This window comes from Pistacia vera, unplaced genomic scaffold, assembly GCF_008641045.1.
Source record: "Pistacia vera cultivar Batoury unplaced genomic scaffold, PisVer_v2 Contig734, whole genome shotgun sequence".
Classification (NCBI taxonomy): domain Eukaryota; kingdom Viridiplantae; phylum Streptophyta; class Magnoliopsida; order Sapindales; family Anacardiaceae; genus Pistacia; species Pistacia vera.
In genome coordinates, this window is record NW_022196595.1 from 1 (window position 1) to 144179 (window position 144179).

Genomic DNA, 144179 nt, shown 5'->3' on the forward strand with positions numbered 1-144179 from the left:
TCATTCCATACATCGTCCAAAACTAGTAGATATTTTTTTCCATTAATTTCTTGGCGAAGTTTTTCTTGCAATTTATCAATTCCAAGGTTTTCAGGCTCTTTAGAGGTTTCGGATTTTATGATCTGTTCTACAATTACTTTCATACTAAAATCATTGGAGACACACACCCACATTTTTAATTCAAATTTTTTTTTTTACATCATCGTCATTGTACACAGATTGAGCAAGTGTGGTCTTTCCTATCCCTCCAATCCCAACTATGGAAATGACTGAAACATTTTCAACATCATCTTCGTCCCTCAATAAATATTGTTTAATTTCATTTCTATCGTGATCCCTCCCAATAACCTTTTCTTCACATACAAAAGAATATGTTTCCCTCTCTGTACGCCCGACTCTCTTTTCCTGACGATGCTCACTAAGGTGAAACTTTCTATCATTCTTGATCTCTTTTAGTTTCTCCCTAATGGTCTTAATTTTACGAGCCATCATATAACTATATGCAATGTGATTCGATTTGGAGAAGAAAATACGTACCTCTTTCGCAATTGTACACCCACTCATCACCTCTCTTTGCTTAAGTTCAGTTGAGAAATCATCCAACAGGTCATCAGCTTCATAAAATGCATCCTTGAGCTTTTGAAGCCAAACTATCACCTCTTGATTCTTCTTGTTTTGTTCCTCTTCAGCATCTGAAAGCACAGCTCTGATGGTGCTGATGGTCTCTTTGAGTTTATCGAACTCCTCTTTGACACCACATGCTAATCCAATTTCTTTGATAGCTAAGGATCCCAAAACCTGCAAAAGTTTGCCCGCAGTGTTAAACAAAAGCCCCGTCGCCATTGCTAGCTTCTGAAAATCGTTTTGAAGGGGACAAATTAATGAATGATGGTTCTAAGACGACTCAGATTGTGTGCGGTCATGGAACATTAACAATTTTCAGATTTATAAGAGAGGGGGATTCATGCATGGCTTTAAGTAAAGAATATTAAACACATACTTGAGAGCGAAGTAAAGATTACATGTACTAGGCGGAAGAAAGATGATTCCTGATATCAATTTTACATTTGTTCTATTCCATCCTTTTCTTTTCGTAAGAAGAAACAAAATTCCATCATTTTCTTGGAAACAACTCCGGCTTTATCATATGAACCCTTAAATTACCTATAAAAATACAAATTTCTGGGCAATATTAGAGTGTTGAGGTCACAATACCTCCATTTTTAACTCTTGAATTACCTCTCAAAAAGTGTTTGTTATGATACTGGGTCTGGTAACATTAGCAAGACGATATATAGGTTATAATTTTTAACAGTTTCATTATGTTTAACCATGTTTGAATTATCATGTATGGTACTTCAACTATCAATTATATGTGTAGCTACTATATATAAGATGGTTGACACTTAAAACCTTATATGAACCCTTGAATTAATGACCTTCTAAAAGAGTTGTTATGTAGCTCGTTTAATGTCATTGTCCCACAAGTCTATAATATCACAATAGTCCTTTAGGTTGTTTGGCCTCCCATACTTTCTATAATTTGAGAAACTTTAGACGATGGGGTGACACCTCATAAATTAATCAGCTGTATGTATATATATCTGGGCCACCTTATGAGTAGTGATGGCAATGGGCTGCGCCGGGATCGGGTACCCGTTGGCCCAGGCCTATGCCCAAACCCCACCTCATGACAAAGGCTCAAGCCCGGCCCGGGCCCGTCACGGGTATAATAGATAAAGCCCAAACCCGGCTCGATGGGCTTTTAAATATTAATTTATTTTTGAATACTCATCAAATGGGATGAGATTAGGGTTTAGGAAAAATGGGTATATATATATAGGAAAATCTTATAATTAAATATATAGTATAAAGATAATTTAGGAAAATTAATACTAAAATTATCGGGTTGGGTCTTAAAATCATGCCTAAGCCCAAGCCCAAGCTCGCGAACACAAGGTAAAGTCTGAATTTTTCGGGTCAGGTATCAGAAAATATCGTGCCCATTGTCATCTCTACTTACGCATACCTCAATTAATTTTCTGAGACCCTGAAGTTAATGATAAGATAAATTTATTTAATGGTCATCTCTATTAGGGTTTGTAGGAATTCAAACTCAAAAATCCATATTAAATTTATTTGCTCTTCTACCATTGTATACCCAATGATGGATACATAACTTAAAGTTTCTTTAACGAATTGTTTGGCCAGTAGTAGCTTGACCAACCCTTGGTCTAGAAGAAGGTAGCCCAATTGCCAGCTCAGCAACAAGAGCAAAACAAAATCCACCGAACAGAATGGATGAGTCCTTAAATCATGGAGATAGTACCTGATTGAAGAATCTAGTTTGAGTAACTATAACACAAAAGTTAAGGTAAAAAGTTTCAGTATTGGTTATTCAATATTCATTTCAAAAAATAAATAGTTGAATGTAATAGGTCATATGAATGATGTTCTGTCGGTAGCTTTAGCTACCGTTTAGTTCTTTCCAAACAAGATTTGCTTAAATAGCATAAGTAAAAACACAATCCGCTTAAATGGCATAGTAAAAATACCAAATTTGTATGGTCAGCAAAAGACGGCGACATACGTGGAGCTGACTCCAGTTTCCACTTCTCAAATTTCTGGTGTGAGGGTGACCCTCTTACCTTTACATAGTCTTCTCTTTCTTGTATTGGCTGATCCCATCATGAGGCAAACTCTGCTTGAAGCAGGTTAGTTTTCCAAATTTTCAGGTAAATTAAGTTTTAGTCACTCTCTATTGACCTTAGCGTCTGTATCTTTTGTCTGAAATTCATGACCTTTTAAACAAATTCTTGGGTTCTGCTTGGTTGCTGAGAAAACACTAGAAACCAAAACTAAAGAAGAAAAAAAATGAAAAATTGATGTGATTTATGCAACTGGGTAATCGTAAAGATTGTGTCTTTTAGCTGAAAGTTTGATTTGTTTAAAGCAAAATCATGGGTTCTGCTTGGTTGCCAAGAAAATACTGGAGAATGAAAAAAAAGGTGAAGATTTTGTGTAATTTTGTATCTGGGTTGTTGTCAAGATTGGTTTGGAGTTAAATTTAGTCTGTGTTGTGTGAAATTTGCGTAGTAGAAGTATTGGCTTTTGTTGACTGGCAGCTAGAAAGTAATAGGTTTTAGTTAGAGTTTATGGAGAGACTAGAGTGGCTGAGAAATTTAACATAATTGTTGTTTCAGAATCAGGGAAGTGTTTTTCTTCACATAGTATTATATTTTCTAAAACTCTTTTTTACTATTCTTATTGACCCATAAATGAATTTCTGTTTGATTTAGAATTTGATTGTGTATCTGGGAGTTGAGTTGTTCTTCAATATTGGATTTTGAGGCAGATAAAGGGTTAAACTTACTATATAGTCTGGATGGTTTTATGGATATTTATCTTCCCAGTTTGTTCTCAGCTTATCTTGAGTTTCTCTGATGTTGATTTGTTAGTAATTAGCTCTTATTTTATGGGAAGTTGACTTACACTAATTAAAACATCACTTAATTGTTTGAATAGTTTACTTCTGGTTTTGGTTTCACTTGTCTACTATTGTTCTACCCGTTCCACTGACTGAAGTTGTTGCGTCTAATCATTTTTAAGACTTTTAGTTTGATAATCTTTTTGAATTTGGAAAGCATCTGTGGTACATAGAGTGATTTGCTTATGATAATAGCAGTTCTGATGTGCAGACTAGATCTATCGTTTATTGTTTTTGATTGTGATCTCATGATTATTGATCTGTATTAGGCGACAGAATGGAGGAGGGATTGCCGGAGGCAGAGCCTTCTGTTTCAACATGGGACAGAATTTCCAACTTAAAGACAATGGCTTGGGAAGCATACAAAAGAAAGCCGATATCTCATTGGATTCTTTTGGCATTGAGCAGTGCAGCAATGCTTGTGGCTTTTCCTGCTTCAAGCCTTCTATCTCGAGTCTACTACAATAATGGCGGCACAAGCAAGTGGATCATTTCGTGGGTGGCGGTGGCTGGATGGCCTTTGACTGCTTTAATCTTACTGCCTACATATTTCTTTCTCAAAACTTATCCCACTCCTCTGGACTTGAAACTCACTCTTTCTTACATTGTTCTGGGTTTCTTGAGTGCTGCTGATAATCTCATGTATGCATATGCCTACGCCTACCTTCCGGCATCAACTGCTGCTCTTATAGCATCATCATCCCTGGTTTTTTCTGCGCTATTTGGATATGCCATTGTGAATAATAAACTGAATGCTTCAATGATAAATGCTCTTGTGATAATCACTGCTGCTATGACCATAATTGCATTGGATTCAGATTCTGATAGATACAGCAATGTCACTGACAAACAATACATCATGGGGTTTGTCTGGGATATCCTGGGATCAGCCCTTCACGGGCTCATTTTTGCTCTTTCGGAGCTTGTATTTGTGAGGTTATTAGGCAGGAGGTCGTTCCATGTTGTATTGGAGCAACAGGTCATGGTTTCTTTATTTGCCTTTGTGTTTACCACCATTGGAATGGTTGTGAGCAAGGATTTTCAGGGGATGAAATCTGAGGCCAAAACATTTGAAGGCGGTGCCAGTGCATATTACCAGGTTCTCATATGGGGTGCAGTCACTTTCCAGTTGGGGATATTGGGAAGCACTGCTGTACTTTTCTTGGCTTCCACTGTAATGGCTGGTGTTCTCAATGCAGTAAGGGTGCCTATCACCAGCATTGCCGCTGTTATACTGTTACACGATCCCATGAGCGGATTCAAGATCCTCTCACTGATTATTACCTTCTGGGGATTTGCTTCCTACATCTATGGCAGTTCTTCAGTGAGTAAATATTCACCCTCATAGTACATTAATAGTCAATTGATTCTTTCTTCTTCCTGTTTTATGAATCTGTATCATGTGGCCTTTCGTACATAAAGACTCAGGTTACCAATTATGTCTTGATCTTATGCTACAATAAGAGGCATAAATGTATGTAGTCTCAATGAAATATTGTACCAATATGTTTCAGAGAAACGATATTTGATTAAACATTTAGAATAAACGGATTTTAGATTGTTTCTATTGCTTTGAGCATCTTTAATAGTAAAAGTCTTCATGGAATAAGCGCATATATGCATGGATGTCATATCAAAGCGCTATGACCTGCATACAGGATACGTGATGTGATGGTATATTGGTATACTAAAATTTGATTTGTTAGAATTAAAGCAAACCTTTTGACATGATTGAGATAACTGAAGTCTGAAGATGGAAAAATTGGACTATCATTTTCCAAGCTCATTATGCTTGAAAGAGATTTAAACAGAGGCAAATTCACGCAAAAATATTCCTTTTATGTGATCAACCTGCAGAAACATCAGGCTGTTCCTGTCGAAATGGTATCCTAATGACACACTTTAAATTGAGATGTCAGAAATGTGTTTAAAATTGAAAGGAAACTGATAGAATCTAAGGTAGGCCTGACTTTTCATCCAATAACATCTTATTGAATGGGAGAATTACCCCCTCTTATAAATCAATAAACTTGAGCATGCTTAGTCGATATGTGACTCCAATACTCCCCCTCACGGTCAAGTCCATATGTTGGATCATACCTATTGATGGAAGTAGTTGCTGACTCTAACCCCTCACCCGCTAGTCAAACACTCAGTTCAACTAGGCTTAACTCTGATACCATAATAGAATTTGAGGTGAGTTTGACTCCTCATCCAATGAGTCTCACCCAATGAGACCTTATTGGGTGAGGAGTCAAGCCCACCTCAAATTCTATCATGGTATTAGAATTAAACCCAGTTAAACTGAGTGTTTGACCATTGGGTGAAGAGTCAGACCCACCTCAAATCCTATCAGAAACAAACGAGATACCAGAAGCCTTAAATTGATACACAAAACTCAAACAGCCAACAAAGAGAAGGGTGTAATAGAATAATAAAATATATATAAATCCATCACGTTGTCAACATAAATTCCCTTCATCATGAGATTTGGCAACGCCTATTCTCTTTCCATTTTGTTCATCACAAACCTGAAGAGTTGTAATAAACAGCTAAAATACTATCTTAATAGAAGTTTGTTGTACTCATGGATAGAACAAACTCATGGATATTAGATAATCGTTAGCAACATATGTAGAGTTCTCTTTCCATCAGCTATGGCTAATGCCATAGCATCATATTTAATATTCTTACTTCGGACCAATGTCCTTAAGGGCGCAGATCTGCTCCTCTCCCATTGCAGACATAACAGACACCACAAGGTCCTTTCCTTCAGCAAACCCATCTTTAATCTACAAAAGGGGAGAAAAAGTAAATATGAATTTCAAATGGAAAGACAACAAAGAAGAACTCACAAAGTATAAAACATGCTACAAAATACCTGGCTAAGCAGGTTATCATCAGTGGGAAGCCTTAAATCATCCTTGGTGTTCCCGTTTTCAGTAAGAAGACTCACCTACAAGGCACTCAACTCTATTAGTTAATCAATAAGTTTGGCAGAATACAAAGAAAGGTGAAGCTGTCTTCGCTTTGAAATTATAAATTATATTAGTGCAAAGTTTTGAGCAAAATTTGCGGAAATAAATTGCATACACATGCTTTAACACTCCCCAAGGAAACTTTTTTCTTGAGCTTCTCCACGGAGATTCATATATTCCTTCATATCATGAGTAAATGTAAATGCACATAAAATGGAATTTCCCCTATATAGTTCACAGTGATGAAAGTAATATTTACATATAAATTTGAAAAGGGCATTAACAGGAAGAATTAACTAAAATTTAAAATAGGAATTTCAATAATAATTAGCAGTAACAGATGAAGGCACAAACTTCTACTGTTAAAACAGAAAGAATCTCTCAAGTTCATAATTTGGTATTGATCAATAGAATAACTTACAAAACCATCTTCAGAAATATCGATCAACTGATAGTCGGTACGATTAACATGAGGAACCTGTGAAAACAGTCATAAAAATAAATAACACAAACAAACAAATGAGTTCCGTGGAAAATTACAAAGAAGAAGAAACAGAAGAAACGGGATTGACATTACATCACAGTTATGGGATGAAGGAACAATATCTTCAAGCTTCTTCCCGGTAAAGATATCAATTCCCACGAAGTGGCACTTTGCATGTCCATGCTTTCCTGTCTTCGAAGTGGAAACTTCAACCACCTAAATTAAAAAAATAAATAAATAAATAAGGAGAAAAAGATAAATAAACAGATTTCGATATATAAGTAACTTGAATAGATGTCCTCTAAAACTGCTCGCTACCCTCCTGGTATTTGTGGTCCTCCTAAAGTTACAAGGCCTTTTGCCAAGTTCCTTCGACAAGATCCTCTTGAACACCCTAGCCTACTTCTTCACTTATGTCAGTACAGAGTACAGTCAATTCATGATAAGGATCTCCCTCCCAGATCAAAGTTTTTTTTCTTCTAAAAAGTCTTAACCTTTTCCACTCTAAAAACAACCATGAGTACAAACCAATTTCTACCCAACTTCGTGTACTAGTGTTGTCAAAAACACTTCATTACTGCAGTCTCTCACAAAAAAGATAGAGCAAACTAATTACAAAAAACAGTTCAACTATGAATTAACAACCAATAAAGCCAAAAAAAATAAAAAAATAAAAAATAAAGTCAAACTTGTGCATTGTATGAATCCTCATACTTGAAAGCAACAGAACAAAATCACAAAGTTTGGACTTTTATAAGAGCTGGTAGTCCCCATTAAGTTTCAATTACAACCGCTAAAATTACAAAAACACAGACATCTACTTGTTTAGTTTAATTATATAAAATTTTTCACACGCAAAGACCTTTCACAGAAATTCTAATTCATAACACAAACCAACCAAGCAAATCTAAGAATTGCACCAAATCAACACCAATTCTCATTCAAAGTTCTAAACTTTACTGGTAAAATTAACCCAAAAACTGAAAAATACACAATTATCATAAAAAATAAAAAACAACCCACCAAAGATCTGAGAAAAACAAAACAAACCCAGATGAAAATCCATGAAAAGCAACCTAAAAAACCAAAATCACAGCCAAAAAAAAAAATGGAAAAATAAAAAAGAGATAAGACCTTGCAAGGACGGTTCTTGATGACAATATAACCATTCTTACGGATGGTTCCAGCTTGTTGAGGGTAAGTTTTGGAGGCTCCAGCATCAGCCTTTGATTCGAAGTGGTGCTCCTCGTCAGACATGGTTGAGTTGAGAGTTCTTCTTCTTCTTCTTGTTTGTTCACTGAATTTGAGTTTTTGTTTTTTATGTGAGTTTAAGGAGGCCGTGTTTCTGGGATGTCACATGCTCTTATTATTATTATTTTCTTTTTTCTTTTTTGTTTTTATCTTTAAATTATTATTATTATTATTGTTTTTTTTTTTTTTTTTAAGAGAAAAAGAGTTTGAGATGTTTAAGTTTCTTTTTAACCATGGTTAGGTTAACCACGGTTAACGTTATACACTAGAATGAATAGTCTATCTATTCTATTCATAATAACAAACACTATAAAGGCAAAATTTTATAATTTTCGATTCAAAAGCTCTTAATAAATTTTTACCTTTTATTGTTAATATCATTGGTAGTTAATATTTATTTTTTGACATTATTAGCATCGATAAATATAAAAGTTTCGATTTAAAAAAAAAAATACGATTTTTTTAATGTATTACAAAAAAATATTTATAAGTAAGGGTGTGTACTGTGTAGTAAACATGGTTTTTATTCGATTAGATTAATTTTAACCCAACTCAAATTAATAATAAATTGGTCAAGCCATTTTAATTATGTTACTAAACCAAACCAAGTTAAATCGGGTTGGTTTGATTTTGATTAAATTTGATTTTGATTAATTAGTTTGATTTAATTTTATAGGTAAATTATAGGTCGATTTGAAAGATTTTCTCCATCAATCAAATAATTCTAATATATTGATTAAAATAATAATAATAACAAATAAATAAATAAAAAAGCTAATAAATTCTAGTAATTTTCATGGCTTATATATTTTTTATTTTCATGTTATTATTGACGAAGCATCGGATGCTTAACATAGATAAGAGGGTTTTAATATTGTTCTAAGAATTATACTTTTATTCTTATTCTTAAATTGGAAAGTGGTTGTATGAAACTATTTTTTTAAACTTTTTATTAAATAAAAAAAAAAGTTTCAATTTCAAAGATGCACTTAAACAAGAAAATCTCACTACTATTATTCGATGAAAATGAAATTTTAACAACACGTAATATAAAATCTGTAATATGAAGTATCATACTTATAATATTAAACGTTAACTTTACAGTATTCTTTGATAAATATTTTGAGAGGCAAGGTCTTGTGAAATAAATGGTATGATACTATGAATTTCCGTTTCTCGTATATTCTTATTTTATCAAAATAATATGGGTCTGTTTGGTTCTTTATTTTCTACCTTATTCCCAAAATAACTGTTTGTTTCATTATTTAGGAAATACTATTATATTATATTTAATTAATTTTAGACCTCTTAAGTTTATTAATTTAATTAAACACCCCCAGTAAAAAGTTTAAAAATTAACAAAAATACCCTCGCCCACCCATAGTTGCCAGATTCCTGCAACCACCGTTGGTGGTGGCCGGAATCTATCACAACGACGTAAAAATGATCGAAACTGACCGATAATTCGCCGATCTGGGGCAGATCTATGGCCAGATCTGGCCGTAGATTTGTCCTTTTTTGGCTAGATCAACGCACAACAAGCCAGATCCGACTGGTCTGCGTCGTAATGCCAGATTTCGGCGGTGGTGTTTTTATCATTTTACAAAATTTGTATATATTGGAGTGTTTAGTTAAATTAACAAACTTAGGGGTTTTTTATTAATTTTTAAATTTTACCTCGTAATAACCACTCTACTTAACTATCCAATACTATTTTCAAAATTCTATCTAAAATAACAAACCAAACGGAATCTTTCATTTGTATCCTTGAATCATAGAAATGTTACTCTTAATACCGTGAATAACAAAACCATTTAATAAGGAATACAATTGTAAATAGAAATATAATTATGAGAGTTGAAAAAATAAATCGAAATCGAATGTTCTATATACTAACTATAAATATAGGGGTAAAAATTAATTCAAGTTTACGAGAGAATGTAAAAGTTATTAAACACTTAGGTACTAGATTGAGTATGGCTAGAAACTATTATTGTTTTCGCTCTGTTAATTATGTACTAGGTTTATGACTATAGTGGATTTCTTTCATCTGTGGATGTAGGCGGGTTATGCCGAATCTTGTAAATATCGTATCTCTTTGTGTGATATGATTTTATTCATATGTTATTAATCTTGAATTAATGTTTTCCGATCTCGTTTTTTTTTTTTTTTCTTTTTTTAATTCAGAGTGAATAGTATATAAAAACAAAAACAACATCTAGTATTATCAGTCAAAACTTATCTACTCAACATAAAAGAACAAAGTACAAACAAACAAAAAAGAGAGAAAAAGTAGCACAAAATTTATCAAATCTTCAGCCTCCGGGACCACTCATTAAATTGGCAATTTGGCATGCTCAATCTCATTTTCCTTCAGGATTTTAACAATTTGAGATATGTGACCCATAAATGTGAAGCCCATAAAGTATATTAAAATCCTGGAGAAGTCTTAAAGCTTTGGACAAGTTTTAAAATTCCTCTGCCAGGCTTCTCCAGGACCAGGACCACACCTGCTCTGGAAAAATTTGCCAGGCTTTTCTCGAGCTGGTTATTTTATTTACTGTTCCCGGGAGAAACTGCCAAGAAAATTAATGTTGGGAAATTTTCTCGTATTTCTTGTCTTCCAGGAACTGTTTCGTCTGTTGGATGAATTGTTTTGCTTTGTCCTCAACTGGGAATCTCCAGCTCCCCACTTGGAGAAAGAACAAGTAAAAAATAATCCTGACACTATGGATTGTAATTCACAGAGTGTTGTTGATAATGTTATCGGATTAGTAAAATAATTGCTATTATAATTTACCTGTTATACTGACAGTATCCAAATAAGAGTAATTTTATTTGTTTCATCTCGAGTTTGTTATACCTTAAATGATAACATAAGTCAGAGTAGTTTCTTAATATGATATTAGGGTTAATATTTTCGTGTTCGAATCCTTCATTTATCACTAACCACTCAATCAATCTTAATTATCACAGTCTTGATCACGTTACATGTGAAAATGTCTTTTAGACTTAAATATAAATATTAGATTGGTATCTAATAGTTTAAATTTCCGATTATTCTATATTATCAAGAGGAGAACTTTATGGACAATTCTAAAATTACACTATTAGCTTTTTAATAAATAATTATAACTCCATAATGACTGAACTTTAGAATAAAAAATTAAACCCAATAAAACTAATGGAACAGTAATCTAAATGATGCAAGTCCAGTAAAGGAGTGATTTTATAAAATTAATTAAGCTGATGTCGTAAAGGGCATGAACCTTTTGAAGACAATGGAGTCTTGACCATGATGATTGTGGTTGAAAATAATTAGTTCCACCAACTGTTGTATAAAATTTGGGTCAAGAAAATCTAAGTCCAAAGATTTGAATGATCTTATGCTAAATTATTATGATGTTGGGAGACTTAGTGGGTGTATTGGAATTAATTCTGCATGCTAAAGATTTTCCACACCGACCATGCATGACTTTAGAAAGAAGGGAAAATCTCAAATAAATCCTATTAGATTTAGGCTTATATCATGATTTAAAATAGGAAAAACTTAGGCTTAAAGATGAGTGTAACATGTTCGTTTTCATATGGTCCATACGATAATGTCATTCCATGTATGTATTCGCTTTCTCTGCTATTTAACTTTTGACGATTCTGTTCGATTGGTTTTAAAATCAATGTATATGTAACATGATATATATAATTAGACAGATATACGAACGACTATAATATATGTATATATTGTTTGAAACCTTTTTAAACATCAATAATATTTCCTACATTAGGATAATCTCTTACAATTTTAACCATTAACTTGTTTAACTTGTTCATGAACATTCTTTACTGTATACATATTAATAAGAAATGAGCATATAACACTTCTACTTAAATTAATTTTCAAGATAGAAAGAATCAATATTCTTATAATCTCACCGAGAAAAACAAGTCATCTTTAAAATTAACAAAATAAAAAATAATATCGGTGATTTTTCATAAACTATAAAGGATATTTTATTATCAGTCGAAAGTTCAAGGCCTTCAACATAATTCTGCCCCATAAAATAAAGCTCTACCGACCTTCAATAATAAAATATATTGACGGTCACATAAATGTAACTATTTTCTTCTTTCTCCCTTATTTAGATCATAGACTATAAAAAATATTTTCCTTGAATTGAAGAAACATTTAATACAAAAACAAATCAATTAAACCAAAAACAACCACCGCCAAAATATATAATGAATGATGCCTCTTGCTTTAAAGGTTATTTAATTTTGGAGGTCGGTATCAGCTAATGGTGAGATAAGCATGCAAAATTCATAGTAGGAAACTTCTGTCACACCATTGATTTGATTTGAATATTATCATGAACATGTTCATAATGTTAATTTATATAAGCATGAATTATTTTATTTAATTTTGATATTCTTCTAATACTTTCTCTTTCTCTTCTCACCACACATTCACAATCATTTAGTATGTTTTGTCTATATTTGGCTTTATAATTGCTATTATGACTGATTTATCTCTCTAAGATCCCATCACCTTCCCAAGCTCTTAATAAGTATTTTTTTTTCCCAATTTCTTAATTACTATTTTTTTAAACCAAAAGTGTTCCATCAGTTTATATACACTTTAACTAATCTTCATAAGAGAGTAACGTAGCAATTTACTACCACTTAATTACTATTTTTAGTATAATGCAACATTGTAACAATACAATAACATGAAATTTGTAAATTTATAATGTGAAATTATAAACTAAAAACATAAAACTTAGAATCTACATTTTACGTAACTATACTAAAACCACTTTAAGATTTTTTTAAGTTATTAATTCCTTATTAGATTGGGTTTAAGAATAGGAATCCTTGTAAAACTAAGTTTTGTCACTTAAACTTAGTATATAAATATATTTTTCTCTAGTTATGAGTGTGATAGCAAATCATAGGGCAATTCATTTTTTGTAAACGAGAGAGATAAAGAAATGTTGCAATAATATTAACTTAGCTGGACGAAGCCTATATTTGGTGAATTGAGATAAATCGCGCTTGTTATATTTTCTGTGTTTATTATCTGTGATTTGTTTTATTGTTGGTTTGTTCTCGTTGCTGTTTCTATTTCGTTCACTTTGGACTTGTGGGGTGTTCAATAGATCTCGGGAATAGGTTAAGGTGTGCGCAAGCTAGTCCGAAGACCTCGTTTATCACCCCACTCCCCCCAAAAAAAAAAAAAAAAAAAAAAAGCCTTTACCGTAAAAGCTAGTGTCATACATATATGAGTTAGTTTTGAATATTATGAGTTTAGGTCTGGATTTTATTCTTAAAAGTTAAATCTATGAGTTTTCGATCAATTATAACATTACAAGGAAGATTCTTTTAGTTATTGATCCGATATTGTTACAGAACTTGAGTTTTCGAGGATTCATGATTTGAAAGTATTTACTTGCCCTGAAAAATACTGAGCTCATAAAGTAATTGTAATTTACATCGTCTCTTTAATATTGAATATTACTAATATGAAGTTACACTTTACTAGAATAGTAGAATGTAATCTCTGCAAGATTATGGGACCAGTTTCCTAAACCAGAGTAACCCTTAAATAACAAGCAAATACCACAGTTTCTATCCTTAATATGATCAAACACACCACATTGATTCTTCAATGGTGCAGCAGTGGTCCATAATTTTCAATGGTGCGAATTATGGTTCCCTGGTCCCTGGGCCCTGGAACTCTTCTAATGCTTCAACCACCACCATATCTATCAAGAATCAGAATAATTCACATAATGAAACATACAAGCTAGGTTGTACATCAAGGCACTACAGGAATTTTCAGTCTTTCTGAATTCCACAACTACTGATATGAGCTTCTTTAAGAGAGTTTTACTATCCGAAAACTCGCTATACATTAATTGATTTTCAGTTAAGATGATAAAGTTGAATGTGATGATATAAACAACTAGAGAAGGAGGTGGAAAACTGTAAGGAGAACCTATTTTTCAAGATTCAATGATCAAACTTGAGCTCGTCGTGTATACATAAATTAGAGTTTTATGCTAGCAACAATGGAGAGGTAAAAAGAAATAAATCAAAGTCCAAAACAAGATTTCAGGACTACTGTACATTCCCCTCCACAGCAGAGCATAGAAAGAACTTGAAAAATCCAAAAAAAAAAAAAAACCCAGATTAGATGAAATATAAATAAGGAAAACAGCTTAATCTGTAGTCATCTCACTTTGCTCTTCATTGAAGAGTGGCTGCTGGTTCAATATCTTTAAGGAGGCCGACTATCTGCTGCATGCTTGGTCGCTTCGATGGAAGGTCGGCCGTGCATAGATATCCAATCTTCAAGGCCTCCTCCATTTGGTTTTCTGGTCCTGTATCGTGAATTTTAGGATCAATAGCTCTTGATCCTTGGTTCTTTCTCACCAAGCCTCTAACCCAGCTCACTAAAGTTGCTTCTTTCTCGTCGGGGTAATCGTCTCCAACTGGTTTTTTCCCTGTTATCAGCTCAAACAGAACCACACCAAAGCAATATACATCCGATTTTGGTGTTGGGGAGTCACATTCAGGCTCAGAAAACTCCGGTGGAACATACCCAGGTGAGCCACGAGCAATTTCCTCATCCAAGCCATTTCCAAATATCTTGGCCAATCCAAAGTCGGATAACCTTGGCTCCAAATTTATATCCAGATATACACTGCTAGCTTTAATGTCCCTGTGAATTATCGGAGGTGAGCACCCATGGTGAAGAAATGCCAGTGCACGAGCAGTGCCAAGTGCTATTTTATGTCGAAATCTCCATGTTGTTAATAACCCTTCAGAGCCTACATCTTGGATCCCATTATTTCCATCTTCTTCCCATGTATCAGTGCTCCAATCCTCTGTTGTTTGAATCCCAAGCGGCAAGTCATGCAGCAAATTCTGCAAGTTCCCATTCTCCATGTAATCATAAATAGCAATTCTTTGATCACCAGCTAAACAATATCCAGTCAGTGGAACAAGATTTGGGTGCTTTATTCGACCAAGATACTCAAGCTCTCTTGCAGCTTCTTGTTCTGTCAATGTTGATCCATGGACTAAAACTTTTACAGCTACATGAATTCCACCAGGAAGGAATCCTCTATACACAGGTCCAAATTTCCCTTCAGCCAATAGGGTGCCTCGATCAAAATTCGAAGTTGCAGATAAGAGATCTGCAAATGTGATATTCAACAAAGGCTTCTCAAAAATGACTACAGGCACTGAATTTGCATGCTTAACATCAGCAACCCATGTAGTTGAATCAGTCTGGAACGAAAAGGGGCCTGAAACATTTTGCTCTTCTTTATACGATGTTTGCTTTACAACCCACATTTTCGGTTTCCTTCTGCAACCAAAGGCTACAAACAGCAGCCCAGCAAGCAAGCAGACCATTGAGAGGGTCAAAGCTAGAGCAAGCTTGAGTCCCTTGTGTTTGGTTGCTTTCCTTCTAAAGAGGCTAGGGTTCGCCGCAATTGGGCAGTTGTTTGAAGACCCTAAGAAAGCTTTTTGTAGGATTTCAGGGGATATCTCTGAAGCACAAAGGGTTAAGTTGTTGTAAGAGAAGTTAAAAATATCCAAATATGGAAGTTTTCCCAACAGAGATACAGGGATTTCACCACTCAAATTGTTGCGTGAAACATCAATAATTTCAAGGTTTTTGATACTCAATAAAGGGATATGGCCACTAAGATGGTTCATAGACAAATCAAGTGTACGCAAACTACTCAATTCAGAGATTTCACTAGGAATATGACCAGTGAGGCTAGTTCTAGACAAATTCAGATACTCTAAACTCCAAAGAATTTCGATTTCCGGAAATTCTTGTCTGCTAAATCTATTGTAAGCTAGATTAAGATGCTTAAGATTCTGAGCTTGACTCAAGTTGTGAAAAATCTCTCCACTTAGCTGATTCTCAGACAAGTCCAGATAAACCAAATGAGACCAATTATAACTAGAGTTGAATTGTACCTGAGAAATGTGACCTTGAAACTGGTTCCTGCTGAGGTCAATCACCTGCAAAGGCTCCTGAAACACCCCCATAACAGAACCCTGAAACAAATTCCATGAAATATTAAGCCTACTAATGGACTTCATTCCTGTCAAATCTAAGTCCCTTCCAGAGATTTCATTTCCAGCAAGGTTCAAGCTTTTGAGCTTGGGAAATGCAGCACCAAAACCATCAGGCAAAGAGCCATTCAGCTGGTTCATTGAAAGATCAATTGTAACCAAAGATTGACAACTCTTGATTCCCTGTGGAATGCTGTACTGAAACATGTTGTTGTCAAGTTTCAGAACTTGAAGACTCACAAGTGAGCTTATAGCAGCAGGGATTTCTCCGGACAAATTGTTGTGAGAGAGATCAAAGACTTCAAGTGAGCCAAAATTGCCAATGTTGTTTGGTAAAGAACCTGAAATCTGATTGTTTGAGAGATTGAGGGTTGTGAGAGAGCCTAAACTCCATAAATCACCGGGAAAAGCTGTGATTTTGTTGTTGCTAAGATCTAAAACTTGAAGCTTGGTTAATTTGCCAATGGTGGTATCAGGAACTGGGCCTGAGAGGCCTAAATTGGGAGCAACTAAAGCAGTAACATGCTCTTTCTGAGAGTCACAGGTGACTCCTTGCCATGAACAAACAGGAGATGAAAAGTATGAAGCTTGAAAAGATTTAGAGCTCGTTTTTTTGAAGAACTCAGAGACGTAGAACCCATCTGTATTGGGTTGCTGAGAAAGTACAGGCTTGAAGAACAAAGCAAGAACCAATATTGAACTAAAGAAGCAAAACCCCATTTGAGAACAAAGCCTGAAGCTCAGAAAAAAACCCTAAACTTGAACTCTTAAAAGGTGAAATACCTCCTCAAACTTCATCAAAATCAGAACTTGGAAGAACAAAACCCCAGAAAAATGACAGTGAAAAAGAACAAAGAAAGGTAAAAAGTACACAGCAGAGATATCAAATGGAGGAGTTCTTGGTAAAAGAGAGAGAGAGAGAGAGGGACAAGAAAAGCCAACAAAACAGAGAATCCAACACAAGTGAAAGAGAAGCACTTTTGTTACTGTTCAGAACATGAAGCAAAAGCACAAACAAGCACTCAACTAAACAACTTAAACTTTGTTTTGTTCCTTGAACATTATTAAAAAAATAGNAAAGAATCTCCACTCCCTCCGATTGTTGTGTTGAGTTGAGACAAAAAAATCTCCCAATAATATGCGAACCTTACCTTTGGGAACCTCTTCTCTCACCGTTAACAATCTCAATTTTAAGAGACAATCTTCACACTCTTACTTTTCTTCTTCGTCTTCCAGGGCTTCTCTTTCTCATCAGACCTCTTCTTCTCCTTCCAAATTAGGTACTTCATTTTCTTTATTTTGTCCTCTAAGCTTAATTTCTACTTTGGATCCAATATTTCATCTATTTTTACTATCAAGTTCGGATTTTTTCTCACTTTGTAGCTGTTGCATTAGAGAAACTCATATACTATAAACTAGATTTATCATCTGTCAATATACCCAGAGGCATAAACTTCATTCTATCTAAAGGGTCTATTTAGATCTTCATGTTTTTTTTCTTTAAAGGTGTTACTTTGATAGTCAATATCGGGAATATGTGAATTTGTGTACGTAAGTTAGAACTATAAATGATTGTTTTAATAACTATGTGTATTAGCGTATGTGGGTTAGAAGAAATGATTTGCTTGAAGTGATTTCGCAATTTGAAATGCAGGAGTATGCAGAGCGAGTCAAGTGGTTGAACTATTTCCAACAGTGTCTCCTGAGATTGTTGTTAGGGAGGCAAGGTTAGAGGATTGTTGGGAAGTGGCTGAGACTCACTGCAGCTGCTTTTTCCCTGAATATTCATTTCCTTTAGATTTGCTGCTGCGCGTTGACAGGATGTTTGCTATGCTTTCTGGATTCACTGTGCAGCATGGTTATAGGAGAATTTGTTTGGTGGCTGTTGTCAGTAGCTTGGTTGATGAAACCTTCTTTTTGCGAAGTGAAGATTTCAAAATTGGAGGTCTTGATGGAATATTCAGTCTGAATAGAGGTTATGTTGCCGGGATATTGACAGTGGATACCGTGGCTGATTTTCTTCCAAGGAAAGGACCTCTTCGGCAGAGAAGGTCAGTTGATTATATACTCTTGGGCTAGTGCTTGGTAATCTGCTAGTTTGTTTCTTTAGTTATCTCTGCCAACCTTAGAAAATGATGATGGTTTTTAACTTGCTGCACATTTTTTTTATAAAATACGTATCATGATGTATATGATCTTAACATGGTGAATACTGCATAAAAGACTCACTTGATGGTTATTATTATTAGTAGTAGTATAATTATGATAAGAGTATTAGATCACAAAAGGACTGTAATGTTTTAAAATATTGGAAACAATGTCTTTCAATATCATTGTCCATCTGTATTTTGTATAACGATTGTCATTTTATTTTGCTGTTTCTGTTTCCTGTATCCCGCTTTTCATCAGTTGTTTATGTGCATCTTATCTGAAGAGTACTATCAGATATCTTCATAAGACTCCAACTTCATTCTCAGGTTTGCTGTTTATGTGATCATGTCACTTCTCTGTCTATATTATTGTGCGGCTCTATGCTCCTTATTTGGTCTTAAAATGTGGATCAATGGCCCTTGCTCTATGTTCCATGTTAGGTCATAGTTTCGATATATAACCCTGAACCCTATCAATCACTTGATAATGAAAAAGTTCTGACATTGGTGTTTATGTCTATAGTTCTGTTCTTATTCATGTCTGTTGATCTCTTGATACATGTTATTGAAGATGGAATAGATGAGGAATACTCCCAGTGTCTTATTGTTGCCCCGTCAACACCCAAGTGAGAATGACGGTGACACTGGTTTAGCGTATGGAAATATCTCCAGTACTAAAGCACTAACAAATGTATATGAAAATGTTGAAGTTATGACGATCACTACTCATAGCCGTCTGACGTATCACTAAGATACGCCAAAAGTTCAGACGGTTTGACAGAAACTCTTTGACTTAGTTGAAATTTTATGTTGTTTTCAGGACTGGAATTGCATACATATCCAACGTTGCAGTTCGGGAGAAATTTCGGAGGAAAGGAATAGCGAAAAGGCTGATTGCAAAGGCAGAGGCAAAAGCCAGGAGCTGGGGCTGCCGTGCAATAGCACTGCACTGTGATTTGAACAACGCCGGAGCGACAAAGCTATACAAAGGGCAGGGTTTCAAAAGTGTCAAGGTTCCTGAAGGAGCAAACTGGCCTCAGCCCAGGACCTCTCCAGATGTCAAGTTCAGCTTCATGATGAAGCTTCTGAACAGCCGTACCACTGCTTAGCTTCTTAGGAACACGAAAGCCATTATTTAGGAGAAAAAGAAATGGAAATGTAGGAATTTAAGCTAGTTTGTTGTATATATTTTTATAAATTCAATGGTATTAGCTGCAAATATTTTGACAACTGCACTTGCAGATTTATCCTGTGCCATCCCTTGTATGTTCTTATAATAGGTGACACTTGTAAAGCTCTTGGAACTTGATTTTTGAAAATTAATTTACCAATTTATTTTGCGATTAAATGATTTTCGAATATTATTGTTGTTATTTTTATTTACCATCCCAGTTTAACTTGCTTCATTTGTGATCAACGCTTATGAAAATTTCAATAGACTTATAACCATATTTTCAGTTCTTTTCACAATCTTTCAGTAGACTTAATATAGATGTATCATGAACATTAAAAGCATCCGGAAACTTGATATCGAACAATTTGTCAAACGATTTACCGTCGTCTAATTTTTTGTCGAACAATTTGTAGTCCTTACTACCATAATTTTTATACCGACTGACTTGTCAATTGGTGTTATGGTTAATGGCTATGTGGTTTCAAATTGATAGATAGGTTGGTTCCCAACCCTAAGTAAACATTGTTCATAAAGTATTACGCTGGCCACATGGTTGCCAAAAACCAACGATTAAGAGAAAATCTGACCATATGATGAATTAATAATACTCGAGGGAGTCAACGTTAAAATAAGCTGCTCGGGCTGCAGCTTTCGTATGCATCTCGATATTTATACAGTCACTTGTCGTAACAGATGTAAGTTAAAAGAGCTCAAACCGCAAAGCAAACCAAAACTGCAAATGCATTATTATGTTATTCATCTCTCTGCAACTGAACCTGGGTAATGTGGTCGCCTTCCCACTGAGAAAGAAACGAGTTTTACAGACTTGTGCTACACATCAGCTCCAAATTTTACCTGCCAACAGAGTCGTGAATCAGCCACAATGAAGCCAAGTTTTGATATTACACATTGACACCAAAATAAGGGTGGTCATTCAGTAGTACAACCTACCAAAAAAAGGTGTTACTTCAGCAGTACCACTTACAACGCTTGGATGAATTTGTCCAGGGCAGATGTGTCCAGGGCTTGGAACTCATTAAGAGCAGCAGACACTGCGAGTCCAAGTTTCACAGCCTCTTCATGGCTAGGTGCCTAGAGTATTTGTGGTTTTATGTTAGTTTCAATCTTGCAAATGATTTACAATTTCTGCAATGTTGAATAGTAATTTTCTACCTCAATGTTAAGGGGAAGAACAGGGTCGTGAAGAGAGAGTCTTAGAAGGAACCACCCACCAAAGCCAGAAACTCTAACCTGTTTCAGTGAAAAAATAAGAAAAAATGAGAAATTTGTTGGAATTTATTAGAACAAAAAGATTCGGATCTGTTCAGAATACAGTATTCTCAAATAGTTAAGGAGCTATGTGAATGCTTCAAATACCGCCTACATAACATTGTTTCTAACAGTCAGTTCAAACTTACCCCTTCATAGTTAACAGGAGCTTTCTGAAGCTTTGGATCAGAATCTATACGGTTCTCTAAATGTTTCAACACGGCCTCCCCATAATCACGGAAATATCTGAAAATTCCAATTTACCAGAATCGTCAACTGCAATGGCACATAAACATCCTTAACAAACAGAATATATACAGCAACATACCCTCCTTTAAGATCTGGATGATTTTGATCAATTTTCAGTCTCAATTCCACAGCAAATCCTGGTTCTTGGAGACCCTCTACCAAGTCAGTCAAAACTTTGCTACCACCACCAACTCCGGCAGCTCTGGCTGAAGCAAGTTTATTTAAGAGTTTAACCTGCAATTACAACAACATTGCACTTGATGAAAAAATTCATACCTAGCCACATAGGTTATTTGATTGATTCATGATTAGCTACTTTAACATGCTAAAAAAGGCCAAACCAAAATATTGCCATAAAAACATACCATGAGATATGCCCCATCATCAAGCCAGTGATTTTCCTTGAGAGCTCCATGGCCACTGGTTTCAATAGCCAGATGTGATTCCTCTCCAATAGAATTCTGTCAGCATTGCTATTAGTTAGTTTCAAATACTTCAAAAGATGAAACAAAGAGATAAATGACTACATAACAATGTCATAAAGGTTATAAGTTCCAATAAGGATCACTAAATTATCAAATGCTGACATGGCAAGACAGCCAGATGTCAACATCTAGATATTTCATCATTGACTAAAAAGAATTGCATGTGCAGAACACCATTATCTGGGTTTTCAGTTAGATAACTTCAGCTAGGCTTACATGGATACCTATATAATTATAATTATAATTATATTTAATTTTTTTTACCACACCCCTTTCCACCTCCCAAGCACAAAGCACTAACTTAATTAAATTCCCTCAAGGCTAATGTGAGCCCAATTGATCTCTAGATCTCTTACTCCACAATTAGAGATCTGATTAGATAGCTATCCTCTGAGGGCAAAACAAAAACATAAGGTAGGCACCATGTTGTCCAAACCCAGTTGGAGCATTGACATATAACCAACACTAAAAATGTTAGCTACCATTTGAAATATCAATCAACTAACACAAACAAATTGGAAAGAAATAAAATCCCATAATTATTGTTGGTACCATTTATTGTTATTCATCCAGGTTTCTTTTCAGTCTCATGACTCCATAACAAGCACTCCAATCCAACACTAGTCATATAACACCTACTTACGTTAGTATTTGTAGCTAATCAACCTAAAACACGATAATTCAAAATCCATCTTACCAGACGAATAGCTTCATCAATGACATTTTTATACCCTCTTTTGAACCGATGGTGCTTTCCTCCTAAAAAATTTCCACATTGTTAGCACAGTCATTACAGAAAATAATCATGAAGCCACCTCATTTTGCATCATACCAAGTTTCTTTTCAATAAAAGTTGTCAGCCCATCTGAAGTTACACTGTCTGTCACAATAGTTGTTCCTGGATGCTGAACAAAAGAAACAAATGGACCAAATGGGTAAGAATAGAAACAGTTTATGCATGGGAAAAAAAAAAAAATTTCTGGAATAAGAAAATCTTACTTCCTCGAGAACAATGGCAGACATAAGGGCAATTAGACGATTCCGGTTAAATTCACGACCAGTTGAGTCCACAGCAGCAGATCTTTTAAAAGATCATCAAAAATCAATATTGAACATACTGAGTTTGAAAACTAAAAAGAAATTATAATTATATATATATATATATATACCTGTCAACATCAGTGTCAAAGATGATCCCTAAATCAGCCTTATTATCAAGGACTGCCTGAATGATAGCCTTCATTGCTACCTTATCCTCCGGGTTGGGAATATGATTGGGAAACAAACCTGATTTTTGTGAAAAAAATGTCATTCAAATATTGGAATATCAAAGCCCAACTTAAAATTCCAAGAACTATATATTACCATCTGGCTCCAAGAACTGACTACCAGAAGTTATAGCACCCAGAGGGTCAAGAACCTTAGCCTGACAGACCATAGGAAAAAAAGCTTACATCAAGTAGTGGTATTGATATAGCTCCATAATTGCTAAGAGCAAAAAACACTTAATTCAAAATAGCATGCATTCACATTATTGAACCAAAAGTCTATGGTGCCCTATATTAATAACAGGTTACTTTACTAAACCTGAGGATATTCTAGACATCAGATGACCAGATATCTATTAGAAGAACTTTGCTAATTACCCAAATTCCACAATCTTGGATATTCCAATAAAAACCTCTATAGATGTTTCTACAGGAAATAACACCCATATGGAAACAAATATGAAAGGAATTAAAGCTTTCTTCACAAAAACGAAGCACTATCCCTACAATCTAATATATTTTGCAAACGAATATGAAAGGAATTATAGCTTTCTTGACAGAAAAAAAGTACTATCCCAACAATCTAATATTTCAATCCCAAGAAAAGAGTACAAATAAAACTTACAGCAAAAAATCCTCCTGCTCCATTTCCTGCATCAACAACGATATGGAATCCCTCCAATGGCTTCGCTAAGATTTGACAAAACCAAACAACAATTAGCAAAAAAAATGAACCACCATGGAAAGAAAAATCTAAACAAGTACTAGTAATAGCAACAGATACAGAACAAATGAAAGATTGCACTGCAAGTAATAACAGAAAATGATGTTAATCTACAAATATAGTCCAACCCTAATTAAACATTCTGAAAGCTGTTATTACCTATATTTCCAGCAGCTTTTTGGACAGCCTTTACCAGACCAGATGCATACACAGTCATGTAATCAACTTTCTTAACAGATGCGGAGGCCTTCTTCCGCAAATTCAATAAACCTTCATCAGTAAAGTTACTGTATATATGAGCAGCACGCTCCAGGATGTCTTTGATATCAGCTTTCCCAAGCCCTCCAGCATTTGTGAAGAATTTGAACCCATTCCGGTTGTAAGGCAGATGACTAGCTGCTCACAAGATTAAAAGCTTCATTAGGTGAAAACTTTCACCTAGTCTTAAACAAGATATCTAACGACACGACCAAAAAAAAAGTCTTAAATTTCTGTCCACGGAAACCATGTGTGGAAATTTCAGGCATGTGTACTCTTAAGATTAAAGGCTCTAAGCTAATAGAAGAATAACATTTAATACACTACCTGTAATCATAATAGCCCCATCAACTGGACATAAAACTGCATCATCTTCTGTGAGTGTGCTATTAAACATTGCTGGTGTAGATGCTAAACTACAAAAGGCAAATGACAATATTAAAGATGAACAATTATAATTAGTCATTACGGAAGCAAGTTTGTTGATCATGCAAAACATCAAATGCATAGTGTATATACTATATACATATATACTATATATATGTAAGACAAGGAAAAGAGAAACCCATATGAGAAACTGCTTCGACAACAGGAGTACAGCATCTCATTACATGATATTAAAAACAAAAACTTGGCATCACTAAATGAAACAATATAGTCCATTCACTGTCTGAGCCAAAATGTAAACCTGTCCAGTTATAACAATTAGCATAGATTCAATTGAGAAACTGTTTATAGCCAATTACACAAATTAGGCCTGACATGACATTTATCAATAATGAACTTGCTGAGGCCATCAACATTTACCAGACATATCCAATACTACAAAATGTCTACCAGCTAACATCAATAGACAGGACAAAGAATATAACAAACATTTGAAAGTCATGAACTACCCATATTGAACAACATCCAGACCAGCACCAGCAATGCCAAACCACATCCTGAAATCAGTAAGTAAAGAAATAAACATAGAATAGGCTTCCTAAAGACAGCCGCTCCAATAATTTGGTTGTGATCAAGTAAAATTCCAACTGTCCACCAGAATTGCATAAGGCTTAAACTTAATTTTGCAATGGAAAACCAGACCACCTGTAACATTTGTGCAGATATCCGAGAATCATGACTGACTGAAATACGCAAGCGTTGGGATGTGTCAGCCTTTTTCTTGTTCAATAACCATGAAGTAAAGGCAGCTGTTATTGCTTCTGTAATTGGTTCGGTGAGACTAATAGGTTCCCCCTCGACACCAGCAACAGCAACACCACGAAATGGTCTATGGTCCAAATTTCAAAACCAATTCAAGACTCTTCTTAAGAAAGAATCTGTTTACATGAAAAACAATTTGTAATTTTTTCAACTTCAATTTATTTTAGAAATCGCATTTGTAGGGTTCATAATTTTAACCATACCTGGAGCAACCACACCAGCTGCAAGAGGAACCCCCAAGTCGCTCCTTAGTTCTGCACAAATTGGTTTTACAAAGAGTTGTTTTCCAAAAGAAGTTCCAGCATTTGATGGAACCAAGGATTGATTCAATTGACGAATAGAACCGATCCATGGAGTTGTAAACCAAAAAGAAAAATGAAAAAAAAAACACTGCAGTTAATTGAAACAATCACAAACCCAGAAAACAAGTTCAAACATTGCATTGGTGGGTGATCTTCGGTGGGGATGATAGGGGTTTTTGTCAGGGGAGGCCAGTGAGGTGAAAGGTGGCGTCGGGGTAGATTTTCGATGCCGAAATCGACCCAAAATTGGTTTGAAGAGTGCGAACACTAGATGAGCAGCGACTCGCGATTGATGGGTGATCTTCGGTGGGGATGATAGGGGTTTTGGTCAAGGGAGGCCGGTGAAGTGAAAGGTGGTGCCGGAGTTCATTTTCGGTGCCGGAGTGGTGGTTGGCGATTTAAGGGAGAAGGAGAATTCGTAAGCGGGAATTTTTTTTGGGGAATTTTTTTTTTTTAAACTATCTGCTGTGGCAAATGACTGACGTGGTAGATGAATTGGCCTTGTCACATCAGACGCCACGTCATGTTGTAGGCTGGTTAGTAAGAAGCAGTAATATGTATAGTATTATTGTTTTTTTTAATTCAGAATGAATAGTATATAAAAACAAAAACAACATCTAGTATTATCAGTCAAAACTTATCTACTCAACATAAAAGAACAAAGTACAAACAAACAAAAAAGAGAGAAAAAGTAGCACAAAATTTATTAAATCTTCAGCCTCCGGGACCACTCATTAAATTGGCAATTTGGCATGCTCAATCTCATTTTCCTTCAGGATTTTAACAATTTGAGGTATTTGGCCCATAAATGTCAAGCCCATAAAGTATATTAAAATCCTGGAGAAGTCTTAAAGCTTGGACAAAATTCCTCTGCCAGGCTTCTCCAGGACCAGGACCACACCTGCCCTGGAAAAATTTGCCAGGCTTTTCTCGAGCTGGTTATTTTATTTACTGTTCCCGGGAGAAACTGCCAAGAAAATTAATGTTGGGAAATTTTCTCGTATTTCTTGTCTTCCAGGAACTGTTTCTTCTGTTGGATGAATTGTTTTGCTTTGTCCTCAACTGGGAATCTCCGGCTCCCCACTTGGAGAAAGAACAAGTAAAAAATAATCCTGACACTATGGATTGTAATTCACAGAGTGTTGTTGATAATGTTATCGGATTAGTAAAATAATTGCTATTATAATTTACCTGTTATACTGACAGTATCCAAATAAGAGTAATTTTATTTGTTTCATCTCGAGTTTGTTATACCTTAAATGATAACATAAGTCAGAGTAGTTTCTTAATATGATATTAGGGTTAATATTTTCGTGTTCGAATCCTTCATTTATCACTAACCACTCAATCAATCTTAATTATCACAGTCTTGATCACGTTACATGTGAAAATGTCTTTTAGACTTAAATATAAATATTAGATTGGTATCTAATAGTTTAAATTTCCGATTATTCTATATTATCAAGAGGAGAACTTTATGGACAATTCTAAAATTACACTATTAGCTTTTTAATAAATAATTATAACTCCATACCGACTGAACTTTAGAATAAAAAATTAAACCCAATAAAACTAATGGAACAGTAATCTAAATGATGCAAGTCCAGTAAAGGAGTGATTTTATAAAATTAATTAAGCTGATGTCGTAAAGGGCATGAACCTTTTGAAGACAATGGAGTCTTGACCATGATGATTGTGGTTGAAAATAATTAGTTCCACCAACTGTTGTATAAAATTTGGGTCAAGAAAATCTAAGTCCAAAGATTTGAATGATCTTATGCTAAATTATTATGATGTTGGGAGACTTAGTGGGTGTAAGGTATTGGAATTAATTCTGCATGCTAAAGATTTTCCACACCGACCATGCATGACTTTAGAAAGAAGGGAAAATCTCAAGTAAATCCTATTAGATTTAGGCTTATATCATGATTTAAAATAGGAAAAACTTAGGCTTAAAGATGAGTGTAACATGTTCGTTTTCATATGGTCCATACGATAATGTCATTCCATGTATGTATTCGCTTTCTCTGCTATTTAACTTTTGACGATTCTGTTCGATTGGTTTTAAAATCAATGTATATGTAACATGATATATATAATTAGACAGATATACGAACGACTATAATATATGTATATATTGTTTGAAACCTTTTTAAACATCAATAATATTTCCTACATTAGGATAATCTCTTACAATTTTAACCATTAACTTGTTTAACTTGTTCATGAACATTCTTTACTGTATACATATTAATAAGAAATGAGCATATAACACTTCTACTTAAATTAATTTTCAAGATAGAAAGAATCAATATTCTTATAAACTCACCAAGAAAAACAAGTCATCTTTAAAATTAACAAAACAAAAAATCCTAACCACATGGATATCGGTGATTTTTCATAAACTATAAAGGATATTTTATTATCAGTCGAAAGTTCAAGGCCTTCAACATAATTCTGCCCCATAAAATAAAGCTCTACCGACCTTCAATAATAAAATATATTGACGGTCACATAAATGTAACTATTTTCTTCTTTCTCCCTTATTTAGATCATAGACTATAAAAAATATTTTCCTTGAATTGAAGAAACATTTAATACAAAAACAAATCAATTAAACCAAAAACAACCACCGCCAAAATATATAATGAATGATGCCTCTTGCTTTAAAGGTTATTTAATTTTGGAGGTCGGTATCAGCTAATGGTGAGATAAGCATGCAAAATTCATAGTAGGAAACTTCTGTCACACCATTGATTTGATTTGAATATTATCATGAACATGTTCATAATGTTAGTTTATATAAGCATGAATTATTTTATTTAATTTTGATATTCTTCTAATACTTTCTCTTTCTCTTCTCACCACACATTCACAATCATTTAGTATGTTTTGTCTATATTTGGCTTTATAATTGCTATTATGACTGATTTATCTCTCTAAGATTCCATCACCTTCCCAAGCTCTTAATAACTATTTTTTTCCCAATTTCTTAGTTACTATTTTTTTTTTTTTTTAATTAAGGTGTTCGACCAGTTTATACGCACTTTAACTAATCCTCATAAGAGAGTAATACAGCAACCTACCACCACTTAATTACAACATTGTAACAATACGATAACATGAAATTTGTAAATTTATAACGTGAAATTATAAACCAAAAACATAAAAGTTGGAATCTACACTTTTATGTAACCGTACTAAAACCCTAATGCTTAATCACATTAGGTATTAGTAAATCAAAGTTGTCAAGTCGATTATGTAATCAATCTTTATTATGAATGTTATGATTTTCTAAATATTTCATTGTAAAATTCAACTTTACAGTAAAGGAGGTTTGCTCCCTTCTTTGAGTTTCTGGGTTCAAACCTTGAAGCCACTTATCACAATAACATTATAGTTTACTGGTCCTTTGTGTTGGAGTTGTCGATTACTTCAGCATTAATAGGTTACGTAGACATATTCGAGGGTCCCGTTGCCCGATAAGCGGACAGGGGTCGCGAGGGCAACGCCCCCGAGCCTGTAGGCGATTTGGGCCTTTTCCATGTATAACCACTATAAGATTTCTTTAAGTTATTAATTCCTTATTGGGTTGGGCTTAGGAATATGAATCCTTGTAAAACTAGGTTTTGTCACTTAAACCTAGTATATAAATATATTTCTCTCTTGTTATGAGTGTGATAGCAAATCATAGGACAATTCATTCATTGTAAACGAGAGAGGGCTAATGAAATATTGTAATAATATTAACTCGGCTGGACAAAGCCCATATTAGATGAACCAGGGTAAATCGCGTGTGTTATTTTCTCTATGTTTATTATCTGTGATTTGCTTTATTGTTGTTTTGTTTTCGTTGCTGTCTCCATATCGTTCACTTTGGACTTGTGGGGTGTTCAATAGATCTCAAGAATAGGTTAAAGTGCGCACAAGCTAACCCGAACACCTTGTTTATCAAAAAAAAAAAAAAAAAAACTTTACTGTAAAAGCTAGTCTCATACATACATGAGTTAGTTTTTATTATTATGAGTTTAGGTCTGGATTTTATGCTTAAAAGTTAAATCAATGAGTTTTCGATCAATTATAACATTGCAAGGAAGATTCTTTTTGTTGATGCTTGATTTTGACACCAACTACTCGTAAGTGTAAAATGCTAAGCGGACTTAGAAATCACACGTGATATGGGAATATCAAATGAAATAATGAATGAAAGACGATATTTAAAGTGGTTTGGATGCTCAAAAACAAATCATACGTCCACTGCTATTGTATTAACAAAAGGGTAAAAATAGGTCACACGCAGCGAGCTAAGTTACAATTTAAAGAGAATACAAAGAGAGAGAGAGAGAGAGAGAGAGAGAGAGAGAGAGTAAGCTATTTTTGAGTAAGATTAGTCAATCCTGCAAATGAGAGGGGAGACCTCTATTTATAGTGAGAGATCTTAAGGTAATGATTACAAATCTGCAAGTGGGTAGATGCCGTGCAAATCCTTCTTTGGGTCCCAGTGGTTGCCTGCTCGAGAGATATCCTCAATTTGCGTAAGGTTTGGACACTTAGATGATCTCTAACCACTTGCAAGTCTGACACTCACCTACTGCGCTGACAGAAACCATACCACTTGCTCCATTGCGTGACGTGACCGCACCAAGACGACACAAAACTTCTTGAGCACTGATTGGCCCTTGCTGACGAGGCTCCGGTCAGTCCTAACTTTTCAAGCATAACACTTTTAGTTATTGATTGATATTGTTATGGAACCTGAGTTTTCCAGGATTCACGATTTGAAAGTATTTACTTGCCCTGAAAGAGCTCATAAAGTAAATGTAATTTACATCGTCTCTTTAATATTGAATATTACTAATATGACGTTACACGTTACTAGAATAGTAGAATGTAATCTCTGCAAGATTATGGGACCAGTTTCCTAAACCAGAGTAACCCTTAAATAACAAGCAAATACCACAGTTTCTATCCTTAATATGATCAAACACACCACATTGATTCTTCAATGGTGCAGCAGTGGTCCATCATTTTCAATGGTGCGAATTATGGTTCCCTGGTCCCTGGGCCCTGGAACTCTTCTAATGCTTCAATCACCACCATATCTATCAAGAATCAGAATAATTCATATAATGAAACATACAAGCTAGGTTGTACATCAAGGCACTACAGGAATTTTCAGTCTTTCTGAATTCCACACCTACTGATATGAGCTTCTTTAAGAGAGTTTTACTATCCGAAAACTCGCTATACATTAATTGATTTTCAGTTAAGATGATAAAGTTGAATGTGATGATATAAACAACTAGAGAAGGAGGTGGAAAACTGTAAGGAGAACCTATTTTTCAAGATTCAATGATCAAACTTGAGCTCGTCGTGTATACATAAATTAGAGTTTTATGCTAGCAACAATGGAGAGGTAAAAAGAAATAAATCAAAGTCCAAAACAAGATTTCAGGACTACTGTACATTCCCCTCCACAGCAGAGCATAGAAAGAACTTGAAAAATCCAAAAAAAAAAAAAAACCCAGATTAGATGAAATATAAATAAGGAAAACAGCTTAATCTGTAGTCATCTCACTTTGCTCTTCATTGAAGAGTGGCTGCTGGTTCAATATCTTTAAGGAGGCCGACTATCTGCTGCATGCTTGGTCGCTTCGATGGAAGGTCGGCCGTGCATAGATATCCAATCTTCAAGGCCTCCTCCATTTGGTTTTCTGGTCCTGTATCGTGAATTTTAGGATCAATAGCTCTTGATCCTTGGTTCTTTCTCACCAAGCCTCTAACCCAGCTCACTAAAGTTGCTTCTTTCTCGTCGGGGTAATCGTCTCCAACTGGTTTTTTCCCTGTTATCAGCTCAAACAGAACCACACCAAAGCAATATACATCCGATTTTGGTGTTGGGGAGTCACATTCAGGCTCAGAAAACTCCGGTGGAACATACCCAGGTGAGCCACGAGCAATTTCCTCATCCAAGCCATTTCCAAATATCTTGGCCAATCCAAAGTCGGATAACCTTGGCTCCAAATTTATATCCAGATATACACTGCTAGCTTTAATGTCCCTGTGAATTATCGGAGGTGAGCACCCATGGTGAAGAAATGCCAGTGCACGAGCAGTGCCAAGTGCTATTTTATGTCGAAATCTCCATGTTGTTAATAACCCTTCAGAGCCTACATCTTGGATCCCATTATTTCCATCTTCTTCCCATGTATCAGTGCTCCAATCCTCTGTTGTTTGAATCCCAAGCGGCAAGTCATGCAGCAAATTCTGCAAGTTCCCATTCTCCATGTAATCATAAATAGCAATTCTTTGATCACCAGCTAAACAATATCCGGTCAGTGGAACAAGATTTGGGTGCTTTATTCGACCAAGATACTCAAGCTCTCTTGCAGCTTCTTGTTCTGTCAATGTTGATCCATGGACTAAAACTTTTACAGCTACATGAATTCCACCAGGAAGGAATCCTCTATACACAGGTCCAAATTTCCCTTCAGCCAATAGGGTGCCTCGATCAAAATTCGAAGTTGCAGATAAGAGGTCTGCAAATGTGATATTCAACAAAGGCTTCTCAAAAATGACTACAGGCACTGAATTTGCATGCTTAACATCAGCAACCCATGTAGTTGAATCAGTCTGGAACGAAAAGGGGCCTGAAACATTTTGCTCTTCTTTATACGATGTTTGCTTTACAACCCACATTTTCGGTTTCCTTCTGCAACCAAAGGCTACAAACAGCAGCCCAGCAAGCAAGCAGACCATTGAGAGGGTCAAAGCTAGAGCAAGCTTGAGTCCCTTGTGTTTGGTTGCTTTCCTTCTAAAGAGGCTAGGGTTCGCCGCAATTGGGCAGTTGTTTGAAGACCCTAAGAAAGCTTTTTGTAGGATTTCAGGGGATATCTCTGAAGCACAAAGGGTTAAGTTGTTGTAAGAGAAGTTAAAAATATCCAAATATGGAAGTTTTCCCAACAGAGATACAGGGATTTCACCACTCAAATTGTTGCGTGAAACATCAATAATTTCAAGGTTTTTGATACTCAATAAAGGGATATGGCCACTAAGATGGTTCATAGACAAATCAAGTGTACGCAAACTACTCAATTCAGAGATTTCACTAGGAATATGACCAGTGAGGCTAGTTCTAGACAAATTCAGATACTCTAAACTCCAAAGAATTTCGATTTCCGGAAATTCTTGTCTGCTAAATCTATTGTAAGCTAGATTAAGATGCTTAAGATTCTGAGCTTGACTCAAGTTGTGAAAAATCTCTCCACTTAGCTGATTCTCAGACAAGTCCAGATAAACCAAATGAGACCAATTATAACTAGAGTTGAATTGTACCTGAGAAATGTGACCTTGAAACTGGTTCCTGCTGAGGTCAATCACCTGCAAAGGCTCCTGAAACACCCCCATAACAGAACCCTGAAACAAATTCCATGAAATATTAAGCCTACTAATGGACTTCATTCCTGTCAAATCTAAGTCCCTTCCAGAGATTTCATTTCCAGCAAGGTTCAAGCTTTTGAGCTTGGGAAATGCAGCACCAAAACCATCAGGCAAAGAGCCATTCAGCTGGTTCATTGAAAGATCAATTGTAACCAAAGATTGACAACTCTTGATTCCCTGTGGAATGCTGTACTGAAACATGTTGTTGTCAAGTTTCAGAACTTGAAGACTCACAAGTGAGCTTATAGCAGCAGGGATTTCTCCGGACAAATTGTTGTGAGAGAGATCAAAGACTTCAAGTGAGCCAAAATTGCCAATGTTGTTTGGTAAAGAACCTGAAATCTGATTGTTTGAGAGATTGAGGGTTGTGAGAGAGCCTAAACTCCATAAATCACCGGGAAAAGCTGTGATTTTGTTGTTGCTAAGATCTAAAACTTGAAGCTTGGTTAATTTGCCAATGGTGGTATCAGGAACTGGGCCTGAGAGGCCTAAATTGGGAGCAACTAAAGCAGTAACATGCTCTTTCTGAGAGTCACAGGTGACTCCTTGCCATGAACAAACAGGAGATGAAAAGTATGAAGCTTGAAAAGATTTAGAGCTCGTTTTTTTGAAGAACTCAGAGACGTAGAACCCATCTGTATTGGGTTGCTGAGAAAGTACAGGCTTGAAGAACAAAGCAAGAACCAATATTGAACTAAAGAAGCAAAACCCCATTTGAGAACAAAGCCTGAAGCTCAGAAAAAAACCCTAAACTTGAACTCTTAAAAGGTGAAATACCTCCTCAAACTTCATCAAAATCAGAACTTGGAAGAACAAAACCCCAGAAAAATGACAGTGAAAAAGAACAAAGAAAGGTAAAAAGTACACAGCAGAGATATCAAATGGAGGAGTTCTTGGTAAAAGAGAGAGAGAGAGAGAGGGACAAGAAAAGCCAACAAAACAGAGAATCCAACACAAGTGAAAGAGAATCACTTTTGTTACTGTTCAGAACATGAAGCAAAAGCACAAACAAGAACTCAACTAAACAACTTAAACTTTGTTTTGTTCCTTGAACATTATTAAAAAAAATATAGAAAAATAAATAAAATAAAGGAGTAAATGTAAGTGCTTTGGAAAGAGAGAGACAGAACAAAGATGAAGAGGTGGCGGTCAGAAGTTGAGGTTCATAAATGAGAAACAAGAGAGTGAATTGAAATATCAAATTGGGTTGTTGAATTTATCAGTGCTTCTCGGTGGTGTATTCAATGATTCTTCATGAGTGTTGATCACTTTCTATTTCCTTTGTTTACTTTTTTCTCTGTTGGGGATAATCACATATACCCCTCTTTTGTTGGCTTAATATCAACAAACCTCCATTGTTTCTCAGATTTCATAAAATACCCCTATCATGTAGCGTAAATGGTAAACCTAAATTGTGCGATGGTGGTGTTCAATATTAAAGTAAGTGTATTTTACTCATCCTGAAATGACACATTCTCATTAGTCGGTTGTATAGCAACATGTTGTGGAGAAAAGTTTCTCAATATTTGGTGTTTTTGTTTTTGAAAATGAATTCAAAGTAGAAAATAAGTTTAAGTTTGTATTATCAAAGTGTTTATTATCGTTTTCTGAAAATAGTGTTTGATAATTAAAAACGGTAAAATATGATGATTATATATCACTTTCTTATCATAAATATGTTATTTTGTAATATAGTAGAAATGAAATATAAAAAATCATTTTTTAATTATATTTACAACTTTTCCTTTTTCTTGTTTTTTGTTATTAAAAAAAAAAAAACCGAAATGATAAGTAAACAAGTATTTTCATATTCCAAGAAGAAGCAGAAAATGAAAACACAGAAAAACAATGAAAAATGAAAAGGATAGTGAAAGCACTTGTATTTTCTCAAGGGTACTTTTTTTTATTTAATTCAGAAACTATAATATATTACGTAATTTGGGCTAAATACGGGGGGGTAAATGAATTATTCATTACTTTTTTTTATTTATCTTGAGAGGAAGTTGGTCTATTTTCTTTATCTATAAAACTGCAAGCCAATAACTTTTTTCCTCTAAAAGAAAGTGGGAATTCCCTATTCCAAAAGTCTAATACCATAAAAGTTGGTAGATTTTTGTTGCATTTTTCTTCATGAGGAAAAAGGTTCCTTTTCATTTTCCAAAAATTCTTTTTTTTTAAATTTTTTTTATAATTCAATCTAACATGTCCCAAATTTCATATTCATGGCCAATTTAGAAGGAATTATTAGAATTTGGAAGTCACATTTAATTTGAAGCATTATTACAACAAGGGTTTATTTCATAGATATTGATTAATGCACAATTATCAACAAGCATTAAATATTTCATTATTAAGGGATTTTTGACACTTTCATAGCGGCTTTTTTTTTTTTTTTTAATTATCTTAAGGGATTTTTTTTATTTTTATAATTTAAGGATATATAATATTTATGATAATTGTGAATACATTTAATATTAATCGATCTCATGGGGTAAACAAAATAAACCCCACATAAAAACGCAATAACAAATAATAATATTTGATAACATGTAATACTATTGTTTTGATATTAAAAGATAGCTAAGACTCCTAAATTTAATAAAAAATATAAAAAAATCCCTTAAAGATAAATTAAGAAAAAAGCCACTATAAAAGTGTCAAAAATTACTTAATAAGGAAATATTTAATACTTTTTTTTTATAATTGTGAATACATTTAATTTAATATTAATTGATCTCACGGGGTAAACAAAATAAATCCAATATTTCGATAACGTGTAACGATATTATTTTTGATATTAAAAGACAGTTAAGACGTCTTGTGGGTAACGTTACCGGTAATGCAATATTATTCTTGTTAATTAGATTTTAAAAATGATTTTGGGGTGCAAGTGGGTAGTTGTCTTCCTTGACTAAAACCCTAGAAAAAAGGTTTTCTTTCACTCCATTTTCTCAAGGGAGTGTCAATGAAGTAAACTTAATTGCCATCTTTTTCCCCCATTTTGGGCTCCATAATTAAACAAATATATGATGGGACCATTCAATAGTTCAAAAAGAATGAATGTAACTATCACTCTTGTCTATAATTAAATTGGACCAATATTCTAGGATGTTTTGAAAAGCTTTTTATATGGTTAATAATCAAAAGTGATTCCAAATAGTAAAAGAGAAAAAAAGGGTATTATTCAACTATATACTATTTAATATAATTTAATAAAACTATACTTGAATAACTGTACTATATATTAGATCATTAGATTATGATTTATCGTGATCCAAGGATTTCGATGGAAACATGACCCTCAATACTGTACAACGTTAAACTCTGCTCATATCATCAGAAGTCATATTTCAATCAATTTTTAAATTATAATTCAGACGTCTAGATAGAAGATAACACGACCTTCAATATTATAGATTTATTTTGAACAAACATTTTTTTTTTTTTCAAAAATTAAGGGTAAAATGGTCATTATAGCACTTGTCTCATCATGTCAAACAACTCAAAATCAATCCACTTGAGGATTAAAAAACAAAAAAAAAAAAAGATGAACCAAGTTCATGGTATGATTTAGATTAGGGGGTAATCTTATTCTAAATGGGTTTGATGATTGAGCTGGTTTGGACCCCACAAAACCCATCACCTTGTTGAAGTACTTCCCTAATAATTGTGGATGCATTATTTATTATGCTCATTAAACTATTGATTAATCTTCTAATCTTAATTTAATTATTAAAGAAAAACAAAAACTAATATTGCTACATTGGGCAATTTGTTTATGTAGAGACACTCTATGTTTTTTTTTTTGTTAATATTTATTTTAATAATAAAGTGACGTAATAAATAATATATACACATAAAAATATCATATAAACATTCGTACAAATTCGACAAAATAAAAACTTCGTATCTCTAAACTTTATAAGTATAATATTATTCATTTTAATATAACCTTAAAAGAATCAATAAAAAGGAGAGTATAAATGTATTTGGCACATATATGGACGAACCTATATTGTGATGAGTGGGGGCCGGTGACCCCACTCAATATTTTTTCCATTAATTTAGTGTTTTTTTTTTTTTTTCACTTTAACGTATTTGTATTAATATTTCTAGATTTGACCACACTCATTTATTTTTAACTTATTTTATATTCTATTACTTTAATAAAAAATAAAGAATTGAGCATGCCAAGATCCTATAAGGCAAGAAGGTTTGGTGATGAGAAAGAAGAAGAAGAAATGTTTTAAATGATTTGCATTGATTGAGGAAGAAGAGTAATATTAAATCAACCCACAACTTTAATTATTCATTCATTTTCTTCTTTTGATCTTTTTAATATTTTTTTTTTCTTTTGTCACACTCATAATGTCACCTTCTTCTTCTTCTTTTCTTTTTCAACCCTCCATCTTCATCATCAATTTATTAAAATTATTAATTTCCATTTCTAATCAATGAGATCTCTTCACCCTCAACTTGATCAAACTCCAATTGGAGCCCATCATTATCGCTTAAATTTGTTTTAGATTGAGTATTCATAGTTGTAATTTTATAAAATTGTATTTGTTTTATTACAATTTCCTTTATTTTAATACAAAAACAATTTGGTACGAGGAGAAGGGATTTATAGTGTCAATATTCGATAATATTGTTGGATTGGTAGCGATAATTTGATAGGTGTATGTTAATATTAGTTTTCGATGTATGTTAAACCACTGAATAATATTATTGAACTAATAACATAATATTACTTGATAATTTAACATGAGGAGGAGTGAGTAATGTTGCGTTAATATTTGAAAATATCCTTATTATAATTATCATATATGAACCTAACAATAATATGGAATCAATAACGTAATATTACTCGACTAAGAAGCATACACATTTTTAGTTTGTTTGTTAAATAAGAATATATCATAATTAAATAAAAATTAAAAAATTAAATAGCTAGTCAATTGCTTCAAATTACTACCAAATTTATGTTAATTATGTCCTTATGACATAATTAAATCACATAATTTTGTTTAGTGTGGAGTTTCACTTTCAAATGGACAAAGTAATTAATTGTCTAAACAATAATCATTAATCATTAATTTCTAAATTAATCTAATTGATACACATAGCACTAAAATTTATTATTCATGTTGTAAAAATTATGTCTTCATGTTAATACCTACCACAATGTGGCCCCTAAGCTAAAATAAATGTCAAACAATTCTACCAAAATTTTATGGTACTTTAAATTGAGTACTTGTAGAATTAATATTCAATTTTATGTCAAAAACCAAGTTTCCAATCATTAATTTCGATCCTATAAAAAGAAATTGTACTTATTATAAAATAAAATTTCTTGTTCGGCTCTAATTTTTTCTTAATATATGTATATATCTTTTTTAGATTTATCTTCTCTTAATTCTTGTTCCTGAAGCCCATAAACAACTAAAAACATATCACTTTTGGTGGGGTTTTTGAAAGTAATAAACAGGTTTAGGTAAAACTCATTCTCAAAAATTAGTTTAAAGAATGAGAAAGCCCAATAATTGTCTATCAAATTAACGATGTGAGATAAATACAATTTCTAACACTCTTTTTCATGCTTAGTGTGAGCGGTCCGGGCCTTAACCAAACTCATCAAAATTTACAATTTCTTTAAACAAACGTGTTTTTGATACTATAATAAACAAGTTTAAATATTACTCATTTTCAAAAGTTAGTTTCAAGAAAAAGGGAATCTATTAATTTACCAAATTGGCGAGACGGGCAATACAAATTCTAACGTGGAAAATTAAAAAATAAAATTGTTTTCCACCTTTGATTAAGGATAATCCAAAGATATTGTCAGTTTGTCACGATAACACAACATTATTAAAAAACAAATATGAAATATCGTACTAGACATAATTCTTATTTTTATCATATGGTTTATTGTATTGGGATAATCAATTTTTTTTATTAATTTTTTGACATGACCGAGGTCAATTAGATTCCATTTTGAAAGTTATTTCGTGTCTTGTGCCTCTGTATAATCCAGTTGTAACCCATTATTCTCATGGCTTGTTTTGTTCTTATTATTATTATTTTTTAATTTTTATTTGTTTATTTATTTTATACCTTTTATAAAGTACATAAAATAATCTTAATTAATAAAAGTAAATAAATTAAAAACAAAGTTTGTTCTATAGAGAAGGCTGGTAGTTGATTGTTTGGCTACCTAAAACTAGTCAGTATTTACTTCCATAGAGCAATTGTCTCCATTTATTACAAAAGCAACCTCGGCCACATATTCTAACAAGAATTCTATCTTAAATTGAAGTTATGGTGGTAATTTCCATTGTGAATTTCAATAAGGTAAGAATTTAATAACGTTATCGTTTCAGTATTTTTGTTATAGATTATAATATTTCAGTTTCATGATATAATGTTTTCGTGTCGATAGTATATAAATAATAATTAATGATAATAATTTTACGAATTTAATTAAATGATAAGCTCTCCTTGAGATTTGTGAAATAATAAAAGATCATTTTACCATTTAAATGGTAAAAAACATTATTGACAAATAGTTAAATAAATATTTATAAACTTATAATAGTGTAATTTCTAATAGGTTACTAATGGTATATTTTTTTTTTTAATATCAAAAGCATCAACGAGAGTTTTGTAATTTAATCAAATTTTAGAGGATTGATATTAAAAGGAATAAATAAATATATAATCATTTTCATCTTCCGTAGACATTATGATTTTATTAAAATCTAAAGTAGGATTCTTTGACACGAGAAATAATTAATTAATTTTTTTTTTAACATAATTGATACTAGAAATTTGGTTTAAATTTAAGATTAAAAAAGAAAGAAATGGATCTTGTTGAGACTGCTTCATGGAAATAAAAAATAAGCTGAGAAAAAGGCCAAGATGAAAAGCACATATGATGATTGAAGCAAATGAAACTTTCACAAATTTGAGAGAAAAAAATATTATTTTCTCTGCCGAAGCCTGAAGGTTGGAGCTTTTATTTACCTATTATTTCACTTTCTGATCAAAACAAATAATTAAACAAAAACCAATCAATCATCACAACCACAGCTTTATATAATACAAATTAAACCTTCATTAATTAATCACTAACTCAAATTAATTAAATTAATAAATAAACTAGTTAGTGAATTTAATAATACTATTCATGATTAGTGAATTTAAAACATTTTTTTTTTTTTTTCCTTTTGTTTCTGATTTTTTGTTATATGTTATAGTGTGATGTGAAAGTGCAAGAATTTACAATTTGTTATAATAAGACCTTTTAATGTCACATTATGACCTAAAAATATAAACGCATATTTTATAATTATTGGTTGTCTAAGCACCCTTATAGTATCAGTTATTTATCTTTGACAATTAAAAAATTCTCTAATTATATTGTGCTAACGTGTATTTGTTTCACATCGTCAATTTTATAAATTGTTGTCATATATATAGCTGGGTTCCAGTAATGAACAGTGATAAATAATGTTATATGAACAGTGATGAATAGTGCAGCAATGTTAGAATGTGGCGATTTTTGGCATGGCACTTTGAAACGGTTAAATAAGTTAGGCTCATGGCAAACAAGCTGTGTCGTTTTTTAGCCTTTTGGAATCGTTTAGGTGGGTTTTTAGACCTTTTTCTTTGGGTTTTTCAGGGGTGTGTTTGCAAACTTCTGGACTTTTTTGGGTTTATTGGAACTTTATTAATATTTTGGGACCTTTTAGTTTTTTAATTTTTTTCTTAGTTTTTTGGATTAGGGTAAAAAAAAGGCTGTTATAGTCGCAATAGGACAGTTTTTTATGATTATTTTTATTATTTGAAAATTTAAGCACTTTTTGTGGTTACTTATTCAATTCAGTATCTGAACTTGATACATTCGATGGTGATTTTTTGTATCAATTGTTCCTTGATGTTCAGTCATCTTTTTGTTTTGACATCAGTTTCCTTCTCTTTTGAATTAGTTTTTGAAAGTTAATTCTACTAAACTTATATATCATGGTATCAGATTTCAACTATAATGCACTACTTCAGTTCCCTTCTCTTTTGAACTAGATTTTAAGAGTTAATTCTACTAAACTTATTTATCATGACATCAAATTTCAACTATAGTGCACTATTTCCTGATAGTATACCTTTTAAACTTGAGTTCCATCCAAACCCGTTTATAATATCTTTTACGATTCCAGGTTCAAAACTGAAGTCTCATCATATACTACAATATTTGAAAAGTGAACTTTAAGATCTAATCAATAAACTGTAAAATGATGGGAAAACATTATCGGCAAATAATTATTATTGGACAGTTTAAAAAAAAAATTAAAATTCACATAAAAACTGAAATGACAGTGTATATATTGAAGATAAAGTTATCTTCGGCAAATTATCTATAAAATGAAAATTAAAAGAGAATTTTGGTGGAATTGAAAGGTAACAGTGCCAATCAGCCAATGCAACAAAAGTTTGAATCTGATGCCATAAAAATAAACTATTCTGCATGAGTTACTTATGTTTTATATATTTTAGATGCCTTGGAAAAGCATACATATGGGTTATATTTTTGCCTTTAATTATAAAGCACAAATTAATTCATTGAATAAATAAGATTTTTTATAATATAACAAAGTGCCCACAAAGTTGATTAATTAATATTTGATTCTTAATATAATCATGTGAAGACTTGAGGCATTACTTTTGAGAATTGGGTTAACACAAATAATTAGTTTTATGGTAACATTAATCTTAATCATGATTTGTAATGGCCAATAAATATGATTGGATGGATACAAATTTTATAGCATTACAGAAAAGAAAAATGGGGAGAAAAAAGGCTCCTGGCTCTTTAGCTTTTACATTCTGAAGAAAATTACTCTTTTGGTTCATACAGTTCCCACAAAGAAGAATTAGGTTATAAAATAAAACAAAAGCTCATCTCCAAGTTCTATACCTCAAACAAACGTATCCCAGAAAAGGCAAGGCCAAAACTTTCTAAAATATTGGTATGTTTGGAGTGTTTCTGGGTTACTGGTTTTGCTGCCAGACACAAAAATTTACTTATCATTTAACAGAAGGCTCACAGGTCAAAATTACTCACTCTCTATGGACATGGATTGGTTTGTTCATATCCTGAATGGTCGGTCTCCGGAACTCGTGTGGCTCAACTTTGCCTTCTTGAATTGTGTTTTCTTGGTTGCGATTTCTTGGAAAGGATTTGGTTCACCAAAGCTGTGTTTTTGGTTCCTTAGCTTCTTTCTTTTACCACGGTCGTATTCCTCATCCCTGTACAGTTTAAACGATGGTTTAGCATAATTAAGGGTTGTGATTACTAGTTTATTTTCAATATATTGTAAGAAAGTATTACTTGATATGAATATAAGCTGCAACATATTGGAGATCATAAAACTCACCACTCATCCAGAACATAGCCAATGCTTAAACTCCTAGTGTTGGCAGATTCTACAGTAGGAGGATGCAATTCGATCCCATCCCAACGTGCAACTGCAGTAAGCAAAGGCCAAAGAACAACATTCAGTATGCAGAATAGAAGGAAGATGAACAGAGACTATAAAATAAGCTACTACAAACAGTACCTAGAAGGTCTGTTATCTAACTACATGTGAAATCCTAGGCAGCAAACAATATAAGATGTTTAACTTAATTGAGTTGCAAATAACGCTCCCCAAGAAAAAAAAAAAAAAGCTATTGTAACTTTTTTGCTGCTAAACAATGGAAATCAAAGACAACCTAAGTTGCATGTATCATGTATACAACCCTTCCACAAGGAGTGGAAAGTTAAAGTAAGCCAATTCAAACACTTCATGGTTAAATGTTACACAACATTGTCTCAGATAAGAGCTCATTTAACCGGATGCAAAGAGCATAAAGAAAGCATTGCACATAAATATGGACCATAAANTGCACTGATATTCCAAAGGTTCATATCATCTTGATTACATTACGTAGCACATTTTGAAACTCATTTTGGGGTTTTAGAGTTGTTCCATCTTGACCCATTGGATTGATAAATAGGATTTGTGGTTTAATGAGCCCAATCAAATTGCTCAATCTTAACATGTTGGGTTTGTATTTATTGTTCCATCTACAATTAATAATTAATAAAAAATATTAGATCTATAATAAAATAATAATAATAATAATAATAATGGTGCACTGTATTGGCATTCCAAAGTTGTAACTATTTTGACGTGTTGGATGTGCATTAATAACAAGTATACAGGTGCATTGGATTGCTATTAATAATTGTGGTTTAATGACATCTATCTAGGATTGCTATTAATAATTATATAGGTGCATTGTATTAACATTGCATCCTTTCTTAGTATTCAATTTGTATTTAATTGTGTTGGCATTCGAGAGGTCTTAATAAGAGGTTATAAAAGGAGCGTATGTTCAGTTGTGTATTATTGCAATATGTTAGTTGATGTCAACAATACGTTTGGTCTTTTGTTAATTATTTATAGGTCATGTTAGTTTGTGTCAATAATACGTCTATTCTTTATGATTTTGTTAATCAATGATTTTTTATTTATTTATGTTTTTGTTCTTATTTATAGGTCAAAGATTCATGAATTGACATGGAATAAAGGTAGGATGTCTGATTGACATTGTCAAATGAGTTGTTATTTTGATTCATTCTTTTGAACTGTAAGTATATCTTCTAATTATTTTAATACGAAATTGTAAGTATATCTCCTAACTATTTTAATGGTTATTATTTGATCGTCTGATTGTTTTTGTTTGGTCAATCTATTTGAATGATTAATTGTGTTAGTCTTGCGGAATGGTAAGTGTATTCATTTACAATTTTAATATAAAGATTAATTAACTTTTGTTGATTTTGTTTTCAGGTAACAGTTTTATACAAATGAATAATTGTTCCTTAACAATCTTAACATGAAGATCAATTAAATTTTGTTATGTTTGTTTTCAAGGAAATGTTCATGTACTTTACTAAGATCAAATCGAGGATCATCCTATTGTCAACCGAACTGTGAGTATGTGTTATATCTATATTAGTAAAATTAGTTCATTTGTGTTGAATATGTTTTTTGTAAAAACATTCGCGTATGTTAATTTGTTATATGAATGATTAATTGTTTGTCCTGTTAATGTGGGAGTATATATGTTAAAACAATTAATTTTGGCTGATTACGTTTTCCAATTAATAGGTGTTATTTGAAATATTTCCTATCAGTCTTAATATGATAATCCCTTAAATTTGGGTTAAGTAAACCATTCATTTTATCATTACACACATTTCAATTTCCACTGAACAATTAGTAGTAAATTGACCATAACTTGCTCAATAAAAGTCCAATTAATGAGAGGATTGAATATTTAAAAACTAGATAGACATGGCCTTAATTTGATATATCATACGCTTAATTTGGATAACTGTAGCCCTACCGCCGAACAATTCATTTTATCATCACACACATTTGGTTTTCTCTATTTCTTGATTTTCACTGAACAATCAGTAGTAAATTAGTCATAATTTGCTCAATAAAAATCCAATTGATGAGCGATTTGAATATTTAAAAACTAGATAGATAGAGCTTTAATTTGATATATTATACGCTTATTTTTCATAACTATAACCCCACTGCCAAACTATTAATTTTATCATCACAAGCATTTTGGTTTCAACTAAACAGTCAGTAGTAAATTGACCATAACTTTCTTAATAAAACTCCAATTGATGAGAAATTTGAATATTTAGAAACTAGATAGAAAGGGCGTTAATTTGGTATATTATACACTTAATTTGGATAACTGTAGCCATATTGTCGAATCATTCATTTTATCATCAAATATTTTGGTTTTCACTAAACAGTCAGTAGTGAATTGACCATAACTTACTCAATAAAACTTCAATTGATGAGAGGTTTAAATATCTAGAAACTAGATAGATAGGGATTTAATTTGATATTGGATAAATATAGCCTCGCTTCTGAACCATTTATTTTATCATCACACACATTTTAGTTTTTCCTGTTTCTCAATTTCCACTGAACAATCAGTAGTAAATTGATCATACTCAATAAAAATCCAATTAATCAGCGGTTTGAATCTTTGGAAACTAGAAAGATAGAGCTTTAATTTGATATATTATACAATGAATTTGGATAATTATGAACCTACAGCCGAACCATTCATTTTATCATCACACACATAAAACCAATTCAATTTTAGTGATAACAAAAGAAAACAAATATTGATATGCAATTTTAATTGTATTTGTTCTATCTCTTTTTGTTGATATTTTTTATGTTATATACATATATCAAAAATAGGTTGTTGTTGAATACAACAAATTTTATTTGTATTACAAATGTCATATGAAGTTTGTTGTCAAGCCATGTAGTTTTAGTAAACCATTTGTAATATGCTGAACCATAATTATTATCCTTAAAAAAAAAATAAATATTGATATATAGTTTTAATTGTAATTGTTCTATCACTTTTTGTTCATATCTTTTTTTTGTTATATACATGTATCATGAAAAGAGATTGTTGCTGAATATTACTAATTTCATTTATTTAACAAATATCAATTGATATTTGATGTTGAACGATATAGTTTTAGTAAACCATTCATTTTATCATCATACACATTTAGGTTTCTACTAAACAATCAGTAGTAAATTGACCATAACTTGCTCAATAAAACTTCAATTGATGAGATGTTTGAATCTTTGGAAACTAGACAGATAGAGCTTTAATTTGATATATTATATGCTTAATTTAGATAACTGTAGCCCTACAGTCAAACCACTTCTTTTATCATCACACATATTTTGATTTTCACTTAACAATCAATAGTAAATTGACCATAACTTTCTTAATAAAAATCCAATTAACGAGAAGTTTGAATATTTAGAAACTAAAATAATAGGGCTTTAATTTGATATATTATAATCTTACTATATGTAATCCACGAAGGATACTATGGTCCTTTTATCTCTAAAATTGGATCAAAGTGTTAATATAACGGTCTAACTTAGCCTTCATACCTTCAAGATCTTGCCAATGGAAGCATCCAAGAAGTCTGGCAAAGACAGAAGTCGCAAAGTATGGCCCTGCAAAGAACAATAGTCCAGCTCAGTAGCATATTCTGCTCAACTGAATGATATAAAGGTAAAAAATTAAATGAGCAAAAGAAATATGGAATGAAGTAAATGTGATAATGGAGACTTACCACTGGGAAGTAAATGTGGCGGTTGAACCGGCTATACTCTTCACCAGGAACTCAACCGCGTCAATCGTGGACACAAATGATGGCAGAGAAGCGGCAGTGAGAAAGGTCGGCTTGGCTGTGTTGGCAAAATTAGAGTACGGTGGTGCTGCATGCGTGGAGTGCCACTGACATCGCAAATTTGGGGGAAATGAATTTTGAGACGCAGATTTGAATTTGAGAATTTAGATGCTTTCAATTTTGCTAATCACGGTTATTGAAGGAATTTTATTTTTTGGGTGAACTGACGTGGCAAATGTCTGATGTGACAGATGAGGTGGCATCTGCCACATCAGCGGTATGTCAAAGTCTGTAATTAATGGCAACTCAACTTCTTACAATCACACCTCTGTCGCTTCAGTCGCTCTTCATCTCACACGCCGCCGCTCTATCACCTCCTCCATGCGACACCACAATCATCTCCAGATCCATCACCGTCGTCCTGCTTCCTGCACTTGCTGGTGACCTCTCGATTCTTCCACTCCGGTCTCGCGATTCGGCGTATCGGTGGCGCAGGAGTCTATAGTCGCCTCGGCATCGCAACAATCGCCTGACCCTCTCCTCTGCGTCGATCTCCTCTCCGATCTCATCTCCGCCATCGACGAAGAGCCCAAGGTCGGTCGATCTAAACGGTGCGTTTTCTTGATGCACTCATTTTTACTCCAAATGTGAATTTTAACTGTGCGATTTAATTTAGTTTTTTTTGGTTACTAAGAGAGAGACTTTGCAGAGAACATTTGCTGAACTCTATTTACAAAACATTTTTCCTTTATTCATTTGCTTCTACGGTTATTTTTACCAAGAAATTAGGGTAATTGTTTTTAGTATTTGTGTTTGTCTTGTGGTGAAAAGCAGGGTTTATGAGAATGGGTGTAGCGGTTTTGAGCGGTGAAGAAGCAATGGAAATGGAGTTGGAGACAGAGAAGAACAAGACTAAGAAGGATGTGTCGTCTGAGGTGGTTAGGTGGGAAAGATTTCTGCCGAGGATGGTTCTTAGAGTTCTATTGGTAGAAGCAGATGATTCTACACGTCATATTATCTGTGCTCTTCTTAGATATTACAGTTACAGAGGTATTACTTTAGTGCTTCTCTTCTTCTTCTTTATTCATTTTCATTTTACTTTTAGTTCTTCTTGTACTTTTTTTTTTTTTTATTTGTAATGATACGAGGTACTAGAAAAAGGAAATGAACTTCAATTGGGTATCTTTTAACGAACCAGTAGTTTTTAATTTGATAATTTAGATGTGAACATTGGTTTGAGATGCTTAATTTTATCATCAGATCTCACAAACTTCATATGATGTTAATGGTGGTTGAATTTATGTTTGCCGTAATTTGGGTGTGGGAGTTTACATAAACCTGCTTGCAGTGTATAGATCTATCTTTGACAGTCAATCTCACAATCACAACGCTTGATACAAATGCAGAAGACGACGCAAGCATGGTTCATCAGAGGTCCGAGCACTGCCAACTCAAACGACCACCAACAAAAGCCTTTGTCTCTGCTGGCTGATTGGAACACTTACGCCTTTTCTCAAGAATCCGATTCCTCCACATTCGATCTTGAAGCTACTGTCCGCACCACCACCGACAAAGTCAGCGGCACTTTTAGCGTTTGTGATGAGTTTGAGAGGTTGAGTGGATTTTCCTCTTTGGTTGCCCTGCTGGTGCTAACTTCGTCAATGCTCTTCCTTCAAGTATCTTCATATTTATTTATTTATTATTTTTTTTTTTAATGTTTAATTGTGGCAAGTTCAGATTTATTTTTCTTTCTTTTTTTTTTTTTCATGATATTTCTTTTTTCTAATTTCCATTTTGGGTTTTGAATTAGAATGGCGGTGGGGCTGATGAAAAGCTTGAGGACTCTGGGAAAACCACTTCTGAGGTGCATGATGAGGCTGAGCAGGAATCCAGATCTTAGGTATTCTCTCACTCTATGCAATTTGTTTATTAGGTTATTGTGTATGTTTAATTGCTGTGACTGGTGATTAATGGATCTCATTTGATGTCAATTTTTGCAGATAGATCTCAGAGTTGCTTTGGGGCCAGGGTGTGTACAGTGGCGAAGGAATCACAACTGAATAGTTGTTTAGAAGGTTTTATGCTTCTTTTTTGCATGTTAGTTTCCCTACTCTGTCTCAATCATGGCTTATTATGGTAGTTGATAATGATAAAAATGTATATTTTATAACTAAATGTTGATAAAAAAAAAATTACAATAAAGCCTTCCTGATACAACTATACTGCATGTTAAACTGTGTTTATAGTCTGAATCCGGATATTCTTGAAACTGTCATTAATTAACCAGATTAAACATCAACATCTTCACCTACTTTACACATTTCAGACGTACATTGCTTCTTAATTGAGGACATTAATATATACTAACAAATTTTTTTATTTTTTTTTATTTTAATAAAAAACTGTATGAGATTGACAGAATGTTTGATAAAGTTTGTGTTACATTCATGATGAATCCTGGGGAGTTCCAGTTTTTGATGACAAGTAAGTCAGTTGTAATATTTAATCCAGTGAATATATAAATTATGAAAAATCAGTGCCAACTTTTAAATGGTAAATTATCATCAAACAGTCCACTGTTCGAGCTACTTGCATTGTGTAGTATGTTGATGGATTACAACAGGAATAAAATATTGAAAAGAAAAGAATTATTCAGGTACTACTTCTTTTGCACTACTCAAATGTAACTAAAATTTACATATTTCAAGATACCTTCATCATAAATCTAAACATTTGGTCGATAACATAGAGAAGCTTTCGTGGGATTCGATCCTGTGGTTGTTGCCAAAATGGGGAAGAAAGAGATCTTAGAGATATTATCAGACAAAGCAATAATGTTGGCAGAGAGTAGAGAGAGGTGCATACTAGACAATGCCAACTGCATAATGAAAGTAAGTTTGAATATTCAATTCCTCAGTATATATTTACTTTTTCTGCAATCTCTTTGAATTGCAGTGCTCATTAGTTGCTCACTTAACCTCATTGTCCAAATGCAGATTGTGAACGATTTCCAGTCCTTCAGTAGCTTTATGTGGGGTTATGTAAAAACCAGTGATTAACAAATACAGATACCCAAGAAATGTTCCCTTAAGGACTCCAAAAGCTGAAGCCATCAGCAAGGATTTACTGAAGCGGGGGTTTTAATTTGTTGGACCGGTGATAGTTTACTCATTCATGCAGGCAGCAAAGCTGACAATTAATTGGTATTCTCTCACTCTATTCAATTTGTTTATTGGGTTATTGTATATGGTTAATTGCTGTGACTGGTGATTTACCTTTGAGATGATCGTTACTTAAGATAAGGTACCCTAAAGAAGAGAGTTTGCCAATCCAACTTAGAATATTCCCTTTGAAGTGGTTATAGCTAACAACTAAGACTACCAACTGAGAACTATTAATGTAGAAAGCATCTTTTAACTGTCGTTGCAATCTATTTCTTGACAAGTGAACTTGCTTGATTCCTGTAGGGCTAAAACAAGATGGAAAACTTCCAGAGATATTATTGTCTGAAAGGTCCAAAATTTCAAGATCATCAATTTGACTTAGTTCTTTCGGAATTAGACCTTCAAATTCATTATTTGACATTACAATAACTTCTAAAGTTGATAGATTTCCAAACCATCTTGGGATCTTGCCTTAGAGATGTTTACTTTGAGATACAATACTATTAAAGAATAGCAATTCAACAAGCTTTTTGGGATCTCTTCACTAGAATGATTACATCCAATTGTAATGTTACTAAATTTGTGAAGTTCATATTATTAGAGATAAGATATGACCTTGCAAATTGTTGTTTTGATAATACTAATAGTCGTAGTAAGAAGCACCCTATGGCCAAGTGCTCAGGCAATCCGCCAGCCAACTTATTGCTTGATAAGTCCAGAAATTTCAAGGAGCTCATATTACCAAAAGAAGATGGAATGCTACCATTGAAAATATTTATAGAAATGTTCAATTGTATTAGCTTTGGTAGTTTTGCACCAATCTCCATTGGAATTTGGGCATGAAAGAAATTGACGGAGATATCTAATTCTTTTAAATGTATGTTGGTTTGAAATGGCAATAGGAAAGTTTCTAAAGGAGAATTATTAACTAGACAAAGTGTTTCTAGGTGGGTATTGTTGTAGAACAACCAATGCGGAAATTCTCCACCAAAGTTAATGTGAGAGAGTTGAACTTGTTCCAAGTCATGTTGATGGTAAAGAAATTTGGGAAAAGTGCCACCATTTCCACAACCAGACAACGTGATGGAATTTAATTGAAATTTTGGGGTCAAAGAATATGACATGGTTTCAAAATATATTTGGTTATTTGTACTCTTGAAATATTTGAGGTTTGAAAGGTTAAAAAACGAATTGAGTGACACTGGGACTTGTAATTGTTTGAAATGACTTTGATGGATGGTAGATCTTAAGGGGAGATGAGATGTTTCCAGTAATTTGATTGGAAGAAATATCTAATTGCTTAAGTGAAGTCAAATTTGCCAAACATGGAGGTAAGGGACCCCCTAAATCATTATAGCCAATATACAACTCTTGCAAATGCACCATCTCATACAAGCCTGAAATAAAACATGTCATTTAATTATTAACATATATAATTCATAAACATTTACAGCAAATATTAGTAAATCAAATTTCTTATTAAGATAGGCATGATTTTAAAATCTTTTTTTTTTTTTTTTTGGTCACTATTTCAATTTCATCAATTAATACAAAGTGATCACTTTAAATTCATCGTTTATTCTTTAAGCTGTTTATTATCTTTTTTGTCACTTTTTCATTTCAAGCTATTACATGATCCGTGTAAATAATTTTTTTAAAATTTTTATTGATTGCATATGTATGTATTGGATTTTAAGCTAATACCAAATATAGTTGCATAATCCAAAGTTAATCTCAAATGATTAAAACTTAATAACAAGAAAAATGTAATACACAGAAAAAGAAAATGAAAATAATTTAAAACTGGTATCAGATGCCATAATATAGTGAACACGGACTGGAATTAAAACTATTGCTTCGATAAACTGTAAGCTGATAAATTATACACAAAACGCCTAAAACTACATACGAACCCCTGACAATCTTTTGTCCTGGACCATTTTAGATGGACAGTAAGCACATAAGGTGCTTTGTGAACTGTGAGCTACTTGAGAGCCCTAACTTTCCGCTTGCATCGTAGGCACTGGTACTGCTTCTCCCCTCCATCTAACAGCTCAGCGCAGTGAAATTTGTAAGGGCTTTATGCAAAGAATCAGTCTTGTGTACTTCAAGACTTAAATCTAGGAAGGGATCAAATTTGTTGGAGCCGTAAGAACATTGCATACATTTGACCTGCACAAGTAATAAGAAACCGTTCAAAATGTAATAGAAGCATCCAATGTTGAAATCTCATAATTCACCATGTAATCTAAGCTTTCCCACAGTTTCTCCTGACCACCTTCTCACTTAGTAACCAAACCACCTTGAAGCAATAATAAAAATAATAAAAAATTAATCAATTAATAACTACCTAACTACGTAAACGACCACCAAAGATCTTGTGTACCAAACTCTTCTCATAAACACTTATGCATTGATTCCAGCAAGTTCACCATGCATTCATGCGCATCCTCCTGTCTTGAACTTCTAAAGTTTCGAGATATGCCTAATGAATGGTCAAGGATTCCAAATTCTAAGAGATGCATAGGAAGAAACTCACTGCCATTGAACATACATGAAATAGAACACATAAGACTTAGCAAGGATACATCGCAAGTTTAAGACAAGATCCTTTGGTGCTAGTATTCTCCCAGGCGCTTGCAGAGCACGGCTAACATGTTTCTGAATGGCACACAAGGCACAAAACCCAGAAATACGACCTTCATAGATTAGTGATTGAAAATCAGCACCGAAACATAAAACTGCCCTTTGCGATGTACAAACAGAATACATACATGCACAATTAATTAAAATGAGACAACAATTACTAGAGACAACAACATCAAAAGAAGTTCAATAAAAATGGGGCGCACACAGCCAAAAGAAAATACTAATAATAAAACAAAAGCATAAAAATGTAGAAACATCATAAAAGAATAGATTCCTTTATGGTCATAAATGGCAAGCCCGAGAAAGAGATATTTTCATCTCTTCTTTTTCAAATACTCTTCTTGCGTGCTAGGAAGGAGAAGGACCTACTAAGTAAGTCATTTTAAAATCAATATCATGCATGCTTACATGAAAATTCAAAATCATAACAAGGGATTAAGAAAAAGTATCATCATCATGCTTATATATTTTAACACAAGAGCCCTATAAACCATAGATTTTCTTCGGCTATTTACACAACTTAATACCAATCAAATATACTACATCCTAATTTGTACTGAGTAGAATGGATTAAAAAAATCTTTAAACCTCCACTGAAAGTGGCGACTTATTAAATGTGCTCCTCTCAACCAGCCATTATTCTAATTACTTGTATCTAAAAATTAAATCACACTCACAGTGACAATACATAAACCACAAAACCTTCTGAAACAACTATGGAAGTCTTTGAACTTTATTTTCAATGAAGCAACTACATATCCATGGGAGATCAATATCAAAGCTAAATGTGCTTCTATAACCCCATCATAAGAAATAAAAGTACAGCTAGACACATAAATTGATTCAGAAATCGGCATGCCTATATTATTGTGTTCATGGATATAAAAGGCAAAAAAAGAAAGGATTGATCAGAAATAGAAAACCACTTACAAGAATTTCGATGCTTGCCACTCTGCAAGTATGCCGCTAAAGGCTCTGTATATGTCAGACACTGCAACACTGAATTGAGAAAACAAGTATTTCCAAGATTTTCAAAACCAGCACCCTGTAAGTCATACATATCATTATCGATAAGTTTAGGTTCAACACAAAACCAAGTTCATCACATCTATTACCTAAAAAGCGTCATACATTTGCCATTGAAAAAATTGACACCAAATTTATTCGAAATGCCAAATTCAGCTAAATACCAAGTCTTTGAGCTGAAATCACCAACTGATAACCACAATTTAACATATCTTAAACTATGGCAACATACTATAATCCAAAATAATAACAAATATGATGTACGATCGGTATTTCGTTATTACTTTCATTGCACATTTGTAAAGACATATAGACTACCAAAACCATTAATTCCAGTAACTATACTACAATTTTACTCCCGCACCATAGCAATTCCCCTAAAATAAAACATGAAACTAACAAATACTCATAAATTACTGTTACCATACTGGGATTTCACTTCCTGTAACATACCAATTGCCCTTCAACAGAACTAAATCAAACTACAACGAAACGATCGAATTCCAACAAATTATCAATACAGAAAAAATTCATTCAAAGCCATAGAATTAAAAAAAAAAAAAAAAAAAACAAGGCAATCTTTACAAACTAAACACACTCACAATTCTCCGAAAAGTCATCCCGAAACTCAGCTCAGGATCCAACCCACAATCCCAAAACTCCGACCCATCAACTTTCTTCCCCGACCCGCCACTCGGACCTTGTCCTTGACCTGTCCCAGCTTTCTTCTGCTCCGACCCACTGGGATTCAGCGTCTCCAATTTAAAATCACCATGGTCACCACCATTACTAAGCCCACTAAAGACTTTTCTAGCCGGATGAAACTCGATCCTTCTTTGGAACCCAGAAAAGGATCCGCCTCCAGGATCCGAATAGCCGCCCGCCACTGCCACTTGAACTTCAGTAATTATATTCTCCATCACTTGAAAATGAATGAAAAGATTTGACTTTTGGGATTAAAATTGAATAGAATTGATAACGGGGTAAAGAGGATTGGAAATTAGGGTTTTTATTAAGGTGGGTGTTGTAAAAAGCAGAGCAGAGCTGTTTTGGCTTCTGCAAAAGAGAAGGGCTTAAGCGAGAGTAAGGAGTATTAAACCCTACTCGGTGGGGTAACATGTCATTTTTCTTTTGGTTGAGACTTGGGGGATTTTTTCTAGTTTTGGGTGTGAATGTAATGATATTGATATTTTGGGACCTCTCAAGTCCAATTGATTCGTTAAGCTGTGTTTTTTTTTTTTTTTTTTTTTCCAACTGTGGGATTAAATTCTTGAGATAAAACGGTCCACTTGAATTGGGTATATTATTATTAATGTACAATAATAATAAAGATATTGATTATTATTTCATTTAATTTTAAAATCTTTACTATGTTAATAATTAGAATATCATAGCAATTTGGGAAAAATTGTGGATAAACTTTGAAATATTTTGAAGTATTTTTATTAAAAAAATTATATAGAAAATGTCTATGTCAACAAATTTACTTTATCTTCTTTATTGATGAAACTTTGGTGCAATGATGCTATTTAATGGTGAACTTTTGTCAATGCAGTCCACAAGAAAATGATTTCCTTAGTAGCTACTTCTAAATAATGTGATATAATTTAGATATTGAATATAGTATTTCATTAACTTCATTAATTAATATATTTTTAATTAGAATATCAATCAATTGAGAGAAAAAAGTGTTCCATAATTTTTAATAAAAAAATAACACATATGAAGTATTTTCAAACTATATAAGTTTATAACTTCATTTAATGATTCAATAAATTTATTTTATCATTTGACTTAAAGAAAATACATATTATTGAAAAAGAAAAAGTTGACATATACATGTAATATTACAATCATATTTCAACCACGAAATTATTGGAGATGGTCAATAACAAAATAGTAACAGGAGATCATCCACTTCTCCACAAGATAAAACCATGTTCGTCTCCAATAAGGATTCACATACAAAATTCCAGCAATCACTAAAAGCACAACTATGTAGGTCACCACAAAAGTGATATAGAAGATGTCCACGTCAACAAAATGACAATCTTCTTTGCTGTCAGTTGAAGCTCCTCGTGTTGATGATGGTGATTCCATTGGGTTGCAACTTTTGTTCAAAGGCGGGCCACAAAGAAAAGGGTTTCCTTTATAGCTACCTTCTTCAAAGGTTGCAAATTGATTAATCCTTTCAGGTGTTTTTCCTGACAAATTATTGTGTGCCACACTGAAAACAGACAATGTGTATATCTCTACTAGTTCAGAGGGAATTTTTCCATTCAAATTGTTGTAAGAAAGATCCAAGCTCTCAATTTGTTTGAGATTTGAAAATGTTATTGGGATTGAGCCTGTCAAATTATTGTGAGAAAGATTAAGAGTGTGAATCGCGGTTAGGTTTCCAATTTGAGGAGAAATTTCACCGAATAATTTATTGCAAGAAAGATCAATTCCAGACATAAATGTGAGGATTCTTCCCTTGTAGGAGTAGGATATACTTTTTGTTCTGAACTGTATAGATGCTTCGCTTTGGAATTGAGTACTACTTGAATAAGAACTCATATATATATCCAAAATAGCAGACGTTATAGTTGTATCATTCCCATTTTCTTCATGAAGGGCAGTGAAATCCAAGCAAGAAGGAATTTTACCATAGAGACTGTTTTGAGAGAGATCTAGCAAGCGTAGTTCTGTGAGATTGCACAATTGAGTAGGTAATTCACCTTCGAGATGATTGTTACCTAAGATAAGGTAACCTAAAGAAGAGAGTTTGCCAATCCAACTTGGAATATTCCCTTTCAAGTGGTTATAGCTAAGATCTAAGACCACCAGCTGAGAACTATTAATGTAGACAACATCATTTAGTTGTCCTTGCAATCTATTTCTTGACAAGTGAACTTGCTTAAATCTTGAAAGGTTAAAACAAGATGGAAAACTACCAGAGATATTGTTTACTGAAAGGTCCAAAATTTGAAGATAATCAATTTGACATAGTTCTTTTGGAATTGGACCTTCAAGCGTATTATTTTGCATTGCAATAACTCCTAAAATTGATAGATTTCCAATCCATCTTGGGATCTTGCCTGAGAGATGGTTATCATTGAGATACAATACTCTTAAAAAACTGCAATTTAACAAGCTTTTTGGGATCTCTCCACTAAAATGATTACCATCCAATTGTAATACTTCTAAATTTGTCAAGTTCATATTATTAGAGAAGATATGACCTTGCAAATTGTTGTTTGATAACACCAAGAGTTCTAGTGAGAAGCACCCTACAGCCAAGTGCTCAGGTATTCCGCCAGCCAACTTATTGTTTGATAAGTCCAAATATTGCAAGGAGCTCATATTACCAAAAGAAGATGGAATGCTACCATTGAAAGAATTTCCAGAAATGTTGAAATAGAATAGCTTTGGTAGTTTTGCACCAATCTCTATTGGAATTTGGCCATGAAAGGAATTGATGGAGATGTCTAAGCTTCCTAAATGCATATGGGATTGAGATGGCAATAGGAAAGTTCCTGAAAAAGAATTATTAACTAGAAAAAGTGATTCTAGTTGGGTATTGTTAGACAACAACCAATACGGAAATTCTCCACTCAAGTTCATGTGGGAGAGATAAACTTCTTGTAAGTTATGTTGATGGTAAAGAAATTTGGGAAAAGGACTAACAATTCCACAACCAGCCAACGTGATGGAATTTAATTGGAATTTTGGGGTCAAAGAATATGACATGGTTTCAACATATATTTGGTTATTTTCACTCTTGAAATCTTTGAGGTTTGAATGGTTGAAAAATGGACTGAGTGATATTGGGACTTGGAAGTGATTGTTTGAAATGTCAAGGGCTTGGATGGATGGTAGATCCTTAAGGGCAGATGAGGAGATGTTTCCAGTAATTTGATTGGTAGAAATATCTAAGTCATGAAGTGAAGTCAAATTTGCTAAACATGGAGGTAAGGGACCCCACAAATCATTATTGTCAATGTTCAACTCTTGCAAATGCACCATCTCACACAAGCCTGAAATAAAACATGTCATTTAATTATTAACATATATATTTCATAAACATTTACATCAAATATCTTATTACGGTCCGCATGCTTTTAATATTATTTTTTTTTGTCACTATTTATTGTTTCAATTTCATCAATTAATACAAGCGATCACTTTAAACTCATCATTAATTTTTTGAAACGTTTATTATTATGGTGGACATGGTTGTCTTCTTTTTTGTCACTTTTTCATTTCAATGTAATCTATTAATGCTAGTGATTTATAGCTAATACATGAACTGAGTAAATGTTTTTTTTTTTAATTTTAATTTATTGCATATGTATTTATTTGATTTACTAACCTTGATCATATAATGTGCCATTGAGTCCGCAATTAGACAAAGATAATTTCTTAAGAGAAATTATCGGTTTAAAGATTTGAGAAAAGCTGTTGTTGAGAGTAGTTCGCTCCATGCCCAAACGTTCCAAATTTTTGAAATAAATAGAACCTACACATTGACATGAATGTATGTGAATATCCATAAGCAAATGTTCCAAAATTTGAAATTACTAAAACCTATACATACTGAAAAACAATATTAAATTAAAAAAAAAAAAAAGATATCAAGCTTAATTGCACATTCTACTGATCATTTTGTTACTTTTAAAGATTAAAATGAATTCAATCTAATCCATTCCAAAAGAGGAAAGTTCCTACAATTTTCAATATTTTATTGCCAACATTTAAGGCTAAAAGCCTGCTCAGTTAAAATATAAATATTTGGTCTCATTTTTGGAATTCCCATATCTAGAATATTATAATAAAAGAAAAATTAATTTTCAATACGTATATAAATTATTATTTGATCTCATTTTTGTAATATTTCATTTTTTCCACATCTAACTTGAATATAGAATTTCAAGAGGTGTTTGATCCACATATATGAATTAATGCAAATGAAACTAATCTTGAATTTACCATGATTAGGCGAGAAGCCATTGAGTTCACAATTGAACATTGACAAATTTTTCAGTGAAGTACAAGTTGCAACAGTTTGTAGAAAGCTTATGTGGAGCTTTGACTCATCCAAGATCAATTCTTCCAAGGTGGTCAAATTATGCAACTCTGGTAAAGCAGTACAATAAATTTAAATGATGCTAGGTAAGTAATTGATAAATTATCAACAATTTTGTTTTAGCATCATAACTTTTACTTATTTCTTACCTCGAGCAATCATTGTTTGATTAAAACTATTATATGAAATGTCAAGTCTCTTTAAGGATGGGAACAACCTCAATGTTGATTGTAGAAAAACAGTTGCATTAGTGGTTTCAATACCACTCTGTAGAGAAAGGGCATTCAACTTCTTCAAGCCTCTATAATCTGTGAGTTAAAAAACTGAATTATAATTAACAGTCTTCAATGTAATACAAGGAATGGATTTTACAAAGGAATTTATTTTTTTCTAAAACTCAATTCTCATATTTTGCAAATTAAATAAAATAAAAAATATGTTTTTATTAGCTGGAGTACAAAGATTTAGAAACACAGTTTTTTCTTTTATAAAAAGAATTAGTATTAACCTCAAAAATTGTGTTATGCGTTTTTGAAAAAAATAAAAAAAGAAAACTTAAAAAACATACAAATAACATTATGGGCTTAATGGTTTATAGAAATTAAACTTAGTCTTTCTCTTAATAAAAATAATTCTCTATTTTTCAAATTTTAAAAGAAAAAAATTGTTTGCTAGACAGTTGAAAATCAAGATTCAGATGAACTTTTTTTCTTAAAAAAAATAAAAATAAAATAAACTCAAGAATTATGTTTTTTAATTTGTAAAATAATACCTATTGCATCATTACTATTTATTTAATATTTCATTAATATCAAAACTGTTGTCAAATACACAATCAGGTAGAAAATTGAGAGTTAAAAAAAATTGATTAAATATTATTACTTAAGTTTAGTTATGGGCCTGTAGTGATGGAATGAATTGAATACCTTTGGAGTTGACAAATTTATCAATCTTATTCCGGCCCATGTACAATTCCTCTAAGTTTTTCAAGGAACATAATCCTAGGAACAAATGAAACAGAGTTAATTAAAAATTGATCATAGTAAGACATTAAGAGTTTTATCAAACTTACCTTCAACGTCAACAGTTCCATTCAATCCAATATCTTCTAGCTGCAAAGATTTTAATGAAGAGAGACCACCCAAAGATGATAATATACTATTGCTAAGGTTGTTATAACTTAGATCGATAACCTCCAAGTTACTCAAACCTGGAAATAGTCAAACAATTTCACAAAATTAAAATGTTTCATATATTTAATCTAAAAAGTCCAATTATATTGTAAATTCACCAAAAAAAAAAGTTGAAATTATGAGAATGAGAAGCTAGCTAAATTAGCTTGAATATTAATAAACCCATTCAAATTATTCAGTTGTATATCCGAATAAGATGTTATTATAGGAAGTGAACTAGTGAAGAATTTTAAGATATATTTATAATTATTTAAAATCTTAATTTCTACAATTTGATTTCATTAAAAATCTTCTAACAAGGTGAAAATGGGAATTTTTAATCCTTAAAAAGGCTTTGCAATCCTAGTTGGTGATGTGCGTTGTCCACTCCCTTCAAAGGAGCGTGAATGTCTCATATGGATTGCTTTTTGGCTTATTGTTCTATTTTACGTACATTCCTAAAATAACCTTCCTTGTTTAGTTCATAACCCATAAAAAAGTAAGTAATTGTGTGGTTGTTCTAGTAATTATACTGAGACATTTTCTGATGGCTTGGTTTTCAAAACTGAATTTGACAGGCATGAGATAATGAGTGGGCTTTTACTGGTTTTATAAACACGGTGACAATTTTTGACGGTTTTGATATTTTGTTTGGGACAAAATTGTGTGGCTGTGATTGAGAGCTTGTATTTGCTCCAAAGAAGCTGTAAATTGTGATCATGTCACAAATATTATTACTTATTACCTTTGGGGCTGACAAAATGATCAATCTCATTTAACCTCATGTCCAACTCTTTCAAAGAATGTAACCCTGAAAAAGATTAAACAATTTCATAAGGTTAAACTCTTTCATATACATAAGATTAAACAATTTCATAAGGTTAAACTCTTTCATATACATACATAATTTAAAAGTCTAGTTACTAGAAATTCACAAACAATTAATGGTTGAAATTAAGAGAATGAGAAGCTAGCTTATTACCTTCAATATTAACAACTCCTTTAAATTTATTACGGTATAGATCTAAATACTTTAATGAGGAAAGACCAGCTAGAGATGATAAGATGCTGTTGTTAAAGTTGTTTCTGGCTAAATTCAATTCCTCCAAATTACTCAATCTTGATAGCCTCTCGAAACCTACAAATACTCAATCACTTTCAAGCGAATAAATTGCTTCATACATATTATCATATAATGTATCATACAATTATTCAAAAAATATTGAAAACATAAATCAATAATCATAAAATTAACAACTCCATAAAATATGTTGAAATCCTAAAATTTAATAGTAAATGAGAGACTTTTGAGGAATTTGTAATAATGTGAAATCATTTTATTAAAATCATATGGTACTAGCTAGATGCAAATAAATTTACTAGAAATTAAATATGAACCTAAATGTAGAAATAAATTAAGTTGAAGGGAGGAAGACAATTGACCTTCATTCTCAATACAACCAGCTATATTGTTGCCACTTAACTTAAGGGATTGTAGTTGTTGGAAGGGAGAAAACAAAGAAGCATTTAGATACCACTCTCCCAAATTAAAATCCCTTACATCCCAAAGATGGAGTTTGATGACTCTTCCAGTGTTGTTGTCACACATAACACGTTCCCATCTACAACACTCTGAATTCTTCACCCAATTGTAAAAATACCCATAAGAATTAGGGAAGAAATGTTTAAGTTGCAAGAGAGCAGTTCTCTCTTCCTCCCAACACCCCTCTCCTAAAGAAACCAACATCATTACAAAGAACACCCAAAACCACTTACAATCCATCTCTTAATACACTCAAGCTTTGTGACTCACAACACACTACTTCTATGCTATTTATACAAAAAGGCACCAACTTCTGTTTGGATTTCCTTGTCTTTTCCATTAATAAGTTTTTTTTTTCCTTTTTTTTTTTAATACTCTTAATTTTATGTAGTAATACTCTAATCAACTCTCAGTCTCTAAACATCTAGATAGACATTCAATATCAATTGATAGAAAAAGAATATTAAATTTTAGCTTATAGTTTATCTTATCTAAATTAACAAAATTATAAATTTAAAATATTAAAAATAGTTTTTCTTATTAATTTTTTTCTTTTTTATTTTAAAGATTATAATTTTAGCTGGCATTGACCAGTTGTCACTTTCACTTTTCCAAGTCAATGTAATTGGCACAACAGGTTAAAATAATAATCTCATTTTTCTATTAGAAAAAAATCTATTAAGGGCTTTACATTAATATTTAAAATCCCACATTTTGACGCTAGTAATCAATTAAAAATATATTGTGATTTCATAGGATCTCAGTTGTATTGATTAAAATTATAACTGTAGTTTTCATTACTATTAATTATATAGAAGTCTATCATAAAATGTTATTATTCTCCCATTTTTATTTTTTTTTAATTTTTTATACCTCTCATTATTATCTTGTGAAATTCATTTGATAAATTTGGTTAAAAAAAGTAAAGGAAAAGGAAAAAAAAAAAAAAAAACTGAGAAAAAAGGCTTCAATTCCTCCTTTAGAATTGATAAACCAACAAAATTTATTACTTTAATTTATTAATTTTTAAAATTTTTTATTAAAAAATACCATGGTGTCACTTTTCATATTTGCCGTAATTAATGAATAGTTTTCAAATTTAAGGTGTTATTATAATTTGGCTTATAATTATGTTCTTAGAGATAATTGGTATTAGATGAATGTATCTTTACTTTATTTGTTTTATGTTTAATACCTATTTCAGTAAAACATTATAAGTTAAATAAAAATACTTTTTAATTTTTTTAATATAAGAAACAACACCAAACACATTATACACGTAAAACTATTAATTAAACTTTATATTTGCATAAAATTCTAAAAGCTCAAATCAATTCAATGAAATTGTCAATTTCTACTTAACAAAAAGAAATTGTCAATTTTTACAAGCTGGCATTCAAAGTAACCTACTTTTCAAAGTCAAGCAACTCAATTAAAAGTTATGGCAGAACGGGTCATTTATGATAAGAATTATTTTTTTATATCTATCAACAATTATTGTTCTTCTCTTGGCTTAAAGAAAATTGCTAACTTTTGAGTCGGGTTGATGTTTCCTTAGTTGTCTAAATACAATTATTGTACAATGAAACAAAAATGTTGTAAAGTTGAAATGCTATAGAAATATCAAATTCTAATTTGTTTTTTCAGTATATTTGACTGCCGGTCAATGAAATTTGACCAGCGATTCTGACGAGTTATCGCTGGATAATATATCGTTTTGAAACACTCTTCATGCTATATCAATCTAGCTAATTATCTGTTCCAAGATTTCTTCTAAAATTTGCAAATTGAGCCGCTTAATCCAGCATGTTTTTCTTCCATTCCCAGCCAATCTCTGGCTATTTTCCAACCGACCACCACATGAATTAGCTTCCTTTCCCTTTGATCTTTAAAAGTAAAGCTTCAGTCCGCCTCTTATTAGTCCCAATAAAAAATTACCATTAATTCATTAAAGACCATATTAAACTTAGATAATTTCTTTTTATTAATGGGAGTTTGATGAGTTATAGTGTAACGAGTAATATTCAATGTTGTTAAGTGCGCTCTGATAGCATCGTAAGCAAACAAGATGCCAACATTAGTTAAAGGTTAAGCCAACGATTTTTGGAAAGTATTATATCCATTAAAGAGGAAAAAACTCAAAAAAAGAAAAAAAAGAAAAAAGATGAAGGTTCATAATTAGAACAGTAAAGGATATAATTTTTTATTTCTAATCATGTTTTCCTCCTATCATTTTTTATTTGTTTTAAATTTTTAATTTAAAATTAAAATAACTTAAATATAAAACCAAATAATATTAAATTAAACGAATTGTACAAATTAAAGAAGGATTTGACAGTCCTTACCAACTTTAGATCAATGAACATAAATTACTTAAAAGAAACACAAATCAATAAGTTAAACAACAAAAAAATTATCACTTTTTATGATTAAACTTTAGAATTAATTTGAGGTGTAATTTTATCTTATCTAATTCAATAAATCGTTATAATACTTTTTGTCATTATATTTTAAATACATTATACGAAACACATATTAAATACTTTTTGTTATTTTCCAAGTCAATGTTACATTACTATTCCAAGTCAACTATTGGTTAAATTTTAAAGTTTATGGCCGACTATGGATCAATGTTGTCTTTAATAGTCAACTATTAGTGTATTTATGAGTAATAAATCACTAATCATATATATATTAAGATAATTTAATGTGGTTCACAAAAAGCCACATCCACAAATAAAAGGAAGGGAAACACACAAGTTGCTACCCCGTCGGTATTCCAAAACTTGGTACCAAATTTATGGAGATTAAGCAAAATAATGTGCTGCTTAACAAAGTCTCAAAACTATATAATAATCACTTTAAAAACCCTTTTCTAAGGGTTAAATTGAAATCTGAATTCTTTTTAATTGGCTTAGTGGATGTAACAATTATTAAAAGTCACTTTAACATTCGAATAGCTTCCAGTCAAGTCTAGCATTAGATAGTAATTTTTTTTAATTTCTTTTTCTTAGAAAGCTAAAATAAATTTTATTTACATTTATTATTCCTTTTTAAAAATAATATATGTTATTTTTTTATATATAAAATATAATTAGTTACACCCTATTTTTTAGTATACTTTTAAGTGTTATCTCCGTGATTCATAATACACTATCTCTATCCTATTTATAGTAGAATATTCTACTCAAGTCTAAGTCTCTAAATCTTAACAAATATATTTAATGTCATTTGGTAAAAAAAAAAAAAAAAAAAAAAAAGAAACAAAGGAAATTAATAAAATCGTTTAGCTTCCTTACCAAGTGATAAACCACTAAACAATCATTACTCATTTGTAGTTAGACTTTACAATTAACTTTTAGTTTTTTCTTATCTAAATTAACACAACATTATAAAATAATATATAAAACTTAATTTTTATCAATCATTTTTATATCCATTGATAAACGTAGACCATGGAGGCGTAAAGACTGATGAGTACGTGTTTATTCACATTATAAAAACATATTTGTTGCTTTAAGAAATAGAATAAAAATCTCTACAATTTGAGGACGACTTTTCTTGTCAAATCATTGTTGGAAAAAATCTAAGCTCTCTGGAAAATGTGGCACCCACTTCTTTTGGACCTATTCTCGATCTCATGTGATACATATATCGTAAATGAAGGGTTATATTAGACTATTAAATCAATTAAAAGCTATTTTATCTTGTCTTATCAATATTTATTATCAACATTGTTCTAAAGTTGTAGTATAGTAATCTAATTTTCCAAGTTTTTTATTTTTTTTTATTTTTGTTGAAGTCTAAAAGTAATGAGAACGTAATAAAATCAAATTTATAGGTCTTCATTTCTGTCAACAATAGTTGATCCTGTCTTCCATAAGGAAACATATTATCCATCTTTTATTCTTTTCGTTATTTTTTCTTTCCTTTTCATTTCCATAATCAAAAAGTAGTTACTTGACTCTTTATTTATATATTTAATTTTAATTTTTTAATTTTCCGTGGATATGAATAATTTAATTACACATTATTTGTTCAGAAATAATGAAAAGTTGTTGGACCAGCGGCTTAATCCATTTAGGAAGTTATAAGTGGAGTAAACATTTTAATTATTATTACATTTCTAGTTTAATTTTTAATTGATTTTTAGTTGACTCATTCTCAAAGAAGCAATTTGGTGGGTGCAATTCGAAATAACAATAAAGATTATTTTAAATTTTGTATTTTATAAAGTTTAAATTTAAAGAGTTTATCTAAATAATTTTGTAAAAAAATTATACATATCGCTAATCTCTTAGAAATCAAGACTTTAAGTTCATAGTCTTGTCTCATGTGATACACATCTTAATGTGGTAGACTTTTAAATCAATTAGTGGCTATTTTATCTAATCAATTCAACAAAAATATTATAAATAAATATGCTTTTTTGTTGATCATTTTATTTTATCTAGAAAATAAGCTAAAGCACATTTTACACAACAAGATAATAACATTTTTCTTAAAAGATGTATGAAAGTAAACCAAATTTTCAAGTCAATTACTTTAATTAGTTGAAGCCTTAAAGTGGTTAGAATGTAATTAACCGAATTAATTTAACTTAAAGCCATTACTTTTACTCTATATTTAAATTTTAATTGTTAACTTTTCCAACCATATTAATAGTTAAATTCACCTTTTTTCTTTCTTTGGAATAATGCATGGGAAGTTGTTGAATGCAATGCAACCCATGTAAGAAGTTATTAGTGGAGATAATACCTTAATATATTGTTCCATTTTAGTCTTTTTTAATTGTTTTTCTATGTACTTATCCTGGAAAAAAGCAATTTAGTCTATGAAAAAAAAAAAAATTATAGAATAATGTGAAGTTGTTGGATTCAAGCCATATAACAAGTTCTAAGTAGAGACAATCGATTAATATATTGTTGGATTTTTTATCCTTGTAATTGTTTTAAAGTTCACTCGTTACGAGAGAAGCAATTTAGTAGTATTGATATTTTTACAGATAAATCCAATAGTAGTTAAGTATGGTTCTCATAAAATTTACATAAGAACGTCTTTAGTCACAAAATTTATACATATTGCTAGTCTCTTAGAAATTAAGACTTTAAGTTCACAGTCTTTTTTCATGTGATACACATATCTCGTAATCAAGATTGTAGACTTTCGAATCATTTAGTGGCTATTTTATCTAATCACAAAATTTGTTTGTTAATAGTTTTAACGTGTGTCCTTAATGTAGACGTTAAAATAACCCAATTTTAAAGCATACACAAAACATTTATGAATCTTATTAGCTGTTATCCATTATCTATTTTATAATCAACATTTTCTTAGAGTTGTATCAATATTTGTTGAAGTTTTAAAATGGTGATAAAGTAATTAACCTTAAAAGAAAATTGATTTCTAATAGCTGACCCCTTCAAAAAGGAATTTTCCTTTTTTGATTTCTTTCTTTTGAATAATGGGAAGTTGTTGGATTCAAGTTCAACCGATAAAAAAAGTTCTAAGTGAAGAGAGTATTTTTTTTAAATATATTTTAACTGAAAAAAAATAATACGCTCTACTTAACCGCGTCTCGAGTTAAACATTCATATATTATATTATTGGTATAAAAAACTATATATATATATATATATAAAGAAACAATTGGAATTAATAAAATCATTTAGTTTCCTTACCAACTAATAAACCACTAAGGAATCATTACTCATATGTAAATTGTGATTAGACTTTAGAATTAACTTTTAGTTTTTTCTTATCTAAATTAACGCAAACATTATAAAATAATATATAAAACTTAATTTTTGTCAATCATTTTTATATCCATTGATAAATGTAAACAATGGAGCAGTAATGACTAATATGTACAGGTTTATTCACATTTCAAAAACGTATTGGTTGCGTTAAGAAATAGAATAAAAATCTCTACAAGTTGAGGACGACTTTTCACGTGAAATCATTGTTGGAAAAAATCTAAGGTCTCTGGAAAATGTGGCATCCACTTCTTTTGGACCTATTCTCGATCCCATGTGATACATATATCGTAAATGAAGGGTTATGTTAGACTATTAAATTAATTAAAGGCTATTTTATCTTATCTTATCAAAATTTATTATCAACATTGTTCTAAAGTGGTACTATAATAATCTAATTTTCCAAGTTATTTACTTTTTTATTTTTATTGAAATCTAAAAGTAATGAGAACGTAATAAAATCTAACTTATAAGCATTCATTTCTGTCAACAATAGTTACCTTGTCTTTCATAAGGGAACATATTATCTATCTTTTATTTTTTTTGTTTGTTTTTTCTTTTCTTTTTATTCCCGTAGTCAAAGACCAATTACTTGCCTCTTTAGAATAATGTATGGGAAGTTGTTGGATGCAATGCAACCCATGTAAGAAGTTATTAGTGGAGATAATATCTTAATATATTGTTCCATTCTAGTCTTTTTAAATTGTTTTTCTGTGCATTTATCCTCGAAAAAAGCAATTTAGTCTATGAAAATAATTAAAAAAAAAAATTATAGAATAATGCGAAATTGTTGGATTCAAGCCATATAACAAGTTCTAAGTAGAGACAATAGATTGATATATTATTAGATTTTTTTTATCCTCTGTAATTGTTTTAGAGTTCACTCATTACGAAAGAAGCAATTTAGTAGTGTTGATATTTTTATAGATAAATCTAATGTAGTCAAGCATGGTCCTTATAAAATTTACATAAGAATGCCTCAGGTTACAAAATTTATACATATTGCTAGTCTCTTATAAATCAAGACTTTAGGTTCACAGTCTTATCTCATGTGACACACATAGCTCGTAGATTTTCAAATCATTTAGTGACTATTTTATCTAATCACAAAATTTGTCTATTAATGGTCTTAACATGTATCTTAAGGCACACGTTAAAATAACCCAATTTTAAAGCATACACAAAACATTTATGAGTCTTATTAGTTGTTATCCATTATCTATTTTATAATCAACATTTTTCTTAGAGTTGTATCAATATTTGTTGAAGTTTTAAAATAGTGATAAAGTAATTAACCTTGAAAAAATATTAATTTCTAATAGCTGACCCCTTCAAAAAGCAATTACTTTTGCTTTTTTGATTTCTTTCTTTCGAATAATGGGAAGTTGTTGGATTCAACTGGTAAAAGAAGATCTAAGTGAAGAGAATTTTTTTTAAATATATTTTAACTGAAATAAATAATACGATCTACTTAACCGCGTCTCTAATTAAACATTCATATATTATTAGTGTAAAAAACTATATATATATATATATATATATATATATGAACAGAAACAATTGGAATTAATAAAATCGTTTAGTTTTCTTACCAACTGATAAATCACTAAGGAATCATTACTCATATGTAAATTGTAATTAGACTTTAGAATTAATTTTTAGTTTTTTCTTATCTAAATTAACGCAAACATTATAAAATAATATATAAAACTTAATTTTTATCAATCATTTTTATATCCATTGATAAATGTAAACAATGGAGCAGTAATGACTAATATGTACAGGTTTATTCACATTTCAAAAACATATTGGTTGTGTTAAGAAATAGAATAAAAATCTCTACAAGTTGAGGACGACTTTTCACGTCAAATCATTGTTGGAAAAAATCTAAACTCTCTGGAAAATGTGGCATCCACTTCTTTTGGACCTATTCTCGATCCCATGTGATACATATATCGTAAATGAAGGGTTATGTTAGACTATTAAACCAATTAAAAGCTATTTTATCTTGTCTTATCAATATTTATTATCAACATTGTTCTAAAGTTGTAGTATAGTAATCTAATTTTCCAAGTTTTTTGTTTTTTTTATTTTTGTTGAAGTCTAAAAGTAATGAGAACGTAATAAAATCAAACTTATAGGTCTTCGTTTCTGTCAACAATAGTTGACCCTGTCTTCCATAAGGAAACATATTATCCATCTTTAATTCTTTTCGTTATTTTTTCTTTCCTTTTCATTTCCATAATCAAAAAGCAGTTACTTGACTCTTTATTTATATATTTAGTTTTAATTTTTTAATTTTCCGTGGATATGAATAATTTAATTACACATTATTTGTTCAGAAATAATGAAAAGTTGTTGGACCAGCGGCTTAATCCATTTAGGAAGTTATAAGTGGAGTAAAAATTTTAATTATTATTACATTTCTAGTTTAATTTTTAATTGATTTTTAGTTGACTCATTCTCAAAGAAGCAATTTGGTGGGTGCAATTCGAAATAACAATAAAGATTATTTTAAATTTTGTACTTTATAAAATTTAAATTTAAAGAGTTTATCTAAATAATTTTGTAAAAAATTATACATATTGCTAGTCTCTTAGAAATCAAGACTTTAAGTTCACAGTCTTGTCTCATGTGATACACATCTCGTAAGGAAGGTGACAGACTTTCAAATCAATTAGTGGCTATTTTATCTAATCAATTCAACAAAAATATTATAAATAAATATGCCTTTTGTTGATCATTTTATTTTATTTAGAAAATAAGCTCAAACACATTTTACACGATAAGATAATAACATTTTTCTTAAAAGATGTATGAAAGTAAACCAAATTTTCAAGTCAATTACTTTAATTAGTTGAAGTCTTAAAGTAGTTAGAAAGTAATTAACCAAATTAATTTAACTTAAAGCCATTACTTTTACTCTATATTTAAATTTTAATTGTTAACTTTTCCAACCATATTAATAGTTAAATTCACTTTTTTCTTTTTTTAGAATAATGTATGGGAAGTTGTTGGATGCAATGCAACCCATGTAAAAAGTTATTAGTGGAGATAATATCTTAATATATTGTTCCATTCTAGTTTTTTTAAATTGTTTTCCTGTGTATTTATCCTGGAAAAAAGCAATTTAGTCTATGAAAATAAATAAAAAAAAAATTATAGAATAATGTGAAGTTGTTGGATTTAAGCCATATAACAAGTTCTAAGTAGAGACAATAGATTGATATATTGTTGGATTTTTTTATCCTCTGTAATTGTTTTAGAGTTCACTCATTACGATAGAAGCAATTTAATAGTGTTGATATTTTTACAGATAAATCTAATAGTACTCAAGCATGGTCCTCACAAAATTTACATAAGAATGTCTCAGGTTACAAAATTTATACATATTGCTAGTCTCTTATAAATCAAGACTTTAAGGTTCACAGTCTTATCTAATGTAATACACATATCTCGTAATCAGGGTTGTAGAATTTTGAATCATTTAATGACTATTTTATCTAATCACAAAATTTGTGTGTTAATGGTCTTAACGTGTATCTTAAGGCACACGTAAAAAGATTTATAGATCTTATTAGCTGTTATCCATTATCTATAGTACAATCAACATTATTCCAAGTGTTGTATCAATGTAACAATGTTTGTTTAAGTTTTAAAATGGAGATAAAGTAATTAACGTTAAAAAATATTAATTTCTAACAACTGACCCGTCAAAAAGCAATTAATTTTCCATTTTTAATTTCTTTCTTTTGAATAATGGAAAGTTGTTGGATTCAACAGTAAAAGAAGTTTTAAGTGGAGAGAATATTTTTTTAATATATTTTAACTGAAAATAAATAATACGGTCTACTTAACTACGTCTCTAATTAAACATTCATATATTATTGGTATAAAAAATTATTACAAAAAAAAAAAAAAAAAAACTGAAACAAAAGGGGGAAATGGCTCTTTGTCCTTAGGAACCGATAAAATCAATAGAAAAATTATTACTTATTCTAATTTTATTATTAGACGAATACCATGATTTCACTTTCTATATTTTTCATAATTATTTTATAAGTTTCCACAGTTCAATTCTTTCATTAATTTGGCTTATTCTATTGTTTTACATATTACTAGTCTAATAGAAATCAAGACTTTAGGTTCATAGTCTTGTCACATGTAATACACATATCTCGTAAATCATAATGAAGGTTGTAGACTTTTGAATCAATTAGTCGCTATTTTATCTAATCAATTCAACGAAAATATTATAAATGAATATGATTTTCCATTGATCATTTTATTTTTTTAAGAAAACAAGCTCAAGCACATTTTACACGGCAAGATAATAACATTTTTCTTAAAAGATGTAGGAAAGCAACCCAAATTTTCAAGTCAATTACCTTAATTTGTTGAAGTCTTAAAGTGGTGAGAAAGTAATTAATCGAATTAATTTAACTTAAAAGACATTACTTTTACTCTATATTTAAATTTTAATTGTTAACTTTTCCAACCATATTAATAGTTAAATTCATCTTTTTCTTTCTTTGAAATGATACATGGGAAATTGTTGGATGCAACCCATGTAAGAAGTTATAAGTGGAGATAATATCTTAATACATTGTTCTATTTCTGGTCATTTTTTAATTGTTTTTCAGTTTACTTATTCTAAAAAAGCAATTTAGTCGGTGAAAAAAAAAATGAAATTATATAATAATGTGAAGTTGTTGGATTCAACCCATATAACAAGTTCTACGTAGAGACAATAAATTAATATATTATTGGATTTTTTATCCTCTGTAATTGTTATAGAGTTTGCTAGTTATGAAAGAAAATCATAACTAACAACAATTAGGCTAGCCAACAATAACAAAACATACCTCATAGAGACGTTTAGAGTTGCTTCATCTCATCGCTAGCATTATCACCAAACCAATACCCAATGCATCCTTCATTTGTCTCAACTGCAACACCAAGAACAATTAACATCAAATACAAATTATACTCATGCAAACATCACATACACCAAATATACCTCTCTCCATATTCACTACTCTCTCCATATTCACTATGAATAATCCTTATCAAATTTCCTAACAAACCAATTAACACACTGGATAAATTGCAAAATAAAATGAAATAATATATACATGCATACATACAAGTCCATCTAAAACAATTCAGTTATTCCAAAAATGAAATCTGCACACTAGGCACATAAAAATTTCAAAGAAATCACTATTCCTTAAACAAAACTAATACAAGACCAAATGTTCCTATTCACTCTCAGGTCATAGATAATTTAAACAAAATCATCTTCAGCTAGCGAAATAAAATGTCAAACATTCTCACAAATAAATTTCAACAAAGTTGCCATCTGTTAACAAAAACAAAGCAATATCAAGAATTCACAAAATGAACAAGCTGCAGACATGACCATATATAATTTCAACAAATTAAACAGTCATCCATTAACAAAAAAAAAAAAAAAAAAAAAAATAGAAAGTCAAACATTCCCAACATTAAAAATCCACAGACAAGAGCATATATATATATTTCAAAAAAAAATATCCATTCCTCAAGAAAAACATTACAGAATCAAACATTCCCAAATTGAACATCAACTAGGGCAAAAATAAATTTCACCAAAATTTTATCAACATGATAACAATATAATATTACAAATGTTTAAGCCAGTTTATTGGACTATAATGTTGAGCCCTCATCTACAAGCTTAAGGTTTTGGGTGGGATGGTAACTTAACAAAGTTCAATATGATTAATAAAACATAGAATGTTATTTGTGTACTGTAACATATTACATTACCAAATTTAAAGTCATAACCACATCAATTATCTAAGAGTAACTTGATCCCTTCTCCACTTCAATTGTAGGGATAGGAGATTATCTAAAGCAATCACTGTATGAATGACCATCCAATATCCAATTTGGATCCAAGCCCAATATTCAACAAGAAGAAACCATTAACATCAACATTGCAACTCTATGAGAATACCTTTTAGAAATTAAATGACAGTGTTATTTATATTGAATTCAGTGAAAAAAATTATAACAATTCAACTACAATATCGATGAACTTGAAAACAACTAAATTATCAATTAGTAATGGTGAGGCAGGCGACCATAATTTAAGACATTTTCTTGGAAAAAATGAATCTAGATAGGATTTTCAATGATAAGGAATATCAAAAGTAGTTTATATCACTTCTTCTCAAATAAAGTAAACATTGTAGGATTAAGAAAAACTACACTAAGCCCACAAAGTGCTAAACCAAGACAATTATGCTTTAATTGCATTGATTAGGTATTGCTTCAAGTCAATAAATCATGATATTGCAAAACAGAAGGAAGTACAGAAGGAAGCAAGGATTATGAATCCCATCCATCTCAAGACTGATAATATATACTCATTGGTGCACCAAAAAAACTCTATGATTAGAACTTGGATAGCCATGATAATAAAATTAATCCTACCTAGATTCAGTTTGTACATAAGAAGATTAATCTCTCATCATCAATTTATGAAACTTTTTGAAATCATCGATGAGTTTTAATTCTTACTTTATTCAATCTATACTTTCTTCAATCTGTAAGTCAGTGATTCTATAGATTTTTGAATCCTGGTGCCATATGTCTGCTTCACTTTCTGACATGCCTCATGTAGATATTGAATCAATGCCCCAAACTGGCAATTTAAGGAGCTATGGGCAAAGATTTAGCAACACATTCAATCCCATCTCCATACACAATTCAAGAAGCCACACTCCAAATCTTGCTCGTACCCGCCTCTTTCTCATTATTTCATAAGACACTCACTTGAGCTACAAAACTATCAGGTCGCACTTTCCTGATAAGACACTCGACATCTAAAGCCCATCTCTTCGAAAAACTCTGGGCACAAAGTATATACACCACAGATTGTGATTCAGGTTCTCTAATCGCGAAAACAAACACTTTTGTGTGTTCCGGTATGCAAAGCATGCAAACTAACTCATTAGAAGCTCTCAAGTCATCAGATTTTAATAACGAAATTAGCCACGTTCTGCAGATTCAAAACCAATCCAATTGCCATTAAAATTACATTAACATCACCAAAACCTGTAACAAACAAAATAGTCGGCAAGATCAAAGCCTATCCGACACTCATTAAGAATAACTGACAAAATAGAGGTATTTAACATTTAAATGACATGCAAAATTTTCATTCGAAGAATGAAAGGAAAAAAAAAGGAAAAATAAATAATAGAAAATACATACCGGCCTGACGGCATCCTTTTCAGCGGTGCGACGAAGAGTTTAACGGCAGTTTATGGTGGATCTAAGAATTTGATGAATGAGAATAATGAATGTTGACTTTATATTAATAATCAGGTGTTCTAAGGATTATTCTCGTAGGATGAGTTCAAATATAAAAAACCATTAATTATCTGCCACGTGGGAAGAGATACTTAGAGTCTATTTTTCATTAGTCCCATAGCTTTCGTATCTCCCGCCACATCTACCTCAGTCCACATGTCTTCAGAACCATATATTCACATTACCGTGAACTCTACAAGAGCTTTGCATTTGGCTCAAAAGGCATTCGCCCAATCATGTTATATACCTCTTCTAGCCTTCCAACACGACCTAGAAGGTTAACCATGCAATGCCTTTCATACCCTCAACTCACTCCATCCATCTCTATCACAGACAAAGCAAGCGCATGCTCACGTTCTCAAAACCGGCGTCTCTAATGACATGGATCTCGCAACAGAACTTCTGTCTCAATATGCAAATCACCAAGACTTCGATTCATATGGTGTTTGTATACGGGTTTAATTTAGATTCGTTTGTTCACTCTTCTTTGATTGATATATACATTAAATGTTAGAACATTGGGATGCTCACAAAGTGTTTGACAAATTAGCCCAACCAGATGTGAAAGCTTTTAGTGCTCTGCTTGCGGCTTACGCGCGATAAGGGTGCGTGGATATAGCGAAAAAACTCTTTATCGTTAGTAGTTCACTTATTGATATGTACGGAAAGTGTGAGTGTACATGGAAGATGTCCAAAGTGTTTCGTGAAATGGAAAATGTGGATGTAAGTGATTGCAATGCTTTTGTTATAGGTCTTTGTAGGAATGGTCTTGTTGACAATGCATTGGAGGTCTTAAGGCAATTCCAGAGCCAAGGAATGGAATTAAATGTTGTGTCTTGGACGTCAATGATTGCTGGTTTCTCACAAAAATGGGAAAGGTATTGAGGCATTGGAACTTTTTAGAGAGATGCAGATAGCGGGGATGAAGCCAAACAATGTTACAATACCTTGCTATCAGCCTGTGGAAGTATTGCAACATTGATGCTTGGGAAGGCGGCTCACTGCTTTTATATCATAAGAGGAATATCTAATGCTATTTACGTGTCTGCGGCTCTAAGTGATATTTATGCAAAGTGTGGAAGGATTCAATTTGTTTTGACATGATGTCATCCAAAAACTTGGTTTGTTGGAACGCTATTATGCGTAGATATGCTCTGCATGGAAAGGCTAAATAAGCTATAGAGATTTTTCATTTGATGCAAAGGAGTGGACAAAAGCTTTGTTCTATTAGTTTTACTTGTGTATTATCTGCCTGCAGCCAGGCTGGTCTAGCTGATGAAGGCTACAAAGTTTTTGATAGCATGTGTAAAGAGCATGGTATTGAAGCAAGGATGGAGCATTATGCTTGCATGGTGACCTTCCTAGGTCGTGTTTGAAGGCTAGAAGAGGCATATAACATGATTGAGCAAATGTCTTTCAAGCCAAACGTTGTGTGTAGGAAGCTTTGCTTAGTTTTTGTAGAGTTCACGATAATGTGAGTGGGTGGAGGCTGCTGTTAACACTCCTTTGAACGGAACCTACAAATTTTGCAACAAATCCTTCTGTCAAATATATATATATATCTCACCATCTGTCACCGCATCCCTCCACATGCCTTTGGAAGTATATATATATATATATATATATATATATATATAATATAATATAATATTATTATATATTATATATTTACTTCCAAAGGCATGTGGACTGAGGTTGATGCGGTGACAGATGGTGAGTGCTCCAGTTTTGGTTATTTTGAGATAGCTCTCAAGACTCAAGAGTTCAGTTTGTATGGAAGCCTTCTTCTGTGGTGAGTAGTGAAAAAAAGGTGACATACTAATTAAATTTGTAGTAACAGAAGTAGCATTCCAAATGAATTAGAATAACATATGTGGGTATGTATTTTCAAGTATGTAATTTTATCTGCATTAATTACTTGAGCAATTGATATCTGATAAATTTGATTACATAACTTCCATATCTTAGATAGTCCTAACTGGTGAAATCCTTGGTGAAAAATGAAGAAAAATTGAAACAGCATTGCACTGAATTTGTCTTTTATTTGTTTAAAGGGAGGGTGCGAGTCTTCTGTGGTTGCATATTCTACAATTTGGTTTGGTTTTTTTAACTGCTCAACCTGGAAAACATTCAGTTTGTATATCATATCAATTTTGGCATGGTTAACGCCTTAAAGGTAATTGTAGTTGCCAAATTTTATTTTTCTGGACATCAAGAAGAGTTTGATGCAATGCTTGATTTTGGCGTTAATTAATCCAAATTTGACATTAAAAGTATATTTTTTTTTCCTCAGTTGCCAATTTTGTTTTTTTTGTCTATAAGTACTGTATTTTTAAATATGTTTTAGTTTTGCAGGTTTACCACCATTAAAAGTATATTGTAGTTGCCAAATTGTATGTTCTGGACATCAAAGAAGAGTTTGATGCAATGCTTGATTTTGGCATTAATTAATCCAAATTTGACATTAAAAGTATATTGTTTTTTCCTCGGATGCCAAATATATTTTGTCTATAAGTACTGTATTTTTAAATATGTTTTAGTTTTGCAGGTTTACCACCATTTTGGAAATGCAACAGTTGGGCCTTTTGATCCTTATGCTCATATGAAGTGTAGTGTGCTAGGGCACCAATGATGATAGTCTATTTTACTGTACCTGAAGGTGATTGGTTTTGCCACGACTGTGATATTTTCAAGGCTAAACATAACAATGCTGAAATAGATACTGATGGTGATGATCAAATTTATGAACCCGAAACAAAGTCCCTGTTGCCTAATGATGCATGAGCAACTTGACTACTTGTACCAATTCAAATCTGAACCAGCTTCAAGATTGGCAAGTGAAACACTTGGTTAATTTTCTCTCCTATTTTTGTAATCGGTTGTGTTTTTCTTTAAATCCAAGTTATTACATACAGATTATCAAAATCAACTTGGTTTGATATCAACCCAATGACTTTGAAAAGTAATTAAAATAAGCATGGCAGAGGTTGCAGTGAGCTTCATTGTAGAGAGTTGGGTGCTTTACTTTTCCAAGAAAGAAAGTTGTTCAAAGGTGAGTATCTATTTGAAGTAATGTTTTATTTGAGAATAAGCCAAGATGAGTACAGTATTACAGAAGTGGATTCAAATCCTTGTATGGTTTGATGTTCGAATATTATGTAACGAAGAGCAATAAATTGATCATTAACATTATCAGAAATAATAAATTACTGTTGATTGATCAAAGTTTTGAACCCATACAAGGCACACACAAAAACAAACATTCTATGGTATTTATAGTAGGTATAGATCAAGTTTGCTATTGACTTGGGGTTTTTTCCTTCCTCAACAAAAATTTATGCCTCTCAATCAACTTCTCAATTAATTTCTGGTCTTCTTAATCTGTTTGAGCTTTGAAGAGCTGCTCTCTTATAACAGAGCTGCCCTCTTATAACAGAGCTGCCCATCAATTCCTGCCCATTGTTTTTGGATTGACCAACTTGATCACAGAAGCAATAATTCCTTAAATCGGCCAATGATTTTTGCATGTGAGTGTATGTTGTTACCGGGAAATTGGTTCTAGGGAATTTTAATTGGAACAAATTATAATATGTTTTTGCATTCTTCAAGTCTAAAACCCATAAAATGGTGTGTTTCAAGTTTTAAAATATTAGGCAGTTTTAAGAATGATTATTAGAAACTATGCTTAGAGGCATTAAAGTGTTTGAAATCCAAAATTTACTAATGCAACAGTACTTCTGTCTATGACTTTATTTTAGATCCATTCAAACACTTAAGACTATGAACTCAATGAAGCAATTTTTCTCATTAATAGTTGCTAATTCTTTCAAATTCAACCAAATTCAAATGCACCGAATTTTTGTGAAAAATACATATAGATATATTATAGCTGAGTGGAAGCAAAGATCAAACAGAGTCAACATTATTCACAAAACATTAAGAAATTAAAAAGAAAAAAAATTGTTGAAGTTTTCCTGTTCTTCTGATTAAATGCATAAAAAAAAATCTATTTAATTGGACATGGTGTATGAACACAGGGAAGAAAATCTTTCCTCACAAAATTCCTCAATTGGTCTCTGGCCTCTTGGATGTGCTACCAACTCAAACAGTGCTAACTGAGTACCTTAGACTCAAATGTGGTCACCAATAGTCCCGACAGGAGCACAATCCATCTTTAAAATGGTGGAATCTCTCCTCAGCCTGTATAATGAGTTCTCTACCAACAATTTTCGAGATTATTTTCATTTCAGCATGACAATCACCACAAATACGAAAGTCCGTTACTATCCGAATGGGAGCACGGGCATGGCTACAGAGGAGACCTTGCAATAGAGCGAGTATCTCACTATGAGCAGGAAGAGCTTCCTCCTTACCTTCTTGGTCTATGTCATGTACCACAAATTTTGTCTCCAGAATGTAACCAACCTCTTTCATTTGAGCCTTCAAACCTCTAATAAGAGCATATATCTTATCACTCTCTGGATGAGATGTATCTCCTGTTTGAAAGTCATGGTACTCTCTCTCCTTTTTTTCTTTCACAATATCCGACGCTTTAACAGGTACAAGGCCTAACTTAGTCTTCTCAGCACATCGGTCACCAAGCTCCAAATTCCCATGAATTCTGCAAACATTCATCAATGTCTCCCAAACATCAACACTTGCCTCCATTGGCATCTTTTCAATGAATTCCAGTGCTTCATCTAAATACCCTGCGCTTTCCAACATGTTAACTATACTCGCATAATGCTTCATGGACGGATTAATCCCATAGTCATTGATCATTGATTCAAAGTGCAACATTCCCTCATCACAATCACCCAAACCAATACAGGCAAAAAAAAAACCCGATGAACATCGGACCATCCGGTTTTAGTCCTGTTCGCTTGAATCAAGAGAAGCGATCGAAGGCATCCTCCCCTAGACCATTCTTTGCAAGGCCTGTTATCATGGTGTCCCAAGATGTCAAATTGGGTTGCTCCATATTATTAAAGACATTAAACGCATCATCCATAGAGCCACATTGTGAATATGTTTTTAAGATCTTGTTGTAGGTGCTGATTTTAAAAGGGTGTTCGTTGCTCTTACAATGTGTTCATGCACAGCTTTTGCTTCTTCTAAACCTTTGGCTTCCCCACACGCCTGCATTAGCTTTAGCAGTCGCGGCAAATCAACTAGAATACATTGCTTTTCTAACACGCCTAAAACTTCCATAGCTTCTTTCACTTTTCCTTCCTTAATGAAACCATCCAACTTCTCTAGGATACCAATATTTGGCTACTTTCCGAGGCCTCAGTTGATTCCTTTACTACTTGAGAAGTGATCACCATCCTGCTATGAATCATTTGAGTTGGAAAAATATTGTTCCCTACAACGCCTTGCACCATCCCTATTAACCCGTTTGGTATTTGCTGAAAGTCTCTGTAGTTGCGGTTTTCAGCACCAGGGTCTTGTCGGTAATTTGAAGTATCATCTAAATTAGGGTTTTGGTGGTAAGTTGAAGTATCATCTGTTTGAGAGCATAGACGTCTAAGGTACTTGATAGAGCGGAGAAGAAATAGACGGATTAGTGAAGAAGTAAGTGAAAATCTCATTGTTTGGTGGGAGTTTGGCAAGTTGCAGACTAAACCCTACTGGAATGAAAACAAAGAAAAAAGATTTATCATTTTACAAATTTCAAAATAAGAGTAATAAAATAAAAATAACGAGAAAAATTAATAGAAATACATACCAGCATGACAGCATCCTTGTCACCGGAAAAGCTAGCGACGGCAAGTTTGACGGCGGTTCTAAAAATTTCATGAAAGCTGCGAACGATGAATCTTGCGTTTTATATGAGTAATCTGGTGTGGTAAAGACTTTTCTTGTAGGATGAGTTCATATATGAAAAGGGCGAACGACTTGTACATACCCAAAGTTTACTGTAATGACAAGTTGGTACCCAAAAGATTTTGAAACGACAAATAGGTACTTTCCGTCATATTCTGTTAGTGATTTTTGTTTATTAATAGTGAAAAGACTAAAATGCCCTTCAAAGTTTCAATTTTTGTTTTTTATAAATTAAAAATTTCTAAAAAACCCCATAGGTTTGCTAATTTAATTAAACACCCCCATATATAAAAAGTTTGTAAAATGACAAAAACACCCCCACCACCCCAATGCCAGATTCCGGCCACCATCTCCGGAATCTTGCCGGAAAACTGCATTACGACACAGATCCCCATCGGATCTGTGTCGTAAAGTGCCGATGTGGCCTTTTCAGGCCAGATCTACTGTCAGATCTGGCCGTCGACGCCGCAGATGGAGTTTTGCGGCGTCGACAGCCAGATCTAGCCGTAGATCTGGCCTTTTCCGGCCAGATCAGCCACGGATCTGGCCGGAAAAGGCCAGATCGACGCGTTACGACACAGATCCGACGGGTCTGTGTCGTAACGCAACTTTCCGGCCAGATCCCGGCGGTGGTGGCCGGAATCTGGCACTGCAGGTGAGGGGGGTGTTTTTGTTATTTTATAAAACTTTTATATATTGGGGTATTTAGTGAAATTTGTAAACTTAGGGGGTTTTTTTGAAATTTTTAAATTTATAAAAAACTAAAATTCAAACTTTTAAGGGTATTTTAGTCTTTTCACTATTAATAAACAGTAATAAACAGAAATCACTAACAGAACATGACGGAAAGTACTTATTTGTCATTTCAAAACCTTTTGGGTACCAACTTGTCATTACGATAAATCTTGGGTATGTATAAGTCGTTCTCCCTATATGAAAACCAATAAATTCTGCCATGTGGTAAGAGATATTTGAGTTATTGTAGTCCAATTTTTCCAAAACTTGACAGTTTAGTCCCAAAAACAGGGATGGGCATGTTCCCCGCCCCGAATCAATTGGGGACTGGGACAGGCCCCGGCCCAATAGCATTCCTGGAATTCGGGGATGGAGATGGTCACATGCCCAGCCCTCCCTGGCCCGGTATATGGATGATTGGTAAAATTATTTTTTCCTATTTTAATTCAAAAAGTATGTTACTAGTAGACCAAGAGAGAAGAATAAAAAATGAATTTCAAGGTTTCTTATTTTTTAAATGAGGAAAATCTTAAAAAAGTAAATTAATAATGAAGATTTAGAAATAAGTTAATTATAGATCTTGAAGTCCATCGATAAAAATCTTTCATCATAAATTAAAATAAGGAGATAATCTTGTAATTATAGAATTAGAATCAATTATCAAGGTATTTTTAAATATTCGGGTGGCAAATTAAAACATATTATTTCTTAATATAAATTATATAAAATCTATAAGCCAAATGTTAAAAATGATATTGAAAAAGAACATATATTTATTTATTTTAAAAAAAATGATATTATGTTATTGTGATTTAATTATACATTTATATACCTACCTAATATATATATAAATGTCAATATATATGTTATACATATATATAATTGCCTAATATATATGTAAATGTTAATATATATGTATATAATTACCTAATATATATGTTACATATATTCTCGCAAATAAAAAATTTGGGTCCAAAAATAAATAAAGCAAAAGTAAAAGTAAAACTATAATCATACAATCCTCGAATTCCCCACGGGCCATGCTCGGGGATTCTCCTACATCCTCATTCTGGGGATGAGTCGGGTTCAGGGATTCCCCTTGGGCCCTTGAGCCGGGCTCGGAAATAGGGTCCTCGACCCGGCCCGGCCCGGCCCATGCCCATCCCTTGAAAAACTACATGGCCTTCGGAAAAAATAACTAGGTTGAATGGCAATTGCAAACATAAATTTGCACTTACAGAAATAACTAAAAAAATGGGGTTTTTCACTCCATTAATGGATGAATAAAACCACTCTTATTTTCCAGTTAATTACCGCTAAGGCTCTTCCTCAAACCTATAGCTTTCATCATATCTCTAATCACATCAACCTCAGTCCAGATGCCTTTGGAAGCATATATATTGGATCAATGATGTAGTTCCCAGAATTTGTACGTTTTAGTTCAAAGAGATGTTTAGCAATAGCCTCACCTATACTCAACTTATTGTGAACTCTACAAGAACTAAGCAAAGCTACCCCATTTGGCTTGAAAGGCATTCGTTCAATCATGTTATATGCCTCTTCTAACCTTCCAAAGTGTTAGAAGGATCCAAGCTTTGAATTTTCTTAATTGTTAACTGCACAATTTATAATTTTTGGGGAAAGCAGTCATGAAGGAAATTATCTTCTTTGTGGATGGCCATTGCAAAAAGAAAAAATGTTAAGGAAAATAGTAATTTTACTTCCAGATTAAGCTTGGATTCACCCCTTTTTTAGTGTTTTATTGAGTTCATAGTTCGAAGTACTGCATCAGTAAATTTTGGATTCAAACACTTAAAATGCCAGTAAGGCATAGTTTCAAATAATCATNGATCCAAGCTTTGAATTTTCTTAATTGTTAACTGCACAATTTATAATTTTTGGGGAAAGCAGTCATGAAGGAAATTATCTTCTTTGTGGATGGCCATTGCAAAAAGAAAAAATGTTAAGGAAAATAGTAATTTTACTTCCAGATTAAGCTTGGATTCACCCCTTTTTTAGTGTTTTATTGAGTTCATAGTTCGAAGTACTGCATCAGTAAATTTTGGATTCAAACACTTAAAATGCCAGTAAGGCATAGTTTCAAATAATCATTCTTAAAATTTAGAAGGGAGAACGACTTAAACCTACCCAGAGTTTGTTGTAAAGACAAAGTGGTACTCAAAAGGTTTTGAAACGACAAATACCCACCTTCCATCCAAATCCGTTACTAAAATCCGTTAACAAAAATGGCATTATTGGTATTCTATCATCTTTGTAGGGTAATTTTGACTTTTTAAGCGTTTGTGCATAAAAAAATTTAAAAAGTTAAAAAAAGATTTGCATTAAGAAAACATTAAAAAATCTGGGCAAATCACCTTCTTCTTCTTCTTCTCGCCTGCTCTCTCTTATCCTCTCCCTTCTCTCTTTCCTTTCTTCTCCCTGTTTTTCCTCCGGTCACTAGGCAAGAACCCGGCACCGGAACATGGACTAGAAGATGGCCAGATCGAATGCCTTTCTCCTCTATCTCTTCCCGTCTTTATCTTCTTCATCTCTCTCATAAAAGGGCAAAAAAAAAGGGGGTCTTTTTAGAGTTTTGATTTTGGTTTTTTTTGTATTGTTTTGTGTTTTTGTTTGTGGGTGTGGGTGTGGGTGTGGTGAAATCGGGGCTAATTTTGGGATAACCATCCCCCTATCCTCGTCATCACTTCCCAATCGCGGCCACCTCACTATTTGGGTTTTGCAAAGCTATCGCATTTCCCCACCCATTTTCCGGAAGCCCCCATCATCGGAAACCTTTCCTGTCCCCGCCAATCTTCTTTTCGGTGTGCCCTCTCCAAAACCCCCATTTTTCCCGTTGCCGTTTGCTCACCTTTCACCGCCGATTGAATTCCTAAGGTTTTTGTTGAATTGGCATTGATTGGTGTTTTTCGAATTTTCTAATTGGAAATTGATTGTTGGAGATTAATTTGGAGTATTTTTTCTGTGTTTTTGTTTGATTTATGGGGATTTTTGATCGGTTTTGGCATTGAATGCACATCACTTGAAATTGAGAACGAAGAAGATGAAGACGGAATTTTAATTAAAATTAATTATAAAAATAAAATAATTGAAATTGAGAAGGAAGATTTTTATAAAATTGATATTATAGAGAGAAAATGGACACGTGGTCAAGTAGAATGCCTTTTTTTTGGTCACATATAAAATTACTATGGCTCCGTTTGGTTGGCAATTGAGAATACTACTTTTAGTATTCCCAAAAAAGTTAAACAGTAAAATTTCCAAAAACTTTTATTTTTGGGAATACTACTCCCAATATTATTCAACTTTTTTTAAACCCCTTAAATTTGATAATTTAATTAAATACCCCTAAATATTTTTTAAAAAATTACAAAAACACCCCAGTAATTCATATTTACCAGATTCTGGCCACCACTGCCGGAAAATATCCGGAATCTGTTAGGATGGCGCACTACCAGCTGAATCTGGCCGGTAGTGCGCCGATCTAGCCTTTTCCGGTCAGATCCACGGTGGATCTGGCCGGAAAAGGCCAGATCTAAGGCCAATGATCTGGCCGTTGACGGCCAGATCTTTGGCCGTAACGGTTTATAACGACGGCCAAGTCGTCGTTGAAGAGAAAATACGGCCAGATCTGGCCGTAGTCGGCCAGATCCACCGTGGATCTAGCCGGCAAAGGCCATATCGGCTCACTACCGGCAAGATCCAGCTGGTCATGCGCCAATACGGTGAACCCGGCCACCCTCCGGCGGTGGTGGCCGGCTGTCCGTATTTGACATTGGGTTGGGGGTGTTTTTGTTAAATTTTAAGATTTTATTATAGGGGGTGTTTTGTAAATAAACAAATATAGGGGGTATTTTATTAATTTATAAATCCTACATCGTAATACCCGCCCAATTCAACTTTTTTTTTTTACTTTTTTCAGAAAACTTTTCCCAAAAACACCCAATTGTGAACCAAACGGAGCCTATATTATCCTTATTTAAACGAGTTTTACTAACAGATTTGGACGAAAGGTATGTAATTATCATTTTCAAACTTTTTGGGTATCAAGGTCTCTTTATGGCAAACTATGGGTGGGTGCATGCCGTTCGGCCAATTTAGAAAATACCTAAGGATGTGAGATGACAGCTTACCGTAATTAAGACTTTAAAAAAGCATCAACATAATTTCAATCTCTTATTTTAGTGATTTTTTATTATTTACCGACCATAGAGATCATCAGTTCGGTTATTAACCCAATTGAAAAAAATTGCATATAATTTAATTGAACATTTGTGAAGTCAATAGTCGTCTTCAAGTGAACAGAAGAGCAATAGTCTTCTTCAAGAAATCCAAACGAATTTCAGTGTTAATATTAGGTACTTATTAGAATGTATATGTTCAAATTTAAACATTATATTTTCCCAAAACAATGCATATCATAGTGTTAAAAAAAAAAAAAAAAGTTTAAATTCTCCTTTTTTGGTCGATCAAAATTGTCCCATAATATCATATCTTATATATAGATTAATTTTAGGGCAAGGAAAAAAAATATTAGGGACTTTTGATTTAAAATGTAAAAATAGTTTCCAAAAACTAAAATATGATTCAAATTTTAAATTACTTCTAAATATTTTTAATATTTGATTCAAAAAATGTTTTCAAATTAAAAATAATAGAAAAAAACTCTTAATCGTTTTCTGATTTTATACTCGTTCTTAAGATTATATCCGAAAATCTCGAAAATATTTCAACCCTTTTTTATCAAGTGTATTTTCATGAAATTTTTTGTATATTTTATTTAAAAAAGAAAAAACTATAGTTACATTCTATACCCATGACCCATCTCATTGGACGACCCCACGTAATCAACAACCACGTGGTATTAACTGCCACATGTCGTTTCAGTACATGATTGTTTGGGTATGTCCAATTGTGGGACTTTTGTTGTTGTCCAATATATATATATAAATGTTACTGTGATTTTAGAAAACTATTAAAAACATCCATGTTCAAAGGGATTATTGATATTTTTAGAGAGTTATTTATTATTTTAGAGTACTTTAATATATTATAAGGGTTTTGTGATATTTTAGAGTAGTTTGAAAACCCATTAACGTTCCAGAGTTTGTTCTTATCTGTCCATTGAATTTAGCTTTTGACCATTGAAATGTCCCTTTTACCCTTATTAATAATTATCAAAATAATATATTTTTAAACAATATTCCATATTCATCTTAATTCTAAATTAATAAATAAACACCAAATTAATAATAATACATCTCCACTTAATAAAAAATTCAGCAAAATTAGACTGAATCTTCAGCAAAATTTTGCAGATCTATAAAGCCCAAATCAATTCAAGGCCAACGGTGGAAGATGTTAATTTCTTCTCACTATAAATTGGACTCCACCAAAAACAGGGATAAAAAAGTTGTGTATTATTTCTTGAAGATTGAAACAATAACGGGACAGGTTTTAGTTTCTTCAGTTCTGTATGCATTATCTGCTTGTACTTTCAGAAGGCACCTTTAGATTAACTAGAGTTTCCCCTTTATTTGCAGGTGCTAGTTCTGCAGAAGTTGAGGGTATTAGTTTGAACTTTAATATTGGAACCCTGCTGAAGTTGAACCCTAAGGAATTAAGGATAATATATATGTTGCAGACAGATAAAGAGATTCTTTCCCTGGTGAAGGAATTAACAAGTTCATATTTCATGGAATGAGCTTTCAGGCCCTCCATTGAAGCTCTGCTTTTAAACATTTTCCCAAGTAATGTGCTCTCTGTTTCACTGATTTTTGGTAATGCTGTTTGACAATTTTGAGGAAATGTGATCTTTCAAGTGATTTCATTAAACGTACGTTGCTTGAACATTAATTGATAAACAGGGTAATACAAAACTACACCAAATAAAACCCACAATGCAGCTAAGGAATTAAACCTATCTAGCTTAGCAGAAGTCCAAGACACACATTACCAATCTCAAAAGCTACATAATAAAATTTATCTGGGTACCAGATCTGAAATTGTTACATCATTAATTGAGAGAGTGCGCCTTGAATAATCTTCCAACTGCATTATAGATTTATCTTGTTCATTTTGTTTCGAGAAAACAGGCTTATTTGGAATCATGATATCTGTTTTTTCATTTTTCAGCATTGTTAAAACTTCCAACATAGACGATTGATCGACTTTATTTTTCTGGACACATAACAGAGCGATTTGCAAGCATCTCATTAATTTATAGGACGAATATGTATTGTCTAATGATTCATCCATAAACTCCATGCCTTGACGATCATTCAACAACTCATATGCTTGAAATTAATCAAATTATTTGGAATTATTTAACTTTTTCTAATGCTAATATCTTGATCCTCATGTCCTTCAAATGAATTATTAAAGAAAACTTACATAGTGAGGAAGATTCAGCCTTTCATTCGGACCATATAAAAGGGAAATCCTTTTGCCATTGATGATTTGTAGAAGTAGAATCCCAAAACTATAAACATCGGATTTAGTTGAGTAACCACTATATTAGATTATTACAAACCGTGAGTAGTTGACTCAGGATATACAAAACAAGCAAATTTTTGACAATTATATAGCATTAATAGTAAAACACTTACTGTGTTCCAGCAAAATGATTTGTGTTTGCTTCAAGATCATATTTCACAAATATTCTAGGCATTCCAAAATCTGATATTTTGGGTTTCATTTCTCCATCTAACAAGACATTGTTAACTTTTAAATACAGATGAACAAGAGTCAACCTCGAGTATTCTTGGAGATATAAAAGCCCTTGAATAACTCCTTCAATGATGTACACATGCTTTTTCCAATCCAAAACTAATCGTCTAATGGGGTTTGCACCAAATTTCATCGTAACTTAATCATCAATAATGTATAAGTCGCTATAGGTTAGTACAAAAGGAAAAAAATTGCAAGTTAGTGTACAAAAACTAAAAATAAAATCCTGACCGAACAGGTAAGAGTCTAAGCTTTTGTTTTGTACGTATTCGTAGATTATTATCTATTCTTCTCCATCAATACAAAAACCCAAAACTCGAACAAGATTTACATGTTGGAGGTTGTCAGTGAGGATAACCTCATTCTTGAATTCCTTAAATCCTTGAGTAAATGTTTTTGAAAGTTTCTTTACTAGCAAAAAACACTCTAGTTGGTTGATAATTTTCAATAGATAAAAGCTAAAATTTATTAACTTGAAGACTAAAATTGTTGGAGTTGTCGACTACTTCAGCATTAATGGGTAATGGAGATGCACTCGGGGGTGCCGCTGCTCAGTCAGCGGGCGGGTGCCTCACTCCCCGGGAGCGGGCGGGGGTCACGGGGGTAGCATCCTCGAGCCCGTAGGCGATTTTGGACTTTTCCATATATAACCGCTGTAGGATTTATTTTAAGTTACTAATTCCTTTTTGGGTTGGGCTTAGGAATAGGAATCCTTGTAAAACTAGATTTAATCTCTTAAACCTAGTATATAAACATACTTTTCTCTTATTATGAGTGTGAGAGCAATTCATTCATTGTAAACGAGAGAGGTGAGACATATTGCAATAATATTGACTCAGCCGTGCGTAGCCCACATTGGGTGAACCGAGGAAATCGCGCATATTATTTTCTTTGTTTACTATTTTGATTTGTTTTACTATTATATTTTGTTCCTGTTGTTGTCTCTATTTCATTCAAAAATAAGTTAAGCACCACAAAATTGTTTTCAAATTAATGATAAATAGCGTAACCAAAGGTACCTTGTAAACAGAGCCATATCCACCCTCTCCAAGCTTATTTTCAATTGAAAACCCATTGGTTGCTGCCTCTATATCACCCAATGTATATTCCATCAGATTAGGAACATTGCTATTAAAATCTCCAGCTGATGCTGCTTTGTTTGCCTTGTCATTGGATTTTGTAGTGCAGTGCACCATCTCTGTCAACCAGGAGAATAAATAAATAAATAAACTGCTAATTTGATCAGTTTCAATTGAAACAGTACTCTATAAATTATTAGAAACTTACATTTTAATTTAAAATTTCTCCTGCAGCAGTAAAATATCACAAATATTCCGAAGAGAAGAGAAACAGCAGCTGTTGTAGACAAAAGGATTACTAAAATAGGGCTCTTATTATTTTGTCCACTTTTATGATCCTCCTGAACTGAAGAACCATTTATTACCACTCCAGCTGGAAAAAGAAATCAGTATGTTAACTACAGCTGGGAGAAAGTATTGATTGCATAGAGTACTTTGTTTAGCTAATTACCTTCAGTTTTAGAAAGCACCCAATTATAATCATAAGGGACTTGCCACACAGAGTAGCCAAGTAGCTTTTTCTTCTTGGCATAAGAAATCTTAGCTCTAACAGCCTCAACGTCATCAAATCCAATCCAAATTGATCCTTTTGTCAAGTAATTCACCACATAAGTTGAGTTGCCTGACAGGAACATTAGGACCACAGTCCTCAATGTAATTCTTGATTTCTTTATATGTTGCGGTTCCACCACCACCATCATTAGTATTAAGGGAAAATTGTTTTGCTGGTGCACCATTACCATTCACCATGGGATTCTGGAGCATCCATGCAGAGCCATAGAAAGGCAAAGTCAAAACCAATTTATTAGCTGATAATCCTTTACCGATCCACTCTCTTACACCGTGATCCATATTAAGGATATTACCTTGGCTATATAGAGTTGCATGAGCACCAGTAAGGTTTTCTGAGGGAGGACAGGTGTTACCATAGGGACGAATATGAACCTAATTCAAATGTTATTGTATCATCTCTATAGGGTAACTTGTTGAAGACAGCGAGGGTGAATATGTAACGCTAGCTGTCAAGATCAGTTGCAAGTGGTTAGAGTTTGTTGCCTTTAAACTAATAGCAGCTTTCCACTCTTGAAAGAGAACTCCCATACCGAACATATTAGATGTTGTGTCTGGATCTGGCCATGCAAAGTCTAGTCCTTGAAAACCATAAAATCGGGCTATTTTTATTGAGGAATGGATGAATGATCTTCATTAAGAAGAATTGCTTACCATTGAAGAATAGGTTGAATAATTTACATCACTACCCCCAACAGATAGTAGTGTAGTGACTGATGGGTTCTTTTGTTTCACAATGTTTGTGAAGGAGAAGTGTTCTTCATCAGCTGGTGATACCGAAACTTCGTAGGATGTATAATTAACACTAGCATAATGTCACAACCCGATTGCTTCTCTTTGGACTCGTGTGGCCTTAGGTGCCAATCTCCCGACTATTGCCCTAGGTTAGCCTTGCTTGCTCACACTTCTAGCCCTGTAAGTAAGAGAACACTTACACAAACTCACTCACAAGCGATGTTAGAAGAGAACTCTTTACTAATGAGAGAACTTTACAATTATTGGATGGTTTGACTAAATGAAGGCCTCCCCCTTTTATAGTAGATAGAGCTTATAATGAACGGTCTAGATCTTCCATAATCAACGGTGGAGATTAGTTAACTCTAAACTACCACCTACCAATTACCATCTACCAACTATCGTATTCATTACAAGATTCTAGCATATATAAGAGTATTCCATAAGGTTCTAGAATGTTGGGGTGACACACACCAAGTGTTTGATGAAATGCTTGAGAAGCGTCACATTCTCCCCTACCTAATCTGGAGACGTCCTCGCTGACTCTTCGTGAAATTCTTGGACCTTGTCTTTGAATTGCCACAATGCATCTTCGGGTTCCCAACTAGCTTAACTCTTCGGTAGCCCCTTCCATTTGACAAAGTATTTTCGACTTGGAGGATGACCCTTTCGTTGAATGACACGATCGATTAACACACACTCCACCTCTTTGTCATAGAACTTGGTGTTGCCAAATGGTGCCCGTTTTGATTCTCCTCTTCCCGGATCTTTCGCATCTTCATGGTACGGCTTCAAACAACTCACATGGAAGACCGGATGGAGTCTCAACCAAGAGGGCAATTCAAACTTGTAGGACACATTACCGACCCTCTTGATTATGGGAAATGGCCATTCATATCTTCAGACAAGGGCTTTGTGTAGTGGCCAGGTGGACTTGTATTGTGATGGGAGGATTTTGACAAGTACTAGATCTCCCACGTTGTACTTCGCGTGTCTCCGCTTCTTGTACACCCACTTCTTCATTTTCTTTGTTGCTTTGTCAAGATACGCCCGTGTGATGTTAGCTTGCTCATGCCATGACTTAGCAACTTTGAATGTCGCGGGGTTGCTCCCCTTATAATTTGTACCCAAGGTGTGCAACGTGAGTGGTTGTTGACCCATCACCATCTCGAATGGGCTCTTGTTGGTGGCTTCACTCCTCTGTAAATTGTATGAGAATTGGGCTACATCAATTAACTTTGCCCAATCAATTTGGTTGGTGCTCACAAAGTGCCATATATATATCTCTAGTAAAGCATTCATTCTCTTGGTCTGCCATCGGTTTAAGGGTGAAAGCTTGTGGAAAAGTGCAATGTCTATCCTGTAAGTTTGAACAATTTGGTCCAAAATTTCCCTGTGAACCGACTATCCCGACCATTAATGATAGACTTCGGAAGACCCCAATACTTCACCACATGTTTGAAGAAGAGCTTGGCCGTGTCTTTCGCTGTACACTCCTTTGGTGTGAGGATGAAGGTAGCATACTTCAACAACCTGTCCACCACAACAATGATAGTACTAAACGCCTTGGATTTCGGTAGGCGCACTATGAAATCCATTGAGATGCTCTCCCATGGTCTACTTGGTGTGGGCAACGGTTTTAGCAATCTGGCAGGGCTTCGGTGTTAAACCTTATTCTATTGGCACACAAGAAAAGTTCTCACAAATTGCTCCACATCATCCCACATTTGTGGCCAATAATAGGCTACCTCCAATAGTGCTCGGTATATAGGAGGCCATCTTCTACCCAAGAGCTCTTGGTCTTGCCATCTTGAACAAATGAGATGAGTTGCTAGGCCAATGTGTCATGTTCGAGACCTTCTTTTATGAGCTTGAAGAGGTCCCCTTGTATCTTGCTTATGGTTGCAAACTCAGCCTTCTGACTCAATGCATCTGCCACCAGGTTGGCTTTCTCAGGCTTGTACTCCAACACATAGTCAAACTCGGCCAATAAGTCTTGCCATCTAGCTTGCTTGGGGTTGAGTTTCTTCTGACTCTGGAAGTAACTTGTCGCTAATTTTTCTGTCTTCACCAAGAACTTGGAACTAAGCAAATCGTGCTGCCAAGTGCGTAGAAAATACACCACCGTTGTCATCTCTTTCTCTTGCATTATGTATCGTTACTTCGTATCATTGAGATTTCGGGTTTCAAATGCTATGGGATGTTCATCCTGCATTAACACACCTCTAACAGTAAAGTCAGATGCATGAATATGTACCTCAAATTGTTGAGCATGGTTCGGCAATGCTAGCACTAACCTCTCAATGATGGCCCTCTTCAACGAATCAAAGGCATGTTGGGGATCAACCGTCCACTCCCATTTTGTGGCCTTCTTAAGTAAATCTGCGAGTGGTGTGGCAATGGTGGAATAGCCTTTGATGAATCTTTGGTAATAGTTGACAAGGCCCAAGAAAGAGCATAACTCCGTAACCTTTATTTGGGCTTCCCATTCCGCAAATAGCCTTCACCTTGGCTTTGTCCATGATGAGCTTCCCATTTGTGATCTTGTGGCCAAGAAACTTTACCTCCGGCTTGGCAAATGAGCACTTCTCCTACTTGACATATAGCTTATTTTCTTGCAACTCGAAAAATTGTCCGTAAGTGCTCGGCATATTCCTCAAGATTATTGTTGTACACCAATATGTCATCGAGATAGACCACTAGGAACCGATCAAGGTATGGATGGAAGATGTGGTTCATGAGGGTGAAAAATGTGGCAGGGGCATTGGTGAGGCCGAACGACATGACTTTGAACTAAAGGCTCCATATCGCGTCACACATGCGATCTTTGGCTCGTCCTCGTCCTCTTCTGCAATCTGCACTTGGTAATACCCCGATCTCAAATCAAGCCTAGAGAAATACTTGGCCTGTCCAAGTTGATTAAACAAATCGGTAATTAGTGGAATGGGATACTTGTTTTTTATGGTTACCTTGTTGAGTGCTCGGTAGTTATTACAAAGGCGAAGCGACCCATCATGCTTCTTTTAAAAGAGAACCGAAGTTCTGTATGGTGCTTTCAAAGGCTTGATAAATCCGGCTTCTAAGAGTTCCTTGAGTTGTCTTTGCAACTCATTTAATTCCGATGGCGACATCCAGTATGGAGCTTTGGTGGGTGGTCTAGCTCCCAATTCTAGCTTAATCTTGTGGTCCACGTATCTCCTAGGTGGTAGGCATTTCAGCAACTCAAGTGGCATGACATCCTTGTACTCTTCAAGGACTTGAGATACGCCTTTGGTATTGGCTCCGTGGTATCCACACCTCTATCATCTTCCAACTCACGCACCATGGCGAGAAAGGTCTCTTCCTTCCACTTAAGTCCTTTCTCAATTTGCATTGTGGAGAGTTGGTTGTTTGGTATGGCCTTGCTCACTGTCAGAACCATGCATGTGACTCCCTCAAGGATGCACATAGAGTTGTATCGCGGTAGGGGCACCGCATTGAATTACCTGAGAAACTCCATGCCGAGAACAAGGTTAAAGTCATCTAAAGGTGCAACTGAAAATGTTACCTTGCCGTTCCATGTGCCAAGATGTAGCTCAACATTCCGAGCCACGCCCCCAAGTGGTTTAACTTCAACATTCACCGTCTTGAGCCAACCATCTAATTTCTCCACCTAGCGGCCTAACCATCTTGCCTCGCTATCTTTGATGAAGTTGTGGGAAGCACCCGTGTCTAACAAGGCTTGAACTTTCTTCCCATCGATGGTGACTTTGACATGCATGAGGGACTTATCTTGAACTTTGGGTTGTGTGGGCTTTACCTTTAAGGCTTTGAGAAGTTGAAGGCACCCCAAATTGGCAGTCTCGGATGCAGGTGCTTCAGGTTGTTTCTCTTTGAACATGTCATTAAAGGCTTTGTGCTTGAGGCAATCTCGGATCCAATGATCCCTATCACAGAGATAACAGTTCTCCTGGGGCTTGTATTCCTTCTTACCATCCTTTTGCCATTCCTTCTTGTGAGGCGACTTGTCTCCCTTTTCTAAGTGGGATGGTTTGTCTCCCTTTCCTGCCCCATCTTTGCCATAATTGAGCTTGCCATCTTTCTTCGGTTTGGATGATTCGCCTTTGCGAAACTTAACAAGGGTGTCGGCTTTGGTAAGGGCAGTGGAGATGTTGGCAACTTGACACCTTTGGAGCTCCCTTTGTGCCCAGGGTTAGAGCCCCTCCATAAAATTAAATAGCAAATCTTCCGAGTTCATGTTATCAACTTGAAGCATAAGTTTAGAGAACTCATCCACAAACTTGGAAATAGGCCCTGCATGCTTAAGCTCCCACATCTTTAAGCAACTCCCAAGTGTTGATGATGCACGTACCTTGTACAATTTTGGCATGCTTCCGTTGCCACCATGCGATTGCATGATCCTCAAGATATCCGGTTGCAATGTTCACCCTCTCTTGCTCACTTTAGGCACTAGTAGCTTCAAAGTACCTCTCCATGGACCATAGAAAAGTTCTCTAGCTCTTGGGCATCCCCCTTTCCCCCATACTTCTACGGTTTTAGAACTTCAACCCTTGCGGGAGGTGTGACATTGGTGGCGACCCCGTTTGCCACCGCTTTCTTGCAAAACGCCCAATCGCCCCTGCTTTCCTCTAGATCCGATCAGAGCTCTTCCACTTGAGCTTGTAATGCCCTGAGAGAGTCCAACACCACCGATTGGAACTCCACAAAAGCTTGGTGCTTCTCGACAACATCTTGGCAAAACTCTCCTATGGTTTCGACCATGCCTTCCACATCGTCCAGCTTTTGATCGAGGACGTCGAGGTGTTCCTTCACTTCGGCAACATTCACCTCGTTGCGCATCACCCATGCTTCCATGGAGGCCTTCATGTCCATGGTCTTGTCCTTCCCTCCTCGAAAGTTCTTCTTGGAAGGGTTGAGGTTAAGATTGGCCTCCCTCCCCCTTTGCTCTTCATGGCAAACTTTAGACGACATCTCGAACCAAGAATCTTCCCGCTCTGATACCAAATGTCATGACCCCATTGCTTCCCTTCGGATTCGTTCGGCCTTAGGTGCCAATCTCTTGACGATTGCTCTAAGTCAGCCTTGCTCACACTTCTAGCCCTGTAAGTAAGAGAACACTCACACAAACTCACTCACAAGAGATGCTAGAAGAGAACTCTTTAATAATGAGAGAACTTTACAATTCTTCGATGGTTTGGCCAAATAAAGGCCTCTTCCACAATCAACGGTGGAGATTAGTTAACTCCAAACTACCACCTACCAACTACCATCTACCAACTACCGTATTCATTACAAGATTCTAGCATATACAAGAGTATTCCAAAAGGTTCTAGAATGTCGGGGTGACACACACACCAAGTGTTTGATGAAATGCTTGAGAAGCGTCACAATAAGCACAAATAAGGTGAGTTAAAAGAGTAGAACTTATGTTCGAAATGGGGAATGCATATCGTGCATTATAGTAATAACTAGCCCTGATCCAATCAGTTTGCCCTATTGCAGGGCACAATTTTAGAGAGAGAAAAATAAAGAATACAAAAACCATGATAATCTTGGACCTTATTTGCGATGCTTGTTATCTAATAGTTCTTTTGTTATATATATATATATTAAGTTATTGTCAAATGGTAAAATGGAAAGTCATGGTCTTTATGTAGGCTAGATTCTTTAAGACTAGTTACAATAAATTCTACAGGGGAATTATTATGAAATTTCTAGCCCCATATAAAGACTTTGACTTGGTTAATTGGCTATAGTTGATGTAATTATCATATCTGCCCCCGTAACGTCTTGACTATATTATAAAAACTTACGAACCCAATAAAGTAAAAACTTACAAACCTAATAAAGTCGATCAAGTGTCTATGATCAAAGACCAATCCGATGTGTGACCCAGCCAAGGGGCTGAGTCTTACGTCAAGCAGTTAAACCGATTTGGCCGATGGGTCAGACTGGTGACATCATTATGATCACATCATCATGATGAAGTCAACATGATGTAAAAAACCTAATATTTAAAAATTCCAAAAATATGCAATGTTGTAAAATCTTGTGCCGCTGTTTCTCATTTTCTTCTTCTTTCCTACTTCAGTCTCAAACCCATTTCTTAAAACCATCGTTTTATCTAATTATCTCTGCTCCTTCTCTTTTGCCACCATGGCGGCCCCAAATCATCGCAAACCCAAAGATGAAGACTATCTGAAGAACGTCATACCTAAACGAATTAGTCTTTTCCAATCTATTTAGTCACAACAACAAGCCCACATTTAACCCTAACAACTGAAACCACAATCATCATTTTTCAATACAATTCCTTTAAAAAGCCAGTATAATATACCATCAACCAAATCTCAGCTTTCTTATATCAAGCCCTTGCTCCAAGAAACCATTACTTAATTAGTCTAGCTATCCCTGTCAAATAATCTTAATTTGAAAAATTGTTGGTAACAAGGGACAAGTCGTCAATTCGATAAGCATAATTATACACAACATGCAATACTTTCAAAATCCTTTTTGTGCAACACAGTAAGGGAATGAACAAAGGACATATCATAGCATGGAATATTATTTTAAGAACTTTGATAAATCTAAACCATACATTAAACATTCAAAATTACACGGATTATCAAATCATTTAACTTTAATAAAAAAAAAACTATGCAAATAGACATTTATAGAACACTTTGAAAAGAGTGTCAAGTCATTTTCTTTAATGGAACATTTCGAAAGGAGTACTACTACACGGACTCACAACCTCTTCTCACAAACTTTCTCTTACAACCCGACGTGGCAACTCGTAATTGGCCAACTCGTAATGGGACCCACCTGATAAATTATGGCTGACTAATTGTGAACTGCTACGTCGGGGTTGTGAGAGAAAGTTTGTGAGAAAATGTTGAGAGTGTAGTTTTACTCGAAAGAAAGTTCTCTAGCAACTCTTGCAAAAATTCACAAGAGTTTTCCATAAGTCTTATTTTATGTAAATAGAACCTTCAAAAACTCCTTTCTCAAAACCATAGGGAAGAGCTCGCAAAACATTTTCATAATTCATACTCATATCTGCAAACATAATATTTTTAATGTTTTCATAAAATCAAACATAAGGATTTCATGAAACATTTTCGTTTCATATCTCATTTTCAGTAAGCAAATATTTTATAATATCAGTTTCAAAAATCATGCAGAAGGGCTCATGTCTAATAGTATTACTTGTACCCCCGATAACCTGGACATTCAAATGTTACCTTTATTGAGCATTTCAGCAAGTTGCCAAGATGGTTAATTTAAGGAGGAATATTGAGCAGTTCAACAAGCTACTGGGAAGTCTAGATTTGAGAATGTTGAGCAAAAGTCTAGAGTCTAGTTTTAGCTTGTATGCTGTTAGCATTGTTTGTTAAATTAGTTCAGTGGGTTAAACTATTAAGAATCACAGTTTAAGCAATACGATGCGTTTCATGTTTGTGTTTTGTAAATAAGCAATGTGATGCGTTTTATTTTTCAGCTAAAAACTCAACTATAAAACCAGCAGCCTTGTATTCAAAATGCAATTAATGAGAAATTCTTCCTCTTTTCTATTTGCTCTACTTTTGTCATTTTTCTTTGATCTATTTAAGCTTTGATTCTACAATTTTCCCTTGAAGGTATATTAAGAGGAGATCAGAATTTTATCCTTTAAAGATATGCTGGTGTAGACTAGGCTATTGATGTTAGTGATATAAAATCAACTAGGGACATAATATTTTCCTTGGTGGGAATATGGTACTATGAAGTTCTAGGAAATAGAAAGTTGTTTCTTCATCCTCAATAGAGGCTAAGTATAATCTCTACGTCAAGCTTAGCTAGTTTGGATCCAACATTTGTTTCAAGAGCTTGGAATTGAAGTTAATGGCACTCTTGTCTTGTGGTGTGATAACATGAGTGTTGGAGCTTTGTCTTCTAATGCTGTTTCTCATTGAAGAACTAAGCACATCGAAATAAATGTGCATTATGTCAAAGAATTTAGTTGTTGAGAAAAGGATGAGTGTTCAATATGCATCTACTCATTACCAAATAGCTGACATCTTAACAAAAGCTCTTCTTGGAAATAGATTTCAACAACTCAGAAATAAGTTGAATGTCACATCATCACTAACTAGATTGTAGGGGAATGTTGAACAAACTCATAATGAAAAGTAGGTTACCAAGTTGAAAGTTTGAGGTGGAATATTGAGCAATTCAATTCAGTAGGATTGCCAAGATGTTCAGTTTGAGGTGGAATGTTAAGTAGAGAAGCAAATAATTCAACTTTAGGTTTCTAGTAAATCAGTTTGTAAAAGTTTGGAACTCAGTTTAGCGAGTTAAGTTTGTTAAATGAAGTTTAGTGATATGACGCACTAATGCATTGCGTTTTGTACACTTCAACTACAATCTATTAGCTATAAAACCATCAGTCATGCCATTCAAACCCAGTTAATGAAAAATTAGTTTACTCTTCAATTTATTATGTTTTTCTTTAATCTTTTGATTATGGAACTTTCTTTGAAAGTCTTACAGCCATGACTGGTGTGTTGGGCTCACCAACAATGAATACAGGTGATCGGTTCTAGATACCGTACATTTTTTGAAGGAATTGGAACCAGAATTGGTTGATTCTAATTCCTAGAAACCTGGAACCGAAACCTAAAACATAGGTTCCGGTTTCGGTTTCGAGTACCCAGGTTAATTTTAATTACCCTTTTTTTTAAAGAATTACAATACACCCCAATAGTTTACAAAAATTATAATTTAGTCTCGCTTCTTACTTGGGTACTTGGACCTTGGTTCTGCTTCTAGTTCCCAGTTCTAGCACTATAGGAACTGAAATCGGACCTAGGAATTCCTGATTTCAATTTTCCATAATAGTAACCGGACCCTAATGGAGCTAGTTCCAGTTCCGATTCTACTCTTTACCCATGTTCACCTGTAGTGATGAATGTGTAGAGGTAGAGGTACCTAATAGGGATGTGTAAGACTGTGACCCAGGGTAAGGTTAAGTTTAGGGTTTCTTATTTTCATTTCTTGAAATTTTTATATAGAATCATTAATCATCATAATTAAAAAAAGTTTAGGGCATTTACTCTTTTACTCTCCATTATATTAAAGCTAACTAAACTACATTAATGGTAGGGGTTTAGAGTTCAAATCATACCACTTGGGACATACCAAAATTGGATAATTACTTTAAACAAAAAATATTATGTTTTAAGCTCAAGGAGTGAAAGCATAGGAAGTCCTGAAACATTAAGATCATAGCATTTGGTTTGGGGAATTTTTTATTACTGAAAAGATAGGATTACCACTTAGATAAATTATCTTGAAGATTAATGGGGAATGTTATATTAATATGTTTTGTTAGATTGGTGAGTATAAATAATTAATATGTTTGGTTGGGAGCAATAAAATATTATCGGAGGGGTTTTTACTAAATTGCCCTTCATTTTTAATAAAATTATTATATTATTATTTAGAGTATTACTTTTAATTCCCTACATTTGAGAATTTAGCTAAAACACCATAACAACAAAAGTTTAAAATTAACAAAATACCCTCAACCACCCAAGATGACTGCTAGCTGCTAGCCACTAGCTACTAGGGGTGTTCGGTTCCGGGTACCCTACACTTTTGGAAGGAACCGGAACCGGAACCGATGGTTCCTTGACTTTTGGAACCGGAACCAGAACTGACGGTTCCGGTTCCTTGAATTTTGGAATCGGAACCAGAATCAACGGTTTCGATTCCAGTTCTGGGTACCCTATAAAATTCATTATCCAGTTTTTAAAATGACAAAAAAACTCTTAAAAACTTACAAATACCCCCCACTTGGCACTTATTAACAAAATTAAAATTATAAATTTCATATTTCAAACTCCAAAATTAAAATAATCCATTGAAAATCACAAATTCAAAATTAAAATATTACAATAATCCGTTGAAAATCACAAATTCAAAATTATAAACTCCAAAACTAAAACGATGAAATTACATAACATATAAAATTAGTAACATAACAATTAACAACATCCAAATATGAAAAACTAACAAATCTCATGCTCCATGCTCTAAATTGCTCGCCTCATTTGCATTAATTTCTACAAAACAAGTACAAGAAAATTAATTAGTAAGTTCAAAATATTGAACAAAATAATTTGGGAATAAATTAACTAAATATGAATATAAAAGATTAATATTATTTTGTTACCTGAGTTATAACTTTCTGCATCCATCAAGTAATCCTCAAAAGTAGTTGGGGTATATGCATATCTCAACCAATCTTGTGCACAAACTAATGCTTCCACAATGGGTGTACTTAAAGAACTCCGAAAGTGATAGAGTACATGACTCGATGTATTGAAAGCTGACTCAGAAGCAACTGTAGATATCGGAATAGCAAACACATCTCTTGCCATATACGAGAGAACCTTATACGTTGCAGCATTTGCTTTCCACCAATCTAGTATGTTCAAGTTGGACTTCATAGGTAGACATTTCTCCTCGAGGTAAATGTCTAACTCTGATTTGGTCATATCATGAATCTCTACCTCCATCTCCTCCTCATATTCGTCTAAGGAGGGGTCGTACGCAATCTCATCACAACTCACACCAGTAACTAAAGACTGGCCAATTCTGGTAATTTGGGAAGAACAAGAAGTTTGGCTTTCTTGGAAACCTGATACAACCCCCACATAGAAATCATACAACCGTTGTAACAAATCTCTTAACTTTCTAGACATCAACCCAACCTTTTGCAAATCATTGCCATAAATCTTTTTGTACCCCCACTCCACATATTTTATTTTAAACCGAGGATCTAAAACCGCTGCAATCAATACCATCATGTTCGATCTATCAACACTTCCATAATACTTATCAAACTTCTCTTTCATTTTCTTTGACATGTTAAGTATTGGATTTGTGTCTTTCTCCCAGTCATTCAAGCACAATACCAACTGTCTCTTGAAAGTAAGTATTAGAAGTCACATAGTTCGACCCTGACATTTTTTTTGTAGCTTCATAATTTTTTTTTGAGGAATTTAGCAAATACATTTGCTTTTTCCCAATCTTCGTTAGAAGGTGTATCATGTGACAAATCCGTAATATAGTTGGGATCCTCATCTTCCAACCTCTGAAAAGCTTTCTTGAATTTTACTGCAACATCTAACATCAAATAGGTGGAATTCCATCTAGTAGCAACATCAAGACACACACCACCTTTATAAGCAATCATTTCTTCTTTCACACATCTCTGAAACGTTTCGGCTCTAGCAGGGGAACTCTTCACATACTTAATCGAATTACGAATTCGGCTAATACAATCTTTTGTCTCACTAAGACCATCCTTCACGATCAAATTCATAATATGAGCAGTACATCTCATATGGAAGAACTCACCATCCAGAAGTAGTGCTAATTTGCTCCTCAAGTAAGCGATTGCCACGTCCTTAGCACTAGCATTATCCACGGTTATAGTAGACACTTTATCTTTAATACCCCAATAAAAAATGCACTTCTCAACCACTTTGCCTATCTCCTTTCCCTTGTGACTACTAATAGGCACAAAACTGAGAATTCTTTTATGTAAAACCCAATTCTCATCAATGTAGTGACCAGTGAGACATAAGTAGTTAATATTCTAAATCGAAGTCCATATATCGGTAGTCAAAGCAATCCTAGACTTTAGAGAGTACAACTTACTTTTTAGTAAAACCTTCTCATAATCAAAACGTTTCACAACATCCCTAGTGAATGTAATGCGAGAAATATTTGACCACAAATGTTGCAATGAATTTAGAAATCTCCTAAACGGTGGCTGCTCCACCATTCAAAAAGGTTCTTCCATAATAATAATCATTTTAGCAATCTAGACACCTCTTGATTGAATGTCCATGTGTTAATCGTACTACTATCCTATCCTTCTTCGTTTATGGTCTTGAAAGATGATAAAAGTGTTTGGCTTCTATCTACATTGCTTGGACATTTCTTACAATTGGATAAATGCTTACGCATAGAAGAAGTTCCATTCATCGAATTATACACCAATATCTTTCCACAATACGAACACTTCGTTTGGTCTGCTATGCCGGTTCTCTCATTGAAAATTTTCTCAACGTGTTGCCACATGTCAGATTGCTTATGTTGAACATGCACATTTGAGATAGACTCTCTAATAGTATTAGGCATATCCTCCCTAATATCAACATTCTCTCTATTAATTGACATTGTTCCTACAAAAAATTTGCCAAGTTCAACTTCAAAAGAATTTAGAATACATATAATGTTTAATAAACATAGTGTTTATGTGATATTATGCCATCAATAAATAAAAATCTGATTTAGTGTTTAGCATCTCATTTTCTTCGACTTCATTGAATCTTTAAACCTATAGTCACTGATAAGAGTGTAATTTATATATCTTTATTCCTTCTATACTATGTTTTTGTTATGTTTTATGCCTAGTTGAGCTGATTAGAGTTTATTTTGTAAGTTTGGCATATTTGGATAGACTTTAGGAAATAATTGAGAAAAGATTAGGAAATTCCAGATTTTCCAGATTTTTCGTTATAATGACTAGTGCTTCGTTTTTCAGGTTTTTCATGGAGTCAGATTTCTCGATTGCAAAAGTGTCCTTCAGAAGAAGTAAAGTAGATGAATCAAGCTTTCCAGGAAGGTATTATGGGAGAAAATCCGAGTTCGTTTCCTAGTCGCAGAAGAATTCCTTAGTTGAGTATTGAATCTTCGAACGGGCTATCGAGCCCATAAAAGATCTTTTACATTGCGAGAATCCTGGTGCCAACTGGAGACGAATTCTGGAATCCATATCTGATAAGATTTTGTCAAATCTGGAAGTCTATTTTTTAGGAAACGTCTAGGAAAGATTTTCCGTGATTCCTGGGGTAGAATTAGGAGAAAAAAAATGTTATTTATAGAGGATTTGTTAGGTTAAACAGAGGAGGGCAGTAGAGTTTTTCTTTTAGTTTTTTTTTTTTTTTTGTGCTTTCTACATCAAGATGTGCAGCTAATTTCCTTCTTCAGTTCAAGGGGATTTTGAAGCCTAATTTCATGTCATTGGTGTAACTTAACTTCAGTAACGTTGTTCTCAATCTTGTTTTTATTAGAATTGTTTATGTTATTTTGAGTTAATTGTCTGTGCTTCTTGTTTGAGTGATTTAGTTTTGGCCTGCTAAATTGTTTAATCAGAATTTACCTGTTAGAATTAGGAATTGTGATACGTAATCGTCCTTTTTCTATTCAACGAGTGACGCATGATGATAGCTGATTATGGACAAGTTTTCGGTCTATTGTCTTGAATAACATAACTTAAGTTAAATAATCTGAGCTTGCGTGATTGTTGCTTAGATTGATCTATTCTCCTAATTCTTAAGGCTACCATTGAATTAAATTTAGAGAGCTTGTTCTAGGTTGATCAAGGGTTAGTATCTACTCGAAGAGCTTGTTTCAGTAGTGACAAACTAAGGGAGAATTCGGGTAACAGAGCTTGTTGTTTCCTAGGGTCAGTAGTTCCATAATGACAAGATAGAACAGTGTTACAGTTACTTTATGTCCAATGCATGTTTAGGTGGATATTGAACCGAGAACTGATTTTTTTTAATTGAATATTTTCTACCATTAGCGATTGATTTGTTTTACTTTAGATTGCATTGAGTACACCCCCCTTTCATTACTGTTGTCAGGTTTACCGTTTAGAGTTTAATTTGCGTTTCTGTTGTTTTTATTGTTTTAGAACATAGAAACTAATCGAACCATTCCCTATGGGATCAAACCTTGTTTACCCTATATACAATTCAGTAGTTAGGTTAGGAAGGTTTTTAATTTGAAGCATTCGGCACGCTACCAATCACCATCATTTATAAACTCAAGAATTGTAGACATGCATGCACCCCACCAATACCTTAAAATTTGAACCAACCCACCTTAGAAAAACAATCCAGAAAGCAAACCGGGACAGAATATAAGCAATCAAAACTCAAAAGGGGAATCCAAAAATAAAAAGAGCATATATACTAACAAAAAGAAGCATCGAATGAAATGTTTAGATTTGAAATGGAATAAAGAATGTAACTTTGCAGTAAAGAAATGGAGAAGATAAGAATAACAGGAAATAAAATGGACCCACAAACAAGAGCTAATTAAGTAATTATATAAAGCCAAGATTTTTTTCATGGGATTTTTTGTTTTTATATTTTGGTTTAGCTAAAATAAGAAACTGTTGAGGGAGTTACAATAAAAGAGATTAATTATGATAAAAAGATATGAAAGCTAAACAATGGGTCTTCCAGCAAGACTTTGTCACAAACTGATCTAATATTTCTCACTAGAACTCAACTGTGTCTAAACAAAAATCTGCCACCCATCTTACAAACTCTGCATGAAAGACAAGTATCTCTTTCTACTCTTCTCCTTCTTTCTTTATAAAAACCTACCACTTTTGCATTTCCAGTACACTAAACACAATCTCATCATCATCAAAATTAAACTGCTAAGCTATGAGTATACAATCTTGTTAATGGTAGCATGTTCAATGCCAGAATGTTAAAAAAAAAAAAAAAAGGAAAGCACCTTTCCTCCAAAATCCAAGCAGAGTATACAATCCTGTTAATGGCAAATTGCATAGCCATTAACAAACTCCATCCAAATATGTGCTATCAAACACACCCAAAAAATCCAAATAACTGAAATAAGCATTCAAAATCTCTATAAAAGTTAGTGCGTAAGTTATACACTGTAGTGCAACATGTGAAAGTTCATAAGACAAATTTCTCTGTTTCTAATCCAAATCCAAAATAAGTAGAATAAATTTTATATTAGTGTGGGAGACAACTCTACCGTTTTGTAAGAACTCGTCTCTTTAGTGTGTACAGCAGAAATAAAGTTGCTCTACAGCAGAAATGAACTCGTCTATTTAGTGTGTACAACAAAAATGAAGTTACTCTACAAAAAGAACAAACCTAGATCTGTAGTTACTCTACAGCAGAAATGAAGTTACTCTAGATCTGTAGATCAAGTTAAAATTCAAAAATAAAATTAAAAGAAAGAAATGGAAATTGCCTTAAGAAATTGGAGTGCTTTAGTGTCTTCTTCTAGATTCCAAGGATCACGATTTCACAAAACCAAGCATATTAAAGGAAAAAAAAAAGCTGAAGTTTTTGCCTTAATCTGAAGTGAGTAGACAGAGAGCAAGAGCATACGAAGATTGTGAGAAGGGAAGAAAGAAAATGAATTTTTTTGCAAAGAAAAAAAAGCTGAAGTTTTACCTTAATCTGAAATGAATGGACAGAGAGCAGCAAGAGCAGATGAAGATCGTGAGAAAGGAAGAAAGAAAATAATTTTTTTGCCCTAATCTAAAGTATTTATATTTGGCAGGTAAATTATATAACCCCCCTACTCTTTAATAACATTTCATTTTAGTACCGGTTCTCGGTTCCAGTTTCGGTTCTTGACTGTAGGAACCGGAACTGTATAGTTTCGGTTCTAGATTTTTGGAACCGGAACCTACCCGTTGACGATCGATTCTGGGTAGGAACCAAAACCAAACACCGGGTACCCAACGGTTCTGGTTCCGAACGGTTCTTTTGAACATCCCTACCAACTACCACCACCACCAACCAGCAGGATCTGATTGGTGGTGCATCGATCTGGCCATGGCCAGATCCATTCCAACCATTAACGGTCGTGGATTTGACCAGAAATGGCAAGATTTATTCAGGCTGCCATGGCTAGATCCATTCTAGCCAAAAACGGCAAAATCTATTCCACCCATCAACAACCATGGATCTAGCTAGATTTATTTTGACCATTAATGGCCAGATCTATAATCTTTTACAACCATGGATCTACCTGGAAATGGCTAGAAAAGATCTGGCCATTTCCGGCTAGATCTATAATCATCTAGCCATTTTCGGCCTTCGATTTGGTCGAAAATGGCCAGATCAATGCACAGCTAGCCAGATCCAATCGCTCGTGCACCATTCCGATGACAGTTGGTGGCAATCGATAGTCGGCAGTCGTCTTGGGTGGCTGGGGGTATTTTGGGTATTATTCATGTTGAAATTTTTAATTACTTACCAAGTGGATTAAACCTAAGCGGAATGGATTGCTAAGTTGATTTTAGTGTTCATTCATCACCATTACAATTAGTCAGTCATGAAACAAAATAAAGCACATCAGGTGATTCTAAATGGTTCGACAAAATGCCTACGCCCATGCACCAAGTCTAGATGAAGCTAATCTACTATGGTAAACATTTACAATTCAATTACAAAGCCAAAGTTAAGCCTCAATTGCAAGAACACACCCTATTTTGCAACTCTTTTAACTCCACCCTTTGGTCAAACGTCAAACTAATACAACAAGCTTCACGTTCACAAGACCACCAGGTCAGCCTTGAGAACCCCTTAAGGATCAATCATCGAAGACGTACTGTAGTTGAATTAGCTCGAAAAATCTTCAAGCAGCAACTACGAAACCAACGTAGAAGCAAGGACAAAAACAAAGTATTTGATGAAGGTATTTGTAAGCCTACCTAAACATATGAAACTTGATGTAAAATAAAATAAACCTTTTAGCATATGCATGTTACTTTCAAAGGAATTATTAGGCTTAAAACGAAACTGAATTGGAGAAGAGAATATACAGAAAATATCTGGCCAATGCAAGGGGATAGGTAGCCAACAAGATGCTTTATGATTTTACCTTTATGAAAAAGTTTATTCCAATTCTCTTGGGACCATCAAAAATTGTAAACAAACTTTCCAACACATTTCATGAATAAATGACAAGTGTCGTGGACCACAAACAATATCTCAAAAAAGAATAAAAAACGGGTCAATGGAATATTGAAATGTAATCCGTGTTATATAGAAATATCTGTCAGATGCGTGTGACCACTTAGACTCTGAAGTGCCCACACGATATAACAAAAAACCGACTTAATTGAAAGTGGTCACTTCGACAGAGAGTCGTCATACTGGAAATTTAAACAGAAATGATTGTGCTATATTCAAAGTGAAGTGTTCATACCATGACTAGTGTTACCACACTAGAATCATAAGTTGACAAATAACTTACACATGTAAATAGTGAGGGTAGTTCTCTAAAAAAAATTTAATATATGAGGTTACAAAAGTCATTTCGAGTATTTGAGCTAACTGTTATTTAGTAGCATATGAGGACATTTGTATCCAAAATGTTTATTAATTAAGGGTAAAATTGGTATGAATAATGTATTACCTTGGTAATAAAAAAATAACACCCTTTCAAATAATAATCGAATTATCCCTTATATTACAGACAATAATCATTATTGGTATTGGTCGATTACCATAATCTTTAAATACTTGATACCCAAAAGTGGTAATTGCTTGATTAAAAGATAGATTACTGATGTTATCTTTTATGATTTTGAACCAAACGCTAAGTAAGGAATAATTTCTTCTATGAATGGAAGTTTAGATTTCTTCATTAATACATTACAAGGGTCAAGTCTTTACGTAAGATAGAGGTTTCTTAACAAGGACAAAGTTAAGAGTCTCTGTAAAGGGTTGGCCGAACTATATCATAGTGACCCTTGACTTTATTGGGTTCATAAGTTTTGATAACGTAGTCAAGGCGTTAAGGGGTTGAAGTGTAAATTAAACTTGGAAAATAAGGGGGCCGCAACCAAGTCAAAGGGGTTTTTTTTTTTTTTTCTTTTCCTTCTTCCTCTTTTGAGGGGTTAGAAGTTTCATAAAACATCCTCTATGTAGAATATATCGTAACTGGTCCTATATGATTACGCCTACATAAAGACCTTGACCTTCTAGTATTTTAGAATTTAAAGAATCCATAGAAACAACTGAAAATAATATACATATTTATTTACATTAAGAAGATAAAAAATTATTAAATAGCCCCTAATTTTCTCTTAAATTAAAAAGTAGTCACTTGTTACAAGTCTTGCACTCTATAGCCCTCTTCTAATTTATGGGACAAAATTGCCATTATATGCTTAAGCTTAAACACGACACATTAACAATGCCTGACATTGCTTGATTATAGGGATTGGGGCACTGTCGCCTTTAACTTTTAGCCCTAATATTGACCGAATTTGCAAGGCAAAAAATGCTCGACACCATTCAATATCAACCGAATATTAGAAGTTGGGCACTGTTGTCCTCAACCTCTAATCCGAAATCACTCGACTTGCATGAATGATTGGACAAACAAGCGATAAAAATGTGAAAACCCAAACTTTAAACCCTTAAATTGGTACCAAATCCAAAAATGTAACACCCAACTATAATTAAAAACTATTCAAGCTAAATTACAATATTTGAAACATTTCTCATACCTAAAATTACAATATTTAAAACATAACACATACCTAAACTATCTCATATGTTAAAAAAACCTATATTTTATTGTTCATAATAAATGAAAGAATGAGATATATGTCTTTAATTTAATGGTGAATGGGTGATGATTGATTTTTTTATTGATGTGTGTGGAGAGGTGATGGTTAGAGACAAGAGTTGTTTGGATAGATGAATAAGAGGTGAAGAAGTTGGGTTATATATATATTGGTAAAATCGCCAATAAATAGGACGAGGGTTATAGAGTTTAAGACAGTTAAAATAGGCTATTTTTTAATTTACCTGTGGAAATATATAGGACAATTTTTAATAATTGCCCAAAAATTGATATATTTAATTTATTAATTAAATTTTCAGAATTTTCCTTGGACCTGAGGTGGTGATGGCCCCAGCAATAATTTTCCTTGGAGCTGAGGTCGCCGCAACCAAGTCAAAGTCGGTGACCAAGTCAGTTTTTTGGGTCCCCATGTAGAATATATGGTAACTAGTCTTAAATGGTTAGGCCTACACAAAGACCTTAAGCTTCGTTTCTCATTTAAAGGACTCATAGATTTGAAATACAAATTTCTGTATGCAAGTTAATTTAATATACTAAAGATGTATATATTTTAGTAAATTAAAAAGGCTTGATAATAATTCAATGTCCTAGGATTCATGACATAACACTAAATAAGATATTTGTGTATAAGAGCTTATTTATAAAGTTCGTATGCACATATTAATCTAAAGTTTTTCATAATTGTTGATGCTAAAATCCCACATCAGTTAGGAAACGAGAGTTTCAGCCGCTTATATAGCACAATGATACCCTTACCACCTAGAGATGTTTTTTCAGGATAAAACCATACGGACCTAAGGGCTCAAAGTAGACAACACCTCTAAGAATCTACCTATCATGTATATGGATCCGACATACATCAACAATAAGCAATAAACTTATAAAATATATATATTAAAAAAACAATTTCCAAATTAGTCATTTAGAAAAAATAAGTTAAACATCATTTTCTGTTTCTCTTAATTGGTTACCCCACCAAGTGGAATTTTGTACAACCCCTTTCCAGCAAGCAGCGAGGTTACCATCATCTTTCGGACTTTGATTGGATTTCATGTGCAAAGGGTTGAAGTTTTTATCACCTACCAACTAATATCCGCAACAAATTTAACAGAGCTTTTATGTGCATCTATAAATGTAACATTGAAGAGATTATCGATAACAAGTTGGGCTACATTAAGCAGCTTTAAAAATGGTGCCCAAGATTATCATGATATGTTTTTTCTATATTTTCCTTTCTATACAATTGCGCCCTTCAATAGCGCAAACCAGTTGGATCAGGGTTGGTCATTACCCCTATTCATCAGAATATGGAAGCCCCATTTCGGACATTAATTTCTTTCTTTTCACTCACCTTATATGTGCTTCTGCTGCCGTGAATTCTACCTCCTACCAACTCTCTTTATCATCCGATGATGAAGAACATTTCTCTACCTTCACGCATACCACAAAACAAAAGAACCCATCAGTCACTACACTGCTATCTGTTTTTGACTATGGTACAGCCTTTTCTCCAATGGTAAGCAATTCTTCAAACAGAAAAACCTTCATCGATTCCTCAATAAAAATTGCCAGACGTTATGGTTTTGAAGGCCTACACTTCAATTGGGAATTACCAAAAACAAGCCTGGATATGTTCAATATGGGTGTTCTCTTTAAAGAGTGGAAAGCTGCTATTGATTTAGAGGCAACAAACTCCAGCCAGCCGCAACTGATCTTGACCGCGAAGGTTTATCATACACCAAAGCTTTATGGAGCAAGTTACCCCATAGAGGCGATACAACAACATTTGAATTGGGTTCATCTTCAAGTGGATTACTTGTACAATAATGGTGACTGGGGCTCCCGTACGAGCACTTATGCATCTCTGTATGACCCAACTAATTTTGATAATGCGGATACCGGCATAATGGAATGGATTGATGGAGGATTATCAGCTAATAAATTGGTTTTCACTTTACCTTTTTATGGATTTCAATGGACGCTGGAGAACCCTATGGACAATGGTTTTGGTGCACCAGCACAAAGAGTTTTCCTTAATACAGAGAATGGAGCAGCAAAGTATAAGGAAATAAAGACCTACATTGAGCAAAATGGTGCTGAAGTTCCCGTTAGGTACAACTCAACTTATGTGGTGAATTACTGGACAGAGGGAACAACTTGGTACATCTTTAATGACGTTGAGGCCATTAGAAATAAGATTTCTTATGCCAAGGAAAACAAGCTACTTGGCTACCTTGCGTGGGAAATCTCCGATGATTATAATTGGGTGCTTTCCAAAACTGCAGGTAAGCTACGATTAAACTGAACAAAGTTCTCCATGAATTAGGAATTTTGCGTCACCTGTATTTAACATATTGATTATTTTTCCAGCCGAAGTGGACATGAATGATTCTTCAGCTCAGCAGGGTAATAAAAAGGGACAAAATAAGAAGAGGACTTTCGTAGTAATCCTTTTGTCTACACCAGCAGCTTTTGCTCTTCTATTAGGAATATTTGTGAAATTTTACTGCTGGAGGAGAAATCTCAAATTCATCGAAGGTAAATTTCTCAAATTCCCTAATTTTATTTACGGTGAAAGAATAAGTAAGCAGTTTCATTTTATATATATATATTTTTTTGACAGGGACGGTGAACTCTACTAAAGAATCCAATGATAAAGCAAATAAAGTAGCATCCGCAGGAGATTTTAATACCAACATTCTTAATCTGACAGAATACACACTGGGTGATATAGAGGCAGCAACCAATGGATTTTCAATTGAAAATAAGCTTGGACAGGGTGGATATGGCCCTGTTTACAAGGTTATACCTTTGATTACGTTATTTATCATTAACTTGTTTATCTTTAGTTTAATATATTTTGCCTGTCTATAGTATTATCAGAATTAGCTTTATCTACTCAAAGGTACCAACCAACTAGAGTGTGATTTGCTAGGGAATACTGCCAGACGGACAGGTAATAGCATTGAAGAAACTCTCAAAAACATCCACACAAGGATTTGAGGAATTCAAGAATGAGGTTACACTTACTGCAAAGCTCCAACATGTGAATCTTATTCAAGTCTTGGGTTTTTGTTTAGATAAAGAAGAACAGATACTCATCTACCCATACATGCAAAACAAGAGCTTAGACACTTATATTTTCGGTTAGAATTTTATGTTCAATTTTTTTACATCGACTTGCAATTTTTCTCTTTTTGTATTGATTAGCTTGTAGTGGTTACATTATTGATAATAAATAATTCGTGATTAAATTTGATGTAGACCCTATTAGACGGTTAATTTTGGATTGGAAAAAACGTGTGCATATCATTGAAGGAGTAACTCAAGGGCTTTTATATCTCCAAGAATATTCAAGGTTGACTATTATTCACCGAGATTTAAAAGTTAGCAATATCCTATTAGATGGAGAGATGAAACCCAAGATATCTGATTTTGGCATGGCTAGAATGTTTACAAAAGATGATTTTGATGAAGCAAACACAAGTCAAATTGTTGGAACACTGTAAGTGTATTTGCTCTTAATATTTTATTACTGTCAACTTTTTACTTCTTTTACAAATATATTAGTAAGTTAGTCATTACTTCTTGTAATAATTCATTTCAGTGGTTATGTCCCCCCTGAATACATTAACAAAGGCATATATTCAACTAAATCGGATGTTTATAGTTTTGGGATTCTACTTTTGCAAATCATTAGCGGCAAAAAGATTTCCCTTTTATATGGTCCGAATGAAAATCTAAGTCTTCCTAACTATGTAAGTTTTTTTTTTTTTTTTTTGTTTAATAATTCATTTTAAGGATATGTGCATTTGAATACGCTTGATAATTCCAAATATTTGAATATTTCAGGCATATGAGCTATGGTATGGTGGTAAAGGTATGGAGTTTATGGACGAATCATTAGATGATACACATTTGTCTTGTAAATTAATAAGGTGCTTACAAATAGCTCTCTTATGCATCCAAGAAAATCCAGATGATCGACCATCCATGTTAGAAGTTTTTGTGATGCTCAAAAGTGAAAACGCAAATATCATGATTCCGAAGAAGCCTGCTTTCTCGAAACAAAATGAACAATGTAAATCTACTATGTAGTTGGAAGGTTATTCAGGGAGCATTTCATCAATTAATGATGTAAGAGCTTTAGATGTGTGAGCTAAATTAATTATATAATGTAGCTTTTGTGTTCACCACCAAGGTCAGTACCTTTTGATGCTGTAGAAAAAAATTAAATTTTGTTTATTAAGTGTGTATACAATAAAAATATTTGTATCATTAAGAGTTTAGATTTTGTATTGAATTATAGATGATGATATTTATAGGCTTCGAATGGATGAATAGTTTGTTAATCTCATGTGTGAATATTTTTTTCAAACTCATCTACGCACAAAATGTCTTGATCTTGAATTTTTTTTTTTTTTTTTTTTACATGATATTGGGAGAAGAAGAGTTGAAGAGGAATTTCTCCAAACCATCCTGTATTAATTAATGCTATTATTTGTAGAAATGACATAACTAAACAGTTTGCATTTCACTCAAAGAATGAAAGTATGAAGTCCTGAAACAGTAAGATAAAGAATGAAGTAAACATAAATCAAAATACTAAATCAAATAAACGTACATAAAACATTCTTTAATCCAAAGATTCTCAACCCAAACGCTACCAGTAAGTCCACAATAGCATAACACCATTACCTCAACCATTTTCCAATATCCATCACCAATTTACCCATTTGACGCACCTTCAGCCAAAAAAGCTTTGGCCTAAGTTAATGTTAGAGTTGTCGACCACTTCAACAATAAGGATCCACGCAAATGGATTGGGCTTATCTTATGAAAAGCCGCTATGAGATTTCTCTATGTAATTAAACTCCTATTTGGGTTTGGGCTTAGAAATAGAAATCCAAGTAATACTAGGTTTTTCTCATTAAACTAGTTGTAGATGCAAAAAATCTACCTTTACGAAAAAAGTGATTGATCCCATGAGGTTGAGGCCATTAGCAATCCGTTGTACCTGCACATGCAAGAAAACAAGCGTGAAGCGAACAGAAAACACCAAGGTGGTATTTGTCGTAAGCACTCCGATGCTCAAGTCAGCAAGGCTGAGTGAGGCTAATTTAATAAGGGTTAGAGAAAGAGAATGTTACCAGAAGTCTAGTCAGCGACTATAACTGTGGCTGTGATACGAAGTTCTCAAGACTGGGAACTACAGGGTCTGAAGGTGTAATGTCTGTGTCCTTGTGAGAGGTTTGGCCCTTGTTTAAATAGTGACTATAGGATCTTCGAATCCTGGTGGGACAGAGAGTCCTTGGAGTTGAGGTTTTTTTAAAAAGGATAACCTTTGGCTTCTTTACCTCAGTAGGAAAGGGAGTCCCCACGGGTCTAAGACACGAATCTTAGATGAATTAGGGTAATGATGGACCTCTTCGATAGAGTTCAGATAGTACTAGGGTAGTAGGCGACCCTAGGCTCCAAATAGATCCTAAGTCCATAAGGTGGTCTAGGATTAGATGGCCTAGGCCTAGATAAACTGGTGGTGAGGCCTAAACGAATCAGGCCTTTGCTGATTGGGTCCAAATGGTGAGCAATTGGGTAGGTGTACTAAACGGACCTGCTATGCAAACTTTGTTGCGAGCCCAATCGGAATTGGGCCCTGGCTTCAAGCTTTGTTGAAGGTGTCTTCGTCTTTGGGCATATTTGGGCCAAGGATATTTTTAGGCCCTAACAGTTTGTCCCCCACTCTTTAAGTTAAGGAGTGCTTAGCTTAGAGAGTAGACATTGCATGGAGGTGTACCTAGTCAACCTTCGCGACCAACCGGTTGAACATGTGAACGTGCTACTGCTTTGTTCGCAGGAACGAATAGTATAGCATTTATTGTAGGTGATGCATTCGGTACACCAAACCAAGCGAGTGGAGGTGAAACATCATCATGCTTTCACTCTGTGTATCTGACCGAGTGAGGAAGTGGAGTTGACCTTGATAGGCTTGCCCGGTGCATCAGATCGAGGGGAAGCATGAAAGAATCTACTTGAGGTATTCTCACTTGGTATGTCGTACTTGATGGGAAGATATAGGAAATGTCCCATGAAGGTGTGAATGGGTGTGCGAGCTATTGAAGGTGTCATTACTCAGTGTAATGAGCCGAGTGAAAGGGTGTGCGAGCTATCCCATGAAGGTGTGCTCGCTCGATATTTCAAGCCAAGCGGAATACGTTAGGGTCAATCTAGTGGTGGTGCCTTAGGCTGATTGGTTGAATCCGAATGAATAGGTGTATGTGCACTCCCAATCAAGTAGCTAGTTCACTCGATCAAATGACCAGGAGGGCGGAGGTCGTGTTTCGCTTTAGCGGTGTTTGTCATGAGGCTAGAGAGCTGAGGTTAGACTGTTAGTACGTTTGGTGCTAACTTCACTCGGTCAGGCAATCCGAGTGATGTGTGTTTCTTACAACATGCAAAAATGTAGCAAGTATACTAGTTGCTCAAGTAATAAAATGATGAGTAGGATATCGTTCCCACGAGGATTGTTAGCAAAGCACTAAGTTTCCTAATGTTATCAAGTTGAAGCAATCGAATTCTTTGGATTGGTGGGAGCAAATTCTAATTAAAAACAACAATGAATTTTAAACAAAGATTTAAACTTAATTAAGAAAGCAATACGAAAACACGGATAATCAATTCAAGCAAAAAGGGTAGGGTTTTGACTTCGTTTGGATTTTTATGGGTTAAACATAAAAATTACACTACATTCACATTCATGTGCAATGGTTGTAAATCGAACTCACTAATATGTTAAACATACCCTCTCGGGCTATGTTTTCCTATTCATCCTTATTAACCTTCCGCACCTAACAAATTGAAGATTAATAATTCCAAACTCATTAAGCAAAAGAATCCTAATATGATTTCATCAATTCTTGAATCTATCTCTAGCATCCAGTACTATAATGGTGATTACCCAAGAAGCCTAACATGGTTCATTTCTCAATCTCATCATGTTCATCACATACAACATTAAAAATCAGAGTAACACACAACCAAAGCATATTCATATGAAAATAACACAATCAAACACTTAACCCATTTAAAATCCAAACTACCATCAAAACCCTAACCCAAAATAGATTAGTTCATAGCTAAATCAATAACACAAAAACGAAAAACGGAAATAAACAAGTTCAGCATAATGAAACTGAGACAAAAGATAAGAAATCTCCCCAAAAGATGAATCCTTTAGTCTGATTCTGATCTTCTCCCTTTCACAAACCAAATAGCTCAAAGTTTTTCTAAGAAAAATGCAAAAGTAGCTAACCCTAAAAAGATGAAGACCCCTGGGCTAAAGGCTAAGTTTTTCTTTTATACTTAGTCCAAATAACCTAGCCAAAACACGCACAACACGAAACTGTGCGTTTAACAAAACTGAATAATATGACTGTCGTCGCGGCGAAGAACGAAGCAGACACATGCGTCCCTGGCTCACTTCGCCGCGGCGAAGACAATTCCTTCGCCGGGGCGAAGCTTCTTGAAAAGTTCTGAAATTACAGAACTGCCACTCTGCTTGGTTCTTCGTTTGATTCTTCGATTCTCGGTGCTCTCCCTTGGGAACAAGCTTCATAGTGCTTTATCCTGCTCAGGAACTCTCCTATCTTCTGAGATCCACTAATTTCTGAGTCAAAAATATCCAATTTTGTCCTTATTTGCTCAAAATGTCCATTTTAACCTGAAACACGAAAAGTAAAGAATTAAGCAACAATTCAGGTCAAAATGCACTAGAAAGTACCTGAAATCCGACAAAAAGGTCAAATAAAAACTATATAATTTACGGATTATCACCGAGCGAGTGGTTAACATGAGAGAGTAATATGAAGCTGGGTAATCCATCTCTTGACATGTGTACAACCAAGATATCTTTTGAATTTGGGCAGGAAAGCAAAATCACATTGTTTGATGACCAATCGTAGGCTGCTACGTGTAGGCCTTGATAGCTTTCGTCGATAAATGCATAGGGGTGGCTATTCATTTCATCTTACTTCCTATTTCTCTCTTCTATTTATGTGTTTTCTCTGTATTTCAATTTTTCTCCGCAGTTGTGAAAGATTTTGGAAACTTTGGCCATTTTTACAATAAACACTTTCTCCTTTGTACTCTTTTTTGTTTCCTTTATTATTTTCTTTGTTTTTGCGGCGTTTTTTGAAAGATTTGAGTAGAGTTTGGTGGATTTTTAGGGGAGTTTGAGAAGGTGGCATTGCATTTGTTTGGGTTAAATGGAGTAGGCAAACTAAGTGATTTTGAATCTTAGGTTTAGTGTTTGGGAGATTTTAGGTGTTTAGGATTGATTTGGTGTGGCCCACGTGTGGAGATTCTCGGTTTCAGTGCTTTCTAGATTTTTCTGGGTTTCTTAGGTTTTAGAAGATGAAATTGTTTTACGTTGGTTCCCCACTAGGCTCGTCTCGGTCTGCTTGACCGGGTCAAGTGCAGTGCTTCGAGTGAAGGAGTGTGGTTTTTGGTAGGGGCTAGTTACTTGGGTTGCCCAGTCTTCCAGATTGAGTGGTAAGGGATTTGCACGAGTGGTCTTGAGGAAGCGGGTATTCGACCACCCAGACCAAGCCTAAAGTTACTTAGGGTCGAATAGTTAGACTAATTTGAGAACCAGTCAGTCGGTAGCTCTGGGCAAGTGGGGCTTCTGGAACATGGTTCGACTTAGAATTGAAAGTCAGTCGATCGCTCGGGTCGAGTGGATAAAAAGTTTGATGTCACGGTCAAAGTTGAGTGACTTGAGTGGGGCGAAGACAAAAGTTGAGAATGAGTATGAGAATGCCCCAACGATGGTGATAATGCCAGAAAGTGGGGGCGTTTCGATCGGTATACCAAAGGGGGTGAATGTGGCCGCCCCTAGGTCGAGTGGTGCCACCTCGAGTAATAGTGAGTCGGATAGACAAGGGATGAGTGGGGAAGACTTTGATGAAGTCGATGATTCCGAGAGTTCGCACTCCACCAGTAGTGGCTCTGAGGACGAGTCGAGTCAGCCTGACAGTGAGATATTGAGTAGGGATTATCTGCCTTTGTTGATGAAGAGTGATGTATGATGGATCATGACAATGTACCAGATCCTAGAGTTTGTCAAAATTAGGGTGCCAAAGTCATACGAGAGGGTTGACTGGGAGGCAAAAGGTTGGGTGAGCGCCTATGAGAAATGGTTACATGACAGGCTAAGGCTTCCCATCCCTCATCTTGTCTGGGAGGTCTTGAACCATGTCATCACTATGCCGACCCAGATTATGCTGAAGGGAAGAAGTTTGTTAATGGCTCTAGAGGACATCTGTGTGTAGAATCATGTGATGTTTGGGTTGCATGAGCTGTTATACTTGTATTTCTTGAAGGAAAATGACAAGGATAAAGGCCAATATTTGATCAACATCAGGTATGATCAGGCTCACCTCGTGACCGACTTCCGGCCAAGTAATAAAAATTGGAAGGAATGTTTCTTCTTCATGAGGGGTGAAGTAGTCTTTGAGGAGAGAGGCTAGGGGGAGATTCCGTACACCTGGCTAGCGATTGGTGAGAAACTTTGTCTTTACCCATGTTTTGATTACTAAAGTCTTATTGTGTTTTCTCTTTGCGGATCTTGAATTCAACCATGCCAGACAGAGTGGAGACGACTTGGATGTGCATACCTAAAAGATTCTTGCTATTTAAAAAGCATAGAGGGATTGGCAGGTCGTGTTGGAGAAGGCAAACCGGAGGACGAGTCACCTTTGGGCTAGAGTTGGTGTGATTCAGTGATGTATCTTCTTCCCTTCGCTGAAGCAAACTTGGAGTGTGCTGCTCATCCGCTACTGCAATCATATTTTGTTCGGTAAGTTGAGGATGAACCCATTAACTATTAAGAAATTTATGGTTGTAGAGTAGCTTATTAAGAAGTTGACCATCCCGAGCGCGAATGAGTCTACTACGAGACGTTGTGAGAAGCGAAACAGGGATTCTTCGGCCAGAGAGGAGAGAAAAGTGGAGGATGTGGTTATGACTCCACTAGTTTAGAAACCTACGACCGAGGCTAGGTCATCCAAAACTGTGGTCTTAGATGAGGAGACTGAGATGCTTACTTTCAGTATCTCGGCTTCTGCATCGACCTATTTAGACGCAGCTTTCATGAGTAAGCTGACTAATTCATTCTTGTTCTCGGAAGACAAGCCTAAACTAGATGGGTGTTGTCACAACCGCTGACTAGGAATTTCCCGCGCTTTCCAGGTATGAACCAATTTGTTTCCTTACTGTATTTATAGTGATTGTATACTACCCCCAAACTAAAGAGATGCTCGTCCCCGAGCATACAGTACAAAACTAATGAAAACACAGACAACAAACAAAAACAAAAACACAAAACACACACAACAAAACTGAAAAACAAAATGACAAAACCAACAAAACTCAAATTCCACAGCGAATTGCCTAGAAGTTGCACACGTCTCAAAAAATTGTTGAAAAATTATTAACAGGAAATGTTCAACACTCCAAGAAGTTATAAGCTACATCGACTGTCTTCCTCAATCGGTCCACCAAGTAGGTGATCCCTACTTCAATCCACATTCCAACTTTCCAGATTATTTTATGCAAAAATTGTAAAGTTTATCAAATGGTGGCAGACTGCATAAGCCTAAATATCGAACTACTCTCCACTAATGAGGACTAGACACAAATAAGAATCAGAAGGTCTTTAAAAGCTTATAACTTTAGGCTCGGGTAGTGGGTTCCAATAAAAAGGATAGGAAACAAAGTAAGAGAACTCAATTGTCCTAAAGCAAAACTAAAATCACATCGAAACCCACACCTTCTCAACCACCAATTGACATGTCCACTAATTCACAGCCCTTCAAATGCGTATCTTTAAAACTTTTGGATACCATAAATGTAGGGGAGGTTCGTTTAAGGTGTACGTGGCATTGTTAAACCCGAGGTCGCCAAGTACTGCTAGGCAGTTTTTAAGGCGGGTTCTGGTTTCCAGTCGGTATACCCTTAAACTAGGCAGCATTGTGTGTGTGTGTGTGTTTTTTTTTATTATTATTTTATTTTAACACAATCAATTGAATTGAATTGAGGTGACTACCTCTTTTGTTTTTATTCTTTTCTCTCAACCCCCACATTATTCTTTTAGTCTCTTCATCATTTTTCTTCTCTTAACCCCCAAACTATTCTTTTGCTCATTTGTACACTCTTCTCGTTCTTTGTTTTGCACTAGGACCGAATTCTCCTAAGGGTACGATAAAGTGTTTAGGGTAAAAGGATTGACAATTTTTGTTGTTTTCCAAGAAAAATGAAACACAATTCATATGGCTCAAATGGGTGACTAGGGATAATTTCATTCATGGGTCGGCTAGAAAGGCCCAAACGTTCCGAAAAAAATTGCCTAAATCATCTCCTCAACCATGTCTAATCCTAGAATTTCGCCTCAAGTATTTCTCAACTAGGTTCTAGAGTCCACCAACATTATCAAGACTTTACCTAATCGCATAAAATGAATCTAAGCATGCCGAAAAAAAATGAAAATGGTGGTTGAACCACTCAACAAACCTCAATCAAAATCCAGTCAATAAACATAAACTTGAAGCAATGCTTAACATTTCTCAACAATAAAAATTCAACAATCCTATTTTCATCATTGATTTATACAAATCATCATCGGCAAAAACGAAACAACCAAAAGAAACAAAAACAAAAATTTTTTTTTTAGTCAGTTTAAGGTGTACGTGGCGTTGTTAAACCCGAAGTCGCCAAGTGCTGCTAGGCAATTTTTAAGGCGGTTACTGGTTTCCAGCCAATATACCCTTAAACTCGGTTTTAAGACTATTCCCTACCCCCAAACTAAACATGACATTGTCCCCAATGTTCCATTATGCACAAATTAGGAATAGAGAATAATAAAAAAAAATAATAATAAAGGTACGAGAATGCTCCTTGGTTAATTCATGAATTGTCGCTCCACAATGATCACCCGTTCTCAGACTTTTCATCATCCAAAATCTGTCAAAACAATAAAATCTGTGGTGTCCTTCATGTTAGAATGAATTCACAACTAACTTGAAAATATTACAACCTAATCTCGTCCTTTCAACAACTACAAATTAAAAACAACTAAACAACTAACAAAATAAACAAAATCCAAAACCAAAATAAACCGAGTTTAACGTTTCAAGTGGGCACAAAATTAAATGAAAACAATTAAACAAACATAAAACAAAAACAGGTGCTCCGGTTCAGTCTTGTTCTTCCTCTTCTTCTTCTTCTTCCTCCTTGTCTTCCTCTTCTTCCTCGGAGCCCATCCACTCATCCGAGTTCCAGTCGACCCATTGGTATGCTAAAGTGTCAACATTAAGCTCGTTGAAGCTATTTGTCAGTAGCTCATGCATCCTCTCTGTTCGCTCCATCATCCAATCCTGACGTCTCTTCATATATTTCATCAGGCCCATCATTTCCTGCATCATCTCTTTTTTTGAACCTGTGGAGCTGGATGATGTGGCAAGGCTTGTTCTCTGCCTTTTCGCCTCTGCTCTTGGTTGCGCAGCTTCCGTTCGGTCAAGGTATTTCTTGTAATAGTTTGAATCTAGAGTTGGAGCAGCATGAATATGATGCTCGTCATCTTGAACCTTGACCCCAACGTTTAGGCACAAAGCTGTGATGAGATGCGGGAAATAGTAATTTGCTCGCCCCTGTTTGGATGCTAGCTTGACACTGTTGAAAATGATGTCTCCCACATCAATACTCTTCCCTGTGGCAATAGAGTAGAGCAACATTGCCTTCTCATGAGTCACTGTGCTGTAGTGCGATTCTGGCATTAATTTCGCACAAACAAAATACTGCCATAGCCGAGCCACCGGTATCAACTGCGTTCCTTTGAGTGTCTTCTTTTGTTTCTTAGACACTTCCCACTCTGCCCCAGGTTTCGCAATGACCGGTAGGATTATATCATCATCAAATTGTGATCTTTTGAACTCCACATACTGATCATTGAAAATTTCGGGCAAGTTATAAAACTTATTGATCTCCCTTGCCGTAAATTGCACATCCTCCCCTCGTACAAACACAGTATCTTCATGACATTCCGAGAAGTTGGCATAGAACTCCCTCACCAACGGTTCTACAGCCGGACGTTCAGGAGCACGCATAAACATTTCCCAACGTCTCCTGCTACTCCAGTCCAAAGCTTGTGTTGCGGTCAATCCACGCTCAGGGATGAAACCCTTATCCTTTCGTTGGATTACTGCCTCATATCGTTTACGGGCTTCATCGTTCACAAACCGGTTGTCAACACTCTTTCCCTTACCCTTACTCTTGCCCTTGTATGGTTGCTTAATTTTTGGAGCTATTGTTCCAACTGAAATTTCAATCCAAAATATTAACCCCAAGAATTCAGAACTAATTCTACACAGCCACTTCAAACCTGCAAAACAACCCACACTTCCAAAAATTCGCAATTCAACCCCCAAACTACAATTTTTCAATTCAACACAAACACTCAAAAAAAATCAACACCCACACTCCTAACAATCAGTTAATTCACAAACTTCTCTACTTCAATCAAAATCACAACTCAAAATCACCCAAATATTCTCAAGTCAATCTCAACAAAATTCTCAAATCTATGATTAGAAGCTTAAAATTTTCCGAAATAAAGCTTTGGGTTATTGAGATCTTACCAATATGAAGGAGTATGCACCACCAATTGAACCGGAAACGACCCAAATTAGAAAGCCCCAAATTTTCGATCCAAAAATTTTTGTGAAATTTTCGCGAAAATTGTTGTTGAAAAGGGTTGTTTTGGTGTTTAGGAATGTTGTAGAGTAAGAGTTTTGGTTGGAAAAACAAATTGGAAGCAAAAGATGGAAGTTTGAAAAATTCTCTCTCAACTCAAAATGCAAGGCGGCGTGAAAAATGAAGAAGAAAAAGTGAGTATTTATAGAAAACCTTCGTCGCCGCGGCGCCGCGGCGAAGAAGAAACTTCGCCGCGGCGACGTTCTTCATTTATGAACCCTAAAAATTTCCCAGGTTTCGCCGGGCCGAAATACAAGGCTTACTTCGCCCCGACGAAGAAAATTTCTTCGCCGTGGCAAAACGCCTTAGCCAATTTTCCAAAAAAAATTTTCAATTCCTTTGCTGCGGCGAAGACAATTCCTTCGCCGAGGCGAAAATGGCCAGGAGCTTACCCAATTCTCACGTCTCTTCACCGCGGCGAAGAATTCTTCTTCGCCCCGGCGAAGTCTGGAATTTTTTCATACTTTTCTTTGGCTCAAGACTTCACCTGAAACACCCAAAAACAATTATAAAAGAATTCATAAAAACTAAAAATGAAATTAAACAAAATTAACAACCAAAATGACAAACAAAAAGTTAAAAACACTTGGGTTGCCTCCCAAGAAGCACTTGTTTATAGTCGAAAGTTCGACTCTCTCAATTCTAAATCAAACCGGACTGTCCAAATACATCACATCCCAGAAATTTCCCTTGTACCGGAGCTTCATTTGTTGATGATCTTTTTCACACAATGGCTTTGTTGCAAGTTTCACTACCCATTTCCATCCCTTGGTCATAAATTTGGTAGCTCGACTCTTCTCTCCGACCGCCTTCCGTTTTCTTTGCTTAACTTCACCCTTTTTTATCCCAGAGACATGTTCCTTATGTGTACTCAAACTCGACTGTGGCTTGTCTTGGAACTTTGTGCAACCTTTTCCGTCATCGTCCTCACTTCTGCAATTATTCGGTTTTACAATGCAGTTCTTAATTTCCACCTTAAGATTATTCAGTTTGCAGGGCTCAACTCTTGATTGATTTACCACATCGATTTTCAAACACGACTCTTGTTCAGGTGGAGCTTTCATTGATCCAAGGACATTAAATGTAATTTCTCCATCTTGCATCCTCATGATCAACTTCCCTTCTTGAACATCGATTAACGCTCTTCCGGTGGCTAGGAATTTCTTTGTCTTCTTCCATATCCAACACAAAGAAATCCGCGGGAAAAATAAACTTGTCCACCTTAATCAACACATCCTCCACTATGCCCCTTGGAAGCTTTATTGATCAATCTGCAAATTGCGAGCATGTTGATGTCGGCTTAACTTTACCAATTCCTAGTTTCCTGAACACAGAAAAAGGCATAGGGTTAATGCTTGCACCTAGGTCACATAGAACTCGATCAAAGGTTATATCTCCTATAGTGCAAGGGATAGTAAAACTCCCTGGATCTTTGAGTTTAGGGGGCAGCTTCTTCTGGAGAATAGCGCTGCACTCTTCTGTAAGCATCACCGTTTCCTCTTCTTCTAACTTCCTTTTGTTCGATAAAATTTCCTTAAGAAATTTCGCGTAGCTCGGCATCTATTGCAATGCATCTGCAAAAGGAATGTTAATATGCAGTTTTTTAAACACATCAAGGAATTTAATAAACTGCTTATCCTGATTCTCTTTTCTGAGTCTTTGAGGAAAGGGTACGGGTGGTGTGTGATGTGCCAACTCTGGTGGAATCTTGGGGAATGGCAATTTCTCTTTCTTTTTCTTTTTCTTTTTCCCTTCTTCCTGCTCCTGCTCTTCTTTTCTTAAGCTGGGTGGTTTCTATTTAGCTTCACTTTCTTCATCAATTTCCTCATCAGAATCTTTATTTTTCTTTGATGAAGTTTCCTCTTTCCTTTGGTCCCTCACCTCTTCTAAGACTCTCCCACTTCTCAACGAAATTGCATTTACTTGCTCACGTGGGTTGGTTACTGTATTGCTTGGTAAAGAACCATGCAGTCGATCGTTAAGCTTCTCGGCCAATTGGCCCATCTGTACCTCAAGATTCCGAATGGATGCCCCTTGGTTTCTAAAATTTGTCCTCGTCTCATTCATGAAACCTGTGGTCTCTTGCATGAATTTACCAAACATATCCTCCAACTTCGTCACTCTTTGATCTCTTTTACAGAACTACCACTTGCTTGGTTCTTCGTTGATTCTTCGATTCTCGGTGCTCTCCCCTGTTGGAACAGCTTCATTGTGCTTTATCCTGTCTGGAACTCTCCTATCTTTGAGATCCCCTAATTTGAGTCAAAAATATCCAATTTGTCCTTATTTGCTCCAAAATGTCCATTTTAACCTGAAACACGAAAAGTGAAAGAATTAAGCAACAATTCAGGTAAAATGCACTAAAAGTACCTGAAATCCGACAAAAAGGTCAAATAAAAACATATAATTTACGGATTATCACCGAGCGAGTGGTTAACATGAGAGATAATATGAAGCTGGGTATCCATCTCTTGACATGTGTACAACCAAGATATCTTTTGAATTTGGGCAGGAAAGCAAAAATCACATTGTTTGATGACCAATCGTAGGCTGTAGTGTAGGCCTTGATAGCTTTCGTCGATAAATGCATAGGGGTGGCTATTCATTTCATCTTACTTCCATTTCTCCTTCTATTTATGTGTTTTCTCTGTATTTCAATTTTTCTCCGCAGTTGTGAAAGATTTTGGAAACTTTGGCCATTTTTACAATAAACACTTTCTCCTTTGTACTCTTTTTTGTTTCCTTATTATTTTCTTTGTTTTTGCGGCGTTTTTTGAAAGATTGAGTAGAGTTTGGTGGATTTTAGGGGAGTTTGAGAAGGTGGCATTGCATTTGTTGGGTTAAATGGAGTAGGCAAACTAAGTGATTTTGAATCTTAGGTTTAGTGTTTGGGAGATTTTAGGTGTTTAGGATTGATTTGGTGTGGCCCACGTGTGGAGATTCTCGGTTTCAGTGCTTTCTAGATTTTTCTGGGTTTCTTAGGTTTTAGAAGATGAAATTGTTTTACGTGGTTCCCACTAGGCTCGTCTCGGTCTGCTTGACCGGGTCAAGTGCAGTGCTTCGAGTGAAGGAGTGTGGTTTTGGTAGGGGCTAGTTACTTGGGTTGCCCAGTCTCCGATTGAGTGGTAAGGGATTTGCACGAGTGGTCTTGAGGAAGCGGGTATTCGACCACCCAGACCAAGCCTAAGTTACTTAGGGTCGAATAGTTAGACTAATTTGAGAACCAGTCAGTCGGTAGTCTGGGCAAGTGGGGCTTGGAACATGGTTCGACTTAGTTGAAAGTCAGTCGATCGCTCGGGTCGAGTGGATAAAAAGTTTGATGTCACGGTCAAAGTTGAGTGACTTGAGTGGGGCGAAGACAAAAGTTGAGAATGAGTATGAGAATGCCCCAACGATGGTGATAATGCCAGAAGTGGGGGGCGTTTCGATCGGTTACCAAAGGGGTGAATGTGCCGCCCCTAGGTCGAGTGGTGCCACCTCGAGTAATAGTGAGTCGGATAGACAAGGGATGAGTGGGGAAGACTTTGATGAAGTCGATGATTCCGAGAGTTCGCACTCCACCAGTAGTGGCTCTGAGGACGAGTCGAGTCAGCCTGACAGTGAGATATTGAGTAGGGATTATCTGCCTTTGTTGATGAAGAGTGATGTATGATGGATCATGACAATGTACCAGATCCGAGTTTGTCAAAATTAGGGTGCCAAAGTCATACGAGAGGGTTGACTGGGAGGCAAAAGGTTGGGTGAGCGCCTATGAGAAATGGTTACATGACAGGCTAAGGCTTCCCATCCCTCATCTTGTCTGGGAGGTTCTGAACCATGTCATCACTATGCCGACCAGATTATGCTGAAGGGAAGAAGTTTGTTAATGGCTCTAGAGGACATCTGTGTGTAGAATCATGTGATGTTTGGGTTGCATGAGCTGTTATACTTGTATTTCTTGAAGGAAAATGACAAGGTAAAGGCCAATATTTGATCAACATCAGGTATGAAGGCTCACCTCGTGACCGACTTCCGGCAAGTAATAAAAATTGGAAGGAATGTTTCTTCTTCATGAGGGGTGAAGTGTCTTGAGGAGAGAGGCTAGGGGGGATTCCGTACACTGGCTAGCGATTGGTGAGAAACTTGTCTTTACCCAGTTTTGATTACTAAAGTCTTATTGTGTTTTCTCTTTGCGGATCTTGAATTCAACCATGCCAGACAGAGTGGAGACGACTTGGATGTGCATACCTAAAAGATTCTTGCTATTTAAAAAGCATAGGGGATTGGCAGGTCGTGTTGGAGAAGGCAAACGGAGGACGAGTCACCTTTGGGCAGAGTTGGTGATTCAGTGATGTATCTTCTTCCCTTCGCTGAAGCAAACTTGGAGTGTGCTGCTCATCCGCTACTGCAATCAAATTTGTTCGGTAAGTTGAGGATGAACCCAACTATTAAGAATTTATGGTTGTAGAGTAGCTTATTAAGAAGTTGACCATCCCGAGCGCGAATGAGTTACTACGAGACGTTGTGAGAGCGAAACAGGGATTCTTCGGCCAGAGGAGAGAAAAGTGGAGGATGGTTTTGACTCCACTAGTTTAGAAACCTACGACCGAGGCTAGGTCATCCAAAACTGGGGTCTTAGATGAGGAGCGAGATGCTTACTTTCAGTATCTCGGCTTCTGCATCGAACTATTTAGACGCAGCTTTCATGAGTAAGCTGACTAACATTCTTGTTCTCGGAAGACAAGCCTAAACTAGATGGGGTGTTGTCACAACCGCTGACTAGGAATTTCCCGCGCTTTCCAGGTATGAAACAATTTGTTTCCTACTGTATTTATAGTGATTGTATACTACCCCCAAACTAAAGAGATGCTCGTCCCCGAGCATACAGTACAAAACTAATGAAAACACAGACAACAAACAAAAACAAAAAACACAAAACACACACAACAAAACTGAAAAACAAAATGACAAACCAACAAAACTCAAATTCCACAGCGAATTGCCTAGAAGTTGCACACGTCTCAAAAATTGTTGAAAAATTTAACAGGAAATGTTCAACACTCCAAGAAGTTATAAGCTACATCGACTGTCTTCCTCAATCGGTCCACCAAGTAGGTGATCCACTTCACATCCACATTCCAACTTTCCAGATTATTTTATGCAAAAAATTGTAAAGTTTATCAAATGGTGGCAGAATGCATAAGCCAAATACGAACTACTCTCCACTAATGAGGACTAGACACAAATAAGAATCAGAAGGTCTTTAAAAGCTTATAACTTTAGGCTCGGGTAGTGGGTTCCAATAAAAAAGATAGGAAACAAAGTAAGAGAACTCAATTGTCCTAAAGCAAAACTAAAATCACATCGAAACCCACACCTTCTCAACCACCAATGACATGTCCACTAATTCCAGCCCTCAAATGCGTATCTTTAAAACTTTGGATACCATAAATGTAGGGGAGTTCGTTTAAGGTGTACGTGGCATTGTTTAACCGAGGTCGCCAAGTACTGCTAGGCAGTTTTTAAGGCGGGTTCTGGTTTCAGTCGGTATACCCTTAAACTAGGCAGCAGTGGTGTGTGTGTGTGTTTTTTTTATTATTTTTATTTAACACAATCAATTGAATTGAATTGAGGTGACTACCTTTTTGTTTTTATTCTTTTCTCTCAACCCCCACATTATTCTTTTGTCTCTTCATCATTTTTCTTCTCTTAACCCCCAAACTATTCTTTTGCTCATTTGTACACTCTTCTCGTTCTTTGTTTGCACTAGGACCGAATTCTCCTAAGGGTACGATAAAGTGTTTAGGGTAAAAGGATGACAATTTTTGTTGTTTTCCAAGAAAAATGAAACACAATTCATATGGCTCAAATGGGTGACTAGGGATAATTTCACATGGGTGGCTAGAAAGGCCAAACGTTCCGAAAAAAATTGCCTAAATCTCTCCTCAACCATGTCTAATCCTAGAATTTCGCCTCAAGTATTTCTCAACTAGGTTCTAGAGTCACCAACATTATCAAGACTTTAATAATCGCATAAAATGAATCTAAGCATGGCGAAAAAAAATGAAAATGGTGGTTGAACCACTCAACAAACCTCAATCAAAATCCAGTCATAAACATAAAATTGAAGCAATGCTTAACATTTCTCAACAATAAAAATTCAACAATCCTATTTTCATCATTGATTTATACAATCATCATCGGCAAAAACGAAACAACCAAAAGAAACAAAAACAAAAATTTTTTTTTAGTCAGTTTAAGGTGTACGTGGCGTGTTAAACCCGAAGTCGCCAAGTGCTGCTAGGCAATTTTTAAGGCGGTTACTGGTTTTCAGCCAATATACCCTTAAATAATTTTTTTTTGGCAGTTTAAGGTGTACGTGGCGTTGTTAAACCGAAGTCGCCAAGTGCTGCTAGGCAGTTTTTAAGGCGGTTACTGGTTTCCAGCCAATATACCCTTAAACTCGGTTTTAAGACATTCCCTACCCCAAACTAAACATGACATTGTCCCAATGTTCCATTATGCACAAATTAGGAATAGAGAATAATAAAAAAAAATAATAATAAAGGTACGAGAATGCTCCTTGGTTAATTCATGAATTGTCGCTCCACAATGACCCGTTCTCAGACTTTTCATCATCCAAAATCTGTCAAAACAATAAAATCTGTGGTGTCCTCATGGAATGAATTCACAACTAACTTGAAAATATTACAACCTAATCTCGTCCTTTCAACAACTACAAATTAAAAACAAACTAAACAACTAACAAAATAAACAAAATCCAAAACCAAAATAAACCGAGTTTAAGTTTCAAGTGGGCACAAAATTAAATGAAAACAATTAAACAAACATAAAACAAAAAAAGGTGCTCCGGTTCAGTCTTGTTCTTCCTCTTTTCTCTTCTTCCTCCTTGTCTTCCTCTTCTTCCTCGGAGCCCATCCACTCATCCGAGTTCCAGTCGACCCATTGGTATGCTAAAGTGTCAACATTAAGCTCGTTGACAGTATTTGTCAGTAGCTCATGCATCCTCTCTGTTCGCTCCATCATCCAATCCTGACGTCTCTTCATATATTTCATCAGGCCATCATTTCCTGCATCATCTTTTTTTGAACTGTGGAGCTGGAGATGAGTGGCAAGGCTTGTTCTCTGCCTTTTCGCCTTGCTCTGGTTGCGCAGCTTCCGTTCGGTCAAGGTATTCTTGTAATAGTTTGAATCTAGAGTTGGAGCAGCATGAAATGATGCTCGTCATCTTGAACCTTGACCCCAACGTTTAGGCACAAAGCTGTGATGAGATGCGGGAAATAGTAATTTGCTCGCCTGTTTGGATGCTAGCTTGACACTGTTGAAAATGATGTTCCCACATCAATCTCTTCCCTGTGGCAATAGAGTAGAGCAACATTGGCTTCTCATGAGTCACTGTGCTGTAGTGCGATTCTGGCATTAATTTCGCACAAACAAAATACTGCCATAGCCGAGCCACCGGTATCAACTGCGTTCCTTTGAGTGTCTTCTTTGTTTCTTAGACCCTCCCACTCGCCCAGGTTTCGCAATGACCGGTAGGATTATATCATCATCAAATTGGATCTTTTGAACTCCACATACTGATCATTGAAAATTCGGGCAAGTTATAAAACTTATTGATCTCCTTGCCGTAAATTGCACCATCCTCCCCCTCGTACAAACACAGTATCTTCATGACATTCGAGAGGAAGGGCATAGAACTCCCTCACCAACGGTTCTACAGCCGGACGTTCAGGAGCACGCTAAACATTTCCAACGTCTCCTGCTACTCCAGTCCAAAGCTTGTGTTGCGGTCAATCCACGCGAGGATGAAACCCCTATCCTTTCGTTGGATTACTGCTCATATCGTTACGGGCTTCATCGTTCACAAAACGGTTGTCAACAATTTTCCCTTACCTTACTCTTGCCCTGTATGGTTGCAATTTTTGGAGCTATTGTTCCAACTGAAATTCAATCCAAAATATTAACCCCAAGAATTCAGAACTAATTCTACACGCCACTTCAAACCTGCCCAATCAAGTAGCTAGTTCACTCGATCAAATGACCAGGAGGGCGGAGGTCGTGTTTCGCTTTAGCGGTGTTTGTCATGAGGCTAGAGAGCTGAGGTTAGACTGTTAGTACGTTTGGTGCTAACTTCACTCGGTCAGGCAATCCGAGTGATGTGTGTTTCTTACAACATGCAAAAATGTAGCAAGTATACTAGTTGCTCAAGTAATAAAATGATGAGTAGGATATCGTTCCCACGAGGATTGTTAGCAAAGCACTAAGTTTCCTAATGTTATCAAGTTGAAGCAATCGAATTCTTTGGATTGGTGGGAGCAAATTCTAATTGAAAACAACAATGAATTTTAAACAAAGATTTAAACTTAATTAAGAAAGCAATACGAAAACACGGATAATCAATTCAAGCAAAAAGGGTAGGGTTTTGACTTCGTTTGGATTTTTATGGGTTAAACCTAAAAATTACACTACATTCACATTCATGTGCAATGGTTGTAAATCGAACTCACTAATATGTTAAACATACCCTCTCGGGCTATGTTTTCCTATTCATCCTTATTAACCTTCCGCACCTAACAAATTGAAGATTAATAATTCCAAACTCATTAAGCAAAAGAATCCTAATATGATTTCATCAATTCTTGAATCTATCTCTAGCATCCAGTACTATAATGGTGATTACCCAAGAAGCCTAACATGGTTCATTTCTCAATCTCATCATGTTCATCACATACAGCATTAAAAATCAGAGTAACACACAACCAAAGCATATTCATATGAATATAACACAATCAAACACTTAACCCATTTAAAATCCAAACTACCATCAAAACCCTAACCCAAAATAGATTAGTTCATAGCTAAATCAATAACACAAAAACGAAAAACGGAAATAAACAAGTTCAGCATAATGAAACTGAGACAAAAGATAAGAAATCTCCCCAAAAGATGAATCCTTTAGTCTGATTCTGATCTTCTCCCTTTCACAAACCAAATAGCTCAAAGTTTTTCTAAGAAAAATGCAAAAGTAGCTAACCCTAAAAAGATGAAGACCCCTGGGCTAAAGGCTAAGTTTTTCTTTTATACTTAGTCCAAATAACCAAGCCAAAACACGCACAACACGAAACTGTGCGTTTAACAAAACTGAATAATATGACTGTCGTCGCGGCGAAGAACGAAGCAGACACATGCATCCCTGGCTCACTTCGCCGCGGCGAAGACAATTCCTTCGCCGGGGCGAAGCTTCTTGAAAAGTTCTGAAATTACAGAACTACCACTCTGCTTGGTTCTTCGTTTGATTCTTCGATTCTCGGTGCTCTCCCTTGAGAACAAGCTTCATAGTGCTTTATCCTACTCAAGAACTCTCCTATCTTCTGAGATCCGCTAATTTCTGAGTCAAAAATATCAAAATTTGTAATTATTTGCTCAAAAAGACCATTTTAACCTGAAAAAAGAAAAGTAAAGAATTAAGCAACAATTCAGGTCAAAATGCACTAGAAAGTACCTGAAATCCGACAAAAAGGTCAAATAAAAACTATATAATTTATGGATTATCATAAGTCGAGGATGAACCCATTAACTATTGAGAAATTTACGGTTGTAGAGTAGCTTATTAAGAAGTTGACCACCCCGAGCGCGAATGAGTCTATTGCGAGACGTTGTGAGAAGCGAAAGAGGGATTCTTCGGCTAGAGAGGAGAGAAAAGTGGAGGATGTGGTTGTGACTCCACTAGTTTAGAAACCTACGACCGAGGCTAGGTCATCCAAAACCGTGGTCTTGGATAAGGAGACTGAGATGCTTACTTTCAGTATCTCGGCTTCCGCATCGACCAATTTAGACGCAACTTTCATGAGCAAGCTGACTAATTCGTTCTTGTTCCCGAAGACAAGCCTAAACCAGATGGGTGTTGTCACGACCGCTGACTGGGAATTTCCCGCGCTTTCCAGGTATGAACCAATTTTTTTTCCTTACTGTATTTATAGTGATTGTATACTGATTAAGTCTTTTTGTCATGTAGGCTTTCACAAGCAGCCTACACCTCAAGAAATCCATCATGTTGTAGGAGAATAAGATACAAGATATATAGAAATCCAACGCCAATTTGCGACACAAAAAGGTGGTGGCCTAGAAAGTTGAGCAGGAGAGCCCGCAACGACTGAGGAAGGTCGAGGCTGAGCTGGAATGATTGAAGAAGGAGCTGGCAGAGAAAAACACAGACATTGAGTCTTTGAGGGAGCAATGCCTCAGTATCACTGATGACACCATCATTAGGGCTAGGGGAGAGTTGATGCTAAAGTACAAGGCCGGGAACACCTCTCATTGGAACCCAGATAAGGACATCTAGCTCTTGCGGGAGATGGAGGAGGAGAAGGTTGCTGGTCACGTGGATGATGTGGAGGAGCGAGTCGTGACTAGATATTCGACCTTGCTAGTCAGCCGGGGTGATCCGTTATAGAGGATGCCAGTGACCAGGCTACAAGGGCGACCATTGGGATCAGTGATAGGGTGACTGAGTCAGAGATGGGTGAGATGACTTGTACTAACGATGGGGGCCATGATGCCCCTAGGTTTATTTTGTCATTTTCTCATGTATTTTTGGGGCTTGCGATGTGTTTTCATGGCATGTGTGTCTTTCTTGTACCTGATACTTAGCCACCTGAGGCTCTTTTATTTATCTTATATTTAGCCGTTTGGGGCTTTGTGTTTTTGCTTGTGTTTTCATTTTACTGCTTTCTTCATGGATGGATGAGTTGATTACTTGATTGCTTGTAGATGTATGGGGGTTGAACCGACTACTTGTGTTATGATGTGGGTGAGGCCAAGTAGCTGAGTCGCCAGTGTCATGGTGGCATGTCGGTATGGCCAACTGGATATGTAAGCCATTGAGCTGTTAGGTCGGTCTGGGCCGACTGGCTATCTAAGTTGATGAATTGTTCTGAGCCGATTGAAGATGTAAGTTTATAAGTTGATTTGGGCCGATGGATGGTGTAAGTTCATGAATTAGTCTGAGCCGATTGAAGGTGTGAGTTTATGAATCGGTCTGGGTCGATTAACTGTGTGAGTTTATGAATTGGTCTAGGCTAATTAACGGTGTGAGTTTATGAATTGGTCTAGGCTAATTAACGGTGTGAGTTTATGAATCGGTCTAAGCCGACTGAAGGTGTAAATCAATGAATCGGTCTGAGCTGATTGAAGGTGTAAGTCAATGAATCAGTTTAAGCCGATTAAATGTGTATGCTACTCTATCGTTGAATAGTTCTTTTATTGAATTCAGGCCACGAGGCCAACTAAAGGTAAAGGAGGTGGATAGGCCCATTCATCATTTTTAAAACAAAAACAAGAAAACAGAAATGTCGATGAGAAAGTCTAACTAAAAATAATAACATTTGAGATGGATTGCATTCCAACTATTGTTGATGTCCTTGCCCTTGGGGGTTTGAAGTCTATAGGCGTCCTTCCCTACTTCCTTAGTGATCTTGTAGGGACCCTCCCAGGTAGGGCTGAGCTTGCCAGAGTTGATCTCCTTAGTGTTTTGAAAGACTTTACGGAGGACTCAGTCGCCTAGTTTGAAAGTTTCGACTTAGACATTACAATTGTAGTGTCAAGCAGCTTACTGTTGGTAGATTACATTGTGGATCTCGCATAGTTCAAAGACTGTGTCCAAGTTATGACAAAGGTTCTGGTTGTTGGCTTCTTCGTCTGACCATTGGAGTCTGGTTAAGGAGACCGATACTTCGGCTGGGATGACTGCTTCAGATCCATATGTGAGGGAGAAAGGGGTTTCGCTAGTGGACGAGAGGGTTGTTGTTTGGTATGACTAGAGGACCCCAAGTAGTTCGCCTGCCCATGCGCTCTTGGCTTTCTGGAGGCGCTTCTTTAAAGTCCGCATGATTGTTTTATTTGATGATTTAGCTTGGCCGTTTGATTGGGGGTTGCTAGGGCTAGAGAAGTTGAGCTTGATCCCCCATATGTCGTAGAAGTCTCTAAAGCCTGAGCTGATGAATTGAGATTCATTGTCAATGACTATTTACTTCAGTATTCCAAATCTACAGATGAAATGTTTCCAAATGAAGGCTTTTACCTCTCGGTCTTTGACTTGGGTAAGGCTTCGACTTCGATCCATTTAGTAAAGTGGTTAGTGACACCAACATGAAGACCAGTTGCCCAGGTACGGTCAGGAGTTTTCCCACTATATCCATCCTTCACTTCATAAATGGCCAAGGTGTGAGAATAGAGTTGAGTCACTCATGTGGGAGGTGTGAGACATGGGTGAACCTTTGACAACTATCACATTTGTTCACATAGGCTATTAAGTTAGGGTGTATGGTTGACCAATAGTACCCAGCGGTGATCACCCAGTGGACAAGGCTACATCCTCTTGCATGGTTTCCATATTCACCTTAATGGAGTTTGGCGAGAACATGCTTGACTTCTTTTGGGCTTATGCCTTTAAGGTAGGGGCCAAAGAATGACTTTCTAAGGAGCTGGCCCTCGTATATGATGAATCTTGCGGCTTTTGCTCTTAGGTGGTATGCTTAACTCTTGTTAGCTGGGAGCTCATTATGTTCTAAGTATTTGATTATTGGGGTCATCCAGGAGTTGGACGGTTTGACGTCTTTACTTCTTTGGGCTCTTTCGGGTTGACCAACTTGTTTGTTGGGTGTTCCTTCCGGCTGACTGGCCATTAGAGGAACAGTAGTGGGATGGATGATTGGGAGGAGCCTTGAAGGGTTGAGCCGAGGTTGGCAAGGGCATCAACATAGGTGTTCTCCGCTCTTGGGACTTGGGTAATGGATAATTCATCGAGGACGGACTGTATTTCTTTGACCAAGTTCAAGTAGGCTGTCATCTTTGAGTCTCGGGTTTGGTAAGTGCCTTGTAGCTAGTTGACTACAAGCTGAGAGTCGTACTTTACCTCCAGCTTCCTTACTTCGATCTCCTTGGCCAAAGAGAGTCCAATGATGAAAGCTTCGTATTCCGCTGCATTGTTTGTGCACTTGAACCCACTTCGTATGACCTGTTGGATGATATCCCTTTTGGTGTAATAAGGACAACACTAAGCCTACTTCCATTTACGTTGCTTGAGCCATATACTGAGAGAGTCCACTTCGAAGACGATATGGTATTCATGCACAATAACTCCTTTTTCGCCTGGATGGTGGTGTTCGGGGTGAAATCAACAATAAAGTTTGCCAACGTTTGGGATTTGATGGCGGTGCATGGTTGGAAAGATATATCGAACTCACTAAGCTCTACTATTCATTGTGTGAGTCGGCCTGATAACTCTAGCTTATAGAGTCTCTTCTTGAGTGGGAAGGAGGTGAGGACGACTATGGAGTGGCATTGAAAGTATGGCCTGAGCTTTCTGGATGCATGGACGAGGGCGAGTGTCAGTTTCTCTAGCTGACTGTATCATGTCTCGGCATCGAGGAGTAATTTGCTTACATAGTAAATTGGTAGCTACTTTGCAGTGTCTTCCCAGACTAATACTGCTGAGATGGCTATCTCCGAGACCGCCAAGTAGGTGTAACACTTTTCCCTAACCACGGGCTTAGAAAAGAGTGGAGTAGAGGTTAAGTACCTCTTTAACTACTGTAGGGCCTCTTCATAGGTGAGGGTCCACTCAAATTTCTTGGATTTCTTAAGTGTGGCAAAGAAGTAGTGGCGTTTGTCAGCGGATCTGGAGATGAATCGACTCAAGGTAGTTACTCACCCTGCGAGGCGCTAGACGTCTTTGATGCAAGTTGGTGATGGTATGTTGAGGATTGCCTATATTTGGTTAGGGTTAGCTTCTATCCCACGCTGAGTTACCATGTATCCCAAGAATTTTCTTGATGAGACCCTAAACAAACATTTGGCTGGGTTCAGCTTCATTGTACTTCTTTAGGATGGCAAACGCTTGGCTGAGGTGGTCAAGGTGCTGTTCGGCCATAAGGGACTTGATGAGCATGTCGTCAATGTATAATTCCATGGTGTCTCCGAGGTCTTCGACAAACATTCTATTGACCAGCCGCTGATAGTTGGCCCCGACGTTCTTGAGACCAAAGGGCATTACTTTGTAGCAGTAGGTTCCCTTCTCCATGATGAAGGCTATTTTCTCTTGGTCATCCGGGTGTATCAAAATCTAGTTGTACCCTGAGAAGGCATCCATAAAGCTTAGGATTTCGTGACATGCTGTCGCATCAACCATCATGTCGATATGTGGGAGCGGGAAGGAGTCCTCAAGTCATGCTTTGTTCAAATCTGTGAAGTCTATGCAAATCCTCCACTTTCCATTCTTTTTCTTCATGACCACAACGTTTGCTAGCCAATCAGGGTAGTGGACTTCTCTGATTAGTCTGTTATTCAGTAGTTTATCAATCTTCTTATTGACAATCCGATTGCATTTTGTTGCGAACTTCCTTCGCCTCTGTTTCACTGAAGGGTGATTCAGATCTATGTGGATGTGGTGGACGATTGCCTTAGGGCTGACTCTTGCCATGTCCACGTGGGACTAGGCGAAATAGTCCTGATTTGTTTAAGGAACTCTATATGTTGCTCTCTTATCTCGGGGTTGAGGCGAGAGCCTATTTAAGTCTTCCGGTCGGGGTGGTTAGGGTGTATCTACACTTCATCCATCTCTTCCATGGATGGTTGATCTGGCTCAGTCGAAGGGGTTGGATGGGATTGTAGTTTGTATGAGGCATGACCTTTGCTTTTGAAGGCATTTTTGCAGCAGTCTCTGGAGCCTTAGGATCGCCCTTGATTTCTCTTACTTCCCATTTTGTTGGAAACCTTATATTTTATGGAAGTTGGATGGGACAACTCCCATGTCTTAGATCCAGGGTCGACCTAAGATGACATTGTACGGTGAGGGGCAATCGAGCACTAGGAAGATGGTTGATAATCCTAGGATTTTACTGTGTATTTGATAATCCTAGGATTATACTATTTTATCTAGGCTTTTTGGCTAGATTTTGGATACTTCTTCTTAAGTTTGTGCTTGAATCGCAGTTTAATTTCATATATTTTATGTTTCAAGTCAAAACGTGCAGTTAGAGCCAACACTGAGTGGAATTGAGTTTCTGGACCTAGAATCAAGCGAATCTCAAGATTCGGGGAAGTTCTGATGCGGATTCGAAGCACTATGAAACTTGTTCCTATTGGATCACTAAAGATTGAAGATTCAAGCAAGGAAACAAGCAGAGGGCAGTTTCATAATTTTAGAATAGTTTAGAAAAGTTTGCTGTGGCAAAGTTCTTTCTTCGCCATGACGAGAAACTCTCGGGTCAGATTTTGAAATTAAATCCAACTCGATGCTGCGACAAAGTTTATTCCTTGCCGCGACGAAAACTACAATTTACATTTTATTAAAACTGTGTGTTTTAATTGTATTGAGAGAGTCTTAGGGTTTTAGGATCGACTATATAAGTGGGACTTAGTTATTTTAGAATGGAGTTCAACTTTGTCTGGAGAAAGAAGAGAGAAATTGAAGATTGGAAGCCTTTGGGTTCATTAATTAGGGAAGAATTTACTCTCTTTTCGTTATTCCATACTGTTGAATTCTTTGTTTACAACTTTTATTTTGATTTGCTTTAATTTTAGTATGAACTAACTCAATTTTGGGTTAGGGTTTTGCTGTAATTGGGATTTTAATGTCTAATCAATAAATTGATGTTGCTTTTACATTCTATTGCATGGATTGTGTATTTGCTCTTGTTTTTATTGAAATTACTTGTTGAGCATGATGAGACTAAGAAGTAAATCATGTATTAGCCTCTTAGGGTAAATGCCATTGATTGATTGAATGCTAGAGATAGGTTTGAGAATCCATGAAATCAATTTAGGATTCCATTTAGCTTAACAGACTTGGAACTATTAACCTTCAATTTGTTGGATGCGGAAGCTTAATAGGGATAAGTAGAAAACATAGCCTGAGAAGGTATGTTTTACATGTTAGGGTGTCCGATTTACAATCCTTGCATGTGAATGTAGAAGTAACAGAAATCGTAGATTAATTCATAAAATCCTAGTGAATTCAAAACCCTAACCGCTTTGTTTTGACTGATATTTTTCTCTTGAATTGATTTTGCTTTCATTAGTTAGATTTTAAATTACGTAGTGGATTTTGTTTCAACTTTAGCTTGATTTTTTTCTCCCGCAAATCCAACATCTTTTGGTTTCTCCAACTTGATACAAAACTAGGAAAATCGGTGCTTAACATGCAATCCTCATGGGAACGATACTCTACTTGTCACTTTATTACTTTTTGCGACTAGTGTACTTGCTACACATTGCATGTTGTAAATTTAACGCATCAAGTTTTTGGCATCATTGCCGGGGATTGATTTTGTGTTAATATTGAATTTTTCTGGTTTTAGCTAGATTGGAGTTTAATTTTAGTTTTAATTGTTTTTCTAGTTTAAGTTTGCTGTTTCTTTTCAGTTAGCTTGTAATCTCATGCTCTCTTTCTTTCTGTGTAGTTTATGCAAAGAACTAGACATCATCCAGTGGTTTCTATTGATCTAGAGATTGAAAGAACCGCAAGAAGACTTAACAGAGAAAGAAGAGAATGAGAGGCGATAGTCATTGAGTGGCGAAAAGCAGAACGTTGAGGGAATTCTCAGTGCCCTTGATTGATGGTAGTGGTCCAAGTATAACTAGGCCACCGGTGCAAGCCAACAACTTTGAAATAAAGTCGGCAATCATGCAAATGATCCAACAGTCGGTACAATTTAAGGGAGATCTGAAGGAAGATCCAAATTCACACATTGCAAACTTCTTGGAGATCTGCGATACCTTTAAGTCAAATGGAGTGTCAGATGACACCATCAGATTAAGATTATTTCCATTTTCATTAAGGGATAAAGCAAAAGGATGGTTAATGGCACTACCAACAGGAACAATCATAACCTGGAATGAATTGGCACAGAAGTTCCTAACTAAATACTTCCCTCCAGCGAAATCTGCGAAGATGATGAGAAATGATATCACATCATTTCTACAGGAAGAGAATGAATCACTTTATGAAGCCTGGGAAAGATATAAGAAACTATTGAGAAAGTGTCCACACCATGGTTTGTTGGTTTGGATGTAAGTCCAAACATTCCATAATGGGTTGATGATAAATGTGCAAACGATGGGGGATGCAGCATCTGGAGGAGTATTGCAAAACAAGACACCTGAATAAGCTTATGAGTTACTTGAAGTCCTGGCAAGTAACAACTATCAGAGACCCAATGAGAGAATGCATTAGAAGAAGTCTATGGGTATTCATGAAGTTGATGCTTACACAACCATTTCAGCCCAACTTACAGCACTTCAGTAGCAATTAGGAGGTATGCACATGAATTCTATTCAAACACCTCAAATGACATGTGATTTTTGTGCAGGTAACCATGCGAGCAATGAATGTCAAGTGGGGAACACCTTTGCTTCAACTTCATTATCATCATCAGAACAAGTTAACTATTTGGTGGGGAATCAGAGATAACAAAACAATCCCTTCTCTAACACATACAATCCCAGTTGAAGAAATCATCCAAACTTATCTTGGGGCAATCAGAATCAGGAGAATAACTAATGGAATCAAAGAACAGTGCCAAACAATCAAGTGCGGGTAAATAATCAACCAGGGGATCAAAGATTGTTAAAATTAGAGGATATGTTCGAGAAATTCATGCAAGAGACCATAGGTTTCATGAGTGAGATGAGGGAAAATTTCATAAACCAAGGGGCATCCATTTTAAACTTGGCGGTACAAGTGGGGCAAATAGCCGAAAAGCTGAATGAGCGACCACAGGGTCCCCTACCAAGCAACACAATGACAAATCCACGTGAACAAGCAAATGCAATAACTTTATGGAGTGGAACAGTCTTAGAAGAGGTTGAACAAAGAGGGAAAGAAGAGAGCCCACCAAAACAAAAGGAATATTCTAATGAAGAAGTCAATGAAGAAATCATTATTGAAGAGAAGCCAACGAGTCCCAGGGAAGAAAAACCAAAGAGGGAAGAGAGGCCAAGGCAAACAAAAGAAAAATTGTCATTTCCTGAGATACCACCAGAGTTGACACATCACACCCCTTCTGTGCCTTTTCCTTAGAAAGAAAAATCAGGATAAGCAGTTCATGAAATTCATTGAGATATTTAAAAAACTGCATATTAACATTCCTTTTGCAGATGCCTTGTAGCAAATGCCGAGCTACGTAAAATTCCTCAAGAAAATTCTATCAAACAAAAGGAAGTTAGAGGAGGAGGAGGAGGAGGAGACAATGATGCTTAAAGAGGAGTGTGATAATCCGAGGATTATACTATTTTATTTAAGCTTTTAGGTCTGATTTTAGATACTTCTTAGTCTATTTTTGCCTGAATTGATACTTAATTCCTTACATTTCATGTTTCAGGTCAAAAATGGAAATTTGGAGCAAATAAAGGTGGATTTGGAGTTTTTGGACTCAGAAGCACACGGAGGGCAATTCTGGAATTTTAGAATTCTTCAAGAAGTTTCACTGCGGTGAAATGGGCCAATGACGCACCAGATTCAGAGTCTATCTTCGCTGCGGCGAGATTCCTTCTTCGCCACGTTGAAGTCTGCGTATTCTATTTTTTTTTGTAAAACGTACAGTTTCGTGTTTAGGCTAAGTTGTATTATTTTGGGCGAGGTATAAATTGGAGACTTAGTCTACTTGTCTAGGGCGTTCGTGGATATATAGAGAGAGTTTTTCACATTATTTTGATATTGATTTTTGAGTGATTTTGGATTAACAAGGTTGGAAGATTCGAGGAAACCAGTGGATTCATCAACTTGGGGAGATTCTTTTCCTTTTCTTTTGTATCCATTATGTTGAACCTGGAGTTTTTCATTTCTTTTAATTGTTTATTTGATTTAGCCATGAACTAACCTATTTTGGGTTAAGGTTTTGATGTCGTTCGGATTCTAATGGGTTAGAGAATTGATGATTATTAATTTCATATAATTTTGTGTAGATTGTGTGATTATTCTGTTTTCATTGTTTGTATGTGATGAACATGATGAGATCGAGAGATAATTTATGTTAAGCATCTTGGATAATCACCATGTATTATTGGATGCTAGAGATAGATTCAAGAACCAATGAAATCAATCTAGGATTCTTGTGCTTAACGAACTTAGATTTATTAACTTTCATTTTGTTGGGTGTGGAAGGTTAATAGGGAAGAGTGGGACAACATAGCCTGAGAAGGTATGTTGGACACATTAGAGAGTCTGATTTACAATCAATGCATGAGAAATTGAATTTAGTTTAATTCTTAAAGTTTAACCCATAAAGTCCGAATGAAGTCAAAACCCTACCCATTTGTTTGAATTGATTTTATCCCGTTTAATTCTTGCTTTCATAGTTTAATTTTACTTTAGTAAATTTTGTTTTAATCATAGTTTAAATTGCTCCCTTTAATCCAAAAAGAATTCGATTGCTTCAACTTGAGAACATTAGGAAACTTAATGCTTAGCAACAATCCTTGTGGGAACAATACTCACTCATCATTATATTACTTGTGCGATTAGTATACTTGCTACATATTGCATGTTGTAGGAAACACGCATCAAGTTTTTGGCGCCGTTGCCGGGGATTGAGTTTTTCTATAGTTAGCTAGATTGAAGTTTTAATTTTTGTTTTAAATTTTCAGTTGGGTTGTGATCTCACTTACTTTTGTTGATTCTATGCAGTTTATGCAAAGAGCGAGACGTCAGCCAGTGGTTCCTGTTGATCTTGAGATTGAGAGAACCGCCAGACGACTTAACAGAGAGAGAAGAGAAAGAGAAAGAGAGGATTTAGTGGTTGAAACAAAAGAGATAGTTATTGAAATGGCAGAACCAGAAAACAGGACACTAAGGGAATTCTTAGTTCCCACGGTTAATGGCAGTGGGTTGAGTATTACTAGGCCTACGGTGCAAGTAAACAACTTTGAGATTAAGCCGACAATCATTCAGATGATCCAGTAGTCGGTAAGGTTTAATGGAGTTTTAAAGGAGGATATGAATTAGCATATTGTGAATTTCTTGGAAATTTGTGACACCTTCAAGTCGAACGGAGTGTTAGATGACGCCATTAGGTTGAGGTTATTCCCATTCTCATTGGGGGATAAAGCTAAGGGGTGGTTAATGGCACTACCAGCAGGGACTATCACAACTTGGAATGATCTAGCACAGAAGTTCTTGACTAAGTTCTTCCCTCCAACTAAATCAGCAAAACTCAGAAATGATATCACATCATTTCTACAAGATGAGTCCGAGTCATTGTATGAGGCTTGGAAGAGGTACAAGGAGTTAATGAGGAAATGTCCATACCATAGGTTGCCAGTTTGGCTTCAAGTCCAAACTTTCTACAATAGACTGATGGGTAATGTGCAAACCATGGTGGATGCAGCATCAGGGGGAGCTTTGCAGAACAAGACACCAGAGAAGGCTTATGAGTTGCTTGAGGTTTTGGCAAGCAACAACTATCAAAGACCAAATGAGAGAGTAATACCAAGAAAATCTTCAGGTCTTCATGAAGTTGATGCTTTCACAGCCATCTCAGCCCAACTCATGGCACTTCAGAAACAGTTGGGAAGTATCTAGGTAAACTCTATTCAAGCACCTCAATTAACTTGTGATTTTTGTGCAGGGAACCATATGAGCAACGAGTGTCTAGTGGGGAACACATTTGCTTCGTCGTCTTCATCAACGGAGCAAGTGAACTACTTGCCAGGAAATCAGAGGCAACCAAACAACCCGTATTCCAACACATACAATCCGGGGTGGAGAAATCATCCAAATCTAGCTTGGGGCAATCAAAACCAGAAAAATAATCGATGGAACCAAAGGACAGGGCCGAATAACCAACCAGGGATGAATAATCAATCGGAAGATCCAAGAGTGACCAAGTTGGAAGACATGTTTGGGAAATTTATGCAGGAGACCACGAGATTTATGAATGAGACGAGGATGAATTTTAGAAATCAAGGGGTGTCCATTCGGTACAGATGGGCCAATTGGTCGAGAAGCTAAATGAGAGACCGCAGGGTTCATTATCAAGCAATATAGTCACTAACCCACATGAGCAAGTAAATGCAATTTCGTTGAGAAGTGGGAGAGTTTTAGAAGAGTTGGAAAAATCAAGGAAAGAGGAGACTTCATCAAAGCAAAATGAGGAATTTGATGAGGAAGTTGATGAAGAAATCATTGCTAAAGAGAAACCACCCAGCCCAAGGAAAGATAAACAGAAGCAGGAAGAGGGGAAAAAGAAAAAAAAAAAATAAATTGCCCTTCCCTGAGATACCACCAGAGTTAGCGCATCACACGCCAACCGTCCCTTTTCCTCAAAGACTTAGAAAAGAAAATCAGGATAAGCAGTTTATTAAATTCCTTGATGTTTTTAAGAAACTGCATATTAACATTCCTTTTGCAGATGCATTACAGCAGATACCGAGCTATGCGAAGTTCCTTAAGGAAATTCTTTCAAACAAAAGGAAGCTTGAAGATGAGGAAACGGTGATGCTTGACAGGCTTTTCGCAAGTGTACGAAATCGTGCAAGTAGTAAAACTCGAGTAAACGAATGTCGAATCCCAAGGGAACTACCTACCAAGTACCAAACTATTATATTCTATTGCTATTTGATTAAACTGAAGTTTAAGAATGAATTTAATGAAAAAGTAAATAAACTAAAAACTAAAAATTAGGTACTAAAAAAAGGAAGAATTTGTAAACACTTTGAAGTAAAAATCAATATGACTAAACCTAGGGCATAGATTTCACACCAATTTAATCCTATGCATTGGCAATTATTGCTAACCTAATTAAGCTTATTCTAAAGGCCAAACTCCCTAATATTCCACTAACTTTCTCTCGAACAATTAGCGAATTAACCCTTAAGCAACAACCCAAAATATCTCTAAGTGAATTTAGAAGCTAAGAGATCATTAAGTTCTATGGAATTTACCAGAGCCTCATAGATTGCGGTAACCTATCTCTAGCGTTCGCTCAATCTATGGTTTTATTACCTTAGACAAATCAGATTTTATCTCTCGATCTCAACCCAACCCATGATATCATTCAACTCTCGAATCCTTAAGAATTGAAAGCATTACACACAATAATAAAACTTAGAATTAATGCTCAATAAGAATTAACAACAATAAAGTTAACACATATTCATAAATTGGGCTACATCTTTAGCCCTAGAAAAGATAACTAGTTCATAAATATAGTAATGAAAACAACCATTATATTGAATAACATGAGTTCAAGAACGGACAATAGAAACACTTCTCTAATTTGTGAACGAAAATCGCAAGAATTCCGATCTCCAAAGTAGTGGCCGTCCTTTCTCCTTCTTCCAATCCCCTTTTAATTTCTTAAAGACCCTCTTTTATATC

At 34.8% G+C, this 144179-nt stretch overlaps 11 protein-coding genes, 2 long non-coding RNA genes, 2 other non-coding genes and 2 pseudogenes across 16 annotated transcripts; 5 read left to right on the forward strand and 12 right to left on the reverse strand.

The window, feature by feature from the left end:
- Positions 1-2460: 2460 nt before the first annotated feature.
- On the forward strand, positions 2461-5054 carry LOC116115249 (probable purine permease 5). Of its 2 annotated transcripts, none has more exons than XM_031401408.1 (2): positions 2461-2714; positions 3757-5054. In XM_031401408.1, the coding sequence occupies exons 1-2, from the start codon at positions 2690-2692 to the stop codon at positions 4833-4835; spliced, it is 1104 nt and encodes a 367-aa protein (XP_031257268.1). In that variant the 5' UTR covers positions 2461-2689; the 3' UTR covers positions 4836-5054. The 2 variants fall into 2 exon arrangements, with proteins under 2 accessions (XP_031257268.1, XP_031257269.1); XM_031401409.1 differs by having other exon boundaries at positions 2462-2735.
- An 857-nt stretch (positions 5055-5911) lies between these two features.
- Positions 5912-8300, reverse strand: LOC116115236 (eukaryotic translation initiation factor 5A-2). The gene is made up of 5 exons (XM_031401394.1): positions 8084-8300; positions 7043-7165; positions 6887-6943; positions 6369-6443; positions 5912-6279 (listed from the first exon to the last, which is right to left on the reverse strand). The coding sequence occupies exons 1-5, from the start codon at positions 8204-8206 to the stop codon at positions 6178-6180; spliced, it is 480 nt and encodes a 159-aa protein (XP_031257254.1). The 5' UTR covers positions 8207-8300; the 3' UTR covers positions 5912-6177.
- A 6066-nt stretch (positions 8301-14366) lies between these two features.
- On the reverse strand, positions 14367-17305 carry LOC116115250 (probable LRR receptor-like serine/threonine-protein kinase At2g24230). Its single transcript, XM_031401410.1, has one exon. The coding sequence runs from the start codon at positions 17012-17014 to the stop codon at positions 14447-14449; it is 2568 nt and encodes an 855-aa protein (XP_031257270.1). The 5' UTR covers positions 17015-17305; the 3' UTR covers positions 14367-14446.
- Positions 17306-17377: 72 nt separating this feature from the next.
- LOC116115243 lies at positions 17378-19747 on the forward strand. Its single transcript, XM_031401402.1, has 3 exons — positions 17378-17574; positions 17949-18345; positions 19265-19747. Exons 1-3 carry the CDS (start codon positions 17433-17435, stop codon positions 19551-19553), a joined length of 828 nt encoding a protein of 275 aa, XP_031257262.1. The 5' UTR covers positions 17378-17432; the 3' UTR covers positions 19554-19747.
- A 561-nt stretch (positions 19748-20308) lies between these two features.
- LOC116115223 (phosphomannomutase/phosphoglucomutase-like) lies at positions 20309-25432 on the reverse strand. Its single transcript, XM_031401385.1, has 17 exons — positions 25284-25432; positions 24956-25147; positions 24768-24815; positions 24199-24287; positions 23773-24009; positions 23515-23579; positions 22987-23047; positions 22791-22908; positions 22621-22702; positions 22454-22526; positions 22319-22380; positions 21502-21597; positions 21216-21370; positions 21037-21133; positions 20792-20869; positions 20570-20710; positions 20309-20473 (listed from the first exon to the last, which is right to left on the reverse strand). The coding sequence occupies exons 1-16, from the start codon at positions 25430-25432 to the stop codon at positions 20600-20602; spliced, it is 1713 nt and encodes a 570-aa protein (XP_031257245.1). The 3' UTR covers positions 20309-20473; positions 20570-20599.
- Positions 25433-30888: 5456 nt separating this feature from the next.
- Positions 30889-33870, reverse strand: LOC116115248 (probable LRR receptor-like serine/threonine-protein kinase At2g24230). Its single transcript, XM_031401407.1, has one exon. It carries the CDS (start codon positions 33534-33536, stop codon positions 30969-30971), a length of 2568 nt encoding a protein of 855 aa, XP_031257267.1. The 5' UTR covers positions 33537-33870; the 3' UTR covers positions 30889-30968.
- Positions 33871-41626: 7756 nt separating this feature from the next.
- Positions 41627-42618, reverse strand: LOC116115238. The gene is made up of 2 exons (XR_004125644.1): positions 42254-42618; positions 41627-42125 (listed from the first exon to the last, which is right to left on the reverse strand). It is a non-coding gene; the product is annotated as an uncharacterized LOC116115238 (long non-coding RNA).
- Positions 42619-47522: 4904 nt separating this feature from the next.
- Positions 47523-48143, forward strand: LOC116115224. Its single transcript, XM_031401386.1, has 3 exons — positions 47523-47779; positions 47933-48022; positions 48123-48143. Exons 1-3 carry the CDS (start codon positions 47523-47525, stop codon positions 48124-48126), a joined length of 351 nt encoding a protein of 116 aa, XP_031257246.1. The 3' UTR covers positions 48127-48143.
- A 125-nt stretch (positions 48144-48268) lies between these two features.
- Positions 48269-49392, forward strand: LOC116115225 (annotated as a pseudogene).
- Positions 49393-51682: 2290 nt separating this feature from the next.
- Positions 51683-54012, reverse strand: LOC116115226 (ubiquitin carboxyl-terminal hydrolase 23). Its single transcript, XM_031401387.1, has 4 exons — positions 53564-54012; positions 52866-52980; positions 51875-51985; positions 51683-51771 (listed from the first exon to the last, which is right to left on the reverse strand). The coding sequence occupies exons 1-4, from the start codon at positions 53879-53881 to the stop codon at positions 51683-51685; spliced, it is 633 nt and encodes a 210-aa protein (XP_031257247.1). The 5' UTR covers positions 53882-54012.
- Positions 54013-54777: 765 nt separating this feature from the next.
- LOC116115227 (receptor-like protein 15) lies at positions 54778-60984 on the reverse strand. The gene is made up of 9 exons (XM_031401388.1): positions 60645-60984; positions 60184-60339; positions 59947-60012; positions 59102-59239; positions 58956-59030; positions 58179-58337; positions 57933-58079; positions 57316-57462; positions 54778-56980 (listed from the first exon to the last, which is right to left on the reverse strand). The coding sequence occupies exons 1-9, from the start codon at positions 60982-60984 to the stop codon at positions 54834-54836; spliced, it is 3375 nt and encodes a 1124-aa protein (XP_031257248.1). The 3' UTR covers positions 54778-54833.
- A 10207-nt stretch (positions 60985-71191) lies between these two features.
- Positions 71192-73981, reverse strand: LOC116115237. The gene is made up of 2 exons (XR_004125643.1): positions 73764-73981; positions 71192-71449 (listed from the first exon to the last, which is right to left on the reverse strand). It is a non-coding gene; the product is annotated as an uncharacterized LOC116115237 (long non-coding RNA).
- A 3859-nt stretch (positions 73982-77840) lies between these two features.
- LOC116115246 lies at positions 77841-79684 on the reverse strand (annotated as a pseudogene).
- Positions 79685-99616: 19932 nt separating this feature from the next.
- Positions 99617-101788, reverse strand: LOC116115228 (zinc finger BED domain-containing protein RICESLEEPER 2-like). Its single transcript, XM_031401389.1, has 4 exons — positions 101554-101788; positions 100614-101050; positions 99771-100524; positions 99617-99660 (listed from the first exon to the last, which is right to left on the reverse strand). Exons 1-4 carry the CDS (start codon positions 101786-101788, stop codon positions 99617-99619), a joined length of 1470 nt encoding a protein of 489 aa, XP_031257249.1.
- Positions 101789-109634: 7846 nt separating this feature from the next.
- Positions 109635-112195, forward strand: LOC116115230 (cysteine-rich receptor-like protein kinase 25). Its single transcript, XM_031401390.1, has 7 exons — positions 109635-110280; positions 110366-110533; positions 110619-110797; positions 110931-111141; positions 111260-111500; positions 111603-111753; positions 111848-112195. The coding sequence occupies exons 1-7, from the start codon at positions 109635-109637 to the stop codon at positions 112091-112093; spliced, it is 1842 nt and encodes a 613-aa protein (XP_031257250.1). The 3' UTR covers positions 112094-112195.
- Positions 112196-138755: 26560 nt separating this feature from the next.
- LOC116115253 lies at positions 138756-138862 on the reverse strand. The gene has a single exon (XR_004125646.1). It is a non-coding gene; the product is annotated as a small nucleolar RNA R71 (small nucleolar RNA).
- Positions 138863-142010: 3148 nt separating this feature from the next.
- On the reverse strand, positions 142011-142117 carry LOC116115251. Its single transcript, XR_004125645.1, has one exon. It is a non-coding gene; the product is annotated as a small nucleolar RNA R71 (small nucleolar RNA).
- Between the last annotated feature and the right edge of the window lie 2062 nt (positions 142118-144179).

What these genes read in the sequence shown, in the direction of transcription:
- LOC116115249 (XM_031401408.1), top strand. Translation starts at nt 2,690, where the DNA reads ATGAGGCAAACTCTGCTTGAAGCAG. An exon ending in GCAAACTCTGCTTGAAGCAG is followed by an intron (nt 2,715 to 3,756) that starts GTTAGTTTTCCA and finishes GATCTGTATTAG; the next exon opens with GCGACAGAATGGAGGAGGGA.
- LOC116115236 (XM_031401394.1), bottom strand. Translation starts at nt 8,206, where the DNA reads ATGTCTGACGAGGAGCACCACTTCGAATCAAAGGCTGATGCTGGAGCC. An exon ending in CTTCATCCCATAACTGTGAT is followed by an intron (nt 6,944 to 7,042) that starts GTAATGTCAATC and finishes CTGTTTTCACAG; the next exon opens with GTTCCTCATGTTAATCGTAC. An exon ending in ATGATAACCTGCTTAGCCAG is followed by an intron (nt 6,280 to 6,368) that starts GTATTTTGTAGC and finishes CCCCTTTTGTAG; the next exon opens with ATTAAAGATGGGTTTGCTGA.
- LOC116115250 (XM_031401410.1), bottom strand. Translation starts at nt 17,014, where the DNA reads ATGGGGTTTTGCTTCTTTAGTTCAATATTGGTTCTTGCTTTGTTCTTC.
- LOC116115243 (XM_031401402.1), top strand. Translation starts at nt 17,433, where the DNA reads ATGCGAACCTTACCTTTGGGAACCTCTTCTCTCACCGTTAACAATCTC. An exon ending in TTCTTCTCCTTCCAAATTAG is followed by an intron (nt 17,575 to 17,948) that starts GTACTTCATTTT and finishes TTTGAAATGCAG; the next exon opens with GAGTATGCAGAGCGAGTCAA. An exon ending in GGACCTCTTCGGCAGAGAAG is followed by an intron (nt 18,346 to 19,264) that starts GTCAGTTGATTA and finishes TGTTGTTTTCAG; the next exon opens with GACTGGAATTGCATACATAT.
- LOC116115223 (XM_031401385.1), bottom strand. Translation starts at nt 25,432, where the DNA reads ATGGATCGGTTCTATTCGTCAATTGAATCAATCCTTGGTTCCATCAAA. An exon ending in CAAATGTTACAGGTGGTCTG is followed by an intron (nt 24,816 to 24,955) that starts GTTTTCCATTGC and finishes TACTGATTTCAG; the next exon opens with GATGTGGTTTGGCATTGCTG. An exon ending in TTGATGAAGCTATTCGTCTG is followed by an intron (nt 21,598 to 22,318) that starts GTAAGATGGATT and finishes CAATGCTGACAG; the next exon opens with AATTCTATTGGAGAGGAATC.
- LOC116115248 (XM_031401407.1), bottom strand. Translation starts at nt 33,536, where the DNA reads ATGGGGTTTTGCTTCTTTAGTTCAATATTGGTTCTTGCTTTGTTCTTC.
- LOC116115224 (XM_031401386.1), top strand. Translation starts at nt 47,523, where the DNA reads ATGCAGAAGACGACGCAAGCATGGTTCATCAGAGGTCCGAGCACTGCC. An exon ending in GCCCTGCTGGTGCTAACTTC is followed by an intron (nt 47,780 to 47,932) that starts GTCAATGCTCTT and finishes GTTTTGAATTAG; the next exon opens with AATGGCGGTGGGGCTGATGA.
- LOC116115226 (XM_031401387.1), bottom strand. Translation starts at nt 53,881, where the DNA reads ATGGAGAATATAATTACTGAAGTTCAAGTGGCAGTGGCGGGCGGCTAT. An exon ending in GGATGACTTTTCGGAGAATT is followed by an intron (nt 52,981 to 53,563) that starts GTGAGTGTGTTT and finishes TATGACTTACAG; the next exon opens with GGTGCTGGTTTTGAAAATCT. An exon ending in TGGCAAGCATCGAAATTCTT is followed by an intron (nt 51,986 to 52,865) that starts GTAAGTGGTTTT and finishes TAATCTATGAAG; the next exon opens with GTCGTATTTCTGGGTTTTGT.
- LOC116115227 (XM_031401388.1), bottom strand. Translation starts at nt 60,984, where the DNA reads ATGGATTGTAAGTGGTTTTGGGTGTTCTTTGTAATGATGTTGGTTTCT. An exon ending in TGGTTGTATTGAGAATGAAG is followed by an intron (nt 60,340 to 60,644) that starts GTCAATTGTCTT and finishes GAGTATTTGTAG; the next exon opens with GTTTCGAGAGGCTATCAAGA. An exon ending in TCAAACAATGATTGCTCGAG is followed by an intron (nt 58,080 to 58,178) that starts GTAAGAAATAAG and finishes CTGCTTTACCAG; the next exon opens with AGTTGCATAATTTGACCACC.
- LOC116115228 (XM_031401389.1), bottom strand. Translation starts at nt 101,788, where the DNA reads ATGTCAATTAATAGAGAGAATGTTGATATTAGGGAGGATATGCCTAAT. An exon ending in AAGATTGGGAAAAAGCAAAT is followed by an intron (nt 100,525 to 100,613) that starts GTATTTGCTAAA and finishes CTTACTTTCAAG; the next exon opens with AGACAGTTGGTATTGTGCTT. An exon ending in TGCAGAAAGTTATAACTCAG is followed by an intron (nt 99,661 to 99,770) that starts GTAACAAAATAA and finishes CTTGTTTTGTAG; the next exon opens with AAATTAATGCAAATGAGGCG.
- LOC116115230 (XM_031401390.1), top strand. Translation starts at nt 109,635, where the DNA reads ATGGGTGTTCTCTTTAAAGAGTGGAAAGCTGCTATTGATTTAGAGGCA. An exon ending in AAATCTCAAATTCATCGAAG is followed by an intron (nt 110,534 to 110,618) that starts GTAAATTTCTCA and finishes TTTTTTTGACAG; the next exon opens with GGACGGTGAACTCTACTAAA. An exon ending in AGTCAAATTGTTGGAACACT is followed by an intron (nt 111,501 to 111,602) that starts GTAAGTGTATTT and finishes AATTCATTTCAG; the next exon opens with TGGTTATGTCCCCCCTGAAT.